The sequence below is a fragment of the Gossypium arboreum genome, chromosome 12 (assembly GCF_025698485.1).
Source record: "Gossypium arboreum isolate Shixiya-1 chromosome 12, ASM2569848v2, whole genome shotgun sequence".
Taxonomy (NCBI): domain Eukaryota; kingdom Viridiplantae; phylum Streptophyta; class Magnoliopsida; order Malvales; family Malvaceae; genus Gossypium; species Gossypium arboreum.
This window is the reverse complement of record NC_069081.1, coordinates 2,073,496-2,217,674: the sequence shown is the minus strand read 5'-3', so window position 1 is coordinate 2,217,674 and position 144,179 is coordinate 2,073,496. Positions and strand designations below refer to the sequence as shown.

At 33.1% G+C, this 144,179-nt stretch overlaps 14 protein-coding genes and 1 long non-coding RNA gene across 23 annotated transcripts; 5 read left to right on the top strand and 10 right to left on the bottom strand.

The window, feature by feature from the left end:
* Window positions 1-1,018: 1,018 nt before the first annotated feature.
* LOC108477215 (nicotinamidase 1-like) lies at window positions 1,019-2,864 on the top strand. Its single transcript, XM_017779694.2, has 5 exons — window positions 1,019-1,476; window positions 1,743-1,926; window positions 2,021-2,154; window positions 2,293-2,478; window positions 2,583-2,864. Exons 1-5 carry the CDS (start codon window positions 1,336-1,338, stop codon window positions 2,667-2,669), a joined length of 732 nt encoding a protein of 243 aa, XP_017635183.1. The 5' UTR covers window positions 1,019-1,335; the 3' UTR covers window positions 2,670-2,864.
* Window positions 2,865-30,773: 27,909 nt separating this feature from the next.
* On the top strand, window positions 30,774-31,721 carry LOC128285691 (uncharacterized). Its single transcript, XR_008276229.1, has 2 exons — window positions 30,774-30,933; window positions 31,287-31,721. It is a non-coding gene; the product is annotated as an uncharacterized LOC128285691 (long non-coding RNA).
* A 7,679-nt stretch (window positions 31,722-39,400) lies between these two features.
* LOC108479924 (beta-ureidopropionase) lies at window positions 39,401-42,346 on the bottom strand. Its single transcript, XM_017782778.2, has 6 exons — window positions 42,010-42,346; window positions 41,501-41,608; window positions 40,715-40,903; window positions 40,414-40,641; window positions 40,106-40,330; window positions 39,401-39,904 (listed from the first exon to the last, which is right to left on the bottom strand). The coding sequence occupies exons 1-6, from the start codon at window positions 42,142-42,144 to the stop codon at window positions 39,539-39,541; spliced, it is 1,251 nt and encodes a 416-aa protein (XP_017638267.1). The 5' UTR covers window positions 42,145-42,346; the 3' UTR covers window positions 39,401-39,538.
* A 2,047-nt stretch (window positions 42,347-44,393) lies between these two features.
* Window positions 44,394-46,215, bottom strand: LOC108478464 (uncharacterized). The gene is made up of 4 exons (XM_017780925.2): window positions 45,922-46,215; window positions 45,327-45,498; window positions 44,983-45,099; window positions 44,394-44,717 (listed from the first exon to the last, which is right to left on the bottom strand). Exons 1-4 carry the CDS (start codon window positions 46,029-46,031, stop codon window positions 44,595-44,597), a joined length of 522 nt encoding a protein of 173 aa, XP_017636414.1. The 5' UTR covers window positions 46,032-46,215; the 3' UTR covers window positions 44,394-44,594.
* Window positions 46,216-47,128: 913 nt separating this feature from the next.
* On the bottom strand, window positions 47,129-47,928 carry LOC108477656 (uncharacterized). Its single transcript, XM_017780173.1, has 3 exons — window positions 47,813-47,928; window positions 47,418-47,701; window positions 47,129-47,271 (listed from the first exon to the last, which is right to left on the bottom strand). The coding sequence occupies exons 1-3, from the start codon at window positions 47,926-47,928 to the stop codon at window positions 47,129-47,131; spliced, it is 543 nt and encodes a 180-aa protein (XP_017635662.1).
* A 1,238-nt stretch (window positions 47,929-49,166) lies between these two features.
* LOC108479113 (MADS-box protein SVP-like) lies at window positions 49,167-54,679 on the bottom strand. 6 transcript variants are annotated; one of them, XM_017781524.2, is made up of 9 exons: window positions 54,291-54,679; window positions 53,849-54,040; window positions 50,583-50,664; window positions 50,244-50,305; window positions 50,066-50,165; window positions 49,930-49,971; window positions 49,789-49,830; window positions 49,592-49,713; window positions 49,167-49,414 (listed from the first exon to the last, which is right to left on the bottom strand). In XM_017781524.2, the coding sequence occupies exons 2-9, from the start codon at window positions 54,028-54,030 to the stop codon at window positions 49,396-49,398; spliced, it is 651 nt and encodes a 216-aa protein (XP_017637013.1). In that variant the 5' UTR covers window positions 54,031-54,040; window positions 54,291-54,679; the 3' UTR covers window positions 49,167-49,395. The 6 variants fall into 6 exon arrangements, with proteins under 6 accessions (XP_017637013.1, XP_017637014.1, XP_017637015.1 ...); XM_017781525.2 differs by having other exon boundaries at window positions 54,248-54,644; XM_017781526.2 differs by having other exon boundaries at window positions 53,849-54,033; window positions 54,248-54,644.
* A 3,890-nt stretch (window positions 54,680-58,569) lies between these two features.
* Window positions 58,570-60,284, top strand: LOC108477657 (uncharacterized). Its single transcript, XM_053022681.1, has 2 exons — window positions 58,570-59,506; window positions 59,639-60,284. Exons 1-2 carry the CDS (start codon window positions 59,041-59,043, stop codon window positions 59,692-59,694), a joined length of 522 nt encoding a protein of 173 aa, XP_052878641.1. The 5' UTR covers window positions 58,570-59,040; the 3' UTR covers window positions 59,695-60,284.
* A 3,914-nt stretch (window positions 60,285-64,198) lies between these two features.
* LOC108477658 (protein PELPK1-like) lies at window positions 64,199-64,540 on the top strand. Its single transcript, XM_017780175.2, has one exon. The coding sequence runs from the start codon at window positions 64,199-64,201 to the stop codon at window positions 64,538-64,540; it is 342 nt and encodes a 113-aa protein (XP_017635664.2).
* A 2,563-nt stretch (window positions 64,541-67,103) lies between these two features.
* On the top strand, window positions 67,104-67,406 carry LOC128285219 (protein PELPK1-like). Its single transcript, XM_053022621.1, has one exon. The coding sequence runs from the start codon at window positions 67,104-67,106 to the stop codon at window positions 67,404-67,406; it is 303 nt and encodes a 100-aa protein (XP_052878581.1).
* A 667-nt stretch (window positions 67,407-68,073) lies between these two features.
* LOC108477659 (U1 small nuclear ribonucleoprotein C-like) lies at window positions 68,074-68,424 on the bottom strand. The gene has a single exon (XM_017780176.1). The coding sequence runs from the start codon at window positions 68,422-68,424 to the stop codon at window positions 68,074-68,076; it is 351 nt and encodes a 116-aa protein (XP_017635665.1).
* A 15,435-nt stretch (window positions 68,425-83,859) lies between these two features.
* LOC108479776 (serine/threonine-protein kinase PEPKR2-like) lies at window positions 83,860-87,808 on the bottom strand. 3 transcript variants are annotated; one of them, XM_017782557.2, is made up of 4 exons: window positions 87,665-87,808; window positions 85,813-86,962; window positions 84,964-85,260; window positions 83,860-84,505 (listed from the first exon to the last, which is right to left on the bottom strand). In XM_017782557.2, the coding sequence occupies exons 2-4, from the start codon at window positions 86,555-86,557 to the stop codon at window positions 84,129-84,131; spliced, it is 1,419 nt and encodes a 472-aa protein (XP_017638046.1). In that variant the 5' UTR covers window positions 86,558-86,962; window positions 87,665-87,808; the 3' UTR covers window positions 83,860-84,128. The 3 variants fall into 3 exon arrangements, with proteins under 3 accessions (XP_017638046.1, XP_017638045.1, XP_017638044.1); XM_017782556.2 differs by having other exon boundaries at window positions 85,813-86,949; window positions 87,473-87,803; XM_017782555.2 differs by having other exon boundaries at window positions 87,473-87,798.
* A 2,525-nt stretch (window positions 87,809-90,333) lies between these two features.
* On the bottom strand, window positions 90,334-92,357 carry LOC108477426 (RING-H2 finger protein ATL54-like). The gene has a single exon (XM_017779965.2). It carries the CDS (start codon window positions 92,096-92,098, stop codon window positions 90,926-90,928), a length of 1,173 nt encoding a protein of 390 aa, XP_017635454.1. The 5' UTR covers window positions 92,099-92,357; the 3' UTR covers window positions 90,334-90,925.
* Window positions 92,358-100,827: 8,470 nt separating this feature from the next.
* LOC108479842 (probable DNA helicase MCM9) lies at window positions 100,828-116,023 on the bottom strand. The gene is made up of 20 exons (XM_017782659.2): window positions 115,733-116,023; window positions 115,521-115,623; window positions 115,098-115,197; window positions 114,870-115,008; window positions 114,607-114,673; window positions 114,269-114,443; window positions 113,489-113,588; window positions 112,966-113,063; window positions 112,678-112,743; window positions 112,457-112,549; window positions 112,031-112,147; window positions 111,179-111,251; window positions 103,930-103,996; window positions 102,963-103,044; window positions 102,559-102,680; window positions 102,380-102,447; window positions 102,110-102,219; window positions 101,977-102,024; window positions 101,697-101,849; window positions 100,828-101,440 (listed from the first exon to the last, which is right to left on the bottom strand). Exons 1-20 carry the CDS (start codon window positions 115,867-115,869, stop codon window positions 101,355-101,357), a joined length of 2,004 nt encoding a protein of 667 aa, XP_017638148.1. The 5' UTR covers window positions 115,870-116,023; the 3' UTR covers window positions 100,828-101,354.
* Window positions 116,024-124,232: 8,209 nt separating this feature from the next.
* Window positions 124,233-132,243, bottom strand: LOC108478377 (uncharacterized). Its single transcript, XM_053022450.1, has 14 exons — window positions 131,433-132,243; window positions 130,914-130,990; window positions 130,493-130,651; window positions 129,837-130,050; window positions 129,247-129,333; window positions 129,025-129,164; window positions 128,440-128,520; window positions 127,389-127,453; window positions 126,804-126,979; window positions 126,283-126,413; window positions 126,103-126,190; window positions 125,375-125,588; window positions 125,170-125,276; window positions 124,233-125,047 (listed from the first exon to the last, which is right to left on the bottom strand). Exons 1-14 carry the CDS (start codon window positions 131,601-131,603, stop codon window positions 124,583-124,585), a joined length of 2,175 nt encoding a protein of 724 aa, XP_052878410.1. The 5' UTR covers window positions 131,604-132,243; the 3' UTR covers window positions 124,233-124,582.
* Window positions 132,244-132,649: 406 nt separating this feature from the next.
* Window positions 132,650-136,944, bottom strand: LOC108479188 (uncharacterized). Of its 2 annotated transcripts, none has more exons than XM_017781639.2 (2): window positions 136,810-136,944; window positions 132,650-136,708 (listed from the first exon to the last, which is right to left on the bottom strand). In XM_017781639.2, the coding sequence occupies exon 2, from the start codon at window positions 136,654-136,656 to the stop codon at window positions 132,847-132,849; it is 3,810 nt and encodes a 1,269-aa protein (XP_017637128.1). In that variant the 5' UTR covers window positions 136,657-136,708; window positions 136,810-136,944; the 3' UTR covers window positions 132,650-132,846. The 2 variants fall into 2 exon arrangements, with proteins under 2 accessions (XP_017637128.1, XP_017637129.1); XM_017781640.2 differs by having other exon boundaries at window positions 132,650-136,702.
* Between the last annotated feature and the right edge of the window lie 7,235 nt (window positions 136,945-144,179).

The following is a 144,179-nucleotide window of genomic DNA, read 5'->3' as shown; positions in this document are numbered from 1 at the left end:
ATTCACGCGAACCAAATATGGTGTCAATGTCTTACATTCATCTTATATAATAATCATATTTTATTTTTATATAAATTTAAATACAGTAACAATTTCATTATATAATTTTAACATTTTTATGAAGAGCAAACTATCTCAATAATCACAATGTTTTAATTTTGGTCAAAGCTCAAGACTCACCGATATAAGTACTCGGTTAACCCATGATACTAATTTAGTCGGGGTTTTATAAATATTATAAATACGTAAATTTGATAAGAGAAAACATTTTATGTTAAAAGTTATCTTTTAAAAATTTAATCATGAATTATTATTATTGTAGTAGTAGTAAAATATTTGTTTATAAATTCATTAAACATGTGTTCAATTCTTAAGTATCTTAGTTTTAGTTCTTTTATTTAAAAATATGTAGAAGTATGAAAAAAAAAAATAAAAAAAATCATCAAAATAATAATAGTAACCCTTTAATAAAAGGGTATATTAATCTTTTCCTACTGCAGGTACATATGAAGAAATGATCAAAAGGGCTGTGTCTGTCAGAAAATTGGGAGTTTTTTTCATAATGCATGACTAATTAGTAGGTGGGTTCACTGCAAATATTAACTTGGCTCATTATTGCCAAGATAATGATTTACTTCTTCACATCCATTACGCAATAACTAAGTTGGTACTCGGTTATTTCGTAACACCGATTTAATTATAAATTTTATTAATTGTATAAGTAATATATTAACTTTAATTAATATATGAATTTTATATGCAAAAGACATTAAATTCAAGTTGAAGCTTAAACTTGAATATATATATATATATATATAAAAATTGATGAATAAATTTAAACAAACTCGAGTTTAAACTTGAATGTAAGAATGTAAAAATAATTTTTTTTATCAAAATGGAAAGAATCAATTATATTGGAGCTGAGCTTAAAAAATATCTTAATTTAAAATTGTGCCCTAATAGATATTTTTCTGTTGAAATAAGACTTTTCATCCAAAGCAGCACAAAAAGTTGAAGCTATTCCGACAATATTAATTTATTTATGCCGTATGTATCCTTCTAATAATCAAATGTAGCCAAGCATGGCGGCTGAAACTAGTATAATCGATAAAAGTTGAAACTGAAGCTCGAAAATTATTCTGGATAGATCCCCAAGTCTTATCCTTTGATACAACCTCTTTTGAAATACAGCAATAATTGAGATATTTTTCAAGCTCTTTTTGGAGTCTAGCATGGCTACCGTTTTCAAAATTCAATATAACTGAAGTTGCTCTACTGAAACTCCTTCACTTTGGTTTTGTAATTTCGAGGTCCCCTGTTACTAAATTTCAAAAAATGGTGTCCCAAACCATTGATGTGTTGAAGAACGAGCTGCCTCTTGAGCAGGAGCTTGTTGTTTTGCCTGAAGATGTTGTCACTGGCCTTGTTCTTGTCGATATCATCAATGGCTTCTGCACTGTCGGTGCTGGAAACCTGGTAAAGTGCCTGACCCTTGAACTATTGATATATATTTTGTTACAAGTAATCGATCCCATATTCTGGGATTCGATTTCACATATGTTAGATGCTAACTTTAAAAAAACAATAGTTGAATCAATTCGATTAAGTTGTGATGTAATAAACGATTCCCTTAAACTACACACGCATGTATATGTATATGTCGAAGAGGATATATGCAGGATTTGCTTTGTGCATTGTGCATTGAATCAGGAAGTTTATAGCACTAATATTATGGGTTTTAGGCCCCAAGAGAACCCAACAGACAAATATCAAGAACGATCAGCGAATCAGTGAGGCTGGCAAGACTTTTCTGCGACAAGAAATTGCCTGTTATGGCGTTTCTTGATTCTCATCATCCTGACAAGCCCGAGGATCCTTATCCTCCTCACTGCATTCAAGGCACCGATGAATCTAATTTGGTTCCAGGTGCCTACATATATATATTTTTACTTCTCCCTTTTTAGCTTTATATAACGAATTTCTAAATCAAGATTCTGCAAAACAAATAAATAAAATGCAGCTTTGCAATGGATACAAAACGAAACAAACGTGACAATCAGGCGGAAAGATTGCTATGATGGGTATCTGGGTTCCATGGAAGCTGATGGTTCAAATGTTTTTGCGGATTGGGTGAAGAACAATCACATTGAAGCTGTAAGAACTTGTTAGAAGATTTTTAGTAGAATATACTAGTGTCAAGAATGGTTTTACATTGCAACCCTACTGTGGAGCTTGTTTAATCAATTGTTGGATATGATGAATTTATATAAACCATGATTATGATGGTTGCAGATATTGGTAGTAGGGGTGTGCACAGATATATGTGTGCTGGATTTCGTGTGTTCGACATTATCAGTGAGGAATCGAGGATTTCTGGCTCCGCTCAAGGATGTTATCGTGTATTCGCGTGCCTGCGCAACCTTTGACGTTCCTCTTCACATCGCCACAAACACTAAAGGAGCTCTGCCTCACCCTCAGGTATTTCGTTTCGTAAAATGTCCCATATTGTTACATGGAAACAAGAGATCCCCACACCATATGCATCAAGAATAACTTGAATGCTGCTGCTTTTAATGTTGCAGGAATTGATGCACCATATAGGGCTTTACATGGCAAAAGAAAGGGGAGCCAAGATTGCAAATGAAGTCTTATTTGGTGCTTTAAAATAAGTTCATAAGCTAGTAGGAGGCCTGAAATAGGGTATCTTGAATTTAGAAGCTCGAGTTTCTTTTGGATAGAGATCAAGTATGTATGAACTGTTAAGTTGAACATATTTTTTTTTTTGAGCCTTGTTAAGTTGAACATTTACTCTTACATGGTGGGCCTTAAAAATTATAATGCCGTGTATTTGTTAATAAGCACAATTATCTCTCTTTCTGACTTTATCTCTCTGTTTCTAAAAATCTCTCCAACTCTCTTAGTCTGAGCTTATCCACAATTAAAATAATAATAATATATGTAAACTAGTTTTCTTTTCCCTTACGGTGTATGGATTAATATTGTGTATAAAATTAATTTAAAAATAAATTAAAAATATTTAATTAATTTTTTTAAAAGATGAATGTTTACTATATAAATAAGGGAATTCAATAAGGAATTAGTGAATGGTTGAATTCAAATGTATTTATTTCAAATAAAAGTAATAAAGATTTAAAATATTGTGTTAATTTGATTCATATCTATTCAATTTTAATTTGAAAAAAAATGTGTTTATATCGAAATTGAAATTTTAAATTAAGTTATGTTATTAAAAATGGAAATAAGAAATAGATTTCTTTTGGTACTTTTTATTTCTGCTTTATGGTTCATGTTTGGGGTTTGTGGCTATTTCTCTCAACAATGTTGTCTCCAAGATTCGAAAAATGGCTCGAGTAATTTTAAACAAAAAGGGAATAGCTTATAGGTTTTGGGCTAAAACAGTTCACATTATTGTTTATGTCATCAACAAGGTTCACATAAAGCTAAAGACTTGCATAGCTCCATACATGAAATATGGCATGGTAAGAAACCTAATATGAAATATTTTCATATTTTTGGCAATTTATGCTATATTCTCAGGGACAGGGAATATTAAGGTAAATTTGATGTAAAGAATGATTAATGAATCTTCCTTGGGTACTCAGATAGAAGCAAGACCTATAGGGTCTACAATAAGCATTTCAAGAAGATCATGGAATCAATTAACATTGTGGTACAAGATGAAACAACTCAAAAGTTTGCTGATGATGAAGAGGAACGTGGGGCACAAACAATGCCTAAAATTATACCCATTGTTTTTTACACGAAAAAGGTGATTGAGTAACCTGACTTAGAAATCCATGAAGTCATAAATGTTGATGATATTAAGGATTCTGTTAATGTCAGTGAAGTTGTAGCAAGAATAAAAAAGAAGTGTCGTAACCATTTTTCACTTCGATTTTTGGAAAATGGGAATCGATTTTAAAAACCGAAAACGGGAGTCGCCACCAATCTTTTTAGGTGTGATTGGATCACCTTGTAAAAGTGGATGTTTTTAATAAATGGTTTGATTTATTTAAACAACGATTTTGGTCTACGCAAATCAGGAAAATAGGTTCGGGAGTCGGTTACGCACGAAGAAGGATTAGCACCCTCGTAACGCCCAAAAAATTGGTACCTAGTTGATTAATTAGTGTCTTAGTGTCGAAAATTGAAAGCTTGAAAGACTTTGAAATATGATCCCTCTTTAAAAATGCTCAGATGTTAAAGACCTTCTCGTCTCGAAATATAAAATGTCACATCCAGTAAGTTAGGACACGACATCTTGAACTCCCGAGCGCAAGTGTATCTTAAATTTTAATTAGAATTTCCGTGTATTTTAAAAATCAAAAGGATATTTTGCTATTTAGAACCAATGATAAAATCGAAACCCCGTAAGTTAGGGTACAATTTCTCGATGTTCTAAAACGCTAAACATTGCCTTGTTTTGAAATTTAGAAAACATGAATGAAATTTTAAAAGAATATCTGACTAATTTGGGCAAGCAGAAAATCGAAGCCCAACACGTTAGGGCACGATTTTCCAAATTTCCAAATGCCAAACATTGCTTTGGTTTTATAAAGTCGGCTCAAAACGCATCAATTTGATTTGAAAATAAATTGGAAGTTTTTGATTGATAAATTGAAAATTTCAGTTGCAGTGCGATACTCACAAAAATTTCAATTATACAAATGAGTGACAATATATGAAAATAAATAAACCTAAAAAATAAAACATACACAACAGTAATAAACCCATGTCATACATTATGCAAATGTTTACATTGACATTCAAAAATCTACGTACCGAAGAAACGATTTTCCAAGAAATATAGAACCAATTAACACCAACAAAATGCAACAAATTTTAAGACGATGATAAACATGCTCGAAATCAATGATGCTAAATCAAATAAGAAATTTGAAACCATGATACATGCAACAAATTAAAATTAATTTAGAAAAGATTTTATGATAGGTAGCCAATGTAACAGTTTGAAATATGGAAAAAGGAAATAATATATAAAAAATAACATACAAACAAAACTTATAATATGTACTATATGAAAGGAAATTTATATTTAGTAATATACAACACAATTTAAATGGCGTACACTAATCCAATAGAAATTATACTCATGGAATAAAATCAAACCAAAAAGAATTATGCATACATGTACATAAAATAACATAAAAAAGGTATTTATACTAGCTATCAGAATAAACTAAACAATACAAAAATATACAACCATTAATTCTAATGTGATGCATTACATAAATATGCAATATAAAAGCATATATGAATGAATATATATATACAACAACTGATGGAATCAAGAAAGAAAAATAATTCCAAAGGACATTTATTAAACAAATTTTCCAAAGGAAACTACGAATATTTGCAACAATTTAAAATGGAATAAAAAAATAAAAATAATGAAATGATTCAATTGAAGTAAAAATGAAACCAAGGGGATAATTTACAAGCAAATAAAATCTATCAAACCACAAGGAGGATTAAAATGCCATGCGCGAAAACCAACAGGGATTAAAAAACAAATATACCAAACCCCCAAAACGGAACATTTCAACCTAGACTGAAGTGAACAGATGCGCCAATTTTAGGGGAAAAAAATAAAAAATAAAAAATAAAGAACATAGGGAAAGATCAAATTGAATGCAAGAGCGAAGGAGAGGGACTGATTGCGCCAATTCCCCATTTTAAGCCAAAAGGCATGGGTCCAGCGCCAAATGGTGCTGTTTTATTCTGCTATTAAAATCACTTTTTGTTTTAAACACCATTTTCACATCTGCATCTTTTAAAAAAACTTAAAAAAAAACTTTCAAAGGCTCTCTCATCTCTCCTCCCATTTCTATGAGCTCCGGTGAGAATTTCAAGCCACCTAGAGCCAAATCCGCCAGTACAAATCTCCCCTTTTCCTCGGCGATCTCAAGAAGGGTAAGCCCTCTTCTCCTTTCTTATTTTTATTACGTTTATTTAAAATAGATTTGAAAAAAAATAAAAAGAGATCGGAAAGAAAAAGATAAGAAGAACACAAAACAAAATCAAACCTTTTCTTTTTTGTTTTTGATTTCTAAAAAAAAAATCGTGTAATACAATTTTTGTATTAAAAAAAAACCCCTCTGAAATATCAAAAATCCCCCTCTATTTACAATCGGTTCCCCCCTACAAATGAGAAGGTTCTCCCTTTTAAAGCCAAGTTACAAGACTTTTATTTCTATGTTTTTTGTCATTTTCTTGTTGTTTGCTTCTTTGTTGTTTGCTACTTGCGTGCGAATCTTTCTTTGCAGGTGATGTCAGACGCGTGGAGGAGCCATGGTGGTGTGCGGTGCACATGGGAGAAGCGGCGGCTGGAGAGGAGGCTAGGTTTTTTGTGTCTGCTGAAATATTTTTTTTTTAAGGTAGCGGGCTTGGGCTGTTAGGGTCTGTAAATTGGGTCATTTGGTTTTGGGTTTGGGTCATTCAATTGGGCCCGGGCAGATTTGGGTCCCTACAGCTGCCCCTCTTTGCTCATTGTCGTGTAACGAGAATGGAGCAAAGACTATAAAAAGGACCTATTTTGCCCGGGCTTGAGTTCTTGATCCTTGATCTTCTTTAAATGGCCTCTTGATGGCTTCAATCTGCTTCACTGCAACTTAGAAAGGCGATATTTGCTATCTTTGATCTGCTCCCCGTCTAATACAGAGACGCCAAATCTGTCATCTTTGATCTGCTCTCTGTCAACACAGAGACGCCAAATCTGTTTTGATCTACTCTACTGCAACTTCAGAGAGATAAGATCCGTAATTTAGCTTTAATCCATTCCACTGCAACTTTAGGGATATAAGATTTGCTATCTTCAGTCTGCTCCTCTGCTCTACTGCAACTTCAGAGAGATAAGATCTGTTTTGATCTTCTTCCGTTGAAACTTCAAGGAAATCTGCTGTGGCTTTTAGCCGCTCCAACGCCATTTTAGGGAAAAGAGATTTGATTTCTAGCCTGTTACCCTACTACTTAGGGGGTTAAGGCCCATCGTATTCAATCTGCTTCCCTACTACTTAGGGTGATAAGATATGTGAATTTAACCTGTTACCCTACTGCTTAGGGGTTTAAGGTTCTTCGTCTTCAATTATCTCCACTGATGCTTAGGGAGACAAGATCTGTAAATTCAACCTGTTACCCTACTGGTTAGGGGGTTAAGATTTGTAAATCTTCAGCCTGTTACCCTACTGCTTAGGGGGTTAAGGATTGTAAATTTGGCTTGTTACCCTACTGCTTAGGGGGTTAAAGCCCATCATCTTCAATCTGTTTCCCTACTGCTTAGGGGGTTAAGATCTTCATCTTCGATCTCTTTCCCTACTGCTTAGGGAGATAAGATCTGCAATTCGGTCTGTTACCCTACCGATTAGGGGTTTAAGACCCTTCGTCTTCGATCTGTTTCCCTACTGCTTAGGGGGTTAAGATCTGTAAATCTTCAGCCTGTTACCCTACTGCTTGGGGGGTTAAGGCTTGTAAATTTGGCTTGTTACCCTACTGCTTAGGGGAAGCCCATCATCTTCGATCTGTTTCCCTACTGCTTAGGGGGTTAAGATCTTCATCTTCGATCTCTTTCCCTACTGCTTAGGGAGATAAGATCTGTAATTCAGTCTGTTACCCTACCGATTAGGGGTTTAAGACCCTTCGTCTTCGATCTGTTTCCCTACCGCTAGGGGTTAAGATCAGTAAATCTTCACTGTTACCCTACCGCTTAGGGGGTTAAGGCTTGTAAATTTGGCTTGTTACCCTACTGCTTAGGGGAAGCCCATCATCTTCGATCTGTTTCCCTACTGCTTAGGGGGTTAAGATCTTCATCTTCGATCTCTTTCCCTCTCGCTAGGGAGATAAGATCTGCAATTCGATCTGTTACCCTATCGATTAGGGTTTAAGACCCTTCGTCTTCGATCTGCTTCCCTCTCGCTTAGGGGTTAAGATCAGTAAATCTTCACTGTTACCCTCTTGCTTGGGGGTTAAGGCTTGTAAATTTGGCTTGTTACCCTATCGCTAGGGAAGCCCATCATCTTCGATCTGTTTCCCTACTGCTTAGGGGGTTAAGATCTTCATCTTCGATCTCTTTCCCTACTGCTTAGGGAGATAAGATCTGCAATTCAGTCTGTTACCCTACCGATTAGGGGTTTAAGACCCTTCGTCTTCGATCTATTTCCCTACTGCTTAGGGGGTTAAGATCTGTAAATCTTCACTGTTACCCTACTTGCTTGGGGGGTTAAGGCTTGTAAATTTGGCTTGTTACCCCTCGCTAGGGAAGCCCATCATCTTCGATCTGTTTCCCTCCGCTTAGGGGTTAAGATCTTCACGATCTCTTTCCCTACTGCTTAGGGAGATAAGATCTGCAATTCAGTCTGTTACCCTACCGATTAGGGGTTTAAGACCCTTCGTCTTCGATCTGTTTCCCTACTGTTTAGGGGGTTAAGATCTGTAAATCTTCAGCCTGTTACCCTACTGCTTGGGGGGTTAAGGCTTGTAAATTTGGCTTGTTACCCTACTGCTTAGGGGGTTAAAGCCCATCATCTTTGATCTGTTTCCCTACTGCTTAGGGGGTTAAGATCTTCATCTTCGATCTCTTTCCCTATTGCTTAGGGAGATAAGATCTGCAATTCAGTTTGTTACCCTACCGATTAGGGGTTTAAGACCCTTCGTCTTTGATCTGTTTCCCTACTGCTTAGGGGGTTAAGATCTGTAAATCTTCAGCCTGTTACCCTACTGCTTAGGGGTTTAAGGCTTGTGAATTCACTGATTCTAGGGACATCACCTGTAGAATCAGTTCCATGTATCTATGCTTATGTCAAATGATTAGGATGCTATGATCGAAATTAATCAAATGCTCCTAACTAAATGTGATGCTTTATGTCAACTAATTAGGATGTTATGAAATCAATCAAATGCTCCTAACTAGATGTGTTACTGTATAAATGTCATGAGCCCTTTTTTTTTTAAAAAAGGCTTAAGGTATCATCGTTCGTTGTTCATTAGGACATTATCGCTGATGTATTACGCTGGCATCTTGTTCGGCTGGTATTCTTGACAGAAAAGTCAAAGAAACAATCACATTTTGCTCAGCAAGCTTGCCCCGCTGTAATTTCAGAGTCCCTTTCACTGTACCTTTTGGGACATAAAGTTTGTGCCTCCTACTGCAATTTCAGAGGAATAACATTTGGTTTCTTCCATACATTCCACTGCAACTCAAAGGCATAGGATTTGTATCATCTTCAATCAGTTTTATCTGTTACACTATTCCCTGGGTGTAATGACCAGATGTATATGAATGCAAAGTATCATTTCTTTTCTCGAGAATGACCCTCTTTTACACTTAGGTTGACATTACTCGTCATTTGTCGAGGTTATATCACTGACGAAATGTCTTGTCTTTTGGTTCAACCAATAAAGAGTCCAAAGAGATAATATTTCCAACCCTTAGGCTTGGTGAGTTCTAAACCATAGTCCTGTTTCAGGTTCTTGTATTATTTAGTAACTTCCAGAGTAATATGCAAAACTTCTTTTGTGGAAGTGTTATTAGTCCATTAATCATTATTTCAATGCAAAATGCTTGAAAAAGATCAAAATATGACAAGAAAGAAATTGGGAAATTGATTAGGAGCATAGCTCGAAATGAATAAATTAATCAAAGATTGCAAATGCCATAAGAAGGAAATTAACTCAATAAGTTAATCAAAGATAGCAATGCAATGAGAACAAAATTTATTCGGACATATCTTGAAAAGAATCAAAGATAACAAATTCAAGATGGGCAAAATGGAAGCTAGATGCCCCAGATATCGCAGCTTGAGCTTCTCTGTACCAACTTCTTGAGGACCTTTCTGACCTCAATATGTGCTTAGGGGATCCGGAGTACTTTGTCGATGCCCCAAGATGTAGCATACTTCTTCATTGTTAATTCAGGCATGGCAAGACTGCCCCACTTTGATCCAAATTTGAGCCGCCCTTTTCGGGTTTTCAACTCAAATCCCCTTTGGTCTCAAGGTGCCCTTTGCGGATTTTCGCCTTGACCTCTCATTTTTCTTCTTCTTCTCTTTTTTTTGGGGGGGAAAATTTTTTTGACTGAACTTGAATTCATGAGATTAGGCAGGTTCTTGTTATCCATCTCAGTTAGAATTAACGCTTCTCGAGAAAAGGCCTTCTCAGCCACATAAGGTCCCTCCCAATTCGGTATCCATTTTCCTCTGAAATCCTAGGATCTTTTTTTAACACTAGGTCTCCCTCGTGCAATTTTCTGGTATCATTCATTTTTGGTACATTAGACCACAAAAGATAGTTTCAACCTCTTCAAATTCAACTGATCCTATCGGAATTGGATCCATTCTGCCTTATCCAACTTCAGTTCTAATAAGACTTAAAGAAAAGAAATATTGTCTTCAAAACTGTTTTATCCCATAGACTAATGAAATATGTTGCCCTGACAAAGGTCTTGGCCAACGTTCGATGAGCATAGAGGGTAAATGATGACTTCTTACGCTAATCTTTACAAGTCTCAGTTATCTTTCCATGATCCCCCCTTTTTTCCTTTTTTCTTTTTTTTTTCTTTTTTCTTTTCTCTTTTTATTGGGGATTGAATGATTGGCATATGAAGCGACTCTCACCCTCTTGGCAAAGTAATTGATGCCTGCTCGAAGCTTTCGACTAGATTAGCCCAATAACCTCCATGCCCCACATAGAGCAAATTGAAAAAATGAAGGGACACATGAATTTTCTCTCCATACATTTGGCATTTACGGCATACTGATGCAACCTCTTTCTATGGTGGACCAGCAGAACCCAAATCTCGTGATTAGCCTGGCCATCGTAAAACCATTAGCATATGTCATTCAAAACCCTACAACATCCTCGTGTCTTAGTAGCCAGGCGTATCTTGATAAGATCGTGCAAAAAATCTTTAAATTCTTGGAAGTGACTCAATGACGTCTCGCTTTGCCTTTGTGGTGATGCAGACTCCGACGTTTTGCCTCTTTCTCTTGTCTTAGGCTTACTGTCCACTGACTTTTTGTAAGAGAAGATCTGTTTTCATCTTACTCTACCATCCTTAACAAATCAGGGAGTAGTCTACATCTCTGTCATCTTCAAAGTGCTAAGATCCCTTTGGGCCCATATTTCGCTCCAAAGAAGACTCGGAGTCAGTGACAGAGTTACTCACATCATTGATATCTGGGGACCCGCTGAAGGCAGGTTCCAAAGAATAAATGATTCTAAGGATGATTATTTGTATGCTATGATCATGAATGAAGTATACATGAATATTTGAAAGAAAGTCTAAAGAACAAATGAATCTAAGAACGATTATTTGTACAGTATGAAATGAAATCAAAGAATATTTGCTCAAAAAGATGCATTTTATTGAAATACAGACTTAGGACACAAGCCTATTTCACAAAAGGAGTTTAATTGCTTCTAGGCTTAAAGCAACAAGCGTGTTCTGAATATTACTCTAGATTAGCTCTAAAAATAAAGGAATCTCTTCCACAGTCCCATTGTTCAAAACACTTCCAGGTAATGCAAGGGTTTGGAAACTTTCATTCCCTGATTTCTTCTTCGGATAAGTCATTCAGATTCCCCAATATTCTTTCTAAGCTCTGTTTAAGGCATTGCAACTCTCTTGCCCCCACTTTCAAATCGTATTTACTGCATTGTCAGAGTGATTTGGTTCTGAGGAATCGTCAAACTTTACAACTCCCATTTCAATGAACCTTTCGACCAACTTTTTAAATGTAGTGCAGTTTTCGATTGAGTGTCCTGCTATGCCCACATGGTACTCGCATTGAGCATTCTCATTATACCATTTTGGGAACGGAGGTTGCACAGGTTCTGAGTAGACCGGAGACACCACATGTACATCAAAGAGATTCTGATACAACTCCTTATATGACATCGAGATGGGTGTAAACTGGAGCCTTTCTGTATTTGGCCTCGAGTTGGATTCTTGCCTCGGCTGGCCTATGTTGACCAATTTGGGGTACCCTTTGCTCATATTATTCACTTCATTTTTGTTTCTATTTGGGGTTGACCTTTTGGCGCTTTCTCTTGCATCTATCTTCCCGCTTCTGATTGCGTTTTCGATCATCTCGCCGGACATTACTATATCTGAGAAGCTCATGGTAGCGCTTCCCAACATATGGGTAATGAATGGGGCTTTCAGGGTGTTGACGAAAAGCATCGTAGTTTCTTTCTCTAGAAGAGGTGGTTGGACTTGAGTCGCTACCTCTCTCCATCTTTGGGCATATTGCCTGAAGTTCTCACCTTGCTTCTTTTCCATATTCTGTAATGTAATTCTGTCGGGTGTCATGTCTTTCACGTGGCCATATTATTTCATGAAAGCCTGTGCCAAGTCCCTCTATGAATGAATTTTGGCACGGCTTAATTGGTTGTACCATTTGGCAGCTGTCCCAATCAGACTATCTTGAAAGCAATGAACTAACAGTTGATTGTTATCAACGTAACCTGTCATTTTTCGGCAGAACATCGTGATGTGAGCTTCAGGACAACTAGTCCCATTATATTTTTCAAATTCTAGAGTCTTGAATTTCGGCGGGAGTACTAAATCTGGGACTAAGCTGAGATCTTTGGCGTCAACCCCGCGATGGTAATCAGCATTCTCCATCACTCTAAGTTTTTCTTCCAACCACTTGTATCAAACTTCGAGTTGTCTTGCCAGTTCAACCTTTACTTTTTCTATTCCTGCCATTTCGTTTAGATCAGGAACTTCATGATTGGTTGGACTGTTCCTTGGATTGGAACCCGAGCCGTCGGGTAGTTCATGGGTGCCGAGATACCCACTGGTGTTGTTGTGATCGATAGCAATAGGTACATCTTGCGGACATGTTTGATCGTCTATCGGGTGAAACCCGGAGGTACTGAGGCTCCTCATTGTTCTCCCGAGATTGAGCATGGGGCTTTTTCCTTTCCTAGCCCCTTAATCAAGAATTGGAATAATCGATTCATCATGTCCCTTTGGGACTCTAACATTTGGTCCCTCATGTCTTCATTGGATCTTCGCTAGTTGCTCTTGCATTTGCGGTTATGCGGTCTTGCATCTCTTTTGAAGTTGTTCCATCTTTCCAATCTTTGATCCATATCTTTTATCCTTTTCCGTGTAATTGTAAAGATGCCTAGTCGTTTGGCTTTTGTCGGTTCCCAGGTTAACTGAAATAATTGTACCTAATTAGGTTTTTTTAGGGAAAGTCTAATGCAAATGATGCAATGCAATACAAATGCAAATGCATGGAATGAATGCAAAAGAAAGGAATGCGTTGATTCTGAATTCAATTTCATTAGAATAACTTTTCTACAAAACATATTTCTTTACATGAAAATAGATTACATATGCGGTATTGCCCTTCATAGTCCAAGTAAACGCTGATATTTTCTTCATGGCCGAATCTTATAAATTCTCCAAGAGATGCCTTTACTAGTTTCTTGCTGCTTAATCTGAGCCTCGATCTCTTGCTCGCTTATCTCCATGATACTCATCAAAAAGTGTCGGCTCTTGGATAATCTTCGTCGACAATTAAATCAAGTCATGTATTCCTTCGTAGACTTCTGGCTTTCTCTCGTCATGCTCTTGGATAACTTTTGTTGGCTTGAATCTCCGGTAATTACATCATGCATTCCTCCTTGGACATCAACTTTCTCTCGTTGTGTTTATTTGGACTATATTCAGGTGATCGCACTATAATCTACTTTATCAAGAAATTCATTTCCTTATGACAAACTATTCTATTTAGGAATTGAATTTCGGATCAACACATTCTTTTCTTTGATGTAATGTAATGCAAATGCATGAACGCAAAAAAAAAGGGAAGGCATTGATTCTAAATTTAATTTCATTAGAACAACTTTTCTAGAAAGCAAATTCTTTTACATAAAACGGACTACATATACGGCTTTTCTCTCGTATTCCAATTGAAGACACCTATCTTCCTCTTCATATCCGGATCTTGTGGTCGAGTCTGACGAATTCTCTAAGAGATGTCTATATTAACTCCTTTTTGCTCGATCCAGGCTGCGACTCGTTGCTCACTTATTACTGTGATATTTGTCAGCTCCTTTAAGAAGGTCAAGATGTGACAGCTCTCGAATAATCTTTGTCAGTTTCTGTCTTCAGGCAATGAAGCGAAGTCTTGTATTTCTTCGCGGGCTATCAGTCTTCTTTCATGTGTTCACTTGGATCATATTTAGACAACCGTATTATAATCCACTTTATCAAAAAATTCGTTTTCTTATGACAAACTGTTCTATTTAGCAATCAAATATGAATCAACACCTCCTTCCTAGGATGACGTAATGTAATGCAATTATAAGCAAAACAAAAATAAAACACCTTAGTGCAGGATAAATAAATAACAAATAAAGCAATTCGGGTGACCACTAGGGATTCGGAGTGGCTCTACCTAGTGTGGGCTCCTAGGTCTCTTTATATGTGGTTTGGTTCTAGAGTAAGGGTACCTGAACCAGCAGATTCCTCGATCTTCACCCATTATAGGCTCATTTGAATCGAGTTCAATTCAGGGGAATACATTTCCTTATGCCCATGCGGAGGTGACAACCTCACGAAGACATAAGTACAGATGTATTCCGGAAGCGATCCCCTAGCCCATGCGGAGGTGAAAACCTCACGAAAGCATAGTTTCTCACTCCCACTTAAAAGGTGTGACCACAACGGTCATGCAATGCAATGCAAAAGTATTCTATAGGACTTGAACCAAAACAAATGAAGTAAAAGGATCATCTGTTAAAAACCAAATTTTAAATTTTCGACAAAAGGACAGAAAATAATCAATTTTACGGCTTGACTCTCTTATTGTCCCCAGCGGCGTCGCCAAGCTGTCGTAACCATTTTTCACTTCGATTTTTGGAAAATGGGAATCGATTTTAAAAACCGAAAACGGGAGTCGCCACCAATCTTTTTAGGTGTGATTGGATCACCTTGTAAAAGTGGATGTTTTTAATAAATGGTTTGATTTATTTAAACAACGATTTTGGTCTACATAAATCGGGAAAATAGGTTCGAATGCTGCTAGTTTTAAATTTTTTAGTGCTTTAGGCAATATTGTTTGTTCATACGTTTGTCTTAGTCTATTGTACATTATAGTATGCTTTGTCTGTCTTTATGGAAGTATTTCTTGAAGATTTTGCTCCATAGAAATTTTTTACTCTCAGGGTAAACTTATTTCCTTGGTAAGATTATTATTTTCCCTTGGGTAAGTTCATTCATCCGTTTGGATTCATTCCTTTGTGGGTTAATGAAATCTGCTTACCCCTGGTAGGTAATGTTTTACCTAGGTAACCTAGTAATCCTCTTTGTAGATATGATTCTTCCTACGTGTTAGTCCTCATTTCACTGGTAGATCTTACTCTCTGGGGTTAGTTAATATCTTTCGTAGGTATTATTGCTTCCCTGGGTTACTCATCTTACTCTTCCTGGTACTTATTATCGATGGGTAGACTCTTCGTCCTTGGGTAATGTACTGTACTCTGTAGTATCTCCCTGGGTAAGCTATTTGTTTCCCCCTGGGATTCATCTTCCTCTAGGTAAGATCTCATCTCCTGTGGGTTAACCTCTTTGTTTCCTTGGGTACTAATGTCTCGGTGCTAATACTTCCCTGGGTAAGCTATTTTTTCCTCTGGACTGATCTCTCCTGGGGTAAGATTATCTTCCTCTGATAGTACCCCGTGGTACTCTGGTTCACTTGTACTCTTGTACTATGGGGTTACTTATGCTCCTCTTCCCTTGTGTCCCCGTGGGTACTTATCTCAGTGTACATAGTACCTCTGGTTTACTTTGTTATGAACTGTTATTCTGCTAGTGTAATGTCTATGTACCCTATTCTCTCTGGTATTCCTCTAGTATTTTCCGTGGTAGACCTTTCTCTCTTGGGTACTATATCCTTTGTTACTTGTATCTTGGTATGTATTCTTTCATGTATTTTATCTTACAGTATAATTTTATATCATACTATTTTAGTTTTTTAAAATTATCGTATGCTGTAGATATTTCTTAGTTTTTGACAAAAAATTAAGCTTGTATATCTTCTTTAATAATTTATTTTAATGTTTCATATCATTCAACAAGTGATACACTTTTAATTAGTATGTATAGATAAATTCAATGCTATTAATAGAAATTTCGATTCTTTTACATAGCAATAATTACTTGATCAATATTTTTCTATATACTCAAGATAGATTCTTGAGTTATTCTACTTCATGATGTGAACATGAAAATTCTTGTGACTTAAGTATTATCATTGAATCAAAATTTTTTTGGACATGATAAAATATTGCATCTTGTAATAACATTCGTGTTGATATATCAATTGACTTTTATTGCTTCATATCTGATCGAATATAGAATATATGCTGCAAAAATATAAATGCACTAAATCATAGTAAAGCATTTACATTTCTTTATTTGAAAATTTGATGATATGCTGTACTGAATACTCCTAAAGCTGAATCCCATATCTCGATATCTTTTTACTGGCAGCATTTATATTTTGTTTACAAATTTACCATAATAGATTCATCATTCTTCTTTAATTAGAATATTAAGTTTATCGAATATTCAAAGCTCAATAGTCAATCTTTCTAATCTAGTCTTTTTTACTTCTTTTTTTTCTTTTATGACAAGAATTCATCAATTGATATGATCATTACATTACAACTCAAAAATTAAATGACAATAATTGTCAATTACACTAGTGAGACAATGTACGATTAAACTGTATATCAAATAATTTTGTTAATAAATTATTTAAGAATTCTTTAAAAAATAAAACACATTGTTCATAATACATGTTAAAAAAATGATAAAAACTAATTTAAAAACATAGAATTCAATTAATATGTTTTAAGAACAATATTAAATATAATGTATAAAAATATAACAAAAAATAATATGAATAACAAAAAAATAAAAAAAATACTAAATTTAATAAACTCAAAAGATAATTACATAACAAAAACATAAATAGATAATATAAAAAATAAATAATGAAAATAAATAAAAATTATAGTCATTAGAAAGAAAAAATATAAAAATAAAACAAATAACAATAAATTTAATAAAATTAAGTCATACATAATTGATAACAAAAATTCATGAAAACAAAATATAAAAAAAAAAAAAAATAAAAAATAAACAATAAATTAATATTAAAAAAAAATAAAATTAAAATTAAAATACATAAATTTAATTAAAAATAAAAAATATATATGAATAATGTAAAAATATAACAGAGAATGAAAGGAAAAAAAAACTACAATATAGCATTAGAAAAAAAAAATAAAAAATTAGCAGGTCATCATAGAGGCATAAATTTATTATAAACTTTCTTCATGACTAAAAAAAAATTAGCATTCCTTCAGAAATGCATAATCTTTCACATAATCTTTTTCTATAATTAATATAAAAAAATAATATCACAACTTTTTATTAAACATAATTAAACAAAACTTAGTCCTCATATTTTTAAAGAAATTACTATTGTTAGTTTTTTTGTCGACATTTTTTTAGAGATGTCGAGTGTGTGTTGAAAATTTTTTTAGGTATCTATTCTTTAGTAATTTCATTCCTTCTTGTCTGATTGCATTCTTCGTTGCTGAGTTCCTTTTGCTTTGTCTTTGAGTTTCTATAATATAAGACAATGTAATGCATTTTTTGTAATTGATTGACTTGTGTTTTAACTATGAAAACTTCTTCTCTAGGAGATTTACCATGTTAATTTTTCTTCTTATGTATTTTAGTACTTTGAGGGATTTTTCCGCTGGAAGACTTCTGTGTGTATATCTAGTGTATTTATTACTCTGTCTTGTGTTTGTCTTGCTCTCTGACTTTCTCTGTAGTATATCTTCTGTCAGTATATTTTCTTGTAGCTGTAGTTTTGTACTACTCTTTGGGTCTACTGTCCTTTGGAAATATTTTCCCTTGGGTATCTTCTTGTAGATCTTCTTTTGTTGTAATAGTACCTCTTAGTTATGTTCGTGGTACTTTTTCCTGATTTTTGTCCTTCCTAGGTTATTCCCTATATCCCTTATTATGTATACTCTAGGTATTCTGTAGTTCTTCTGGGAATTCTTCGTGTATTATGTCTTGGTATGATTCTGCAGGTACTTACTTCTGTATATTACTGTGTTGTTGTAACTCTTTCTGTAGTATCTCTTCTGTTGGTACTTTTCCTGGACATTTCCTGTAGTCTTCCTGTTATACTGTATATTCGTTGCATATCTAGTTTATCCTAAGCTTCTTGTTTTCTATTTTATATTAGTTACTTTGTCTATTCTTGATATATTTCATGTATTTTCCTGGAATTATCATGTCCTTCTTTTGTTATTTTCCGTAATTCTTTTGTATTTTACTTGATTTTTAGTATTTTTTTCACATAGATACTTGCTTTTCGTATGGCTATTGTATAACTTAGCTTCATTAATAAGCTTTGATATGATCTTAAATGCCAATGTTACTTCTGAAATATAAATTAATCAAATTAACATCTTAACTCGCAATGTTCTTAAATTTAATTAAATTCTTATTTTAATCAAAGGTATTTTGTATTTAGAACCATTAATAAACGAGGTCATTTGTTTCAGTAAAATCCTTGTTTAAATTTAAACTGATGATTTTAAGAATATGACTATTTGGCGAACAACACTTGACACATTTTCATTTCCAATCCAATTCTTTGTTTAAAAGTGGCTCAAAACTCAATTGATTTAAAATAATTATTTATGTAATTAAAATTTAGTTGATATCAAATTTAATTATACAAATGATGACAAATTAAAATATAACTAAATACACCTATAACATTAACTTATGATGTTTACATTACTTCAAATCTCGTCAGGATTTCCAAGAAATTGACCAATTAACCAACAATGAACAAATTTTAAGCTTACTGTAATCAATTCTAAATAAATAAGAATTTGAAACATTTGCAAAAATTAAATATAAAAATTTTATGAGTGCCAATAATAAATATGAAAAAAATATAAAAAAATATCAACATATAATATGATAATAAAAAATTTAATTGAATAACAACAAATTTAATGCAACAATCAATAGAAATTAACTATGGAAAAAATAACAAAATTATCAACATACATAAAATACATAAAAGTTCTAGATCGAAAAACTAACATACAATTACAACTTAATTTAGGATGCATTCTAATATGAATAAAAATTATGAATATTATATAACAATTGGATAAAAGAAAATATCAAAGGATTTTAACAAATTTTCAAGAAACTCGATTTTGCAAATTTAAATTGGAAAAATAAAATATAATGATTCATTGAAGTAAAATAAACAGGGAATTTAAAAAAAATCTTCAAACCATAGGGATAAATCATTTGAAACAGTTAAAACTACAAACCCCAAGACATTTCACCTAATGTGACATCCAATTTGGAAAAATAAAAAAAAGACTAGTCAATTGAATCAAGAGAAGCATAGAATCCTTTAACAAAAGCATGGGTCCAACAAATGTGTTTTATCTTTAAAACACTTTTGTTTTAAAACATTTTAATCGATCTTTTAAAACTTAAAAAACTTTCAAAGGTCTTTCCTCCCATTTCTTACGTAATTTCTCAGTGATCTACGCTACAATCTCCCCTTTTCTGCGATTCAAGAGTAACCTTTTCCTTTCTATTTTTATTAGTTATTAAAATAGATTTGAAAAAAATAAAAGCGAAGAAAATAGAGAAAAAAAAATCAAACTTTTGTTTTGATTTCAAAAAAATAACAATTTTTTAAAAACCGAAAACAAAACCCTCATTTACAATGGTCCCAAAATAGAAGTCTCCTTTTAAAGCCAATTAAACTTTTTTTCATGTTTTTGTCATTTTCTGTTGTTTGCTCTTTGTTGTTTACTTGCAATCTTCTTTGCTGTCGGCGTGGAGCTGTGTGTGTGCTGGGAAGGGAGGCTGTTTTGTTTGAAATATTTTTTTAAGTCGGCTTGGTTTAGGGTCTAATTGGGCATTTGTTTTGGGTTTGGGTTCAATTGGCGCATGGTCCTATCCCTTCTATAGTTAGAAATGAGCAAGATATAAGACCTATTTTCCGGGTTGAGTTCTTGACTTGACTTCTTAAATGCTCTTGATGTTCAATGCTCTTGCAACTTAAGGGATATTTACTTTGATTTCCCTATAGCAAGTATATTTATCTTTCAACAAAGCAAACTTTGATTCTCATCAATTGAGATAAGCCGATTTAGCTTTAATCCATTCCTGCAACTTAGGGATATAAGATTTCATCTTATCGCTCCTCTTTCAATGGAGTAGATTTGATCTTCTCCGTTAAACTTCAAGAAATCTTGTGCTTTTACGTAACGCCATTTGAAAGGATTTGTTTCAGCTACCCAACTTGGGTTAAGCCCATTTCAATTCACTACTTAGGTGATAAGATATGTGAATTTAACTTACCCTCTTGGGTTTAAGGTTCTTCGCTCAATTATCTCCGATGCTTGAGACAAGATCTAATTCAACTTACCTTGTGGGTTAAGATTTGTAAATCTTACTGTACCCTCTTGGGGTTAAGGATTGAATTGGCTTGTTACCCCTTGGGTTAAAGCCCATCATCTTCATCTTCCCTGGGGTTAAGATCTTCATCTTGATCTCTCCTCTGGGATAAGATGCAATTGTCTACCCTACGATTGGTTTAAGCTCGTCTGATCTGTCCCTCTGGGGTTAAGATAATCTTACTGTACCCTCTGGGGGGTTAAGCTTGAATGCTTGCCCCTGGAAGCCCATCATCTTCGATCTTCCTCTTGGGTTAAGATCTTCATCTTGATCTCTTCTCTGTGAGATAAGATCGTAATTAGTTACCCCCGATTGGTTTAAGACCCTCGTCTTCGATCTGTTCCCCTCTGGGGTTAAGAGTCTGTCACACGCACGGAAGGATTAGCACCCTTGAACGCCCATCATCTTCGATCTGTTCTCCTGGGTTAAGATCTTCATTGATCTCTTCCCTCTGGAGATAAGATCGCATTCGTCGTTACCCTATTGGTTTAAGACCTTCGCTTCGATCGTTCCTCGCTGGGTTAGTAAATCTTATACCTCTGCTGGGGTTAAGGCTTTAAATTTGGCTTTCCCTTGAGGAAGCCCATCATCTTCGATCTTTCCCTGCTAGGGGTTAAGATCTTCATCTTGATCTCTTCCCGCTAGGAGATAAGATCGCAATTATCGTTACCCTACCGATTGGTTTAAGACCCTCTTCGATCTATTCCCCTTGGGTTAAGATCGAAATCTTACTGTACCCTTTGCTTGGGGTTAGGCTTAATTGTTGTTACCCTCTTGAAGCCTCATCTTCGATCTGTTCCCTTGGGGTTAAGATCTTACTGATCTCTTTCCTCGCTGAGATAAGATGCATTATGTACCACCGATTAGGGTTTAAGACTCTCTTCGATCTTTCCTCTTGGGTTAAGATCGAATCTAGTACCCCTGGGTTAGGCTTGTAAATGTTGTTACCCTCGCTTGGGTTAAAGCCCATCATCTTTGATCTTTCCTCTGCTGGGTTAAGATCTTCATCTTGATCTCTTTCCATTGCTAGAGATAAGATGCATAGTGTTACCCTACCGATTAGGTTTAAGACCTCGCTTTGATTTTCCTCTGGGGTTAAGATCGAATCTTACTACCCTCCTGGGTTTAGGCTAATTCGATTCTAGGACATCACCAGAATGTCATGTATCTATGCTTATGTCAAATGATTAGATGCTATGATCGAAATTAATCAAATGCTCTAACTAAATGTGATGCTTTATGTCAACTAATTAGGATGTTATGAAATCAATCAAATGCTCCTAACTAGATGTTTTATAAATGTCATGAGCCCTTTTTTTTAAAAGGCTTAAGTATCATCGTTCGTTGTTCATTAGGACATTATCGTATGTATGCATCTTGTTCTGGTATTCTTGAGAAAGTCAAAAAACAATCACATTTGCTAAAGCTTGCCCTAATTTGAGTCCTTCTCTTTTGGGACATAAAGTTTGTGCCTCTCGCAATTTGAGGAATAACATTTGGTTTCTTCCATACATTCCCGCAACTCAAAGGCATAGGATTTGTATCATCTTCAGTTTATCTAATATTCCGTGTAATGACGATGTATGAATGCAAATATCATTTTTTCTCGAGAATGACTCTTTTACTTAGGTTGACATTACTCGTCATTTGTCGAGTTATATCACGAAATGTCTTGTCTTTGGTTCAACCAATAAAGTCCAAGATATATTTCCAACCCTTAGGCTTGGTTTCTAACAACTTTGTTTGTATTTTTAGTAACTTGGTAATATGCAAAACTTCTTTGTGGAAGTGTTATTAGTCCATTAATCATTATTATCAAATGCTAAAAAGATCAAAATATGACAAGAAAGAAATTGGGAAATTGATTAGAGCATAGCTAATGAATAAATTAATCAAAGATTGCAAATGCCATAAGAAGGAAATTAACTCAATAAGTTAATCAAAGATAGCAATAATGAGAACAAATTATTCGGACATATCTTGAAAAGAATCAAAGATAACAAATTCAAGATGGGCAAAATGGAAGCTAGATGCCGATATCGCTGAGCTTCTCTCCAACTTCTGAGGACCTTCCTCAATGCTAGGGATCCGGTACTGTCGATGCCCCAAGATGTACTGTTAATTGCATGAAGCACTTTGATCCAAATTTGAGCCTTTGTTTTCAACTCAAACCTTTGGTCTCAAGGTGCCCTTGATTTTCCTGACCTCTCATTTTCTTCTTCTCTTTTTGGAAAATTTTGTGAACTTGAATTCATGAGATTAGGTTCTTGTTATCCATCTCGTTAGAATGCTTCTAGAAAAGCCTTCCACCCATAAGGTCCCTCCCAATTCGTATCCATTTCTCAAATCTAGGATCTTTTTTAACACTAGGTCTCTCGCAATTTTCGGTATCATTCATTTGTACATTAGACAAAATAGTTTCAACCTCTTCAAATTCAAATCCTATCGAATTGGATCCATGCTTCAATCGTTAATAAGACTTAAAGAAAATATTGTCTTCATTTATCCCATAGACTAATGAAATATGTTGCCGACAAAGTTGGCGTTGATAATAGGTAATAGTTAATTAAAGCTGATACTTTCATGATCCTTTTCTTTTCTTTTTTTCTTTTCTTTCTCTTTATGGGATAAGATGTGCGACTCTACCTCTGGCAAGTATTACTGATTTGTATACCATAACCATCCATAGACAATAAAATGAAGGACGAATTTTAAATTTGATTTCTACACCTTTTAGTGACAGAACCAAATTATAGCCATAAACATAGCAATGCTCAAACTACACATCTCTTCTATGCGATCTTGTATGTGCAAAACTTAATTTGATGAAATTCGTTGCTTGTATGATATTGCTTTCTCTTTTGCTTCAGATTTTGAAAAGATCTTTCATTACTTACATCTAAAAATCGAGATCATCATTCAAGTAAGACCTTGGCCCAATTCCAAAATGCGATGTATCTCAATCATGATCTGGACAGGGTAAATAAATGATCAGAATTATTTAGAGATTATGAAGTACATGAAATTTGAAATTAAAAAATAATTAAAATATTATACAAAATAAATAAGATATTGAAAGAATTTTATTGAAATACACTTAGGCACACTATTCCAAAGATTATCTCTGGTAAAACAACTGAATTATCTAATTACTAAAAAAGAATTTCATCTGTTCAAAAACTCGGAATCAAGGTTGAAACTTATTCATTTCTTGATAATATGATCCAAATCTTTAAGTTTTAAGCATCAACTTGCCCCATTAAATATTTGCATTTAATTGTTGAACAAATTTCAACATTAAACTGACAATTTTAAATATGTTTATTGAGTTGACCAAGTATCGCATAATCTATAACCATTGGGAGTGCATACGATAACGAAACCAACCAAAGAATCAACAATCTAATGACCATGGGATGACTATATTGCTAGTGGATTGCTCGTGCATGTGACAATTGGGGACCTTGCCATATTCCTCATTTTTTCATTGGGTTACCTTTGGGCTTTCTGCATTATCTGTTTCATCATCTAGAATTAAATAGCTCTGCCTCCCACATTGGTATGATGGGTTTCGGGTGCGACATCTTCTTTTCTGAGAGTGTGATGGTGCCCTCTCTCCTTTGGATTATTACTGCTTTCAATAGTGATACGTGAGTTGGCCAATATTATAACTTCATCTTTATGATTTGATGTTACATTTGATCCCATCGATATCTAAACATACAACGTTTTACAAGAATTTCTTTTAAATCGATTATGATGTCCTTTTTTCAATTCTGGTTTGATTTGGATCTAATGGACAGTGAGACTTTGGCGCACCACCTAACGCCCAACTAGTTTTCCAACATTTAATAGTGTTTGCTTACTTTATTCATCCATTTGTTTGTGATCAATTGGTGGTCTGATTGGACACGTCGGTGTCATGTCGAACAGTGGTGTGCATAAAGGACATTGCGGCTGTTTGATCTTATCGTAAACGTAGGCTCTCATGTTCCCATTAGAGGCTTTTCCTTTTCGCCTAATGAATGAACATTATCTTCTGGCTCTAACATTGGCCCATGCTTTGATCTTCGCATTCTGATTGCGTTACTTCATTCTTTGAATTTCGATTCAATTTGCTATCTTTACTTCGCTGAAAGAGCTAGTCGTTTGCTTTTGGTTCGTTAAAATATGCATGTTTTAGAAGCAAGCAATAGAGAATAATCAAGCTGATATCAAAAGCTGATTATCATTTCTATACTTTTAAAAATTTTTTACTGAAATAGTTATTGTTGCCTCATATCCATACGATTTCTTAGATCTAAATTCAAGTCCTTACTGTTTTTTTATCACCTACTCTTGGTTATTCATGTCTCAAAGTTGGTTGAAACTATACATTAATCAATCTGTTTCCTGCTGTTTCTCTCTCATCTCTTGTACTTTGTGGTATCTCGAATCATCTGTTCCTCCTTGGTACTTTCTCGTTGTTTTTGGTAATGTACTTACTACTTTAAGAATATTTCTTTACAACTATCTATTGAATAATTTGATCACTTCTTTCTTAGTAAGATCAATCTGACTAAAAAAGAGGATGATTAAATTTAATTCTACACTTTCTAACAATTTTTAAAACGCTCATCGTTTCCTGTTCATTAAGACCATCTTCCTCTCTACCGCTGGGTAGCGATTCTTAAGCTTATAACCCTTTCTCGATCGTCCTGTTGTTATCTTGATTTTTCTCCTTAGAGTAAGATGAGTCTGATAATCTTGTTCTTGCATACGACTGTTTCTGGATCGTTTCTGTTCACTTGGTATTGAAAGTTTACACTTAAAAATCTTTCTTGAACTTCTTAGATAATTATCACCTCTCTAGGGAGTAAGATGCAATTATACAAACAAATAAACACTTAGGTAAAATACAATAACATGGTACCCTAGGTTGTGTCTCCTGTTGGCTCTAGGCTTTAATTGGTTGTTCTAGTAGGCACGATCTCGATCTTCCTTAGGTTAAGATCATTAGATCTTCTTTCCATGCGAGGGAAACTCGACATATACAGATGTAGACTCCCCGCCCATGCGGAAACTAACAGTTCCCTCCCTTAAAGGGTCAGGCTGATATGAAATATCTTAGGTTACCAAACAATGAGTAAAGTAGTTAAACAATTTAATTTTCCAAAGAGAAATAATTCGCTTATTTATTCCCGTAGCATGTCTTTTCCTGTTTTGAAATGGAATCTTTAAACAGATCCATTTAGTGTGATTGATCACTTTAAGGGATTTAAAATGTTGATTATTTAACAAGATTTGGTCTAACGGAAATAGTCAGTCCAAAAGGATACTAGCAAAAATTGGACTGTTGATAATATGTCTTAGTGTAAATAAAGCTGAAGCTTTAATTACCTTAAAATGCTCGTGTTAAGACTTCGCGAATTAAATGCCATCAAGTTGGCTGATCTTGATCGCAAGACTAATTTTATAGAATTTCCGTATTTAAAATCAAGTTTTGCATTTGACATAAAATGAACCGAATAGGGAATTTCGTTTAACAACATTCCTTTTGAATTAAAACATGATGAATTTAAGATATCGTAATTTGGATGACCAAATAGAGATTTTCAATTCCAAATGCAACTCTTTGTTTAAGTGCAACTCATTTGTTGAAATAAATGAATTTGTTTAATTAAATTCATTGTCAAAAAATTTCAATTACAATGGTGATTTAAAATAATAACAAAATAAACTCAATAATAAACCTTCTTTTGAATGTTATTGCATTAAACTATAAGAAATTTCAAAAATAACAATTACACAAAAAATGAAAATTTTAAGCATGATAAAATAATCAAGATGCAAATCAATAAGAAATTAACCAATAATAACAAATAAATAATTAGAAAAATTTATTGGACAATTAAAGTTAAAATGAAAATAAATAAAAAAAACTAAACAAATATATAGTCTTTGAAGAATTTTAGATTCACCAATTAATGGCTAATCCAGTCGATTACGCATCGAAGAAGGATTAGCACCCTCGTAACGCCCAGATTAGCTACATCCTACAAATTCCCTTTCGGACCAGAAGTACCCTCTTTCTTTCTATTTATACTTTTTAAATGATTGAAAAAAATAAAGAGTCGAAAAAATAAAGACAACAAAACAAACTTTCTTTTGTTTATTTAAAAAAGTATCATTTTGATAAAAAACTAAATTAAATCCTCATTACATCGTTCCCCTAATGAGAGTCTCTTTAGCCATACTTTTTTTCTTGTTTTGTCATTTCTTTTGTTGTCTTGTTTTTCTACTCTCATCTTCTTCGTCGGGTGAGACCTGTGTTCGGTGCTGGGAACTGAAGAGCTGGTTTTGGTTCTAATATTTTTTTTAGACGGCTGGTAGTAAATGGTCTTGGTTTGGTTTGGTATCATGGCGCGATTGGTCTCTTTGATGGTAAAGACAAAGATTAGACATTTGCGGTGATCTGATCTATTTCTTAAAGCCTTAGGTAATCTTGCAACTAGAAGCGATATTGCTATTTGATCTCTCCGTCATTACATCAATTTGACTCTTCACGAGCATCTTTGATCATCCAACTAGGTAAGATCGAATTACTTTATCATTCCATATTTGGTTAGATTGCACTTCTCCTCTCTCGCAACTGAAGTAGTCTTTGATTCTTCCTGAACTCAAGAATCTTGCTTTTGCAGCATTAGGAAAAGATTGATTCTCCTATACTGGGTTAAGCCACTTCAATTTCCTCATGGGATAGTGGATTACTTTCCCTGGGTTAGTTCTATCCTGAAATATCTGTGGGTATTAATTCCCTGGTAGTAATTGTTCCTGGGTAACCTATTCCTTGGTATTTTCCTGAATGTCCTGGGTTACTTTTCCCGGGGTAAATTTCCTGGGGTAGTATTTTCCTGACCTTTCTGGGTATTTCCTGGAATTCCCTGGTTACCTTTTCTTGGGTAAATCTCTTGGGTAGTAATGTTCCTGAGCCTTTCCCTGGGTATTTTCCTGAATGCTCCTGGTTACTTTTCCTGGGTAAATTCCCTGGTGTAATGTTCCTGGACCTTTCCCGGGTATTTCCTGACATTCCTGGTTACCTTTTCCCTGGGGTAAATCTTCTTGGGGTAGTAATGTTCCTTGACCTTCCTCTGGGGTATTTCCTGAATGTCCCTGGTTACCCTTTCCTTTGGGTAATTCCTTGGGGTAGAATTTTCCCTGGGAACCTTTTCTGGGTATTTTCTTGAATGTTCCCTGGGTTACTTTTCCTTGGGTAAATATTCCCTGGGTTAGATTGGCAGTCTAATGAATAAACAAATTAATGTAAAAACATTTAACCTTTTTAAAGTAGCGTTTGTGTTGTTTGTTGAAAAAAAATTTAATCTATTCTTCTTTGGAATTCCATTGGAATTGTTTCTCAAAGGTTTATTTTTCGACGAAATTTTCACCTTTAGTTTTGTCAATTTTGTACAAACAAATTCACCTGTGTAACCTTGTTTTTATCGACTTTTGATTCTATTTAAAATAAAAAAAAAAAATGGATTGGAAAAATAAATAACAAATAAATAAAAAAAAATTTGTAAAAAAAAATAGGAAAGACATCATGCTTCATGGCGTTCCAATTTTAGGACCTTCAATCCCTTTGTTAAACCTTGAGCTGTTTCTCTTTTTTTTTTTGGGAAATTTGATATTAGGTTTCGTATTACTCAGCCCATGCTTTCAACGTTTTTAGCCATTTGTTTTGTCAATTACTAATACATGCTCTCACGTAATAAAAAAAAATTAATTTATAATGCTAATTCTATGATACTCTATATCTTTTTTCTTTTTAGATTAAATTATTCAGTAATCTAATAACTGATTAAATATATGAACAAATACATTTTAAGCAATTGTTAATAATATATATATAATAAATGAAATAGTAACAAAATAAAATATGATAATACTATAAAATAAAATAACATACATATAAACAACTAAATAACATAACAAAAATAAATTAGGACAAATATGAAAAAAATAAAAAATAATTAATTAATATAATAAGAATAAAATATAAATAATAAAAAATAATAAAAATTAAAAAAATAATAAACATAATTATAATAACAAAATATATATAAAAAAAAATAATTCAAAAAAAAAAAAAATAGATAAAAAAAAAGAATAAATAAAAATATAAGAAATAAACAATTCAAAAAAAAAGAAAATTAAACAGATAAAATAAGATAATATACAAATAAGGACGTAAATCAACACTCGATAAATATACTATAAAAGTCGATCTTCGCACAACTTTCTAACTTTTAATTAAATAAATAAAAAACAACTTTTATTAATGTAACTATACCATCCTTGCAATATTTTTATTTTTTTTTATTGTGGCGGGGACATATCTGTTTGATTTTATGTTTGTATATTGACCTCTTGCTACAGCTAGCTTGTTCTTTCTTTTTTCGTTTTTCGCTTTTACTGACGGCTAGACGACGTTTTATATTTAGTAGTGAATGTCTTTGTGATATGTTTCTCTATTTCTCAGCAAAATTGGTACCTAGTTGATTAATTAGTGTCTTAGTGTCAAAAATTGAAAGCTTGAAAGACTTTGAAATATGATCCCTCTTTAAAAATGCTCAGATGTTAAAGACCTTCTCGTCTCGAAATATAAAATGTCACATCCAGTAAGTTAGGACATGACATCTTGAACTCCCGAGCGCAAGTGTATCTTAAATTTTAATTAGAATTTCCGTGTATTTTAAAAATCAAAAGGATATTTTGCTATTTAGAACCAATGATAAAATCGAAACCCCGTAAGTTAGGGCACAATTTCTCGATGTTCTAAAACGCTAAACATTGCCTTGTTTTGAAATTTAGAAAACATGAATGAAATTTTAAAGGAATATCTGACTAATTTGGGCAAGCAGAAAATCGAAGCCCAACACATTAGGGCACGATTTTCCAAATTTCCAAATGCCAAACATTGCTTTGGTTTTATAAAGTCGGCTCAAAACGCATCAATTTGATTTGAAAATAAATTGGAAGTTTTTGATTGATAAATTGAAAATTTCGATTAAAGGCGATACTCACAAAAATTTCAATTATACAAATGAGTGACAATATATGAAAATAAATAAACCTAAAAATAAAACATACACAACAGTAATAAACCCATGTCATACATTATGCAAATGTTTACATTGACATTCAAAACCTACGCATCAAGAAACGATTTTCCAAGAAATATAGAACCAATTAACACCAACAAAATGCAACAAATTTTAAGACGATGATAAACATGCTCGAAATCAATGATGCTAAATCAAATAAGAAATTTGAAACCATGATACATGCAACAAATTAAAATTAATTTAGAAAAGATTTTATGATAGGTAGCCAATGTAACAGTTTGAAATATGGAAAAGGAAATAATATATAAAAAATAACATACAAACAAAACTTATAATATGTACTATATGAAAGGAAATTTATATTTAGTAATATACAACACAATTTAAATGGCGTACACTAATCCAATAGAAATTATACTCATGGAATAAAATCAAACCAAAAGAATTATGCATACATGTACATAAAATAACATAAAAAGGTATTTACACTAGCTATCAGAATAAACTAAACAATACAAAAATATACAACCATTAATTCTAATGTGATGCATTACATAAATATGCAATATAAAAGCATATACGAATGAATATATATATACAACAACTGATGGAATCAAGAAAGAAAAATAATTCCAAAGGACATTTATTAAACAAATTTTCCAAAGGAAACTACGAATATTTGCAACAATTTAAAATGGAATAAAAAAATAAAAATAATGAAATGATTCAATTGAAGTAAAAATGAAACCAAGGGGATAATTTACAAGCAAATAAAATCTATCAAACCACAAGGAGGATTAAAACGCCATGCGCGAAAACCAACAGGGATTAAAAAACAAATATACCAAACCCCCAAAACGGAACATTTCAACCTAGACTGAAGTGAACAGATGCGCCAATTTTAGGGGAAAAAAATAAAAAATAAAAAATAAAGAACATAGGGAAAGATCAAATTGAATGCAAGAGCGAAGGAGAGGGACTGATTGCGCCAATTCCCCATTTTAAGCCAAAAGGCATGGGTCCAGCGCCAAATGGTGCTGTTTTATTCTGCTATTAAAATCACTTTTTGTTTTAAACACCATTTTCACATCTGCATCTTTTAAAAAAACTTAAAAAAAAACTTTCAAAGGCTCTCTCATCTCTCCTCCCATTTCTATGAGCTCCGGTGAGAATTTCGGCACCGGTAGCCACCGTCCGCCGCCGTACAAATCTCCCCCTTTTTCCTCGGTGATCTCAAGAAGGGTAAGCCCTCTTCTCCTTTCTTATTTTTATTACGTTTATTTAAAATAGATTTGAAAAAAAATAAAAAGAGATCGGAAAGAAAAAGATAAGAAGAACACAAAACAAAATCAAACCTTTTCTTTTTTGTTTTTGATTTCTAAAAAAAAAACCGTGTAATACAATTTTTGTATTAAAAAAAAACCCCTCTGAAATATCAAAAATCCCCCTCTATTTACAATCGGTTCCCCCCTACAAATGAGAAGGTTCTCCCTTTTAAAGCCAAGTTACAAGACTTTTATTTCTATGTTTTTTGTCATTTTCTTGTTGTTTGCTTCTTTGTTGTTTGCTACTTGCGTGCGAATCTTTCTTTGCAGGTGATGTCAGACGCGTGGAGGAGCCATGGTGGTGTGCGGTGCACATGGGAGAAGCGGCGGCTGGAGAGGAGGCTAGGTTTTTTGTGTCTGCTGAAATTTTTTTTTTTAAGGTAGCGGGCTTGGGCTGTTAGGGTCTGTAAATTGGGTCATTTGGTTTTGGGTTTGGGTCATTCAATTGGGCCCGGGCAGATTTGGGTCCCTACAAGAAGCATTTCGTGGAAGATGTTATAGGTGACCTTGAAGTAATAATCCGTATCTATTAATGCAAGTCATGTGCTATGGGAATTATCTATAGGTTTTCTTTCATAAGTTTGTAAGTAATAATCCGCGAAGATTATCTCTCAAGGAAGTAATTGCATGGGAGTCAGAAAGACAATCATTCAAGGAAGAATCCGCGAGTATAATCCACAAAAATGTTAAACTTCTATAATTCAATATCTCTGACTATACATAAATGAAATCTCATAAGTGAAAGTTTTATATGTGCAAGATCGTGCATAAACCGATTATGAAACTCCTAATTTCAAGTCACCGGTGATAGATCCAATGCAGTTGAGCAAGCTAAATTGTTATCCAAAATGCGCAAGTAAATAAGTGATGAGGTCATTAATGATAATGTGCCAAGTACAAGTTGAGCCAATTTGTGCAATATTAAGACTACGCCAATGAGATTGGTGAATTGTTCTAGTACAGACAAGTCAAATATGAATTCAAAACCATGAAGTACAAGCATACTGATGTTGTGCTAATACAAGATGGACAACTCACTAGATTCATTCGAACTTACCTATGTTATTATGAATTGCAAATATAGTGGACAATTCAAGGATTCGAGGAAGGACCATGCCAGAATTTACCGAACTCAAGCAGTCATACTTCTTAGTTGTAATATGCATACAATGGAACGACCTATAAAGCCTTAGGGTCAGAGTTGATTGTAATTAAGTTTGGTCATAGAACATTATTTCCAAGTCTAAGTAAATATTTCAAAATCGTTAAGCTAAGATTGTAAAAATATTATATTAAGGGGATATAGTTGTATTAAATTCATTTGGAAAAGTCAATTAGTTATCTGTGCTATAAATGTTTTTATTATTAAGTTATTTTGACATTTGGAATGTGTTTACGAATGTGTTAGTTAAATTCAGTCATAAGCGTAGCACCCTATAGTCCAGATCTGGCAATCAGATTGGGCATGAGGTGTTATAGGGGAGTAATGTGGTAAAATGATGGTGTTATGATGGGTATGAGGTTTTTTTTTTGTGCAACAATAATCAAAAACTTAGAGTTCTAATTCTCGATAATTTGGTATGATGATTCTTTTACTTTACTCACTCAGTCTAGTAATCTTGTACACTTGCTCTTACATGTTTTGGAACTCGTTAACAAGCTTGTACTTAATGATTACCTTAATGAAGAGTGTTTGATTAAGAGGGAGTTACTTAGGAGGGGATTATGTAACTGTGATAATTTTTTCCCTGTATGTGTTTTGTTCATAAATTGCCAAAGGGAAAGATTGTTGACACATTTGAAAGTAACGTTAATTTTGTGGCTATTTCTTTGGTTGAAATAGTGACCACAACTATAAACAATGTTTTATTATCTTACTTGTCTATTTTAAAGAGTTGGCAAATTTTAGAACAAAAGTATTGTGTTAACTATAATGGAATAATTTGGACAAATTAGAGCTTAAAACATAAAGACCAATTGAATTGAAATTGAATACTTAAAAATTGGTTTCTTATAGATTAAGTAACGTTACTTGCAGATCAACTAAAGGCATTTCTATAGTTAAAGACTTTGGATTACATCAAGACTCTTATGGAAATATTATCTTATGCTGATTTTTAGTCTTACTTTATAAAAAAGTTATTAGATTATCTATTATGTAAACAAACCTTAAGTTTTGTCTAGGTTAAAGAGTAACTGAGAGATTAAGAGCTTGATAGAGCACAACTTTGTTCAAGTTAGGAATGTGCATGTGTGCATTATTATTGTAAGCAATAAGGGTCCCTTAAGTTGCAGAGCTAAGCTTTCAAGGGGGAAGCTTAGTGGGAGATTCATCTAGTCTTTGTGCAATAGTAAGGTCACTAAATTGGTAAGCGTTAGACCATTGTTAAGACTTAAATAATTGGTTGTATTATGAGAAAGACAGTGGATCATTGCTTTGGGCAAGGCCCCGTAGACGTAGACTAAAGTTGAACAAGGTAAACAATCTCAATGTTCTTTTTTATTTTCTATGCACTTTTAATTTCATGGTTGAAACTGTGGCCATAGTTCTAAGCACCGTTTTAGCCATAGCTTCTATTTGCAAAGCGAATAACCCCTCGTTTTATAATGTATTCGTCCTCTATAGTAACAATTAGACTAAATATCGCCTTTGCAACCTCAACTTGTCACTTTCCTATGCCTTTAGCTTCAATTGGTGGTTCAACCTCATTTCCACTTGTTAAAAAATAAAACGTCGATAATAACAATGTATCGCAAAGAAAAAAAAAGAAAGAAAAATAAAGAACACACAAATTTTTAAGTGGAAACCCTTTCAGGAAAAACCACAAGCAAAGGAGAAGATAATTCACTATGTCGAATTTGAATAAATACAAGAGGAGTAAACTATGTCTATTTATAGGCTTGTAAAACCATATTCTAATAGAAAGAGTGTAGTAAGGTTGAAACACCTTATTCTAATAAATATCAAATAGATGAAGTGTAATAAGGTTGAAAAACCTTATTCTAAAATAAAATAAAAGAAGTGTAGTTCTATATGGATCTTACTTTTATTTTATTTTACCATTGTATTTTATTTTAATAAGGATTCGGGTCACTCAATTCTAACAATCTCTATCTTGACACGAATTCTAAATGAACAAGTTCTTTATCGCGAACTCTCAACGAACAAGTTCTTCACCTCTTCTATAAAACCCCTTAAGGTTTAACTTCAACAATGAACACTAACCAAGTCTAAGCAATGCTCAAACCTAGTTATGGGAAGTGACTTAGTCATCATATCTGCAAGATTTTCATGAGTACTAATTTTTCTCACAACAATATCACCACAAGCAATAATATCACAAACAAAATGATATCGAACATCAATGTGTTTTGTTCTCCCATGAAACATTTGATCCTTTGTAAGGAAGATAACACTTTGACTGTTACAAAATACTGTACTGATTTGAAAGTCTTCATTGAGTTCACTAAAGATCCTTTCAACCAAATGGCTTCTTTACAAACCTCAGTAATCTCCATGTACTTAGCTTTAATGGTAGACAAAGTGACTGTAGTTTGCAAAGTAGCTTTCCAACTGATTGTACAACCTCCGATTGTAAAGATATAACTTGTGAGAGATCTTTTTCTATCAATTTCTCCAGCAAAATCAGTATCAACATACCCAATGAATTCATCTCTAGTTCTTCCAAATTGTAAGCAAACATCAGTAGTACCTCGTAAGTATCTTAAAATCCATTGAACTACTTTTCAGGTTCTTTACCAAGATTCACCATGTATCTGCTAACTGCACTAACTGCATATGATAAATCTGGACGTGAACAAACCATAGCATACATAAGATATCCCATTGCACTAGAATATGGAACATGTAACATGTACTCAATCTCATCATCTGATTGTGGAGACAAAGCCGATAAAGTCTGAAATGGGTTGGTAAAGGAGTACTAACAGGTTTAGCACCTGCATATTGAACCTGCAAAGAACTTTCTCAATGTACCCCTTCTAACTTAGGTACAATTTACTTACTTTTCTATCTCTGAGAATCTCCATACCAAGTTTCTTCCTTATTGGTCTCAAATCTTTCATCTCAAATTCTTCACTTAGTTGGGCTTTGATCTTTCTTATCTCTATTTTATCTTTCGGTGCTATCAACATGTCATCAACATAAAGGAGTAGATAAACAAAAGAACCATCACTGTTTTTCTTAAAGTAAACACAACTGTAAAAGCTACTTCTTTTGAAATCATGAGAAGTCATAAAGGAATCAAACCTCTTGTACCACTATCTTGGTGACTGTTGCAAACCGTAAAGGGACCTTTTCAGCAAGTAAACATAGTCCTATTTTCTGAGACTGTAAAGTCTTCTGGTTGTTGTATGTAAATATCTTTCTCAAGTTCTCCATGCCAAAATACAATTTTTACATCTAACTGCTCAAGCTCCAAATCATGCATGGCCACAACACCGAGTAAAGCTTGAATCGAACTATGCTTCTCAACTGGAGAGAACACATCTGTGAAGTCTACACCTAAAATTTGACTGTAACCCTTTGTAACAAGCCTTGCTTTATAATTGGGTTCTTCAACTCCTAGAGTCACTTCTTTCTTTTTAAACACCTATTTACAACAAGCAACCTTTTTGCCTTTAGGAAGCTTCACAAGATCCCATGTTCTGTTTTTGTAGAGTGATTCTATCTCCTCTTGCATAGCAAACATCTATTTTTCTGAGTCTTTACAGTTAACCGTCTTAGAATAATTAGATGGCTCTTGGTTTGCGTCTATATCTTCAACCAAATTTAAAGCATAAGTAACTAGATCAGCCTTGGCATACTTGTTTGGAGGTTTAATCTCTCTTTTAATTCTGTTTTTGGTGATAGAGTATTGTGGTAAAGAAGCAACTTTATTCTGAATTTATGTACTGGCTTAAGGATTCGACTCTGTTGTAGATTCTGGATTAATCTGATACTCCACCTACTTTTGTTGTTCTTTATTGGAAGAGTCTTTAAGAGATAAGCTAGGTAGCATAATAGTTTCATCAAAAATATCTCTGCTAATCATAACTTTTTTATTTTCAGAACACCATAACTTATTCCCTTTTACACCAGCTTTATAGCTAAGAAAAACATATTTGATGGATCTCGGTTCCAGTTTTCCATTATTAACATGAGCATTCGCAGGACACCCAAAGATCTTTAAATTAGAATTATCAGCAGGATTACCAAACCATACCTCTTGTAGAGTCTTTTTCTCAATGGAAATAGATAGAGATTGGTTGATCAAAAAACATGCAGTAGAGGCTACTTTGGCCCAAAACGACTTTAGTAAGTTAACATTCGGCAACATACATCGAACCTTCTCCAAGATCATTCTATTCATTTGTTCTGCAACGCCGTTTTGCTATGAAGTATGACGAACTGTCAAGTGTCTCACGATCTCTTCTAACTTGCATAGTTCATTAAACTCATCAGAACAGAGCTCTAAGCCATTGTCTATGCGAATGTGTTTTATTTGGTTTCCCGTTTGTTTTTCAATCATAGTTTTCCAAGAATTATATGTAGAAAACACGTCACTTTTCTGCTTCAGGAAAAACATCCAAACTTTCTGAAAAAATAATCAATAAATGTTAGCATATAATTAGTTCCACCTTTCGAAGGCACTTTAGATGGCCCCTACATATCAGAATGAATATATTCCAACATTCTTTTCGTGTTATGGATTCCTCTTGAGAATCAAACTCTTTTTTACTTCCAAAAAAACACAGTGCTCACAGAACTTTAGTTTGCAAATTCCTTGCCTATCAAGAAGTCTTTTTTTTGCTCAATTCTACCATGACATTCTCACTCATATACCTTAGGCACATATGCCAAAGTCTAGTAATATCATCATCTAGCAAGGAAAAGGAAGTGACAGCTGCATCACCAGTAACAGTAGAACCTTGCAAAACATATAACTTTGCAATCTTTCTCTGCCCTTTATCACAACGGGGGAACCTCTGAAAATCTTCAAAACTCCACTTTTAGTTCTATATTTGTACCTTTTTGAATCAAGAGTACTCAATGAAATCAAATTTCTCTTCAATTCTGGAATATGTCGCATGTCATTAAGTGTTCTGACAACTCCATCAAATATCTTAACTTTAGTTGTTCCAACACCTGCGATTTTACACGAAGCATTATTTCTCATCAAAACAACACCTTCGGACACTGTTTTGTAAGTTATAAACCAATCCCGATTGGGACTCATATGGAAAGTGCAGCCCGAATCGAGGATCTACTCCTCGTTCACTTTAGAATTATTGACAGAAGTAACTAAAAGTTTACTGTCACTATAGTCTTCTACAACATCAGGTTTACCGAATTTTTCTGATTGTTTTCTCTTTTGATTCACAACCTCCCTTTTGATCTTGTTCTGTAGCTTAAAACACTCAGATCTAATATGCCTTTTCTTCTTACAGAAGTTACAAGTTTTACCTCTATTTGAAGACTTCAATCTTCCCTTAAATTTACCATGAGGATTTCGTTCCTGTATCTTTCTACAATCATCATCAACATTTCGATTTTGTCTCTCACAAACAATGAGACTCTTTCTCTGAGAGCCAGGTTTAACCACAAGATACTTCATCTCATCAACTATGAGAGATTCGCGACTACACAAAATTGTCTCTAAAGGTTAATAAGACAGGGGTAACAAATAAAGTAGAATCAACCTTAGATCTTCCTTATCAGACTGAACCTTTATGGCCTCCAAGTTTGAGAGAATTTCTTTAAACATTGTTAAGTGTTCGTGCATAGACGCACCTTCCTCCAAACGATGAGCATAAAGACGATGCTTCATATGCAGCATGCTGGTTAGAGTTTTCAACATACATATTTGTTCCACCCTCTTCCATAATGCAGCAATAGTCTTCTCCTTCATCACATCTTGTAAAATTTGTTAGACAAATGCAAATGTAACTGTGTTAACGCCTTTCGATCTTTACGTCTCTTCTCTTCCTCCGTTATTGTCGAAGGTATTTTATCTATCCATAGTAGGGCATCCTCTAAGTCTGTTTGCGCAATAACTATCTACATCTTTATCTGCCACAACGAGAATCTGGTGTTGTGATCCAACAGTAAAATTTCATATTTTAAAGATGCCATTACCGTGATTGAGATGAACAACCCGAAAGTTTTGATACCAAATTGTTAAAAAATAGAACATCGATAATGACAATAAAAAACAAAAAGAACACACAGATTTTTACATAGAAACTCTTTTGGAAAAAAAATCACGAGCAGAGGAGAAGATAATTCACTATGTTGAATTAAAATTAATACAAGAGAAGTAGACTATGTCTATTTATAGGCTTGCAAAACCATATATTTAAAGTTGAAACACATTATTCTAATTAATATCAAATAGATGAAGTGTATTAAGGTTGAAAAACATTATTTTAAAATAAAACAAAAGAAATGTAGTTCTATATGGATTTTACTTTTATTTTATTTTACTACTATATTTTATTTTAATAAGAATTGGTCACACAATTCTAACACCACTAACTACACTCCACCACTCTTCTTTTCAGATAAAACTTATTTAAAGACTCCATGTGTTGTAATTGCTCCTACTCTTTTCTTTTCAGATAAAACTTATTTAAAGACTCCATGTGTAGTAATTGCTCCTACTAAGCTTTTGAATTGCATTAGCTTGTATACCAAATTCTGTCATTGTGAACTTATTACTTTGTTGTGCTACCTTAGTTATGTTTGGTCCGAGTTCAAAAAGTTATTGTAACCCCAAACTGCAAAATCAACACCACCTTCCTTTAGAAGTGATCTTGGATCACAAATTTGAATTTCTCCCTATAATTAAGCTAGTTGACATCCGTAATAGTCTTGTGCTGCTAATTAACCAGCTTTGATACTTCTTAACAAAGCAATCGAAGAAGCGAATATATAATAGCTTGAACAATTAAAAGGGGGAACTAAATTGAAAAGAAAAAAAAAATTACTTGGATGCCAAGGGATCAATATTACCAAAACTTTAAGAAAGCATATACTTGTTTATTGCTTCCACGCACCCCACTTGCTTAACACTTCAAATGCATAATGAGACATTCACAGCCTATTCATAGGCTTTGAAAAGTCTGTTTAAGTAGTAGATATATATATGTATGTATATATTTTTTAATTGTGGATAAGCTTAGATGATGAGACTTGAAAATTTTTATAGAAACAGACAGAAAAAAGAGGGAAAACGAGAGTCGGTGAGCTTGTCAACATTCATTCCACTTCATTTTATATTTTTTCACCAAATGCAGACACCAAGATTCCTTTTTCTTCATCTTAATAAAAATGGAAGCTGGTGGAGTGATCAGAAATTGCTAACAGAAAAGGGCACAAATACTTGCAAACACAAACACAACGAACTTGTTCTTGTGGATGATTCAATATGATAAATCAATACAGTTTCTATTTTCATCTCCATTTATTAGCTTCATACATTGAGCTGCAATTAGTACCTGGAACTTAAGAAGACAGGTACTTAAGAAGACTTCTTATGTAACAAGGGATCAGAGATGACTTGGGGTTCAAAGTCTGGTTTCAGATAACTGGCAAGCGTATCTGCATATAACTCATATCTTGCAGTCATTCGGAGCCCCCATTTGTCTTTCAGTTGCCTACAGAGGTTAAGATCCATATCTGAGATCATCAGTCCATCCTTATAACGGGAGAGTGATGGTGTGCAGGAAGCATCAGGTGCCGAAAAATGACTAGATCCATAGAAATGGCCAAAATCTGGATGTTGTGGCTTTCCATCCCCTGAGGTGAATGGGTTGGGGAAAATCTCAGTCCCTACACGATTGATTGACCCAACAAAATAACTGTTTGCTATTGCAGCGTTACGTGCCTGTAATATAAAGGAATAATATGTCAAACGACTTGTAGAAGACAGTTCAGTGGTAGGCAGGCATTAACTGATATAATGCTAACATCTGTATCAAAATGTCATTTGCACTTGTAATATTAGATAAATGACTCTCTACTAAATCAGTATCACATCCAATCTTTAGATAGTTAAGTATTATATGAAATGGGGGTAAAGAATAACCTCAATGGGCCACATCGGTTCACTAAGTTCGCCGACCGTGGCTGATGGGTTGAAAACGATCTCAGCACCATTCAAACCAAAAGCTAGCCAATTCAAAGGATGGTGCCTTCCATAACATATATTAACAGCAATCTTCCCATAAGCAGTCTCAAATACAGGATGCCCAGTATTTCCTTCCATATAATACGTGCTCTCATTGAAGTCCCCAACTCTAGGAATATGGTTCTGCCAGAAGCCAGTCATTTAAGCAAAATCAATAAAAATTCCAAGGAACATAAACCCAAACCCAGATAAACTACTGCATTTACCTTACGGTGCTTGCCTATTATGTTGCCATGATTTCCAATTATAACAGCAGTATTCCAGAGAGTCTCTCCATGATTTATATCCCTCTCAAGAATTGAGCTTAGAATGACCATGTTATACTTGCGTGCAAATTCCTGAAGAAACTGTGTAGATTCCCCATTAACAGGTTCTGCAAATTCACACCACCTCTTTTCTCGTGTACAGAAGGCAAATGGCATCATCCATGCTTCCTGAACTTGCATCATAGATTCATTAATTTGCATTTTCAGAATATTATGCATCGATCAATAAAATTGACCATACCTGCAAGCATAGTATGTTGACTCCTGAAGCACCAGCAGCATCAATTATTGGTCCCAATTTCTCAAAGATAGCATTTTTCTGGTCTGAAAAGGGAGCAGTGGTTGGGAGAGCAATGGAGTTCTGAATAAGACCGACCCTTACTACCCGGGGTTCTCTTAACAACTCTTGGTCAGCAGAAAATTTGAAAGCCTGGAACGATTTGAAATGAAAAAGCACATATAACTGCCTTCTACAATATACTTGTATTGAAATGACAAAAATCTACGGAGATAATAGCTACAAGTATGCTCAGGTCCGGTCGGTGAGAGAATAATTTTGTAATGAGATAATTTTGTAATGAGAAAAGGGATGTTTTTCAACCACTTAGATAAGAGCGGATTGAATGAAAATCAACATATTTCAAGGAGATTCTGGTAGTACTAAAATTTTACATTAGAACTATTATAACCAAATGTTCAAATGTATGAACTAGAAACTGGAAAAGGGGGAAAATGGAGGAAGAAAAATATTCCATACAAATATCAGAACATATGACATAGATTAACTAACCCTGCCTAAAGATTAACATAATCTTCAATTGCAGTCAAAATGCATGGTAGTGCCTTGTATATCTAACGTGTCCAAAACATATATTGTTCCTTCACTTTGATTGTTTTATAAGAGTATTATGATTTCAGCCAGGCCAACCTTGTGGTTATTGTTTTCCAATATTGATGAGCTAAGATGATGGATCTCTATATCAACGAATCGTTATAATGCAGTAATGTTGGATAAATAAATAGGCACCTGAAGATCAAAATCATGTTTTGAAGAGAGGGCTTTAGCTGATTCAGGTAGAACAATAGTTTCAAGTGTTTTCCCGCAATTCAGCCCCAGAAGCAACCGGCTGACTTCCTGTTAATAAACCATAACAAAATTCCAAAAGATTGTTACATTCATCAGCAATAAAATCAGTAGATTTTGACTTTTAATAGGCAAAACATGTTACTTGTTAATGAGATAAACTGTTTACAAATTCTAGGATCGACTGCAATGATCATTTCAGTGGCAAAAACTGACCAAAATGACAATAACCAATCGATTCATAGTAGACAATTTGAACTGGGGTTTCCTTTTTCATGATCAAATTTGCTTTTACAATATATATATATATATAAGAAAAATAACAGGAAAGATTGGATTTTTTTGCCCAGTGCATGGCCAGATTAAGAAAAACAAAAATACCCAATTAAATCAACAAAGTGAAGACAGATAAATTACAACCTGGAAAGCGGGAAAAAAGAAAAAGAAAAGACCTGGTAGATTTGAGGCTTAAGATTTGCGCTCAAGAGGTGGTGAAGCGACTTATACCCACAAATTGATCCATCTTTGAAACTTTGCTTTTCTTCTGTGCTTCCATTTTCTTTCCCAATTCCATCAGTTTTCTCCATTTTCGGATTCCCTCAATTATTGCTCCGAAATCAAAACATTGAAAAATGGTTGAACCTTCTTTTCTTTAAATGATATTAGCTAACGTATCACTCTGACTCACTCACTGATAATCTTTTTAATTAAATATGAATAGTCAATTACTGATCGTTCGATAATATGAAATCTAACGGTCAGAGCTGTTTTTAGTCTGCGGACCGCAACTCGATGAAATAAAAAATGGATACACAGCTATCAGAAAACAAGATGGATACACAAGCATAACCGTCACGTGTCTGTAGTTCCATTCGACAACCGACAAGTGCCAGTGAAAGTTAACCGCCGGCCCAAAAGGTGAATTTATCCCGCCCTCGCCAACCAACCGCTAAAATCCGCAACCGGAGCTATAATATAAATCGGGTAACCTAGACTGCCATTAATTCATTAGTAAATTTATATTTTGATTATTTAATTCTAAAATGTTATAAAATTATTAGATTATTCGAAAATTTTTATTCAAGTAATTAAAGTATTTGAAAGTTTTTATTTAAGTCGTTTAGCTATCAATTTTTTTTAAGTCCGACTAGCGAACTCCAAGTACGATTTTACAATCGGCATGGTAAATCAATACACATCAACTAGTAAAAGAACATACCGTATATTCAAGTTGATTTGTTAACTAGTATCAGAGGTCAAAGAAGAAAGTTGTTTATATTTTGGTTCACGGATTTGTGACATTCAAAGTTATTTAATGAAAATTACTGAACTATAGAAGAGAAGGAGAAATAGAACTTTTGATTAGTGTAAGTGGTGTGAAAAAAGGACATACATCAATAATTAACAGCTTAATAACTTAAATGAAAACTTTTGAATAGTTCAATGACGAAAACATAAATTTATTAACAGTTTAGTGACTTTAAGTATAGTTTACCCTATAATATTTTGGCTTGGGCTTTGCACTTATGACCAAAACATAAACCCCATGTCTCGAGACCTCAAAACATCGAAACTAAATTAAAAATATTCTATCTCAGGTATTGAGAACTGAGACTAAAGTATCGAGACATGAAAACATCAAAACTAAGGTTCTAAAAAAAAAAAAAAAAGGCAAGTATTGAGACCTATCCTTAAGGTATTGAGACAAAGCCTTCCATTTTGACACTTTGAGTTAAGACTTGTATCTTGACTCTGTAATTGACCACATATGTCTCCAAGTCATTACTTGTGGGCCCATTTGACCTCGTTCACATGTATTTCACTTGGACAATATGGATAATTATGATTTTTTCCACACTTGTTTGTTTAGCTTCAATGAAGCAAGTGAGGATAGTCTGAGTTGTTCCAGCAACACAGTGTGACATCTTGCTTTTAGACTCATAGTCCAAGTAAAGTGTGGGGTGCCATAGTAATAATAATTTCCAAAGTTTTGATTTGGCTAAGTTTGATTAGTATTTTGGATTAGACTTGAGTTTGACCGGTAGAAATGTTGGTTTCTAAGTTTGCCATCAAGAAAATATTGCAATGACAGTAGCTCACGCTCACTGCACTAATTGTTGATACAAAAATCAAGTAAAGTGGATATGGTATTGGTCTTGTCTTGAGTTTTACCACTAAGGATATTGCTTAAAATGCACTAATTGTTGATACAAAAATCAAGTAAAGTGGATATGGTATTGGTCTTGTCTTGAGTTTTACCACTAAGGATATTGCTTAAAATAAGGTGGAGAGCTGTTGTGTACAGTAGCCTAATTATGGTAGTGATAGAGTCGAGAGGAAGGAGGGAGAAAGGAAGAAAAGAGAGAAGAGAGGAAAATGGATCCTTTTCTAGGTCCGAACTAAGGGTTTATATACCCTTCTCTATGATCTTAAAGTGCCATGTGTCATCTTCCCTTAGGTGGGCCAAAGACAGGTTGATTAATTAATTAGCCATCATAGTTCTAGGTAAAGCAATGATTGAACACACTATTAATCACTTTAGATAGGACATAATAGTTGGCATTAGAAGTGATGGTTATTGAACGAGACCCACATATAGGATACTTTTAATTTTTATTTTATATAAAATATATAAATTTTTTAATTTTTTATGAAATAAAATGGAACATTTTATAATAAATTAATGAAAATAACGAGTATAAAAATTTATTTTAATGCAAAATTTAAAAATCGATTAACTACAACGATTTTATTTTTATTTTTTTGAGCAATAAAATTCGATTCAATTATTTTTACCATATGATTTTTTAAACTAAAATAATAAATGGTAATGCAATTTTGCTCCAAAATCATTTCGACCGGAACGATTATCAACGCTAACACAAGTGCTCAAGTAATTTATATGCAGCAAATAAGAACATCTTTCTAAGTATAAATGACTGGTTTCAAATAATCTTGAATTTTTAAACCAACCAACACCCAGATTTGGTTGGTTCTTTCTCACGTATGAATTTGGTTTTTGGAGTACATTATGATCCTATTTCCGCTGGTTCTTGTCTGATGCATTTTGGTTTTCAGTGAATTGAGTTAGCCCTCGTCTCAACTCTCTCAGATTAACCCCATTATCAACATATATGCTCGTCACTCCCATCTTGGAAGCCTGCCATTATCATTACAGATTCTAGTAAATGATATAAAGAATATAATTCAAACCTCATTTCCCCAATAGTCATATCTATGTTACTCATACTCATTTGAATATGTAGTGTTTCAGAGAGAGAAAAAAGAAGAAGAGTTCAAGCGAAATAGACCATGACAAAGAAAGGGTAGAGAAGGTCCAAATACCCAATACCATAGAATACCAGCAAATGACCAAATAGAAAAAAGAAGAGGCAAGCAGAGAATATAGGAGAAACCATTCTTACAGCTTCTATGTTCCAATCCTCATCATCAAAAAAGAGCATTGAGTTGAAGGGAATCCCAGTCCTTGACTGAATTCTCCTGAAATGATCTGTCTTGTTCTTGCAGCTGAAAAAAATTTCCTGAATGATCCAAACCAGAATAATTGAAATGTGAAACAAACAGTTATCAATAAGCAGCAAAAGAGCAACTTTGCATATGGGTCAGCTTGTTATAAATAAGGTAACCCATGAATGATTTGACAAGGATAATCTTTTAGCTACATCATTCTACATTAGCCTGTAAACACTGCAGCTCAAAACACAACCTTGCTAATAAACAAGTAGAAGGGGAGTTCTAACAGTCTCACCTTTGTAACAAACATAGATTTGATGCTCAATTTGTCAAGAAACGTGTTTGCTGTATCTGCAGTCGGAGATCTTGAAGCAATAGCTAAATTAATCCTCTTGTCCTTGAGTGCATATAATATGCCTTTAGCATGAGGGTACAAAGATGGCGTTTCACGTTTGGAGCGGCGCTGACTGAAAATTTTAACCATCAGCAGGAAAACATGCCAATCCAAACATCCACAACAACAAAAACAACATAAAATGTCATTTCTTTTCATGCCTTGTCTGGGTTGGGAAATAAAGAGCAAGGCACATAAACTAAGGACACTTGCAATAGGCAGTCATATTGTTTCTACAACTAACATGAAAACCCAAGTATTTTGGTTGGTTTTAAGTATTAGTAAATGGTGATAAAAAAAGAAGAAGAAGCAGAATTTTGAAAATTGATTCTGTCCCATTAAAAAATAGATAAACAGTAACCTCTGATTAAAGGGTTGCTATAATATATACTAAAACTAAGATCAAAGCACTAAAATGAATAGAATTAAGACAAAAATTTGTGGGTATTCTCATTTGAAAACAGAAATTATATAGAAGAGGAAGAAAGAAAGAAACCAGTAGAAAGGCCAGAGGGTGTAATCAAGATCGAAAACCACCCAACGAGGAAGAAGTTGGAACATCCCAATAAGCTGCAAGGCCTCTTCTTTCACCCTCTCTTCTCCCATCCTTGGAGGAGGAGTCGCCTTTGGATTTGGAGAGTCGAGAGGCGGTCGATTCAATATGGACCAATCTTTCTTGTACTTGTATTTTATCTTATTACCGATTCGCTAACGATAGGGTCTTTTTATTTGACCTTTTCGGCCATGGGTAAAATGCTGAAGTCAAAACAATGATATTTCGAAATTCACAAATTCCAACTTTCATTCCGATTTCCAGCTCTCTTAGAATTATTTGATTGCAGTGTTAAGAATACCCAAAATGTTTTAAAATTTGAATGGGATTATCAATTAGTTGATAAGAGATTTTACCTTGTACAATTATAAATACTGCACTTTGTAAGTTCACTAAGCAACACATTATCTTCTTTGACTTTGATTATTTACATGTAGAATAAAATTCATTATCTGTTTCAACCTATGTGCAGACATTATCACAGTTTAACTTTGTAATTTTAAAGAAAAGATTTTCTTGGGGTTAGTATTTGATACTCTAGTATATTTTTTTAAAATTTATTTTTATCTCTATTCGATATTTGTCAATTCACTAATGATATCACCAAAATGTACTCCTAAGAAAATAATATAGATTTAAACTTTTAAGACAACATTGTTAAAAGGGATAGTTACGAACATTAAATACTGACTATAAATTAGACATGATACTAAAAAAAAATCACATTCGGTTCTAGAAGAACTAGGGATGTAGCCTTGGCCCCTTGCTAAATGAGAAAATTACTTCATAGTCTCTTCCTAAAATTACTTAAGATCAGCAGGTGGTGCATGGAAGATAACAAGGTCCATAATTAGTAACTTTCCCAAATTAGCCAACTTGTCCGCACAAAGTATTTGCCTCTCGTTCGACGTGCCGAAAACTTAACTGCCAATCCCAGTCACAAGCTTTCTATATCTGTCTTAGCTTTGTAAAATCATTATTACTTGTCACACCACTACAATTGTCTCAATAAGGCATTGTCATTCTCAACAACAATTTTCCTGTACCCCTGGTTCCATGCTAGCTGTAAGAATTCCTCTAGCCTCTGCCTGAAAGACTGATACATCCCCCAAGTGTCGAGCATATCCCAACGCCCATTCTCCTCTTGCGTTTAGAATAAACCAGCAATACCTGCATTCCATTTACTTCTGTCTACAGCAACATGAGTATTGAGTTTCATCCAACCCTCCTCAGGTGCTTCCCAATTTGCATTAGCCGACATCCCCATATGAATTGCACCCTCCGCCCCCTTACCTGAGCATTATATAGATTTCTCACCCATAAGAGATTGGTACGAATCAGCTCCTCTGTGCTACTATGAGAGCCTTGTAAATTAAAATTATTTTCTTGTTTCCATGGTAGTTAAATAATGATCGAATAGTACATATTCCACTTTATACCAACAAAACTGAGATGGAAGGCTTCTTGAATATTCTTGACAATCCACTCATCTAATGGTAGTTGAAAAAACCAGCATCGAACATTACTCGTTAGCAACGAATTCCACACATTTTTAGTGTAGACACAATCATGGAGAACATGAAGGATTGCCTCCAGCAACTCTCCACAACAATTGCAACATGCATCGTCCGTGATCCCTCGTCCAGTACGTTCACCATTTGTCAAAAGGCAATCTCGATAAGCCAGCCATAAGAAACTATGAACACGTTGAGGTGTTTGGCATCTCCAAATGAGTTGCCAAACTAGGTTAGAATATCCCCAGTTTGTGCCAACGATCCCCTCATACGTTCGAGCCACTGAGAATCCACCAGCATCGCTCTAATTCCATGCCAACCTGTCAATAGTTGTACCGTCCAAGGGCGACATTATACCTGCAATTTTATTCAGCAAGAACTGTGGTATTAAACCGAAGAGCTTCTCCCAGTCCCACTCACCTGATCTTGTAGCCATGCCTCTAACAACCGCAATGTCCTCCAAAGGCCTTGCTCCAATATACTAGTGTTTAAGTGACCCAAAACCAACCATCCATGTATCCAACCAAAAACTAGTCAACCTTCATCCCCAAGTGACCAATGTACCCCTTGTAACACTTTCGGCCAAATAAGTGCAAGTGTCACGGGCCATGGATCAAAATCCATTACCATTGCACACAGAATACCCTATAGAGGCCGACTTATTAAATGAAACTCATTTGACCCGCTTAAACTGACTTGATTCGTGAAATCCATTAAGAAGCCCATATAATTAAAATAATTATTTTTACTAAAAAACTAATAATTTATTAAAATTATATTTATACAAAGGCAGATTTTTAATGGTTCACGGGTTTAGTTGTATGTATCAATTAAATTTTATAGCATTTCAACAATACTAATATTTAGAATGTAATAAGTAAAACTAATATAAATATTTAACTTTTAAGAGTATGGTTTTGTATTATGATAAATATATAAATTAAAAATCATTATTTAAAATAAAGATGAATTAATATAAACCTATATCAATCAGTTTAATTCAATGACATTAATCGTGTGAATATTTAATATTTAACTTTATATTCACTGTAGTATTTTTAATTTAATATATCAAATAACAACACTGGTTGATTGGCACAAGTTTAGTATTAATATTACACTATTAGCATTAATGGTAATTTGTATTTTTTTAAAAATGGCGATCAAACAGGAAAGTTTATAGCACAATTTCTCGAGATATAGCACGAGATATGTATTAATATTATCATTTAGAATAATTAAGTTTAATTATAATATTGGGTTTTAGGATTTAGGCACGAGATGTCTTCACTCATGCTCAACTCATGCTCATTATAGCCTCAAACCAAGAGTTACCCCAATACTGATAAAACTCTGAAATTCCTAACACCAATTGAAATGTGCTCTCTTAATTTATCTATTACTATTGTAGTATTCACTACGTTGTATTTGAACAAGTGTGATGGAAATAAATCTCTGAAATCTCTCCACTTAAGGAGATGTTTATCTCATCACATGTTTTTATAAATAAAGAATTTTAAGATATGTGATAATTGTATCGAGCTTCTGCAATGCTGGAGTTAGCCTCCACAGCTCTTTCCAACTCGTCGATCCCTACTTTGATCATACACTTAGCATCTATTTATACACTTTCTCTACTTGCAGGGATGGCAGTGGATAGTATCAGATAGCCGATTTTTTCTTGCATGCAAAAGTCAGTTTTATTGCAATACCTTTTTCTTTTCTTTTCGTAAACATCAATGAACTTTGATAATTAAATGGTTATGTTCAGCCTATAGATATATAGATACATTTAACATAGAGGAGCCAGGTTGTATATTTACTCATATAGATGAGCTTTAAAGATGCGATATTAAGCAAAGATGAGGAGCATTTCTTCACAACATCCCCTCTAACCTTTCTATCAATTAGGGAAAGGTAACCTGCAAAATGGCATTGGTTGATGCATTCAGGCCGGGCTATAGCAGATATTAGCAATATACCACACGTACTTGCATTTTTTTTTTCTTAAAAGTTGTTATCGAAAATCATATTTTATATCCATGTTTTAATGTGTAGGAAAAGATAAAAGAGTTTACAAAGTATATATGAGAGCTTACCCCAAGGTGAGTGAAATATCAGAGGTGTTATACCCTTGAGGAGGAGGGGGGCCTCCAGATTTGTGAAGATGGGGAAATGGCTCTGATGGTTGGCCTCTGACCACAAGAGGTAAATTCTCCATCTACCCAAAATTAACTTGGCTGTCAAATGAAAATATATTGAAACCAAGAAACAAGATACGGTGTAACACACTCACTTGCTGTTTCAATATCAGGTTTTCTTCCTTCAGTTCTTCTCCCTTCAAGGTATAAACAAACAGTTAAGTAAAAAAGGATGTTTTTGCCATTAAAATCTTTGAATGCATGCATGGATTTTGACCATTTCATATATCAATCACCTTCTTCTCCAGGGTGCTTATCTCTTTCAAAAATCGCTCATCCTGAAACATATATGAAAGCTTTTCCACTGACTCAACTAAGGAAAATAATAAAACTTGAAAAAGCAAAGATGAGTATGGGGCTTGAAGAAAACACCTTTGTTTCTGTAACTTGGCTCAAGCCACCTTGGACTAATTTCTCTAGTTGTTTCAGCTGGTCTAGGTTTAGTCCTTGGAGGTCTTCTCCCCTTAGCTGTCTATCAATGAAACCATGCCAAAATATCATTATGGCATTGACAACCTCATATATCACAGTAATAAATACTCGGATTTACCTCAGTTCTTGGGTCTTTTCTGCAATTTCCTTGCTCAACACGGAATGAGTAGCACTCTCCAGCTAAAACAAACCAGTCCACAACTTCATTAAAATGGGGTTCGGTTTCCAGGCAGATAGGATAAAAAAATGTGGCCTTTTCAAGGATCTAATGTTTCATACAGGCAGCACTATTTACACAAGAAGTTCAAGATCTTAAAAGGGGTTCTTAGTTGTGCTTAATCCATCTCATGATCATCGGAATGCATTTAACTTGTAATTATTATAAATAAAAATAGATAATTTCCCATAAATCTGTATGTGCAATACAAACAATAAGAGAAAAAACAGAAGTTGTAACCTGCAGCTCAACAGATGGAGCGTCCTCCAATCCATCAATCCTTTCTGACTGCAAACGGCGCCTTTCAATCACCTGCCTCATACTAGGCCATAATGGAAATTGTAATTCAATAATTAGGTTTTATCAAAGTTCAATCAAGGTAATGTATTAAACCTAAAAAAAATATATAGAATCAAATTAATAAGAAAATGACCTTAAACACAAGTTAAGAAAATCCTATATAATATAATCCAATTTATACACCACTATCAGACTTGGATGATCACCCTTAACACTCCTGTTCCCTCAAATCGGTCCAAGAGGTTTTTTTTTTTTTTTTCCCATTTTTGAATGCATATTTTTAAAGATGAAGAATAGATTTAGTTAAAACTATGGAATTCATGCTTATTTTGATTTTGAGTTCTAAGCTATTAACTTGGATTTTTCATATAGAAACTACCATAAAGTATTCAACCATTAATATTTGTAATCTTCACATGGGAGCTATCATTTTTTCAATGGCAACTAAATTTATAGTCTGTGTAAACTAATGAAAATATCACAAGCAATGGGAAACTACCAACATCAACCCCAGCATTAAACTGAATTCAAACAAATAAAAGTAAAATTCATAAATAAATAAATAAAAAGAGAGAGAGAAATATCAAATCTTGAACCTAGGAAGAGGGTGACTTTTTTATCTCAACAAAAGAGATAATACATTAATTAAACTTTTGGTTAAAATAAGGTTTGCTTTATTTGTGTATATGGATATTAGTTAAGGATTATTTCTTACTAATTTAGAAAGGTTATATGCATTGAATGCATTATTTTCATAACACAAAAAAAAAAATATTCATTGATTGCACATTTTCTTCCTTTGAATTTAGTAAAAATTTGCATTAAATGTAAAAATATTTTTTTCAAATCCTTTAATTACTATATAAATATAAGTTAACTGGTGTTGAAAAATTGAGATATTTCCAAAGAATCAATCTCACATTTCTAAAAAAAAAAAAATTTGAGACCATTGTTTATAAGTCATTATGCTTCATTGGGCTAATAATAACCAAATTAACAAGGTGAACTCGCGCATTAGGCCCCAAAAGTTAGTGTAATGTATATTTGAGTCATTTTATTTTTGTATTTCTTTTTTAATGAATTTTTGAGAGACAATTAAACTTCTTAACTAGTAGCATCTATATTTAGTCAAGTCTAAATTCATTGAACCATTTTCAAGTTATTTTTATTTTCAAGCTATTTTTAACTAATTCAATCCACTTACCTTTGTTATTTTTAGCCAATACAACTTTTATACATACTATAGTTCATTTTCACTCTCAACCCACTTCAAAAAAAATCTATCATTCTCCTTTTGCTCATTCTCTCCTTTTGAGTTTGTTAGATTATTGTTTCCATTTTATAATGTAAAAGCCTATAGATTTTAGGGATATCAATAAAGATGTTGGATTATATATATTTACATTTAAGATTGAGGGTTTGTGTAGAATTGATTTTGTCTATAAAAATTTCGTTTATCTGTAAAGATTTTTACTATTATAACAAGGTAGTTATTATACACCCAAAATCATATATGAGATTTAAATCATATTTGACTTTTTAAATTTTGAGTAAAAATACAATATATGTTAATAATATTAATTAGGAGATTTAAATCATATCTTTAATAAAATTTATCATTTTATTCCACTTAGGATTAAAATTAATTCTGGGAGAAGAGACTCTTACAAAGAACTAGTTTAGTAATGGGTATACTTCATAATTTATGCATGTTGCTCTTACAGGTTGAAATGTGTTATAAAGGGTAAAAAAATTTAAATCTACAACAAACTAAAGAAATGAATTTATAAAGGATGGAATGAAATGGGGTTCACTTACAACGATGTAAAACTAACATGATTTTACATTCTTTTAACCCACCACTTTCCGTTATGTAGAAATGAATGTGCTTTTTGCTTGACATCCTTTGTTATATTATCATTCGTATTTTTGTTGAGCTGTAATGTAAATAGTACAGGATGGAGCTAGAAGAGAAACATCCATTTTTCAGGGGCAAGGATCTAGAGTTAGTTAATGAAAATCAATAAGTTTGAACAATTTCATAACTTTTTTTTACTCTTGATATTTTAACCATCCAATCAATGGATTTATCAATATAATTGTACATGCATGTAAAATTTTGAATCGATCCAATATATCTATCATATCGATAAAAATATTGTTTATATATTAATAAATAGTTAACGATTGAATTGTTTTAAAACAGAACAAATAGTTAAAACAATTTTATTTACTACAAACTTGACATGCATGAAATATGGTAGTCGGATTGTTAAAATATCAACAATAAAAGAAGTTATGACAGAGTGTAAAACTAGTTTTACATCATTACAAGCGGATCATTTCCTAAAAAAAAAAAAAATTGTTATAGAAAGATTTGATTGTATCATATCTGTTGTCACATTTTCTTAGTATATGTTTGCCTTTAAACTTAATTATGTATTTTAGGATTCATAAATTGATATTATATTAATGGATGAATTCTTGTTTTTTTTGGCACAATGATGAATTGAACCATGTTATTCCTAGGAAAGGTGAACTCTATATCAATAGGTCAGAGCTTGAAGTTCAACAAATTCTTATAGTTAAATAAACATAAAATTTATGTATATATATGGATAATTTGCTTAATCAAAATAAAATTTTATTAAAAAAGAGATAATAAGCCAAGAAGTAAACATTAATTCATAGATAAGCCAACAAACCAAAACAAGACAGGATTCATGTCGATTTACTTAAAATAGTATAAATGCATACGCTTATTACAACATATGGAACATAAATCACTGTAATATTGTTGTAGATATTCATGTATAGGATAGGTGATTAGGAGCCCTAATATTTTATGAAAACCTAAGGCTTCGTTCATGGAAAGCATCAGTCAAGTACCAACTAGAAATTTACAAAGATTGATTAGACAAAGACTTTGATGAAACTATCACCCAACCCTAAGTCCCCCACCCAGCTTCTGACATGGATTATTAAAAGAAGTTTTTTTTTTTTCCTCTTTTTTTAACTTTTGAATAGAAAAATATGAGATTCAAGTACATTGGTCATTATGAATTTAGATTCTTGTACAGTTCTCTTGATTTGGCAGATCTTGTTTCAAATCAAATTTATCTCACAGTTACCAAACAACCAAATGGAGAAGCAGCAGATATAAGGTATGTATGGGAGATGAAAGGGAAGAGCTACCGATAAGTAACCTGGTGCTGGAATATTTGAAGAGCTTGCCGGTGGCTGAGAAGACTATAAGAGCTATCTCGGCATCGCAAAGAGTGGAAAGCTCGTGAGCTTTCTTGAAAAGTCCTCTTCTCCTCTTTGAGAATGTCACCTGTCGTGCCGCTGTGTTGGCGATCTTCTTGATCTCTATCCTTTGTCTCGTCATTCTCTTTCCACTCCACAAAAAACAAACAAACAACAGCAATCAGTTTGTTAAAGAAACACTTGTGTTCAAAGGAATCACAATTTGAGAAATCAATTGTTCTTAATATGAACCCTATGCTAATTGCTAAAAACAAGCACATGAACAAAATGGGGTTTAGTCACAAGAAATCAAACCCAATATAGATATGTATGTAAATTGATAGATCTCAGTTTCTCACCTTAAATCAAGCAAAATACAGTAGAAAAGAAAGTTTGAAGTACCAAGAAAATTGTGTAGAAGAGAATCTCTGATATGAAGCAGCAAACAGATAAGAAACAGTAGTAGGATCAAGAGATTAGCTGTGCAACTGTCTGTCTTTTTTTTTTTTTTTCTTCTTTTGTTTTTTGGCTTTCCAAAGTAAGCCAGTAGAATCAAATACTCTATCTAAAAAAACCGATACTAAAGAAAATAAGATGACATCAGGAAGAAAACATTGAAGCAAACCCTAGTTGCAAAAGAGAAAAAAAGCCTCCCAACCCAACCCAACCCAACCTAACCCTCATTGTAGGATGAAAAATGGAAGAAGGTGGGGGATTTTGATTGGTCATAATTTATCGGTTTTTTCTCATATTAATTTGCTTTTTTTTTGGGGGGGGGGGGTGGGGGTTGAGTGATGAGAATGGTGGGGGTGACACTTGACAGAAAAGAGATAAAAATAAAAAGCTACTAAATTATTGAAAGAAATGGAAGAAGGAAAATATAGAAAGATTCCTTTTATGTCCAAACAAGGACTGGCTTTGCAAATATTTTGTCATATTGGTCTCTATTTGATGATTAAAGAATAATGGAAATGGATAAATTGTAAATATCAAGTGGTATTAGACTTTTACTGTTTGTTTTTTTCAACTGGGTTAGATTTTTTTTATCCCAAAAAGAGAACTGGGGTTAGATTTTTATTCTTTATATATATAAAATATGTGTGTGTGGTAGAGTTTTGGTTTTCGTACAGATTGATTGACGATCCTGGAGAGAGATGGAACATGTCAGTTGTACCCTCGTACTGAGTCTTGTCTCCAACTCCCTCATCTTGCATTTACTTTATTGTAATGGGATGATAAAAGCTGTAAAATAACCAGTCAAATTGATAATAACAAAGTTCAATTTTATTACAAAAATATATGAGATGGAAATTATTTTTACTTCAAAGAAACAACGGTCGTACTTGTATTATTATTATTATTATTATTATTATTATTATTATTATTATTATTAGTATTTGAGGAATGCTTCCACTACATTGCGGGATAAATTTTATAATTTTATTTTATATATTGTATAATGTGTATAATTTTATATATTTTACATGAATTAAATAATTATATTTCATTCAATGTAAGATTTATTTTATTGTAATTTTAGAAAAATTTTAATGAGATAATATGTAACACTTCAAATCCGATCTAAGCGTTATGGTTGAATCTTGAAAATTACATTAATAAATCAATACTTTAATCATTTTCTTTCAAATCGTAACTTATTCGAAATCGAAATTTGTGAATTTTATTAATACTTGCTTTAATCCTTCGATAAGAGAATTTGTCAATAAAAAAGCATGTGTGGGGATTTTGAAATGTTATCTTATAAAAGTCAATTTATTAAAAATGTCTTGCTATAAAGTTTATTTACTTGTTTTTGTAAAAATGCATATTCTCGATTAAAATTTTACAGTGGAAAGTTTCTTAGACTTGTTTAGACATGAAAATCGAATGCTAAATTTTAGTTTTAAAAAAATTTGCCAAATCTTAATATAGCTAATTAAAATATTTAACAATCCTCAAAACGATAATTAAAATCCGCAAACAGTCCAATGGTAAAAAATTCAATGAATTTTAAAATAAGAATTACTAAATAAGTTTTATACGGAATAACCGAACCGAACTCTCGAGCGCCACTAAATCCTAAATCTAGGTGTTACCTTAAAAGATTAAGCAAACGAGGTGAGTTATAAGGCTCAATGTATGTCTTTGCCCACAAGCAAATAGCAGAACAAACAAATCATAAATTATAACATGCTACAAAAATTCTTACCCTCGTCCACTACACACCAACTCCGTCCAACCAATCACTCCAAATAAGGCTGCAAGAACTCATCCATCTATCACACCATAATGTGGTCGTAAGCCACTTAGATAATATGCAGTAATGCTGCCAGAAGCATATTGCAGAAATTCCGCCAGATTCATAAAGCGCAGATAAATTGCAAGAACAGACTTTCTCCATCACATAATCATATCCCACCCCAATGCACATGCAAAAACATACTAAGTGCCACTGGTCTATTAGGGTGATATGGTCATGACGAGTCAGGTGTTAATAATTTTAAAAAAAAATGATGTCAAAAAAAAAGTTGAGACTGACAATTTTTTTTAAATGGGTGTCGTCGATGAGTCAGGCAACACTACTAATAATTTTTTTTTTTAAAAATTAATAGGTGTCATCGATGTGTCAGGCGACATTGATACATTTTTTTATAAATGTTGTCAGGAAAAAAAGGGGAAACTGAAAAAACTAATTTATTAGTGGTGCCACAAACATGTCAAGAGACACTGGTGGTCCTACGATGTTGTTAGGAGGCACCACCTAGTATATATACCCAACCCCTAGCCAAAAATCTGTTTTTGTTGAAGTTTTGGGTTTTTGTTGAATTTTTTGGTTTCTATTGAATGGAAGAAAAAAACGAAAGATTTGTGTTCAATAGAAGAGGAGAAAATAGAAAAGAAAAGAATATTTGTGTTTTAAACTTCAAAAATCAAGTTCGAGTTTATAAGGTTAGTTTATAATTATTTATATGTAATTATATCTTTTCAAGAGGATCTAATATTTTTAAATAAAAACTATTTTTTATTTTTAATTTATTTTATAAATTTAGTATCGAAGATGAATAACTAATTTTCCATATCGTTTATTTCGAAGGGGTAATTTTACAAACAATTGTTGGTTATACATTTGAATCTTACTAGAAAATAATAATGATGCTTAATAAGAATGTAAAATTTGAATATATGAAAGAAAAGATTATTGCAAAAATTACTCAACGTTGTGGGAGGTGGATGTTAAGACTATTTTACAAATTTCCAAATTTATTAAATCTATGCAAATATACTGAGATGGAACTTGTAGATGATGAAGACATGGAGACAATGATCTCACTTTATTGCTCAACTGGGAACGTGAAGGTTGAGTTAGTTGAGTTGTTGGCTAAGTTGGCAGATGCAGAGCTTGGTCAAAATGTCACTCTACTAAGTCAACAATATGGAGTTCAAGACTCGTGTACGGAGCCGCCGAGAGCGTCTGTCGATAGGCGACCGTCTGTACATGGGTTTGACCTTCAATTTGAATGTTGGATGGGTAGAACAGTGCAGTTATAAAACGACAACGACATTAGTTGAAAATCCACACCATGCTCCGACTACGTATAACAACCCTAATTCGGGATCCCATTTACAAATACATTCGGTGGCAATTGAGATTGATGCAAATGATAAAGGACGACTTGATAATGATGGTCGTTTTGATAATGAAGGTGAAGATTTTGGTGACCCTGATTTGGATAAGGTCTTGGATGATATCAACAACAAAGTCGCGGATAATGATGAAAATGTATACGCCCCTTCGGTTAAAAACCCGACCTGTGGCATTGTAATATGCAATGACCTTGGGGCCCACATGTTGAACGTAGATCTCGATGTGGCACATGCATCCGAGTTCCTTGAGTACCCAGATATAATATCTTTTCACTGGTTGCTACTTAGAAGAGTTGTTTGTAGGCCAATAATTCACAACCAATGAGGATTGCATATTTGCCATCAAACGATATAGAATGAAGGTGTCAGTAGGCAGAAAATTATTGTATCTAAATTGACATTATATGTTAGGGAGTGTTAGAGGTCGACAGAAGGGTGCAACTGGAGGTTACAAGATGCATTTATCCAGAGGTCGCAACTGTGGGAGATCCGGAAATTTGTTGGGTGTCATACTTGCACTTTTGCACGTATGACACAAGGCTTTTGCAAACTCGATATAAAAACTATTTGTAACTGCATCATGACATTGGTGAACGACATGCCCGCAATTCTTGTATCGGTCTTGATTGTCGACATGCAATCACGATTCCAATATTGAATATTATATCGGAAAGCATGGTAGACTACGAAGATGACCAAGGAACAGTTGTATAGAGATTGAGATGCATTGTACAACAAACTTTAGGGATGGTTAGCCGTGACCGCATCACCTTAACAGTGTAACGACACCATTAAAAAAATATTTTTTTCCATTGTATATACCCATATTTTCATGGATATCTTTAAATATATATATAGGTGTCGCATGACATAGCGGCGATACAAAAAAAATCAATTATTTTAAACGGTGATGATTAATTAATGATTCGCTGAAAAAGGGAAGTGATGTTGCCGTCGTAAATATTTTTCATAATTAATTAATTTTATTATTATTTATATAAAAAAAGCCACGTTTCTTTCCTTTCTAGTTGGTTGGTTCGGTTCGTTAACTCAATCCATGGAAGTCGTAACGACTCAGTACAGGAAACTCGCCCCTCTTTTGAATCCTGCGACTCTCTTTCCTTTCCGAAGCTTGGAATGTGTTGTCTCCTTCTAAGAAGAAGATGAGATTCTTTCAGTTTGGACACCTGAGTCAACTCAATCAACAACAACAACCCCAGTTTAAGCAACTGCAAACGCAGATGCTGCCACCTCTGCCCAAATGAACTCAACCGCAAGTTGCGCAACCACTATCCGTGGTAAGAAGCAATAGCGGAGATGGAAATGCCACATTACAAGGAGGGCAATTCAGTTTAAATACCAAATCAGCCCGAGTCAACTCGCCCCACCCTCGGTGTCGCCTTGGTGGAGGGACATTTAATCAAATCGGTTTCGCTGGGACAGACAGGATCAATTAGATTCAACCACACTGATCCTCCCATGGATTAATCGTCTTGGGCCTATTCCGATGAGCCAAATGGATCAGTCAGGAAACGCTACCTCCAGGCAGTTTGATCCGACCGAGTCGACTCGGATGGGTCAAATTAATCAGGCAGCAACTCCTCCTTCTACGGAGCATAGTGAGACAGACACAACCGATGTGACCTGGAAGACCGATTCGACTCGGCCCAGTAAACCCCCTGACTCAGAGTCATCGACTTTCTGGACTGCTTGTCCGTACTGTTACGTTCTCTACGAGTATCCAAAGGTTTACGAGGATTGCACACTGAGGTGTCAGGCTGAGAACTGCAGGAGAGCCTTCCATGCGGTTGTGATTCCGTCGCCGCCGCCTGTGGACGGAAAGGAAACGTATTTGTGTACTATGGGGTTTTTCCCATTAGGATTTTCGGGGAATGGTGAGAACATGGGCGGTAATTTCCTCTGTTGGTCACCTGTTTCAACCATGTTTGCTTGCCCTAACAACAAGAATGCAGGTAAACAAACTAGTGCCCAGAAATCTGCCCCAAGAGTGTTTTACGATGAAGATGATGTATATATATATATAAATTTCTTCTGCTGAGGATACTAATAATGATGATGATGATGATGATGATGATGAGTGGCAGAAGGAGAGGAGGAAGAAGAAAGCCAAAGGGGAAGGATCTGTGGTGAGAAACGCTAAGACGCAAAGGAGTGAGAGAGTGAACGGCAATGGCAGAGGTGTATCAATGGTGCCGGAAGCCGAGCCGAGCGAAAGAAGGGTGGCAAATAGTGGATATGTTGAGGGTCTTGAAGAATTTTCGAGTAGCTTGCATATGCTCGCGGTTGGTGGGGGACGATAAAATCAGGGCTGCATAGTGAAGTAAGATCCTTGTTTTATGTTGTCTCTTTTCTGCGACTATTGTAGTTAATGTAATTGTATGCTTGTGGAGCTGCTTGGGATCTCGTTTCACAGTTGTTTCCAAGTTGAATTCAACAGTGTAGATCGTAGCATCATGTTTTGTCATTGTTTTGAACGGGCTGTTTGAGAGGATAGGGTAGAAAGTTGAATACATAAAACCATAAGGCATTTTTGGTTTGAAGATTGCCTCCATCTTCATACTTGGCAATCAAAAGAAATATAGGTGATAAGCTTTCTCATTGATTCTCTTTCTCTTTCGAGTCAGAATAATCGTTAACTGTGATAATAATGTATTGCTTCTCCTCTTCCCTTTCTGCCTCTTTATTGCTGCTTTGATGTTGAATATAGTATGTTCAATTATTTTTCTAAAACTTCCATATAGTTCCATATCTATGCCTGAATATGTGTGGGATACATATGTTAAAGATGCCAGTTTACGTCTGTAATTCATGGATCCAGAACAATTCTTGATTACATCTTTCACCAGCTTGAAATCTCTTTCTGACTGTCAATTATGGTAATATGAAGCCTTCTTCATTCTGGGCTGACTCAACACCGACCGTCACTCGAAGATTTGACTATTGTATTAAGTGGCGTAGGGATTTCAGTCTGAAAGAGTTTGTATTACTGTTACTAGTTTTGTTTATGTAGTTGTTCCATAAATAAGACCTAATTGGCTCAACTGAATTTCTCTTTGGCTTTAAGTATGCACAACATGACTACTTGCAAAAAAATCCAAAAATTAAATTTATATTTGAAAGATTACATTCATATCGGGATTCTTATAAAATAATCTGGGTTTAATCATCAAACTATCTAGCGAAACAAATCAAGAATCAAAGCATATAAAGACGAGGCAAAAGAAGGAACGAGCAAAGCCGTGAAAGAGGGGCAGAAGCGGCTGGAAGAAGAACATTAGTTCCTCAGCAACGATGTCCAAAGCCTGGAAAAGGTACCAACAGAAACCTGCAACTAAGTAGTCCAAATAAAAGTACTCCAAATCAGCTATCACCTCCCTCATGCCTGTTCATGGCAACAACACAATCAACCCAACGTAATAAAACCATATAAATATTTAAGGAAAAACACTGAATTCATTTTCATCCACACATCCAATTTAAATTACAACAAACGAATTAATACTTATAAAAATCAAGTAAATCCAAGAAAACATTAAGCTAAAATTTCTTTTATCGATAATAAGGGATATTATTATTTATTATTAACTGTAATTATAATCATAAATTATTACCTATCAAAAGCTCTCTCAAAAAAGTTCGTGTATCCATAAATTTCAAACTTGAAAATAAGACCTGAAAAATTTGAGAAAAACACTTTACAATAGTTCAGAGAGTTGATTGCTTGAAAATTGATCCAAAGGCCGCTTCAAGAGTTGCTGAAAGTTAAATTTTATCTTCTTTACGTTTCCTTTGTGTTGATGCAACCAGATTAGAACAAATTAAAACTCTTCAAATTTCTAATCTTCAAAATCTTCTGTTAGAGCTCTTGATTTTTGAATTTATATTTTCTTAGCCAAATAGTATAGAGGTGTCGATATGACAAATTAAAAAGAGATGTAATAGAACAAAACTTCTTTATTTAAGTAAATTAAAAGCATTAAAATTTTTTCTTTATTATTATTTTATTTTAATTTTAAACTGCTTATAAATAAAAATAGAAAACAAGTAATATCTTTTATAAATTTAAAAGGATTTAAATACTTTACTTGTGAGAGTGTGCACAAAATATTAAACCCAAAAATTTAGAGTTGGGCAAAAAATTAATTTTATTTAAAATATGGGTCTAACTCGAGCCCGACCAAGCTGGACCTTTTTCTAAAAAGAATTTATAATATTTTTTATTATATTATTTTTATATATCATGTAATTTATAACACATTAAAATTAGATGTATAATATTATTATAATATAAATACTAAAAATGTTAAGATGAGTATATCTAAAATTTTAATAAATAAAAATATTTAAAATTATTAAATATTAAATTAAGAATAATATAAATATATATTTTAATTCTTTTTAAAAAAAATAATATGAGCAGACATAAAATTAATTTGAATTAACTATTTACAAGCATAGACAGGCTGGGGAAGAAGTTTAGGCCCGTATTTCGAGTTAAGTTAAGTTTAAGTAAATATAAAATGTATTAATATCATATCCAAATTCGACTCAAACTTGACCTAGCCCGATCTATAAAACCTCTATCCACCATTCGATAATGTACATACATGCATCAAATAAGATGGCCTCTTGATATTCTCAAGATGTCGACCATTGTCTTTAAATATAATTATTGAAAAATAAAATAAAATAATTAATAATGTATTTATTTTAATTTTTTTAGTAAAGGCATTAAAAATTGTCTCACAGTGATGTGTAAATCAATCTTTAATATATTTTAAAATAAAATAATTTTATTTTAAGTCAATTTCAAAATAAAACATAATCATTACATAAGCATGAATTAAGAAACCTAATTTTGACCTCGAAAATTTTTAAAATATAAACTAATAATAAAATATTCATAACACTCCCTTTTGGGTGTCCTTTGGTGGATTATGTGTTCGGTTAAAACCATACTAAGATAAAAACTCTATATGAAAAAATTTCTAACGAAGGAAAAAAAAAGTACAGATATTTTGATATCTTTAGGAGTTCCAATAATAATCAACAAACTTTGATCATTGTCCTTTTATAAAAATACATACGTGTATTTTGGATCATTTTATAATCTTCCTTCAACTGTTATTCACCGAGTTGAATTTACCACATATGTTCAAATCATTTCAATTTATATAAATATTTATGCAAACATATTGAACAATTTCTCACGAAAAAGATAAAGAGAACGAAAACTTTTGATTGGTGCAGGTAGTACAAATAGAGAAGGCCATATAACAGCAATTTTAATAACCAAATGACTTATATGAAAACTTTCGAATAGTTCAATGACCATTTTTGTAACTTTTTGAAGTTGAGTAACCAAAATATAAACTTACTAGTATTTTAGTAGCATTGGGTGTAATTTACCAAAAATAAAAATATCCTCATAATAATACAACTTATTTTGCACATATAAAAATATTTTAATTCTTTTCTAACTGAATTCGTACCTAATTAACTCGTGGCACCAATTTAATCAAGGATTTAAACTTTAAAATTAGTAATTAAAAATTTTAATTATTTATATATTTTAAAAAGTTTTAACTAGGTATAATGTTTTGCTTACTATCATTATATAAGTTTATTCACAACATTAGATACAAACAATTATTTATCGATAAATAGTTCAAGAAGTGGCAGTGATATTTTTCCTAAACATTTGGATTCAGTTCGAATTTTGGACTCATCATTTTTGGGAGGATTTTACATAAATACCACCTACCCTAAACAAGATCAAATTCAAAACTTAAAATAGATTAGGATAGTTATGGATATACCAAAATGAAAATAGTTATTTAAAATAAAATGCAATAATATTTGGTAAAAGTATAATGGAGGCCCTTACATTAAGAGTTGGATTACAAAAAAATGAGTAAATTAATCCATATATATTAGATTAAAAAGCAAAATGGTTCTTCTATTAAAAACTTCATTCATTTTTACTGTTAATAACTAGTTCTTGTACGTCGACATGAGGTACATGTGGCAAGCCAAGTATAACTATCTGATTATTCTGTCAATCACGTTAGTTTTTAATAGTATAAATAGTCGAGAGAACTAGTTTACTCTTTAATTTAGCGCATAAGGACTAATTTGCTCATTTTTTTACTAAATGGGATAAAATGCAATCGAACTTCTAATACAAAGGCTTCTATAGTACTTTTATCAATAATATTTTTTTATAAAAATTGATCCTAAAAATCAAGGTCGAACATAGTCTACGAGGCAAACAATATGAGAAATTAGCATATTAATTAAGCCTTTGTTTAAACCCAGAAGAGATCCAAAACTAGTTTCTTATTAAACAAATCAAAGAACAATTTGACTCCGTCCATAATTGATACTTTGGTGACTCATTGCAACTAAATTTGACAATTCTCAGACGAAGATGGATTTGGAGTTAATCTAACAAAGACATGCAAAATCATTAAGTTTTCCACATTTTCCCAACCATAAATCACAACCTGAACCAAATCTTACCAACCAGACAGCCCAACCCTCCTGCATTAAACTTATATAATCCCCCCCACCACGCCTTCTTTTCTTCACTCCAACCATCACAAGTCTCTTCAGTGAATCCTCTCACACACACACAAAAAAAAATGGCTTCTTTCAATTACATGTTCTTGAGCTTTGTCCTGGCTCTGTCATTTGCAAGCTTTGATGTTGGGTTTGGAGCCCGTCATCTTCTGCAACTGCCTCAGTTACCTCCAATGCCAATGATCCCAACTCTGCCAATGCCAACGATACCAACATTGCCAACGACTCAACCGTCTTTGCCGAGGCCAGGCGCGATGCCTCCACTCCCTGCCATGCCTAACATGCCCACTTTGCCGAATGTACCAAGGGCCACTTTGCCACCATTACCAAGCTTTCCCTCAATCCCAACTACGATCCCTTCCATCCCATTCCTCTCCCCGCCACCTGCACCGTCTACTCCATGAATCTTCTGCCTTAATTCTGGATGCCTATGGATTGGATTTTATGTTTTATGGTCCTATCATTTATACCCACTTATTAGCTGTTTGTGTTTGATGTTTTAGATTAAGTCTGCTTTTTCTTTTTCTTTTTTTTACTCTTCACTACCATTATATGTTTGTCTGTAAAATTGGGAGTTTTCCCATTATTTGATGTACTTTTATTTATTCATTGTTATTGCTTATTATGGGATTATTTATTTATGTTTTATTCCACTAACTTTTTTTTTTCTTTTATTGGTACTTCTGTTAATCCCTTTTGATATTCATTCTTCTCACTACCTTTTTCTAAAAATGAGAAATTAGTAACTGTGATTAACCATTATTAAAAGCAGTGACAAACAAGTTTAGCTGCTGAGAGAAAAAGAAAAAGAAAAAAAAAACTAAATATAGACAAGATAATGGAGAGAAATGAGTAGCTATATCTTCATCCAAAGCTCAACCAGATCTCAAAACAGGATTAAAGGGGGATTTGAAAAGCCAATGAAATAATAATAATAATTTAAAATCTATGTATATTATATCTAATTTAGAAAGATAACAATTAAATTTATTCATAAATCAAATTAAATTGAGTTCGAATCTAAAATTTTGTTAAATACTTTGTTCCAAAAATAGTAATGGCAACTTTATTATAAATACTAACTGACTACTGAGTGTGTTTTCACCAACGGTGGATGGTGGATGAGGCCTTACCCTTAAGACATGGTGCTAACCTTGTTTAAAATATGTTTGTTCAACAAAAATTTAAAAATATGTTTCAAGTTCTCTTACTTTTCGTATATTTAAAATTAAATTTTTAATTTTATTTTAGGAATTTAGTTTTTCTATTTCTTATATTTCAAAATTTAAATTCAACTGTTGTTGAGACCGTTAAAATTCTCTTGTTAAATTTATTAGTGTGACATTTTAAATGAAAGAAATATTTCATAATCATATAATAAAAAAAACGTTGTGATGAACCTAAATTTAATAGAAGAATTTTAATTACATCAACAATTAGACTTCTATTTTTAAATATAAAATATAGAGAAACTAATTTCCTAGGGGCTAAATTTCAAATGTGTAAAAATAAATTAATATTTAGTTGACTTTTTTTCATTATGATAATTACGCTTTACCACTAAATTTTTCATTCAATTTTATTTTTGAAAATTTTGAAGATAATAATTAATAAAAAAACTTAATATAACATTTAGTATCTGAATATAGTTTCTTTTTTTTAATTTGGTACCTAAATCTTTTTTCCAATTTGATACTTGAACCTAACACTTTTTCTTAATTTGGTACCTAAATTTTTTTGGGTCCAAATTGATACTTGAACTTGAATTTTTTCCCTAATTTGGTACCTAAGCTTGTTTTTAGGTTTAATTTGGTACCTATATTTATTAAATATTTTACAAATTAAGCAAAACACTAATGGTGTTTTTTGTTATGCTACAAAAATATTGTCAGTATTAGAGGAAATTCATGTTAAAAAATAGGTATTGAGCTATGCTTAATGAATTAATATTAAATAAAAAAAGAGTTTTAAAACTCAAATTAGAAGAAATTCATTGTTTTCAATTAATAAAATAATTAAATAAATAAATAAAACTAAAAGAAATTGAATATATATAAAAATTATTATATCATTTGTCACATATCGGTTATCGTTGATTATTTTGCTACCTCATAAAAAATATCATTGTTAGCATATTGGAGTAATTTGTAAAATATTTGACAAGTTCAAGTACCAAATCGAACAAAAAAAATTGGGTACCAAATTAAAAAAGAGTCAAGTTTAGGTACCAAATTGAACCCAAAAAAGATCAAGTACCAAATTAAGAAAAAATGTCAAGTTTAAGTATCAAATTAAAAAAAAGTCAAGTTCAGGTACCAAATATTATATTAAGTGTTAATAAAAATAATATAATTTGTTATTTTACTGTAGTAGTTAACAATAATAAATTAATTAGAATAATATTGAAAATTAATAAAATGTTTTTTCCCTATTTTCAAGTTTTTCGTTCATTAAAATATTGCTTGTTCGATTTTATTTTATTTTTCTTGACAGGAAGAACCCAATGTTTTTTGATACACTTTAGGATATTCAGGTGAAAAGCTGTTTAATCATTCGATGATACGTAGAAACTTCAATAGTATGTATATTATAATTAAATGATTCTCTACGGTACCAATCATCTTAAACATTTAGACATAAACATTAGTTAGAAGAACCAATGAGCTGAGCTGATGTTAGATAACCCAACTTTATTGGTAACTTCCATGGTTTGGTCAAGTGGATGACTTCAGTGCTTCATTCAGGTAGCTTCTGTGCCAACCACATGCACCAGTAGTTCACCAATTTTCAGTCCAATGCCGATGAGAAGATGAGCTAACCTCTCTTTTTCCTATCTCCAACCAGAGTGCTCAATTCCCAGTGTTCCAAGGCCTATTTAAGCCTTTTCCTCTCCGTCACCTTCCTCACTCACTTAAATTATATATATTATCAAGACGACAACTTTTTTCAGTTTCAAACCTCTTGAATATGGCCTCTTTCAATTGCTTTGTTTTAGCACTGTTCATGGCTTTATCGTTTTCAAGCGTCAACGTTGGCCTAGCTGCGCGTCATCTTCTTCAGCTGCCAACATTGCCACCGTTGCCATCGATTCCAAATCTCCCACAGCCAACGATGCCCACCCTGCCGCAACCATCTCTACCCAACCCCGTCGCTCTTCCACCACTGCCTACCATTCCCACCCTACCACCCTTGCCCAGCTTGCCTTCAATCCCCACTTTGCCAACTACCATTCCGTCCTTCTCCCCACCACCTGCTAGAACTACCCCTTGAATTTTTCCACTTCCACCATAGTGTTTGGACTGTGCACCTTTGCTCTACCGTGCCTCTTCGCTTTTTGCATATTGGGCATATATTGTGCTCCTCTTTTCTTTTCTTTTTTTCATTTTTTCCACCACACTTGTTTGCTGCATTTTCCTTTTTTTATAGAGTTTCCTATATTGGGTTTATTGTACGACCAGCAATCAGTTTATGTTAATGTATTAAATATAATTCGTTTTATAAATATGATTAGAATTTATCCATAAAATGCAATCCGTTGATAACAATATCATAATTAATTGCTTCATCCTACTATCCAATTAAATTAATAGAAACAAAATATGCAAATAGTAAACATAAAACGGTACTATAATAAGATTAAACATAATAGGATAGATATAGATTCTCATTCCCTTATATGAACACAGAACTACAATGCAAGAGAGAGAGATTACAAGCAAGCCCACATTTAATGCATCCAACAACAACATTAATCAATACTACAATCTATGCTCTGATTATTTGATCCAAAAGCAAACTAAGTGTGTAAGCCAAAGTTTCCACCCCCCCAAAAAAAAGAAAAAGATTTAAATCCTACAAACATTAACCTTTATTTAGCACTAATTATTTAGAAAATGAACGCGTAATCGTTCATGGTGATAGTTTTAATTCAGTGGATTCAAGGGGTAGTGTTGGGCAATGTTGGTGGAGCAGGGAACGAAGGGAAACCAGGAAAGCCAGATGCTGAAGAGCCAGGAAAGCCAGGTGCTGAAGAGCCAGGAAAGCCAGGTGCTGAAGGAGGGACGTTCGAAATACCTGGAAATGGCGGCAACCTATATTCCGGGTAAGGTCCGCTGTAAGGAGGAAACTGGAAGCCACGAAAGGGAGGCAAATTTGGAAATATTGGTGGGGTCGTCGTCGTTTCCTGCAAGAGACGGCGAGCCGTCCCCGCCCCTTGAGCTACATTCATGCATGAAAGTGACAGTGCAATGAAGAGAGGTAAAACGAGAAGACGAGCAGAATTAGCCATCACTGGACCTCAAAAATTTATAAAAAACAAAGATTGAGTTTTGAATTGTGTTGATGAAGACCCGGACTGGGTTTCTGTTTTATAGTGTGGGAGAAAAATGTTTAAATGAAAGGAAGTTGGCCTCAGATTTTGGTGAGTTTGATTCCATTAATGGCCTGTAATTCTTCAACAAAAAGGGTTGGAATGAAGAAGGTGTAGTAGTACAGTTTTTTAATGGCTTGAAATATTGTTGTATTTACTGCTTGTCCCTTAGGTTAATCTAGCTAGTTGTTTAGATTCATCCATGTGTCACAATTGTTTTGAGTTATTCATTGTAGAGGGCAACTGTTACCTTTGCTTTTGCATTAATATGTTGCAAATTCTGGTTGTGTGTCTTGTCCAATTCTCCCCTCACTTTATGCTATTTTTCGGTAATTTATCAACTCACTCAAGCAAAAAGTAAATTATAATATAAATATAAATATAATATTCGCAATTACTTTAATTCATTTTCATTTGATAAATGTCATTTATTCATTAATTTTATTTATAGTAATTAGATGATACGGGTTTAAAGTTATTCTTATTTTTTTTATTTTAATATAGAGTTGTTGATTGAGACTTGAATAATTTTGTATGAGCAAGTTGTGCCTAGTGTCACGAGTCATGAATCAAAGCTCGTGACCATTACGCATGAAATGTCTCATATGGGTTAACTAATTACATGAACCTTGTTTAATTCACTTGAATTGGTCTGATTTGTGGAACATATAAATAAATCCATTTACTTGAAGCCTTGGTAGCCCAGTGAAACACTTCAATAAAATTAGATTTTACAAGGTAATTAATGTGAATCCTAAGAGATAAAGATGTATAAACTTTAAATCCTAAAACTTTCAATTGTAAATAGGCTTTTAACCTTGATCGTCGATGTAACTCAATCTAGATTTTCCCTTTTATTTGTAATCATCCCATTGTGCTTTATTGTTAAGTTAAAAAAATATATATTGAGTATTTATGTAAACACCTGATATACATTGTTTTTTTTTTATGTATTTTTTGTTAATTCAAGTTGCTTTCACTTTATTTTTATTGTTTTAGAGAAAATTTTAAAAATTTTTACTTTATGAGAATAAAATTGACTTAGACAGATTTAAATGAAAAAAATCATAAGGTGCCGTAACACTAGCATAAACTTTTTTGATGCGTACTCCAACAAGACGTATGCTATGATTAGCACTCTCAAGCTAACTAGAGACCTTTGGTTACTAGATTAAAGGGTTGAGTTCTTCACCTTTCTTTGTATGGAGGAATCCATGTTCATTCATCCTATATTTTGCATGATAATTACATTTCAAATCTAAATTTATTTACTTGAGATATTTAAATACTTTTAAAACATTTAAATTTAGATTTTATAATTAAATAAATAAATTAGTAGGAGAAAAGCTAGAAGACCCGAGCGGGGGTATTAATGGTAGTTGTCAGTAATAATAAAATAGATGATGATCTGTATGAACGGTGGTTTACGTGGGCTCAACACATTAATATACAGTCGGTCAAGATTGGTTCTAACCACTCTTTTAACTTTCTGGTTTTTATTTTTCCTTTTTCATTTGGGGCATTTTGCCATTTTTGACATCTTTATTACGATTCTATGAATTGAAACACTAAAATAATGTGAAATTAGCTGATATATCATATTTGTCATCATCTCATCACTCCCAATCTATAACTATCTATAACAAGTAGTTAGTATGTTGTACCGGTAGATGTATTGATTTTTATTGAAATTGGTACCACGTATTAATATTGATTTATTTTGATATGTTATTTTAAATTCATTGATATTATAAAAAAGTATTCAATTTATGTATATAAATATTTATAAATATAAAATTATTAATATTAAATAAAATTTTAATACAAAATATTCATGTATTGACCAATGAACAATGTTTTAATGTATTGATAGGACGTAGATTTTTGTGGGCTAATATTTATTTCATGTATTTTTAGACATTTTCCTATCTCATTCATTCTATTTTTATATTGTATTTTATTTGGTTTTTCTAAGTCAGCACATCTGTCATGTTTATTATAAATTAATAAATTTAAAAAAGTGAGTTTATTGGTTATTTTATTTTTAAGTTTAAATGATAATTAAAAAAATCATTCACACATTTATTTGCATTTCAATTTACTGCCCCAACTGATTTATTAAGAGAAAAATAATTATTAGCTTATTTTTTTAACCAATGCTTTTAAGGGGTATTTGATTCACTAGATATAACATTACGGCTCATAACCGTCGTGTAAGCTCACATTATAGAATAAGATCAAGATGTCGTAATATAAGGTGTAATGACTTTAAGGGGGAATTTGATTCACTGAATGTAACATTACAACCCTCAATGTTACATTCTGAAATGAGAATGGTGTTTGGATTGTCAACATTCTTATAACACTCTGGATTTTGGGGTTAGAAGTTTTAAGTTTTGTGGTTAAGGGTAGTGAGTAGGCTGATATATTGTGTTTATCTTCGTATTCTAGTGTTAGAATAAGCTTGTTGATTCGATGGTTGGATATGTGTTTATTTGCCTCTTGGTTTTGGGTTTAAATCTTCGTGTGTGTTTAAAGGAGTAATTTTATTTTAGATTTGTTTCTTTTAGTTGCTAAACTCTTTTCCATTTTGTTCTTTGTGACTTTTCAATTTTTCTTTCTTCCTTAAAAGAAAATATTCTGTTTCTTTTGATTCTTTGCTTCATCCATTTTATCGGTGTTGTCGGTTGTCAAGGGAGTTTTGTTCTCGAGTGTTTGGTAAATCAGAAGAAAAGAATGTAGGTTTTGCTTTTGAGGGTTTTGATAATGTCTCTTTCATTTTCTATTTTGTTATTGAATTGAAGTTTTCATTAATTTGTATGTTAATTGAGGTTTTTGAATCGGTTTAGAGGAGCGAATCAAACGATTCTGGTGTTTACTATCGCGTCTAAGGTGTGTGTTCGGAAACTCCCCTATTTCGTTATCGAATTTTTGATTTGTTACCGTGAAATTAGACATATTTCGTGTTTTTTTGAAATTGACCAATCGAAGTATTGATTGTTGTGGAATTGCTTGAAATTCTGAGTGTTTTTGGTGTATTTCTGAGTTATTGAGGGTTGGGGATCGTTTCGACATCAAAGGTACGTTTTGCAGCCTGTTTCAGTGTAGTTTCATGACCACACGGGAGGCCACACAGGCATGTGTTGCACATAGGCATGTGTCGCACACAGGCGGCTCACACAACCGTGTGAAATTGGGAATTACGATTTTTGGGCAATTTTTGGTGCCACACGGCCTTGTAGCTATGATTTGGCGATTCTCGATTTTCACATGGGCGTGTGCCTTGGCCACACAGTCATGTCCCCTAGCCACACGAGCGTGTGAGATTTTTACACGGTCGTTTCTACTCTGCACTTAATTTTAGCACATTTGGACAGTGAGTTACACATGCGTGTGTCCCCTCCACATGGGCGTGTGTAGCCTTCACATGGGCGTGTAGACTCCACATGGCCTAAGCACTTCTACACGGTCGGGGCACATGGTCGTGTGGCCCTATTAAGCAAAACTTCGTTCTGTGTCGGATTTTGTCTTGTTTATGTTCCTGTGTGTTTCGACCCTTGGCTAGGCTTTAGTAAAGGGGTTGAGACTCTGTTTTGGCTTGGACTTATAAGTTATTTGTAATTATTGCACTAATTTAATGACTTGTTTAAGTGTTAAGTGATGTTACCTAGTAATTAAGTATCGTTATAACTGATTTTGAATCTATTAATTGAATATGAATATATGTACATTATTTCTGTAAGTCTGTTATTGATCTGTTTGCATACATACATTTGTATAAAATTTTGCGTTTGGTTGCGAAAAGAAGGAAGTTTGATTTGATTTGGCAGTTTTAACTGCAACATATTTGTACAGCGGTTTGTCGTAATGTATTGTACATATGCTAGCTTGGTTGCATATGGTTACTTCAGTGGCTTAGTTCCACATATGTGGTGTGTGGGGTTGGATGGGTCTTTCGAGGTCCTATGTGGTGTGCATGGTTGGTTGAGCTTCCTATAGCTCATTCGTGGTGTGTACGGGGATCGAAGTGGTGTTCGGTTGGTGGGGTGGGTTTGTTTTTAATCCGTTTTGCATTATACATACATCTGGCTGTGCGAACATCTATTTGTTGAAAGACATGGTTGGGACATTGGTTCCGTGTTTACATTCTGGTTTTACAATAGCTTTGTAAGTACGTTTTGTTATTGAACTGCTATCTGAAATTTTGTTTTGTAACTTTTTCATTGGTTATGTTTCAAACTCACATTGAGCTCGGTTAGCTCACCCCTTAGTTTTCTCCCTTTCAGGTAGTCTCGTAATTTGAAGTTGGACTTGACATACCAGAGGTCTTGGAGTGATATGTTTTTAAACATGCTTATAAAGTATTTCTTTAATTCTGAGTTTAAATAAATGGTTTTGGACTACAAGTACTGTTTTGAAAACTTTGGTACAAATTTTGTGTCATATACATGTAAGTGTTATTTGTATCAGTTAGTTGGAAATTGGGGATTTTATTTTCGAACATGTTCTTCGTATCTTGATATCGTTTTGATTTCGGCATATTTTGTTAAATGATTGAGCTCGATTAAAGCGATGATTTTTCGATGAAGCCTAAAACAATTCATTTTGGAAAAACTTTCTACGATCACTTCGGTGATCAATGTAACCTCCGACATTCGGTCTAAACTTCTAGGCCGGGTTTTGGGGTGTTACAATTCCAGTCTTCATGTAATCTCACATTATAAAATAGGGTTAAGACATCATAATATATGGTGTAATCTTATCACGATCAATTCCTTACAATATTAAATTTTGGACCAAATTGCCCTTTGTTTTTTGTTAGTTTTATTAATTTAAGGTTTTTTTAAAATAAAGTTTAAAACTAATTAAAAAAAATCTTAATAGTGAACCAGTATATGTCATACAATACAATACAATTATAATTATTTTATTTTGTTTATATACTAATTATAGTTAGTGTTGCAATCACTTTTCATGAATTACTATAATTATGATTTATAAATTTACTTCAACATCATTTATTTACTTATTAATATATAAATTATAATAAAAATATTTTGTAATAATTTTTCATAATTTTATAGAAATTGAGACTAAAAATATTAAAGGAACTAAACTTATTTTTAAAAAAACAAATTCTATAACAAGAACAATTGGTTGACGGAATGTAAGACTACCCAAAAGCACTTTTTACTCAATTGTCCTTGTGTTTATTTAACATTTATCAAAGGGTGTCGGTCACTCAAGTTTTAAGGTGTTTTAATTGTGGTTACTCAAAATGAAATCATTGCAATTTCGTTACCCAATTTTTAGGTCGCTTTCATTTTATTCACCTAGGCATTAAATCTCTAATGGTGGTTGATTGTACACACCACACCACACCACATCATACTTTTATTTTTATTTTTATTTTGGTCAGTTGACTTCTTGGTAGCTTTCATTTTGGTCACTCATAAAGCAATTTTTTAAAATATTGATTGAGGTAAAATATATATATATATATATACATATAGATTAAAGTGAAAAAGTGGTAGAAACTAAAATAATCGATTAAAACAATAGTTAAATTGTACTTGTTTCTCTTTGCGAAAGTTCTAAAATCTTTTTTTCAATATTAAAATTTTAAATTTTAAAACATTAAAATTAATTAAATAAATTACTGAAAATTGTTATCCTTTTATAGTGTCAACTAATTTGTTGCTATAATATAATAGTATTAAAATTATTTAATTTAATCTCCTAAAATTTAAAATTTATTTTACGTATTCAAATTAGAATCAGCTCAAATGTCTCATATTTAATAATTCTTTATGAAATTCAAATTTCTTTTAATTGTATGATCTTAAATCTTTTATACTAAGCCAAAAGGCAAAGAAAAATCTTTACAAATAATTAAATCAATTAATTTTATATTTCATACCAAACAAAATCCCAAAATTTTTATTAGTTCTTTATCCAAACAAAGAACAAGCAATTAATTTACTTAGCTGTAAGGATTTTTTCTTTGCTTTTAATTAGCATGCAATATTAAATATCATATTTAATAATTGTCTCTGAAACTTGAGTTGATTTTGTTAAGAATAATCTAGAAATATAAAATAAAATTTTAAAATTTAAAAGAGATTAATTAATTAATTATTTTTTTCCTTAGCTGTGGAACTAAATTAAATTTCTTTGAATTTTTGAATTAATTACAAATTAAAAATTTGTATATATATTTTACTATTTCAATCATAATATTTTTGGAAGGTTACACAATTTGCAATAATTTTTAATAAATAAATGTAATACATTTTAATTGATATATGCAATTAAATTTATGCATTGCACGGGATAAAAAATTAATATATATTAGATACTATAAGGTCTTAGGCTCCCAGTGACATGACCAACCTAAATTTTGTTCACGTATCATATCTATCCTGTTGACATGTACCAACAAAATCCTTTTATATATAATATCTATTGTTTTGTTTTTAAATTTTTACAAAATAATAATTTAAAATTATAATATTTTTAAATTAATAATAAAATCTAAAAAAACTTTAAACGTTTTATTCTAAAATAAAAATCTAAATGTTTTTGTTTTAAATTTGTTTTAATATATTATAATTTAAGATTTTAAATTTAATTTAAGTGATATATACAATTCTTAAAAATAAATAAAAAACAGAGAAGAATTTTAAAATATAATATAATTCTATTAAATTTAAATAATGGTATATTAATTAAAATATATACCAAATAAATATTGATTTAATTTTGAATTTTGAATTTAAATAATATTATAAAATTATCACAACAAAATATATTTTAAATTCAAAATTCAAAAATAAACATGATATAATATTTATCATAAAGTTTAAAGATAAATAATATTTATCTTAATATTATCATAAAATAAATAAATAATATTTAATAATCATAAAGATAAATATTATTTATATAATTTCTATTTTGGTCACTCACGTTTTAGATCGTTTCTATTTTGGTTACTCTCTGTTAAATGGTTAACAAAAGTGATGATGTGGCCTTTTTCTAGCCATTGTGATAACATACTTAGTCCTCAATACTTACATATTTTATCAATTTGATCTTAATTCTAAATAATTTAATAAATTTAACCGTCCACATTTACAAATTCTATTAATTTTATCCTCAAACACATATAATTAAATATAAATATAAATATATTTAAACACATATAATTAAATCTTGATAAACTTATATGTAAATTTGTGATTTTATAAATTTCATTCATGATCGTGCAAATAGAATTCTCAACAAAGAAACCCAATTTTCCTTATGAAACCTAATAAATAATTAACAAATAGAATGAAAAAGAAAAACCTTCCTATAAGTCTTTTATAAATCATCATCTTTTGCATTCTTGTCAACTTGAAGAATAGTGCAATAAGTTGCACCCATCACTAAACATAAAATTTATTGTAAAATTTACCTTCATCTAACTTATTTGTAATTTATTTAGAAAAGATAATTTCATAAGTTTTAAAATTTTCTAACTTGAATTTTAGGGTTTTATTTTAAATTTTTAGATACATATATTTTATAATTTATAATTTTCATTATATTTAAAAAAATTAACTTTTTCAAAAAATTTATAAAAGTTTCATAATTGAGTCACTAAATCTATAGTTTCTCTTAAAAGTATTCGGGACTGGCACGTGTATGATATTTCAGATTTTATGGTTTTTGTTTACTTTATGTTAGGAGGGTTGAAGGACTGACATCTTTGTATTATATTTTGTTTAAATGGGTTAAGTGAGCTATCTAGTATATTTTAAATTTTATTCAAACTTTTATGATTATGCCAAGTTGTTTTATCCAACGCATATGTTGGATTGATCTCTTAAAATCCCTGAACCCTTTAGAGATATATAAGATATAGGTTTTGGTGGAGTCTTATGTATTTTGGTCAAATTATCTTTTAAAACCTCCAAATTTCAAATTTCAAATTTTATAAAAATATTCTTAAAATTTTGTAAATTTTACGATTTAATCCTAAACTCTCTCCCCATTAAACTAACTTTAACAAAAGTCTAATAATCACATTAATTAACTACCAATTAATAACCCACTACTTATTCTGAAGCTAATTCCCAAAAGTCATTCAATTTAGCTTTTTGAAATAGCTTGGTTTCATAAATCTGATCAAAATTGAATTTTTGAAAACCAGGGAATTACAAGATCTTATGTGTAAGAACTTATATTCGGCATAGAAGTCCTGCTGGATCCAAAGCATTACTTTCATTGCCGGAGTGATCCGCTCATTTTATCATTCATTTAATACACATTAAAACATAAAATATTAAGCACGCAAACCATATTTAAGACATTCATTAGTCATTTCAAACATATATTGATTCAAACGGGCTTTAAATTATCATTCAAGGCCAAATTAGGAAAACTGCAACCGATACTTTGAATGAATTTTTGAAACAATAAGCTCTAATGTTTTGGAGTACCAATACTCCAAGGGCTTGTACTGATACTTGAACATGAGAACAGATAACCAGGGTCAAATATAGATACTTGCCTCCCTTATTTCAAAATTTTGGCTATTGTTTGCACAAATATCGATACTAGAGTTTTGAGTGCTGATACTCGAGCCAAGAGGTAGTAATACTTGAGCGAGAAATATCAACACCCAAACCAAGAAATGCCTAAGCCAATTCAAAGCAACCAAACATTAAGCAATATATGCCTAAACATACAAAACATTCAACCAAAACCATTCCATCACATTTGACATATAAAAATAAGTTCAAAACATGCTAATTAAACAATACAAATCAACAAATTCACAATTTGGTATCATAAATAAAATTTCTAGCTCGTAACATATTAAAACAATTCAAAATTCTTAATAAAAAATTCAAAGAAATATTATACCAACAAACTAAAGTATCCAAGATAATGTGTACCATTAAGCCCAATAGGCAAGATCAATATAAACAAAATCAAACGACTCAAAATATCGAATGTCCTAAGTAAGAACATGCCTTAACTAAGCTAAGTTAAGAAAGTGTTTACGAAAATGTAGCGCGAAGACTTTGAGGGGATGATGCATGATTATGAACCTCTTGTGTTATCTAAACCTGCACATAAAACAATCTGATACGTTGAGCAAAATGCTCAAGAGTATTCATCCAAAATTTAAGATGTCATATAGAAAGGTTAACATGCAAGTGTCATGGGACTAGAACTTTAGTCTAAAAAAATGTGTGGCCTTAGGTGAGAACTTAACTTCAAATTCGCTTAAGTTAGTCTTAATCTAAAAAAGTGAAAATACACAAAGGAAATTCTTTGAGGCACCAAAACTCAGCGAAAGCTAATTCAAATGGAAAAAAGTAATGAATGAACAAAAAAGCTACAAAAAAGAAAAAAACAAGTAAATGTTCTCAAAGTATTTTATTACTTTGAAGAAATACAACTAAATGTAAAATGGGATGATTACAAATTAGGGGGAAGTCCTCTATTTATAGTTAAACTCCCACAGATCCAACGGTATAGTTTAAATTATATTGACAAATGAGATTGAAACTTATATGAGATTCCTAAAAGATTTAAACTTTATACAATCTTATTAGGATTACAAACATTCACTATAATAACTCTAGTTTTACTAGAGTATTTCACTGAGCTATTAAGGCTTCTCCATATGTTCTACAAATTGGGCCAATTCATATATGCTAAGTGAGCCCATTTGATCAATCGACCTCCATTGGTAATTTTGTGCGCAATGGTCATGGAATTTGATCTATGGTCTGTGACACAAGCACATTGTAATTGCTCTATAAATTAGACATTCATGCATAAGCGATAAGTCAAACTAAAATCGTATCATGCTTTTCATTATTCAATAATGTTGTATTCATTTAGTGCATGTGAACATATACTAAAATCACATTGGATACACAAGTATCCAGCCAAATCTTGTGAATTCACAAAGTACAACAATATGATAAAACATTTACATTATTCTAATGTGTGCAAAGTACTCTTAGCTAACCTATCTCTATGAGTTCTCAAAGTACAAAATACAATACTCCTATATGCATAACCACCTTGTATAAACACATATGTAAAGGGCAATATATAATCTATGGCATACCAACTATACTTGATAAGCTTTCCTTTATCATTACAAGGGTTGTCAATAGACAAATTATACTTGGTTCACATCTATAGATAGGGGTGTAAAAATTTCGGGTAAAATCAAATTAATTGGATTAACCGACCGAATTTGTTTAATCGGCTGAGGGTCGGTTAATAATTTTTTGAAAGTTTGGTTAACAGTTAATTCAGTTCGAAATCGATCAGTTAACCGAATTAATCGAACTTAATAAATAATATTATAATATATAAGTATTGGTGTTAATACGGTTAATTTTTTTATATGTTTTATACTTGTTTTAACCAAAAATAAAAAACATATAAATCTTTAAAGAACCTTAACAAGTGAAATTCTTTTGTTCCTTAGCTCTTTGTTTTCTTGAGCTAAAATCTTAACAGGTTCCTCTTTATAAGTCAAATATGGTTGCATTTCTATCGTCTCAATAAAGATAACATGCACAAGGTTGATTCTATATATTTGAAGCATCGATCCATGAAAAACATTATAAATATTGCGCTCTAATTCAGGTAGCAATTGTTGGGAAATGTCTCCATGTTGTAGGAAATGTGTAATTGTTTTCTATGTATTTGAACGATGAATAAATAAATTTCACATTTCACTGTTATGTCTTTTGAATTTCTGTCTTTCATATTTTGCATGCATCGCGAAATTGTGACAAGCAAATATTAGCTCATTGTTTTCCTAAGCTCAAACTGATGATAAGTGGTATTGTAAGAATGTTTCATTGTAAGACAGACAACTTACTTCAGTGGATAATCTAAACGAGTCTGTCATTCCCTAAAAGAATCAAAGTGAGCATTTGATTCAAATACTAAGAATGATTATTACGTCATCTACAATTCCAATTGTAGAGATGGCCAGTCTTGGCTATCAGAGCAATTGAATCCACGAGTAGAAACAAAGATATATTCATTAATAGAATGATATATTGGGCTGGACCCAAGATAAATTAATTTTAAATCCATTTGTAAATTAATTCACTTGTGACATTCATTGTGTGATTTACCTAGATCATGAGCTAGTCACTAACCATGCGTATGAAACTCATATGCTTTGATATAAATGGAGGCTTATGCTCTAAAGATGATTTAGTCGATAGCCAGTATGTTGGGTACATGACTTGTGTATGACATAACTTTACTAGCAACGGTGGAATTCATAGCTCAATTAAAGAGTTAACGATATCCTCTCATTGACAGTGACCATATTAATCATTAAAAAGACACAATGGTGACAATGAGATAAAATAAGATTGTATTGAGTGAACAAATTTAACTAAAAGGAATCAAGGATATCATACGAGGGTAACACACACATGACAAGGTCATTGGATAAAGTAGTTGGATGAATTGCTTTCATAAAGAGTATACAATAAGGAGTTTTCAATCATGGTACTTCTTATGGACTAACTCCATAATTAAGTAATTGCGAATTATCGGAGCGATGCTTCTGCACATAATTGTAATTACTAGAGTCTAATTGTATATGTCTGATTGGTCCCACCACTAATTCAATAAAAGCTCGATCAGACTGTATTTGAATTAGAAAGAAATTTTACGACTTTGGAAATAATTTAATTGAGTTGATTTATTCGATGTGGAATTAAATTGGGCAGTCGTAAGAATTGTTTAACTAGAGAATTTGATTAAAAAAATTTCTTGAAAATTTAATTTGGAAAATATAAGTGATTTTTGAGAAAATTAATTTTGGTCAAGTAAAATTAAATTAATCAAATTAATTAAAATTAATATGATATTTTTAGAAATTAATTTTCAAGTCGAATTAATTTTCAAGTCGAAAAATTGACCCAATGGTAATTGAACTTGAAAATTAGACTTGAAATCATAAATTGGGCTCGGAAGCCCAAAATCAAGACCAAGACCCAAAAACTGGTCTAACAAGGTTTGGTATGTGAAACCGAGCTGATGGTCCAACCAATGGCTAGACCGGATCAGTCAGGCCGTTACTAGCTAGTCTTTAGAGCATAAGCCTCCACTTATATCAAAGCACATAAGTTATATACGCATGGTCAGTGACTAATTAAGAATTTAGGTAAATCAAACAACGAACGTCACAAGTGAATTAATTTACAAACGAATTTAAAATTAATTTATCGTTGGTCCAGTCCAATGTATCATTCTTTCAATGAATACATCTATGTCTCAACCCGTGGAGTAAACCGCTTCGATAGCTAAGACTAGTCATCTCTTCAATTGGAATTGTAGACGACATAATAATCCTTCTCAATATTTGAATCAAATGCTTACTTTGACTCTTTTACGAGATTGTGGACTTATTTAGATTATTTACTGGAGTAAATTGTCTTTCTCACAATGTAAGTGTTCTTATAGTGCCGCTTATTATCAGTTTGAACTTAGATAATCAATGAATTAATATTTGCCTTTACAATATCACTATTTATGCAAAATATGAAAAACAAAAATATAAAAGACATAATAGTGAAATGTGAAATTAAATTTATTTATTTATTCATCGTTCAAATAAATAGAAAATAGTTATATATTTACTACAATAGTGGCACATTTCCTAATAACCAAACCAAAAACCCATCCCCTATATATACTTAAAACCGTGGGAGGCCGGACGCAATCTCCAAAAATTAAATTTCTTTTTTCTAATGTTAATTGAGTAAAAAAAAGTTGGACTTATCATGTTGCTGACACGATTGAAGTGATGTGACCAGTCAACCATGATTTTCTCTATTTTTTTTTTGTCCTCCCTTTTTTATTTTTAAAAAATGACTCAATATTTTTTACTTTATGCTTAAATACCCCCTTTTTTTTTTGTTTTTTCCACCCCACTCCCTCTCCCACTTTTTTTCTTTCTCATTCCTCGGTTTTTCTCCACATTTTTTTCTTTCTTATTCATTTTTTTCCCACACTTTCTTTTTTCCTCATCCTTCCTTTTTTCTTCTATTTAAAATTCTCCCCAATCTTTATTTTTTTCACCATTTCACCCCTTATATTTATGTTTTTTTTAATTATGCCCCTTATCAGACGATTAATTCACATTGCGGAAATAATTTAAATAGAAATTATTTTAGTCGACAACATTTCAGATAACTATTAATTTACATAATTCAGAAATTATATTTTACAAAATATAATTTTACATTGGCAATATTACAAAATAATTTCAAATAACTTACTTTAGTACATGATTTACATTTTCCTACATTTTAAAAAAATGTTGAAAGTTGAAACATAAAAATTACAACAGAACATAAACAACCATTTTTAGCGACAACACTAGCAAATTTCTCAATACTAATAAAACATAATTAAACGGTGATTTCGATTTTGTTCAAGACTAACATCATTGTGTCTTACTAATTGGAAAATACCATGTTTAACTGCAACATGAGCAAGTCCACTGAGCAAGTTTCTTGGTACTAATATTTTGCAGCTCGGACGCTGTTGATATTGATAATATCACCCACGCTATTCAACTGAGATTCCAATCTTCAAACATTCAGTTGGCCTAGAGAATACCAAAAAATCCATACGTTGGTTGCATAACCAATTTGAAACCGTTATTGTTCTACCATAGCCAATGAAAAGACTTACATAACCAATTTGAACCCGTTACCGCATAAATCACTAGCAACCGAGACCCTTATTTTTACTTGAAATCATCACCACATATGAGATTAAGGAATCAAATCTACACTCCTGAAAAGGACCCGAAAAGGACCACTAAATTTTTCGGTGTCGGAGCACCACCGCATCATTGTTAAATAAAACATACCTTCAAATTATAAAATTATCTAAACAAATAGAAACACAATAAAATAAAATAAAAAATCAGTCCTGATCTCCCTCCCCTTCGTCCTTTAACATAATAAACTTCTAAAAAAAAAACTCTTCACCTTACATTGATCTTTCATTTGGTTATAGTATATATATAGCCATTTGGTAACACCAGTGATATTGGCACCACAAAAAAATAGCAGAAAAAAAACACATGGTGACGCCAATGTTAGTGGCACCACCAAAAAATTTACAACACCAAATAAAAAATCATTTAAAAAACATAAAGAACACTTTAAAAAAAAGGGATTGAGGATTGGTGATGTCAATCTATTTGGCACCACCAAAATTCTGATATTGGTGACGCCAAATAGATTGACATCACCTTAAACAAAATTTTCACTCCCACGAAATACAAGTAATTAAGGTATTGGAGGGAGTATTTATACTAGTAATATAAAATACATTGGCACCACCAAAAGAATATTTTTTTAAGCAATCAAGTCAATCATTGTCTAACGTGGCAGGGTGGTGACACCAATGAAATTGATACTGCCCATGTTTACTATTCATTTCAGATCATTTATTTATTTAATTAAAAAAGTGAATCATTTTTATAAATAATAAAAAAATAGTCTCACTTAAACATACATATATTTATTCGTATTGAGATTCTTTTTAAAATATTCATATTTGATATTTATTTTTTAACATATAATCCAACACTTATCTTTCTAATATATCTATAATTATATGTATGAAAGATGATTCCGGATTCATTAACTTTCAAATCAAGGTAACATAAAGTGGGAGTTGCATGTAGCATGCAATGCTTAGAGTGATCGCGAAATGGAAAATTACTCGCTTTGAGCTCGATGTGACTTTGCAACTAACATTGGCACCCCTTTTTTTCTCTATATATTAGACTTTGAGCGATTTGATTTGATTCGAGCTTAGCTTTAATTAATGCCTACATTGTGGGTTTAGATAGTTTTTGTCTCCCACCTCTTTACAAACTTCAAAATATATTGACCCAGAATGATGCCAAAATCTGAATCTTGAAATATTCCCTGTTTTCTTTCCAGTTATAATCATTGGATCTTATATGTATTTGATACTATGTATTTAGTCAGATCCTAAAATAAAATCATGTGATCTGCTTTTAAAGTGATAAAAATATTAAAATACACATCTGTAGACAATCCCTTCCCTAACTCAATTTAACTTTAATTAAATTATTTAAAAACTTAATTAAGTTGCAAGAGGAAATGAATCATCTCTGCTAATTTTGACTGTTTATCTTTTAAATAATTTAAAAAAGCAAAATGAGTTAGGGAAGAGATTATCTATAGATGTATATTAAGTATTCTTGAAGGATGGCATCCATGTTTATCAACTAACCTGCATGCCCAAAACAAAGTGATGTCCATAAAATGCAGTTTCTATTTACATATCAAATCTGCAGATCCAACACTTCCCAGTAAGTTAAGTAATACATACAACCCAGATTACATACAAGTCAATCGCATAAAGTCTCAAAACAAATACGCTTCTCTTAAAAAACAGTAGCAGGAACTCGGGTCATGGATCATAACAATTAGAAGAGTCAGCTTATTTATAACTATCATATAGTATTTGCCATCCAGTTGAAAGCTTCAGTCTCCATGGTTATAACCACTTTTAATGCAGTGGACTCAAAATGCTGTACAGAGGTGGTGGTTGTTGTTGTTAACCTTAATGTTAGAAGAACACTCTTGTTGAATAGGACCAGTAGGGCCGCATAGCCTGGTTCTTTTTGGTTCAGATATCGCCACGCGAGAAATCGCAACAGTTAGAGCATCAACCAATGCGCTGTCTTGCACTTCTGACCTTGTATATGAACTATTAGATGATAAAAACAGGAAAGAATCATCATTGAGAAAGCCATTGGGTATCATCTTGCTTCTCTCTGACACAACCCCAGGTGAGATGGTCAGTTGTGGGGAAGCCGGTTTTTCATGGTTTCCCATTTTTGTCTCAAAAGCAGCCATTCCCAATGTTGCTTCAGTATGGAACAATATCCATGGATGCCCTGGAACATTTTAGTCATAAATGCATCAAGAGGCACAATCAAGAACTTGGGTACTCCGGCATTTAATACTCTTCATAAAACTACAAATGAACCATATAAGTATATGAACTCTACTCGATTTCCCATAAGGATATATGCACAAACTACAGTCGTATCTAGTGCCGGAACTAAAACTACTTGGCCCATAAGAGGTCAAGAAACTGACTTAAGATTGCAATAACCCGTGGATGCTTCAGTAGCATTCACCATTCATGGAATCAGGATTCATGAGTGTAAAACATGAAAATGGCATGCTACTAGTTTCCCAGAAAAAAGCCACCGATGAAATATTTATTGAATAATTTACAATGTTTGGCAGATTAATGAAACCGTTCTTTACAGGTGTTACCTTAACTAGATATCTTATACTGTGATATGCAGCCTTATATAATCTAGGGGGGAGAGCACGGTATGCTTACCTAATACTTCATCAGCAGTTAACCTCACTGAAACATCTCTTGCCAGCATACGTGCAACCAGATCTCGTGCAGGTTGAGATATGGACCTCCATGCACCATTCTCAAAATCAAGGTCAGCATTCTTAATAGCCTCAAATACTGAATCCAAAGTGTCACCATGGAATGGAAGCACACTAACCAAGAGGGCATGAAGGAGGACACCGGCACTCCAGATGTCAACTTTTTCCGAATAATGGCCTGTTAGAACTTCTGGGGCAACATAAGCAGGACTGCCTACCACACCTGTCAAGCTCTGACCTAGAAGAATGAAAGCAAATTGTTCATTTTGACTAAACTTCCCATAAGTGAATGATGTAAAAGAAACGGTATAAAACTAAAAATGGAAAGGCAACATCGAGCAAAACACAAAAATAATGAACCATTATAGACATAGATGGAACAACGCATTTTATTTCAAAAAAATTCCATTACATGTCATTTCACTAAAAAGAGGGTCATGCTACACAGCTAACAGGATCAACTTATTTACTTCATTTCCAAAAGATAACTTTGGACATCTTGCTTGTCAACATACCCTCACGGCCCTATAAGAATCAATGTAGAAACAATGCAGTTAATACATGAGTTTATCCAAAAAAAAAATTCTGCGCCAGTCATGGTTTAACACACTAATCTACTGATGAACTCGAAGCAGTTCAACCAAAGGAGAAGATGTTAGCAGATGCTGTAACAGTGGGAAAATAAATATCAAGAATCCACTACAAATTTACAAGCTTAAATGATAAAGACTTCAGAACATATCCATGAATATTGTAAGACCAAAATAAATTTGGTAAAGAAAAAAATTACCATTTGACATCCTCACAGCTAATCCAAAATCTGCGAGCTTCATCTGTCCAGTAGCTGTGAGAAGGATATTCTCAGGCTTTATATCCCGATGAACAACACCCATATCATGGCAATATTTGATGACTAGAACCAGTTCCTTGAGTATATAAGCGGCATGGTACTCTGAATAACGCCTCTCTTTAGCCATCTGATCGAGCAGCCGTCCCCCAGGGCAAAGCTCCATCACAAGAAAGAAAGATTTCAGATCCTCATACACTGCCTTCAATGTCACAATACCAGGATGACCAGAGAGGTGTTGCATTATCTCCACTTCCTGATGCACAAGATCTTCACCTTTGCGTAACATTTTGCATGCAAACTCTTCGCCATTCACCTTACTTCGACACAATACAACCGATCCAAATTTTCCACTCCCAATTGTTGCACCCAAATCAAAATCTTGCTCAATCTTCTTTTTCCGACCAAATTGAGTTGCTGCCTCAATACACCCAATTTTCCTCTTAAGGCCCCTATTGGGTGGTTCCAAAGATGCACTCCCACAAGGTGGGGCAGTGGCAATCCCTTTGACTACTCTCGTAACAGAGGCAACAGCTACTTTAAGCACTTCATCTTCCTTACGCTTCCTTTTCTGCCTCGAGTAATCTTCCAGTGACAAGTGAGGCCAAACAACCGCTATAGGAGAAAAGGACCTACGACATGATGGCAACATTTCCGAGCCCTTCCTCTTATTCCCAAGGGTTTCCATTGAACATTTCAAGGAAGACTACTTGCCAACATTTCTAAAGGTTAACTACTAGGCACTAGCAACCCAGCAAGGTAATGGATTCACTGAGTTAATAACATAACTCCAAAATTTCTCAAACATAAACTCAACAACTAAGTTCCTTAAAAGCAAAAATTATGTATAAACTACACTACCATAAAGTTAAATATTTGAGCACTTCCTGCATTTCCGGAAAAAGGTATTCAGATGACACCATTATTCTATTCATTTATTTATCAATTAAACTTTAAACACAAAGGTGAAGAAGCCATTCAGAGAAGGTTAAAACTTAGACACTGGAAGCCGCTTGTTCTTCTTCTTTCGAGCCATATCAACAGACATATAAAACATTCTCAGTATCGATCTTCTTTGTTCTGCAAATACAACCTGATAAGATAAGAAATCAAAGAACTAATGAACCCCAAAATGAGTAAAGGAAAAGCAAAGGTACGCAACTATCAAAAGATAGAGAGGACAAAATCAACAAGCTTCGTCATCTTTTTCTTTTTTCTTTTTTGGTTCTGAATAATAATCAGAGGAACAAGAACCAGTAGTTTTTCTTTTTGGACTAGTTAAGAAGTAATAAGAACATATCCCTGAATTCGTTTTAAAAATATTATTTTAAAAAATAAACCCAGAATCTGTAGAAAGTTTCTTCCCATTTGCTTAGTCATAAACCAGAGATCAGAGAGAATCAAAACAAGAACAAAATAATAATAAAAAAGTTTAAGTGATAAAATCAGATCAATCACAAGGGTTTTAGTTAGAAGAACATTAAACCCCATTACTCACCGAAGAGGGAAAGAGGGTTTTCTGAGGAATAAAAACAGATTTCTATGAAAACCAAGTGCTTGTTCTAAGATAATTATATACAACCAAAAAAGAAAAGAAGGTTACCTTGATGGAGAGGGAAAACAGATGAAAGGGAATATGGGGATCATGAAGTATTAAAAGAAGATGGGTTTGATGGAAAGGGAAAGTTTCTTCATGCTTTGATTGAAAACTAATATATTATACTAAATTATTTTCTTTCCTTCTTAGTGTCAGAGAAAAGAAAAGAAAAGAAAAGAAGATGAAAAGAAGCGTGACCGAGAGAGAGAGTGCGTTGCTTCCACGGTGTCTGCCGCTCTTTTGTCCTTCCCCCTTTTTATTAACTGCCAATCCAACTCGCTTCTCCCTATTTACGTACCATTTGTTTTTTTCCTAATACCCTTATGTTACCTAAATGCTCAACTTGGTCATTAATTTTTTCCCAATTTTAATATTTATTTTAACACTTACATTAAATACCATTACATGGCCTAATAAATATTTGATATATGTGTTAGGTACTTAATTGAAACAAAAAAAAAGTTAAAATATCAAATTGAACATTAAAAATAAAATTAAATATTTCACTAGAATAAAAGAAAACTCAAATAACAATTTAAAAAAAATTCAAGTACCAAAATGAGCATTAAAGGCAAACTCAAGTGCCAAATTGCATGACTATTCATATGATAAAGTATTGAGAGTGGTTAAATAAGATGAAGGATACATAGGGTAGAATTTGAAAAAAAAAAAAAGAAAAAGAGAAGAAGAACCCTCCTATTGCTATGGACATGTATCTATAGGCGAGGATAGCCTTCTATTCACCTTAGTTCTTGACATCTTACTCAATCACCAATCAAGACTTCTTTAGTAGATAAAATCTCGCCAACTATGAACTACATAGGCAAGTATACACATAACACATGTAATTCTTTTAATTTGTCACCAATGACAAGTGTTAGATTATTTTTTACATAAATTACACATAGATCTCTGCTAAATCCATGTCAATCATATTGATAAGTTCACCCTCCCCTATAAATATCCATCCTTAACATTAAGTGGGAATTTTTTTCTGTCTCTTGAGCTCTCCCCTTTATATCTTTTGCATCCTTTCTTTTCTTAGTCTGGACACTTTTTTATTGCGTAGAGTGTTATTCTTTGTGTCTTCCCTTCTTTGACCTCAATATATAATCTTGCTATTAATGTGGTTTATGTGGAAAGATGAAAAATTATATAAAATATTATTTTCACTTCATTCATTAATTGGTAAAATTGAAAACGAGATAAAAGAAATGAAAATATTAAAATGCATACTTTTGAATAATTAGCTTACATCTCTTTTATTTCTCTCTTATTATTATTTCAATTTTAAATTATTTATTTTATGATTTGGGATGAAAATGAACAATTTGTCTATTTGTTTTCTCTCAATTTTCTTTCTTATTTTCTGCCCTTCTTTTCTATCTTTTTCACTCGATCAAGCACACTTTAAAGTTTAGGATTATTTATTTTTATTTATGATACATTTGATTGGAGTATTCTTTTTACATGTTTTAGCACTTGAGTTAACAATTTACTAATTTCAATTGATAATTTTTTACATGATTTGTTTGTGGTAAAGAAAATGATTTTTTTTTTGTTTACTTTTTTTTCAAGAGTCTTACTCGCCTTTCGAATAACAAGTTTAAATTTGTAATAATTATTCTCTATTTTATGTCTAACTATTTTTAGCACATATGTATTAAATGAGTTTTCTCTTCATGGTATTACACTTGTTATTAGTGTTTAACCTTAGAGGTGTTTATGCCCGGCCTTGACTTGATCTAACCTATTTTACTGTTAAAAATATAAAAAAAAATTATTTTTCTTTAAATAGTGTGAATCAAACCATTAAGATTGACCTAGGCAAGTTGAAGTGAAGTAGGGCCTGGAAATTATTTTAAAATTTAGAATGAAGCCTAAGGTTTATTTTGGATGGGCGGTGTGTTTACCTTCGGTGAGATTAAAAACAGTGATGGTGGTGAAATTAGTTAATGTAGTGGTGAGATTAAAAACAATAGTGGGGAATGTATTTAAATTTAAACCCAACTGTAGCGGTAAGGTGATAATAGAAAATAACTATTAAGGACATTAGATTAGAAATAATATATAATAGAAGTTTTTAAATTATTTAACTTTTAAGAAATTATCAAAATATGTGAATTTATAAATTCATTTAATAAAATATTAAAATGTATCTTCCGATATTTTATTATATAAAATAGAAATTTTAAATTTTAAATCAAAATAATTAAAATTTCAAAATTAAAATAAATAATCTAAAAGTAGTTAATCCAAGGAATGGTAAATTAAAATTTCTTTTGATAATAACTATATTAGTTTGATATAAAATAATGGGAAAATGTTTATTATTTTAAATTAATAAAATTATCTTAAAATTGAAAATACAAATTTATTGAAGTAGAAGGTAAATAAAGAAAGAGACAAAAAAAAAGTAAAATTGGAGAAAAAATAAGAATAAGGGTGTAAAAGGAAAAATGACTACCAATGGGATGTTGGAACATTTGACTAGAGCATAAAGCTCTAGTCGAGAAATCGGTGTCTAGTGTGTTGAGTGATGCTCCAACCATTCTGCTCTTTCCAATCCAAACGGATTGGTACTGTGCGATTTAGCTAAAAAATACTCCAAACAGACTGAAATGAGATCAAACGGGCTTTTAAAAGAAGCTTTACTCAACTTACCTGGTTAAATTTTCCCTTTGCGGTTAATTTAGAGTGGTGAGATAAATCAATAGTATAATTAGTAGAAGCTGTGCAATTAAGCAAGGGTATGTAGAGCCCCAACTTCAGATCTCACTCCTACAGATATCAACGTATTTCCTGTATCTTTTTCTATTGATTCATGTGGATTGGTTGAGTAAACAATATTCAACTTCAGGGATGACTTTACAAAACAAAGATTTCCCCTTACATCAATTGGATAAGAATGAGAAATTGTATACAACATCGACATATTTGCCTGCTGCATTCTCTAGCCATACAAACCCTTTCTTAGTGGGTAAACATATTCTAGAATCCAACAAATTTCCACAATATCCCTCAAGACCAGAGACTGTTATCCATTCACAATCTTTAACTAAAATCAAAGCTGCAGGGCAGGCATGCATGTCAAAGCCCCCTTTTGCATGGAGACTGATAAGATGGATGCTTAAAGTTGAGATATTTGCTGTTGTACAACCACAAGAAGTTCGCCGCTTTGCATGTAAAAGGGGGCAGCAATCATCATACAACAAGAATCATTTTGTCTCAAAACCTCTACTTACAACTGCAATGTTTTTTTTCTATATAAAACTGATGATTCAACATGGATCCTGTTTTCATGAGCCTCGTTTCTGTGTATTATTTAGACAAGTTTCGCATCATCTATTTGTCAAAGTTTCTTCATATTACAGCAAATATTAATAATAATAAAAACCCACAGCTTATCGGGGTTCCCAAGTCTGACCTGAAAGTAGATTACAAAAAAGAAGTGAAGGATCAAAAGCTCCTCAATGGAGGATTTGTATTGTGGATCTTGTTGTTGATTATAGGCAACGAGAATTTCCCACTGTAAGAAAATGATCTTCTCATGAAACCTGGCTTATTTTGCAAGGATCTACCTATGGAAGATTGACACATAAATCTGAGCAAATTTTGATTCCCTGCAACTCTCCTTGGAACAATCCTGACGCTCGGTTCTTTCCCTTTTCCGCTTTCATTATCTGAATTGCCATTAGACGACCCCTCTGGATTACTACCATTTATAAGATCCTCGCTGATCTGAGAAGCTGCCATGGAATTCAATGAAACTGATCTTCTCATAGCTTGAATCCCATCCTCTGTTCCCGAACTATCACCGTTGTTTCTCTCACTTTCAACTGCCAATTCATCTCTCTCTTCCTCCTCCCTTATTTCACTTGTTCCACCATCATCAGGTCCTTCATTATTATCATCTTCCACAATCACAACTTGGGTTTCTTCAGTTCTTCCCGGATCTTCATTATTTACCCCGGACGACGACGGTCCTCTATTACCGGGGTTGGAAACAATAGGTGCTCGGCACATAGGACAAGTGGTGTGCGATCTAAGCCAAGTGTCAATACAAGGAACGTGAAAAGCATGGTTGCATTTGGGCAACAGCCTGAGACTCTCGTCTTCTTCGAACTCGGTCAAGCAAACAGCGCAGTCGGTTCCTTCCACAAGACCCTCGCCTCTCTTATACTTACAAACCGCGATTGAACGGATGATGGACGGTTGCAAGCCAACGGTGTTGATATACCAGATGGGATGGTCAACGATAGGACCATGATTTTCATCTAGGAATTCATCTCGGGTTTCATCCGTTTCGACCTCCGATGACCTGCTCCGACCATTAGACCGTCGTCTATAACACCAGACATAGTAAGCAAAACAACAGAGAACCAGAAAAGCGGCGGCGAGGATAGTTGAAGTTATGATCAAAAACTTGTTGGGTTTATTTGAATGAGAACCGGAATCCGAAAAAGGGCTCGGAGGAGGGTATATATCAACATAAGGAGGTACATAAGGGGGACAAAGAGCAGGACATATTTCAAAACATGATGTAACACAGAACTGGTAACAAACGGAACAATCATTTGTTGAGGTTTCATTTATAGAATCAGCCATCAACTTTCTATGTTGGAAACCCATTTTACAGGGACCAACAATCAAACATCAAAACAAAAAGATTTCAGCAAACAAGAAGAAAGAAATCAAAAGATGGAAGAAGCAGAAGTAGGAGAAAACTAGGGGAGGGGTTGGTGGGTTCAAACAACTACCGTATTTTATCATCAAAAGAAAAAGAAAAAGGAGGAAAAGACACAAGAACGAAATATGAATTTTTTTTATTTGTTTGATGTTTTCTCTCTCTGTGTGTTTCTGACTTTTTTGTGGTTGGGTTGTTAATGTTATGGCAGTTGAATTTGGACCATATGCGCCATGATTCAGCTTAGTACATACTGAGTCCAGTTACAACCCACATTAGGAAGATCTTATACTTTTGGAAAACAAAATATTTCGGTATGAATGATTCATAGTTATTTATGTCCAATTTTAAAATTATTCATATTTATAATTTTAACCTTATTAGCATAATATTTTATGTATTTTTGGTAACTTTGAATAAAAATAATTGTAAGTAAGGGTGTATTTGACAAAATTTAAAATAAAAGTTTTGAATAAGATAAATAAGTAATTATTTATTACTTAATATTAGAAAATATTAAGTTATTTTTATTTAAAAATTACATTAAAATTATGATATTTCACTTTTATTTAGAATTATCCAAATGAGAAAATTTATACTGAATAGTTAAATTTCAATTATGACTTTTATTTTATTTAAATTATATAAAATGGTATAATTTCAATTTTAATCTTCATATTATACTCAAATTTAAGATTTAGTCTTTATACTTTATTTTTTTACTTAATTCAGTATTTCAATGTTTATAATTTCATTTATTATTTATATAAAAAAAGTCTTAAACAATCTTGTCAGCACATGTGTCTTCTTTTTTTTTTATGTTTTGTTCTATAAGGTGGCAGTAAAATTTTAGTATTGATTAAAGTTTAGGATTTAATTTATATTTTAATTTGACATAATTTTGTCATCTACTTTATCAATGGCATAAGTTGGTCTAAATATTTAACATCCTTAATTATTCTAGTTAAAATATTGTCATGATTTTTTCTTAAAAGCACATTTCTAACATATACAAAAAAAAAATCTATTTCGGTATAATAAGTACACCTTTCTAACACTTTGGTATAATAAGTCTGGAATGAGTATTTCTCGGAAAAACTCCGGCCTCAACATTTTAATCGAAAAAATCAATAATTTGAGCTAACTAAAAGTAGAAAAACCAAATTGTGTCAAATTAAATTATAAATATTAAATCTTAAATTCATACATAATAAACAGACCATAATCATATTTTGACCTAAGACAATTTAATAAAAAATTTAATTAAAATAAAGATAATTACAATCATAATTATTTTATATATTAAACTTTTAACAAACATTTAATATATATAAATAATTAAAAATTGAAGTCTAACGAAAGCGGGCAAAACATTCTAGTATTATATTAATAATAGTTAATTATTTGGTTGAAGTTTTAATTCTACAAGCGAATTTGAGATTATGGCATATACAACTTATGAAATTTTTTATACTTTACAAGCGGGCTAAAAGTGTGACAAGTGTCTTAAAAGATATAATAAAAAAGTTAAATATATAAATAAAGAGGACACTTGTCATATTTTCAACCATATTTGTGATACCCACTAATTAAATTTAATTACCAAAACATGTCACAATTGTATAATTACGAACAATTACACCCAAATTCAATTACTAAAATAATTTTTAAACATTTTATTTAAATTTTCCAGCTCATCTAAATTAAAATAGTATTCAACATAAAATTGATTTTACATATCCCTTATAAAACTGATTTTACATTTTAATTTCTTAGCACAATTTATTTAGATACAATTAACTGTGAATGATTTATTTGTGAATTATTATTTTATGGTTTTTATATTAAAAGGTAAAATTAAGGGTCGATGGAATTTTAATTGGTTGATATTGTTGTTATTATAAATTATGGGAGCGTCAATTTGAACATAGTTAAGTACATGATCTCTTTTGATTTAAGTATTTAGAGGTTTAAGGTAGTAATAAGGATTATATAAAAAAATTTAAGGAGTTTTTAAAATTATTTTAACTTAAAACTCCACAAAAATATGATTTTTATTTGACATATGTTCTCTAGTAAAAAAATAGAAAATAAAGAAACTACTGAAGGGTCTAAAATTTTGAAATAGAGAGAGAACGAATACTTAAAAACATATTTTAACCTTTACTTTTAACGCTTAATACATGATTTGATACACGAGTTTGACATTTTTTCTAATATAATATTTGTGTTATTTTTTGGTTCAATCCGTACTTATAGTTGAGAAAAGTTATACATTTAGTACTTGAAGGTAATATTTAACCCTTAATGGTTATCAAATCAACCTTAAAACTCGAATTAAATCACATACATCATATTGTATTTGACAAATTAAATAAATTCACAGTTAATAGTAAATTTATTCTATTAACAAAATCAAGAAAAATTCAAACATAATAATATTAAAAATTAATTCTCACTAAATTAATCTTAAAATTTGAATTAAACACTAAATATATATAACTTTATCAAATACAAGTAGGAAATTAAATCAACAAATAATAAAAATATTATATTAAAAAATATTAAACTCAAACAGTAAATGTTTTATTAAAAATAAAAAAAGACAACTTATTTTATGCCGGCATTAGCGTGACGCTGCTATGAAATTTCTTTTCTTTCTTCACATAAATATAATCAACAACTCTGATTATTAAAACTAAAGGCTTATGTAACACTGCATAAGACAGGAACAAATTTGGTCGACAAAACAGTTGAACCACAATCTTATGCCATCGATGTTACAAAAATAATAAAAACTCCAGATTTGTTAATAAATATTTTTAGGCAGAGAAAAAGGATTCTTCTTTATATAATCAAGGTATCCTCTTTGCTTGCCCATCGCATATTTTAAACACTTTGAAACAATATGAAAAACATTTAACATACGATCAAGTATTTTAAAGCTTTGAAAATATTTAACGATATTTTTGATAATATTTTCACAAAATAACTTAGAAATATCTCAAATTATATTTTAGTCACTTATGTTTAAAATGTTATGTTTTAGTCACTTATATTATCGTTTTGTTACGAAGTGGTCGCTCTACCGTTAAACTCCATTACCTCCTTAATGTTAGTCCTACATGGCAGTCCAAATGGGTTTTAAATGCCAACTTCTATATCTATTTGCTGGGATGAAAATAAGTTTTTAATTAAATAAATTTAATTTGGACTATCATGTAGGACATCCAAGTTGGCATTAAAAATTCATTTGGACTACCATGTAGGACCGCTGTTAGGGAGGTAACAAAGCTTAACGGTAGAGTGACCTCTTTGTAACAAAATAATCTGAAGTAACATTTCAAACATAAGTGACTAAAATGTAAATTGAAGTAAACAAAAGTGACTATTTTTATAATTTACCAGAAATGTTATTATATTAAATGTTTTAATTTTAAATTTATCTAGTGATTTTGTGTCTTATCTTGATGTGTTCATGAAGTTTTGAGGTAGATTTGAATAAGTTAATAATCTTACAATCAGTCACCCAATTAGATAGTAGTCAATGTTCCTTGTTATAACTTAGATTCTAGCAATATTGCAACAAAATTTTACCCCCATCGTTGGATGACAATAGATGTGGCAAGCTTCGAGAATGAATCAACGTTCATGTTGCCTACTTGAGAAATGCTTTATTTCTTGAAAACTTAAAAGCAGTTGTTGGATTGTATTTACCCTCATGTCTAGGACAAATAAATTAATTATTATTTCTTAATAATTATTTTTTTTCATAAAGAAAGTTTTAATGGTTATTATTAGATAAAATAGGGTCATATTGAGTAATACATATATGATAAAATTATTGGACAGGTACTTGATAAGTTGCTTTCATTGGACAAGGTTTTGTGTACCGCCATCCACCCTAGTTTGTTCTAGGTATGAAACTATTGAGACATTTAATCGAGTATGCAGTTGAACTTTGGGAGCCGATTATGCTGTCTCGCAGAGGTCTAGGCGTGTCTTACTTTTTTTCGCATACGACTTAGTCTTATTTTGCAGAGCGAATGACGCTGGGGCTAGTTGCCTCATAAAAATACTTGATACTTTCTGCCATTTCTCTAGTCATTGAGTTAATGAGCAGAAGACTCAAGGGTTTTTCCCGAACAATGTGGCTGAGTAAGATCAGATAAGAATTGGTGCTACGCTTGGGTTTACTAGAGTTAATGATTTGGGTAGATATTTAGGGATGCCTTTTTTCCATGGTAGGGTTGGAGTTAGTACTTTTCAGTTCATCCTTGATAAAGTTCAGAGTCGACTGAACGGTTGGGAAGTTCGAAAACTTTCCCTAGCTGGAAGACTCACTCTGGAATAAATATAGTATTTTTAGATTGATACCAGAGAATATTAAACATACAAACTGCTCCTATGGAGATCCTTAATTGGCATTTGGGTAGAGGTGAAGAACGGCCTTATATGGATTGCCCGTGATGGTGCTTGGTTAACTTCTGGAATGATGAATACGGCCTTATATTGGCCATGGAATTTTAGACGAGACAATCCGGATCTGTGATGTTGTTACGTGAGATGGTTCATGGAATGTGCAATGGTTATTTTTCGTTCTTCCTCATTATGTGGTGAAGCAAATTTTAGCGTGTAAGGCACCTGAAAGGGATTCGGGGACTGATCATATTAATTGGCGTTGGATGTTAGCAGGAAGGTTTTCGTTAGCAGGAAGGTTCTCGTTAGCATAATCATACAAACATTTGTTTTCTGCCAGTGTACAAAGACAAAACATGGATTTCACATTAATCTGGGAGGTGAGAACACCACAAAGAGTTCGTGTTTTCTTATGGTTAATTTTTCAGGATAAGTTGCTAACAAAATGAGGAGCACACTCGACTTGGTATGTCTTAGGTTCCGTTTTGTGAGCAATGTGGTGATCTGGTCGAATCATCAATTCACGCTATTAGAGATTGTGGTTTTGCAAAAGCAGTGTGGAAATTAGTTGTTCCACGTTGGTGTTGGGGCCATTTCTTTTACTTGCCGAGAGACAAATGGGTTATGTGAAACATCAAGAATGAAGGTGGGATAATGGTTCCTAAGAGTGAGTGGGCTACTTTTTTCTCAATTATATGTTGGTTTATTTAGAAGCATAGGAATGCTTTTATCTTTAGTGGTGCTAGTGGGAGCAATTCAGAACTTATTAGTTCAGCTTTGGCGTGGACTAAGTCCTTGGGGGTTAAAAGGGTTGTTAATCAACGGGCATGTACGACAATGACATTTGGAAGATGGCAACCCCCGGTGGCTAATTGGGTTAAAGTTAACGTTGATGGTTTAATGTCAAGAAATAACCCAAAAGCATTTGTAGGAGGGATAGTGAGAGGACCTAATGGAGGATGGTTGGTAGGATTCAAGATGGTATTAGTAATGAATGGTATATTCAGATTGAAGCTAAAGCGATTCTTGAAGGATTGAAATTGGCTTGGGCTAAAGAATTCAAGTGTGTTGAAATGGAAAGTGACAACGCAATGTTGATTGAAATTATTCGTAACGGGTTGGCTACAGTAAGTAGTGTTGCTGAAGTCAGACAGATTCACGATTAGTGTTCCAAAAATTGGGAAGTCAAATTTCGACATATTCAATGGAATTCCAATAAAGTTGCTAATTGCAAAGCTAAGGCAGATGGAGGTGTAATTGAGCAGCTGATTATCTTGGGCGATCCTCCATAATATGTGAGACGCTGGCTTAAAGAAGATATTAGATAGTCACTAGTGACTGATTATAATTTTCATTAGGATTGATGTTCGCTTAATATTCTAAGCTTATGTTGAACCAAAAAAAAAAATTAAGACTCTTGTGATTTTCTCTAAAATAGGACTATGAGTTAAGTCACAAGTCTCATATTCATCCTACCATAGTTTCTTATCTTACAAGTTTAATCATTTCATGGCATTTTTACAAGCTTTAACCTTTAGTAACCTTAGTAAAATAGGATTTGGATTCTTGGGAATTCCATCCAAACACAACAGAGTGTCAATCGCACAATGAGTGCATTCCAACCAAACACAACCAAGAAACTTTGTAAGAGGGTTCTCGATGGCCTGCACAAGAGTTCCAAATCATGGGATAATGTATCATATCTTTGTCCCCAGTACAAGCCTGTACTCAATCACGTAACTTATCGGCATATCATTCATATCTTAACCCTTCCACCAAGTTTACAATGCCATATTATGCTCATTAATAGTTCGTATCGTGTTATGAACATATGGTAAATTGCATATTCTCTCATATATTCAACTTTTTATATTCCATCTCAAAGAGATAATATAGTTTTATATAATCAAAATCTCTTATTCATATGTACATACATAAGCAAATTCCGTGACCAATTTTCATATTTTCTCAATATGAATTATATCATAACATATTTGAATTCTACCATCAAGCCTTTACATACATACATACATACAGCCAACTTACTAAATTCATTAAAATAATTCATATTTCATAGTTCTCATGTACCATAGTCATAATTAATAATTAGATACAACAACCAACCACTTGGCAAGCTAAGGTAAATTCCAAGAAAACTTACCCTCAAAAGCAACCAAAATAGAAGAAATCTCCTCGTTTCTTTTTTATTCCACAATTTTCTCCTTGCCTTTGCTAGGAGCTCCTTTCTCAACCTCTTTGTCTTAATCACACAATAAATACATAATAAATACACAAAAATATCTCAACATAAATGGTCCTATTAATAACTCAACTACCAAATGAAGATAAAAGTGTAAAATAAAAATTTATGAGATGATGGATACAGGATTTCTTTACCTTTCGTGACTCCTATCTCTAAAATGAATTTCTCTTACTAATCAACAAGATCATAGGTTATGGGTGATGAAGATGATGAGTGGAATAAGCTTACATGAGGGTTCTTTACTGTGGGTTCCAAGAAAATTAAAGAAAGGTGACTAAAATTGAGTGAAATGGAATGATATGGCAAAATAATGAAAAATAGAGTTATTTGTCTTGCTAACGTGGTGGCTGACCATACGAGGAAGAAATATAAAGTTATAAATTAATTTATGTCTTAACGTAAAGTTTAATGGTTCAAAGTTTATCTCATCACCACACATACTTATAAATTATAATATTCTAACATATGCATAGATAAAATATCTAAAATACCTTTTATAAGATAAAATTACTATTTTTCCTTTACCTCAAAACCTCATTCAAATAAGTCTAAAATCTTTTAAAGAGTATTATTATACTAACTTATACTCCATCAATGTGCCAATACTTTTAATTCTTATGCTATGGTATTTACAAAATCTCAAGAATAGTACCATATAGCAAATAGAAAAATTTTGGGATGCTATAGTAGCTATTGTTGTATTTTAATTTTGATGATTGATAATATCTTTCATAAAACGAGACATATTTATCTACACATAGTATCAATCGTTGATACATGAAGAAAGGTTGAAGGTATTAACAATTCACATAAAAATATTGTGACAAGAGCTAAGAAGAAGAGTATGCATTTTCCTTAATAGATGGGAACATGCATCCATACATACATATGTTCTCAGGTGTCCATTCATCAAGTCAATCTAAGTGATGTAAGTGTTCTTATACTCAATTTTTAAGCCACATGTCACTTTTTAAAATAGTCTTACTCAGCATGATATTTATTCGGCATGCTTTACTAGTGACAAACAATATATACTTGTCTTTAATGGAACCGTTGTTGCCGATAATGTGGATATATGGTGTGATTGTAATGGGATTGTGGGGGAATGCCAATATTAATTATTAAAGCAATGTGTACAACTTCTTTTCAGGGTTCAATAGATGTAAAATTAATTGCAGAGATAATAATTTACATTACTACATAATAGCCTAAGCATGAGTTTAAAGAAATTTTGAAGTAATTAATATATATTTTTTGTTTATTATATTACTGAATTTTCATTTTATTTTTATAAGATTTATCACAATTATAAAAATAATAATTGTACTAAAATATTTTGCTAAAAAATTTACTTGATAAGAAATATTCATCATAATTATAAATAAGGATTTTATTCTATCAAATGCTTCTAATAAATGAATTTATATAATAATAAATAAAAATTAAATTTTATATTGAATTATTTTATATTTAAATTGTTATGTTTTCATTAACCAGAACAAGTAAAAAGGAAAAGAAATATTAATTAATTTTAAATGGCAAATTTTAATTATTTATATAACTAACTATATATTTCATATATATAATTTATAAATTATATAATATATTTTTATAATATCTATGAAGTATTACAATCAATTTATTAACTTTTAAAAAAGAAAAAAATAGAAATTGAATAGTGAATAGTGAATCGTTTAATTTACAATATATTAATTTTATAAGAATTTTTTATTAGCACTATATTTTTAATTATTAAAATAATTGTTATATGTTATTTATATTTATTAATTATTGTTTTGAGTAATGTTGCTTTGTTTAATTTCATGAAATAAAACAATATTGTACATTAAACAAATAAAAACATTTTAACTGTGATTTGAATTTTTTTATTATAGTAATATTTGAATTATTAAATAAGTTAAATATATTTTAATTATGCTCAACAACTCCAATAATGAATATTACTATACACTAATTATAATAATTAAAATATATTATTTAAAAATTATTAAAAATTAAACAAGTGAAATCATGTGCAAGGTACTCAGAAACTAGTAAAGGAAAAAAGCCCAAGTTAACCAGCAGAAAAAAAATATATAGGAAAAGAAGTCTAAAGGATGCCATAGGCCATAATCCTGTATTAAAATAAACAGTAAACAGAGTTTTTTAACCAATGGATGCATCACTTGGACCTTGTATACCATCATATCATCTGGTACTAGGGTTTTGAAAGAAGTCTTTGTCCAAGAGACGCCAGCAGTGTCCTATAAATACAAACAAAATTCTTCCACATTTACAGCCATATAATCCTTGTATACCATCATATCATCAACTGGAAGTAGGTTTTGAAAGAAGTCTTTGGTCCAAAAGTTCTGTCCCCAACTTTCATAGCATCTACTTCAGGCTAGCATTTCAATAACCTAGCAAAAAGCAAATTGGTAAATTTTCTAAAACGTTATGGTTGTCAACTGCAATCCCAAAAGCAACCAGGATGCTTCCATGTTCTTGCAAATTTTGCATCAGTTGAAACCTTCCAAGCCGTTTGATTCCGGGGACTCATCGATCAAACTTAACTTTTCAAGAATTAATTTTTCTTGCTTGGCATCTATGCATTGAAGTTAAGAATTCAAAAATACTCCCTACCAAATGAATGAAACATTGATCATTCATGCAGAAACATTGAAATAACAAAATGATGACTTTGGTTAGAATTCCAAATTGCCAAGTGCCAAGTAACACTTCAATTTTAGAGTATCGGAGATAAATGCATAGTTAAGTAGCTGAACTTTGGGCAATATGGATGCACGTCATATATTCATCATGAATGATTTAAAAGGTAAGCGTAGTGCCGGTAAGGATACATTCCTCATCTGGGTTCTCGGTGAAATTGGAGTGCAGGGCATTCCCTATGCTATCTATAATTGCGGAGATAGTCATGGATGATTCAATGCATAAAATGGCTGCAATGGCATCTAATCTAGTGACCTCATTTCTGAACATAAGCCTTGCGTGAGCTGCAACATTGAGAGCATCAAAACCATTATTGACGGTTAGATAGATCTGCAACATTGTGAACAATGAACTCCAATGAAGAGAGCATCGGCAGGTAAGGATGTTTAATCAACACATTCTCCAACATACCTTGAGCCAGGCGTATCAAGCTTTCAAGCATGCGCACCGTTGTTCTTGCTGCATTGCCCATTATGGTATGATGAAGGTGAATAGCATCAATGGCAATTTTGATCTAGTAGAAAGGATTTTTTAAAGGACGAACCTGCATTATGTGTGGCCGATCTCCTTTGGAGTTGATAATAGTTTGAGATAACCCTTTCAGCCTCTTTTGTAAGCACTGGTTTAAAGTGTTTTTTTACATAGCCAATATACCTGCAAGACATCTACATAAGCTACAAACTGAAATGATCCAAGGTGATACATAAGATTGTTGAGTACTTGGGGTCGAGCATAAGAGGGTTGCTAATAGAAGATGTTGCACATAAGTTCTACAGAGTGACCCAATAGTTCCATGTAACGAGGAAAGGTTTACCTCCGGAGGATAGAAAGTGACCAGATATTTGCTAGATCTTCATCCTGCTTGCCATTTCCATATTCTCCCTGAAATTAAAATAAAATAGGGACATCAGTATTTGAATCCCTAGTTATTTTTTACAATCAGAGATTTATTCAAATGCTCCTATAAGATTTACAACTTTAAGAAAAAATTACCTCACCCAGAATGTGTGATGATACAACTGCATCCCATTCAGGGTTCTTTGTATCCAAGAGCACAAGGACAATATCGAATCTACTTAGTAAGGGACCGGAGAGTGCCGTATTGACAGAGAGAGCTTGATTTGGTTAAGAACAATACAGGACAAACATAAATACTAGTAATATTCAGGGTAGATGGAGCAAAACCAAAGGAAAAGAGGCTTGGGACAAACAACTGTTGAGAAAGCAAAGTCAAAAACAGCAAGTGCAATTATATTCTGCATTTACCTACAATGCCACGGAAAGTAAGGTGGAAGACTACTTGTAATATTATATTTATTGGAAACAATAACTAGCACAATTAGGCAACTTAATTTTTAAAGTTCAATCCATAAAAGTTCCCTAAATTGAAAGGATACGTTGATCAGGATCATAGTGTCCTTTGGGATTTGTTGCACCGAAGACAATTGTCCTGGTACTAAGAGTAGTGACAAGGCCAGCCTGAAAAATAAGAAAGATGCCAAAACAAGTGTAATAGTCGTGCTTACACCAACAAGCAAGTGGAGCATCATATAAATAAATTAAAAATAAATAAAGAACTAAAGATGGATGCCAGACAACTATATTTAAACAATCATGGAAATCAACAACATATGGTAACATTAAGGAGGGAGTGATCTCCACCATAAACTTCACAAAATGCAACTCCCAACTTTCTCAAAGTACTCTAAATGAAACCCCAATAATGTGGGACACAAGATTTAGGCAAGGATGAATATTGCACAAGCTGAATGAACTTATTAATCTCTTCCGATAGCCTCCAAACTAAACTTGTTTTACATGGAATTATACAATATAATGCAACAAAATAGGCTATCCTAGATGTTGTGTAAGGGGTAAAAGAAAATAAAACATGCCAAGATTTGAGTGAATTTGCCGGGACAGAGTAGGCACGTCAAGCTGGATATCAACATAGTAACGTAGAGGGTAAGAATCTTCTCCAGCACTTTGTTTTAAAGTTTAAAATGAATATTAAAATTAATCTATGGTTGAAATTTGATGGCCTTAAATTTGTAAGAAGAAAAATTAAAATTAATTTAAACAGAAAATAATTTGGAAAAATGTTGACCACAGATTTATTTGGAAGTACATACATCATCCTAGGACAAAGTTATAAACATCTTCACTATTTTTTAAGTAGAAGAGAAGATCCTTCCCCATGGTAGAATATCCTTTAGCCTTTCCTACCTAAATTAAATAAGGAATTCAACAACTCTAGGATTGATTATTACAGAGAGTAAAGGTGTCTAGAAAAAACATGTTAATCAAAACAACGATTTGCATGGATTCAAGCAAAAGTTATAGTCATGTGGCAAGATACTCTACCTTTGCAACACTTATAGTCTGCTGCTCCATTGCTTCATGAATGGTTGCCCTGTCATGTTCTCTCATACTATATATCCCACAGCCCCACCCCCAAAACAGGAAGAAATACAATCAAACAAAAAATAAATAAAAACAAGAAGCTATACATATAGATCACTTGAAATTTTAGTTTGTTTCTATGGCAATAAAATGTTTATGTATCATAATCACTGAAAAAGGTTAATATGCATCATAGAAATGCTGTCAAAAGGTTCATATGCCTGTGTTTCTTCTGTGCTGCTTTTATACTTATGTTATCCTCTAGGACTTGAAAATCTAGGCATGTTGCTTAAGTTTGAATCTTTCTTTTGATCCTTGTTAAGTGGTGGCATCTCACATCCGTTAAGTAACTTCAAGTATTGTGTTTCCTGTGGTCTTATATTAAAGTAAGGCCCCTAAACTATTACCAGATAGTTTTAGGAAGGATGCTTAACATGATATCAGAGTTCAAGGTTTGTTATGTTGTTCTTCTAGCTCAACCTATGCGAGGTTGTCCATGTTTAGGCTCCGTGAGCTACACGTGAAGGCATTATCCCACATCTTTTTAAGTATTGGGTTTCATGTGGCTGTATTTTAAAGTTGAATCCCTCCACCTACTGCCAATTGGTTTTAGGTTGCATGATTAACAATCCTACTTGAGCCTTGGTTCCTTGTATATCTTAGTCTTCAACAATTATTAGGTTATAGTATTATCTTCTTTTAATATTAATTATTAAGCTATTTTGCCTCTAAAAGAAAATAGTTGCCTCCTCAAAGTGCAGGTTCTCGAAGCACAAAAGACTGAAACTTCAAAGGCAGCATCAGATCTTATAAATATTTGTTGCCACCATATGTCGATAATAATACAATTGTGATGGCTTGTGAAATGTACAAGATGAAAAAAAACTGTTTTGTGTCTATTATCGTGGTTATCGAAAATTGAGAAAAGAAAATATAAGAGAATAGAATGGAGAGAATTATTTTATCTTTTGAGTTAATGTGTTTATATACAAGTCTATACAGTCCAAATAAGAAAAGAACAATAAAAATAAATTAAAACCCTAAACTCAACCCTACGAATCTGTAACACTCCCCCTCAAGCTGGAGCATAGATATTGATCACGCCCAACTTGTTACATAGATAGTGAACTCGATTCCCATTAATGCCTTAGTGAATAGATTAGTAAGTTGTTTTCTTGTCTTCACATAATCCATGGAAATTGACTTATCCAAAATTTTCTCTCAAATAAATGAAAATCAACCTCAATGTGTTTGGTTCTTTCATGATAAACTGGATTTGGAGTGATATGAAGAGCTACTTGATTATCGTAGAAGAGCTTTGCTGGTGACAAATGCTCCAACCCAATTTTAGTTAATAGATGTTGTATCCACATGATTTCATACATGGGTTGTGTCATAGCTCTATATTCTAACTCTACACTAGATCGAGATACAACTTTCTAGTTCTTACTCCTCCATGATAGTAAGTTTTCACCAACAAAAAAACAGAACCCAATAGTAGATCTTTTATCTATCTTAGATTCAGCCCAGTCAACATCCACAAAACACTCAATACAAGTATGCTTATGATTATTTTATAGTATGCCACATCCAAGAACTCCTTTTAGTAACATAAGATTTGCTCTAACACTGTCCAATGTTTTGACTATGGGTGTAGACATAAACTGACTAACAATATTCATAGCGAACGCAATATCTAGACGAGTTATAATGAGGTAATATCATTTCCCAACTAACATCTTGTATCTCTCAGGATCATCAAAAGGATCATTGTAACAACCCGATTTTCAGTGGTATCGAAAAATACAATTTTGGGATCTCGTTTTCGTAAATCGAGTTCGTAAATTTACGGAGTTAATGTATAGATGAATTGAAATTTGAATAAATAATTTAGCCGAAATTATAATTAATTAAGGATAGGGACTAAATTGTAAAGTTCAATCGCCATAGATTTTTAATTAGGAAATGACTTTGGGACTTAAATTGCAATTATCCAAAGGATCAAAATGGTTAATAAATCATTATCAAACACATGTTGGTGGATGATATTGATTGTTAATTAACTTAAGAAATTAAAGGTTAATTAGATTAAAACATGATTAATTAAATAATAAACTAAGTATAAATAGTTTTTAGGTGAAAAGAAAGATAAAATTGTCATCTTCTCCACCCGTCCAAAAGAGAAAAAATAAAGAAACATCATTTTTAAAGCTTGAAGCATTTGGCCTGATTTCAAGTAAATCCCTAACCCTTTTTTTTTTTTATGAAAATTGAATTATGAGAGCTTGATTTAACTAGCACATGAACCAATTTGTGAAATTGTTAAAGTTTTAAAAAATTGTCATTGTTGAGAATTGAATGAAATTGATGTAGAATTGTTAGAAATTAAACTTAGTGTATGAAAAAGAATAAATTATAAAGCTTAATTGTTAATTTCGTACATTAGGGAGCAAATTGAATAAAACTTAAAATTGTTATAAAATGTTAGTAGGGATAGAAAATAGAATATCTCTAATGAGCCATGATGAAATCAAATTCTATTCCGAAGCCATAAATTGGAAGCTATGCTTATCTTGGTTTTAAAGACTAAATTAAATAAATTGCAAAATCTATGTAATTTGGTATTTGATTTTGAATTGGCTGGGAATTGATTGTATGATATATTTTGTGATTATTTGCGGCTAACGACAATAACAAACTATCGAGAGGGAAAAGAAAGGCGAAAGTCATCAACAAATGATGCATGAAATCTCGATTTGTACTTTTATAATTTGGATTGAAATATTTAATTGTATATGCATACTTATTGATTGATGAGTCATTGAGGTGAGTATTGTGATAATATGAAATGTTTCAATTGAATTTAATATGGAACATCGATATAGGGGCATTCAAACTCACCATTTTTGACTCAACAAAGTTTGTATGGTTCATTTTGTTTTGGTCTTGTGGCATGTACCTAAAGACACTTTGCTAAATGTTTCAAATAGTTAAATTGTAAATGTTATGATCTTATGCAAATGTTTAGAAATTGTGATTGAACATGTTCATATGGTTGATTTGGAGTCTTAAGGTTAATGGTTATGCATTTGTTAGAATTTTTGGTTGGTTTTTGGAGTATAAATGATTGAAGTTAGAATTAATAGTGAATGTTTTTGGAGACTACCATTTTGGTATATTTTGACTTGATATCATTTAGTAAGCTGATGTTTTGGTTGTATGGGAATAGGTACATGTGATTTAAGTTGTTTAAACTTGTAACAAGTTGATTTTGAAAGTTACAGATTGTTATGTCATGACGACAAACCCCCAACGTCGGGACGAGAAACAACTCAAGGTTCACATTACAGTTACGTCTCAAGGTTACGAGCCCTAGTCAGAGGGTCACATCACGGCGAGGGAATCCCCAAAATCACAATATCAACTCAAAATTTTGTAATCTTTACAATTTGATCCATATCAACCCCGAGTTAGCAGAAAAGCTTTCTTAAGCTCGTGCAAGACCCAAAAATAATTATTCATTGATTAATACGCATGATTTACTTACATTTAAATATATAATGACATTGGATTATATATTATTAATTGTAGTTGCTTCGACAACAAATGTGACACCCTGCAGCTCGAACCCGACGATCGAGTCGAATATCAGGGTGTTACAATCATTGTCTTCTTTTACAAGATGCACATTAGGAACCATTGGAGTAGTACAAGGTTTAGCTACCAATTTCCAATTTCTGCAAGTAGATCAAGAACATACTTTCTTTGAGACAGAAAATTTCTCTTTTTACTTGTTACTTCTACCCCAAAAAGTACTTCAATTGACTCAAGTCTTTTATATGAAATCTAGTATGCAAGAAAGACTTAAAGATAAGAAATACCTACATGATCATTTCCTATAATAACGATATCAGCAACGTATACTACGAGAAGAATAACACCAACCTCAAATCATTTGTAAAGCATCAAATGATTACAGCTATTTTTCTGTAGTTCAAATTGTTAAACCGTCTCACTAAACTTTCTGAACCAAGCATTAGGGCTTTGCTTCAATCCGTAAAAGGATTTCTTCAAATGATATACCTTTTAAGACTCCGCCTGAGCAACAAACCCTAATGGTTGCTCCATGCAGACTTCTTGCAAATTACCATGAAAAAAGGTGTTCTTAATATCTACTTGGTGTAAAGACCAATTATAAAATGCAACTAGCGAAATGAATAGACGAACAGAGATGAATTTGACCACGAGAGAAAGTTTCTGAATAATCCACCTCATAAGCCTGAGCATAGCCTTTTGCAACTAATCTCGCTTTAAGTTTAGCCACTAAACCATTTAGATTAACCTTGACGATGAACACCCATTTGCAACCAACAACCCTTTTTCCATCAAATAAATCCACTAAGTTCCAAGTACCATTCTCGTTTAATGCATGTATTTCCTTTAACATCGTATCATGCCAACCAGGATGACTTAAAGTTTCTTGAACTTAGGAATGAAAATGATATCTAGGGACGCAATGAAAGAACAAGAGGAAGGAGACAAATTGTTATATGAAACAAAATTAGAAATAAGATAAGTACAATGACATTTACTTTTACATAAAGCAATGGAAAGAACAAGGTTACTTGAATCAAAAGACGAAAAATTGATAAAAGGATTAGATCTAAAGACGAAGACACAAGTATAGAACATGTATCATGAGTCTCTTTATGTCTAGAATAAACTTGAGTAATTGGTGGCTCTGTTAGAGCAATTGTCAAAGAATCAGAATCCCTTGGTTGACTAATGACAATGCAAATTAACCAATCATCTTCCTCCCTTTATTTCGAAAGATTCGAAGGCATTTATTTTGAAAAGAATAGCACTTGTTCTAAGAATGCAACATCGATGGACACCAAATACCTGTTGAGATCTGGACTATAACAATTGTACCTTTTTTTAAAGGCATGAGTACCCCAAAAACACATTTTGAGGATTTTGGATCCAACTTAGTGACATAAGACTGAACATCTCAAAAAAAACAGGTAATCTCAAAAATTCTTGGTTCCACTAGAAATAATGGTTTAAATAAAAATAAAACATTGTATGGGTTATCACCATCAAGTACGGAAAAAGGCATGCAATTGATCAAAAAGTAAGCTGTCGAAACAACATCGACCCAAAATTCTTTAAGACCTTTCATTTAAAATAAAAGAGCTTTGACTGTCTCAAAGATGTATGTTCTTCCATTTAGCAACCCCATTCTAAGATGGCATGTCAACACAAAAGGATTGATGAAGAATCCCATTTTGGGTCATGAAACCCTCGCAAAAGTCGGAAAAATATTCTTTAGCATTATCATTGCACAGAATCTGAACAGGCACCCCAAACTAAGTTCTTATCTCGACACAAAAAGCATGAAAATGAAACAACACCTTTGACCGATTTTTCAAAAAATATATCCATGTCATTCGAGAATAATCATCCACAAACATAACAAAATATTGAAATTCAGGTTCGGATACTATCAAACTAGGTCCCCACACATCCAAGTGTACTAATTCAGAAGCGAAACTAACTCGATTGTTAGATCTCGATCTCAAAGGACTTTGTCAATGCTTCGCAAAGTGACATGTTTCACATTCCAACGAAGGTAGGTCTTGAAATTGTGGACATAACTTCTTCAACAAAGAAAGAGAAGAATGTCCTAACCGATAATGTGCTTCAATTGAAGAAAGAACAATAGGACAAGCCATGAATCGAGGAACCCATAAGTTGAAAATATAAAGACCATCAGATACATTATTTTACCAATAAGGCACTTCCTCACAAGATCCTATAAAAGACAATGATAGGGAAAAAACAAGATAGTGCAATTTAGGTCACGGATAAGTTTATTGACAGATATTAAATTAAAGGCGAAGCTAGATAAATTTAATATTGATGGTGAAGTGATAGATGAAATTAGGTTAATACTTCCAAAACCAACGTTATAGATGGATCCATCAACAATAGTAACAGGAGGTGAAGTTTGTGACGGAAAGATAGAAAAAAAGGATGGGATTAGCTTTCATATGATCTGTAACCCCTAAATTGATGACCCTTTTGGATAAAGAGAAAATAAAACATGCATTAAATTTACCTAAATCCGCTAATGAAGCAAAAAAGTTATAACAAAAGATGGTGAAACCCGCAAAAAGAAGATTACAAATAGCCCAAAAACAATACTTGTGAATATCACCCAAATAGTACCTATGAACAATACCCAAACAATGTACCCAAACAGTTTTGAAGAGTACCCTGTGAACAATACCAAAACAATGACAAGAAATCCAAAACACCCTCCAACCACCTCCGACCGATAACCTGACCACTGGGCTTTGGTCCGAACCCCGAGTTGACGTTGAAGTCAAAAGATGATGATCAAACACCACTGCACGTGCCCCCACACGTTGACGCGTGAAAGAAGAATCTTAACACTCTAGAGGCACGTGACGCTCACGTGCAACCTTGTTGGATGCCAAAAACTACAATTCGGCCATAGATCTAGTGGCATACCTCCCTATGCCAATGGTGTACCCGAACGAGTACTTTGAAAAACTCACCCAAAAAATACCCTAAGGGTTCGCATTCAAAAACAACAAACATGAACCCACTAAATCGAGCCAAGAGGCTCTAATGCCATGTTATCATGTTTATCGAAATCGGAAAAAGGAAAACATATGAGGATAGAATGGAGAGAAATTTCCTTGTTTTTCATCTCTTGAGTTAGTTTGTTTATATACAAGTCTATATAGTCTAAAGAAAGAAACAAAAATAAAAATAAATTAAAACCCTAAAATCAACCCTAAGAATCCATAATAATGTCCTAGTAAAGTTCTTAGGAACCCCACCCAAAGGATAACAGGAATGGGCCATCCATGATCCACCACGTGGACAAACATTTCAAGAAAGGAAAAAAAAACAAAACTTAATCTCTGGCCTGAAACCACTCACGCCAATGGTCCCTTGCATTTGTCTACTCACAAGGATCATGCTAGTTCTTACAACCATCTCAAATCTAAATTTCAAGCCTTCAAGCCTTTTTTTTTTAATCAAACACTACTTCATTTCAAAAGAAAGCTCTTAGGAACCCCAACTTTCTATGGACAAGTAGGGTTTCAAATAGTGATTAATTCTTGATCAAATTCCTAAGGAAAAAAAAGTCATGGTGATGTTTTAGAGGTAATACCTATCAAATTCATCAATGCAACAAAGGCCTCCATCAGCTAAAACAAGGGCCCCGGCTTCTAGCATCCACTCCCCTAATAATATATAGATATGATTAGCCCTCTAACTAGATGAAACTTCTATAAATTTTTCATAAGACAAGCAAAATCCATCAGTGTCAAGTCCTTGTCTTTCAACAAACAGAAAAAGACAATCCTGTGGCAATACCAGCTCTACCATGCAAAACTTTCAATCAAACGACCACCACAATTAGACAATTGCATAGAACCCTTTCAAAAGAACAAAGTGAGTTTGTGAATTCTAGAAATTGTTTCAGTTAGCTCAGGTGCAGCAATGTTTGCACTCTGTTCCATCTGCATTTCATGCCCATATCAACCTTAAGAATTAATTGAATTAACCCAAGAACGACCAAGAATCATCTAATCAAGTTGTGGAACTTTTCACACAACCTTTAGGTGATTTGTGGCAAGTTCATCACTCAAAATATCTAAACCATGTATTTACCTTAATTTTATTTTCTAAACCTTACGGTCAAAGTTGCTGTTTTCTACTTATGAAAATCTAAACCATGTATTTATCTTAATTTTATTCTCTTGAATTACTTGAACAATCAAAGGGAAAAGCACTGTATTCATGGCCGAACCTTTGCCAGTTTTCACGCTCTCTACTATAGAAATATCATCCTGAGCTAGTACACAATATACTTCAGCAGTTGTGGAATCCAATTCATTATTATTTTCTTCAATTTCACAAAATTAATTAAATGACAGAATCACATGGACTATATTATTTATTATATTAATGACTTTCTAAAAAGAAATCTAAAATTCCAATAAAGGTGAGATGAAATTACCACCATCCTTGACTGCAGTAACAGTCAGTCCAGCACTAGTGCTTCCCAGGCCAGTAGTGATGACAGATCGGTTGCTTAATTTAGCAGCAAATTTCAAGAACTGAGACTTTCCAGTACCTGTAAAAAATTTTCTTGTACTTTTCCCATGACATTGATTCTAGCATTCTAACAATTCATAGATTTCATGTACATTCCATATCTTTGTAAATCATAGAGAATTTGTGCACACTTACAGGCATGATTCAGTCCCTACATGCATTTTATAAGACATGATGTGGATGAACTATATTTTTCATACTCACAAGAAAAGACCTTGTTCAATTGCTTTCAAGGAATATGCTAAAAGAAAGAAGTTACAAATTCAAGCATAAAATTGTAGATCAATTAAAAGGTTTGAATATTCAAGAAAGAACCCTATAACTTTACCTGGGTCACCAACCAGAAGCAAGTGAGACTCTCCTCGAATCTTTGTCCCAGAAGCATCAACATGTTGAACACCTCCAATCAGTGTGAGAGCAACTGAGATCAAGTAAAACTTCAGTGTGTTATGGCCAAAAAAAAACTTAGTGTGTTTGTCACCAAAACTTCCATTTATGCCTACACTTGCATGAATCTGTTCCAAGAGAACATATGGGGTGACAGAATACCTGCAAGTTTCACAGTGAAGAGTCCAAAAACTTGTGGGCAAATTCCTCGTAGAATAGTATTTCTTCCTGGGTTGACATTAAGCTACTTTTAATTATGCAGCAAAAATTATAAAAATCCGTCATAAACAATGGGAGACAGTTCAAATAAATGTATAGTCATAGGAAAACATTGAAACATGCCCCATAAAGGGAAAAACAAAAAGGTAATGAACTGCTATATATTCACAAAGACAAATTTCATTACTACACATGAAATTTCTAGAGGATAAATGCATGACCAGCTATTACCTTTCAATGGGGTGTCTCTAAAGTCTAACCAGAATTGCTTGAATTTCATAGCAACATCATCCGGAATATCAATCTCTAATTTCATCTCATTAGTTTTCCTAAGATAAGAGAAATAATTTAAGAGCAAAACAAGCAAGTGCAGTTATTGTAATTTCCGCTAAAAGCAATTTAGAATAACTAATTGTATTCACTAGAATAAGAAATTAGTTCCCAGAGACATGGAAAAATTTTTGGGACAAATATCTGTTATTGAAGAGCTTATGAACCCAAATTAATGATGATTTACAAACAAATAAAATATGGTTGAAAAAGTCAGAAATATGTAACAGGTTAACATTTACCCTGATGTTATAAATACATTTCATTGTTTCATCTTTTATTTTACTCACAGATAATATAGGAAGGATTGAGACTTAGCGAACAATCAATTGACTTGCCTTTTTTAAGCCTTAAGAATTTTAGATCATCTTAACAATGAGCAGCATTAGAGAAAAGTGACAAAATCAAGGGTGATTCTTGTTACCTCACATGGTTGGCAATTAATATGGGATCAAGATCGCATCGTACATCTTTTAAATCAGGAGACCACTTAGCAGTCAAGATCCCTGTAATGATTACATCATCTGAAAAAGCAGGAGTATATAACTCTGAGAAATTAGATGGTTAAGTAAACCAAATGAAAGTGTAAAGTAAACTAAAGAAACAAGCAGCATGTATCTAAAAGACTAAAATAGATGCTCAGCGTTTATATCCAGATACTATCATGAAATGTAAGGCATATTCAAGATATAGGAGGTGCAAATATAAGATATAACATGATGGTTGTACCCTTGAAGGGGCAGGGACAAACAGCTGACAGACATCTCAAAAACTTTTTCATGAGTGATACCTAATTTCCCAGAATCCTATAGGGTAAGTTTGTAAGAGGGCAATCATAAGCCATTAGAGTCAGCATAGGTTAATGTCTAATTCATTTTTTATCACAGCAGGTAATCTACGAATTCAGTAACCTAAAGATATGAGCACTTGTGTCATTACAGATTTAAGAATTCTGAAACCATTTTTAGTTACATTTACATCTACAGATGATATAGTGGAAATAAGTTTTTTTCCTAGAAACAAAAATAAAAAGCACAAAGCAACTAAGTAGGTTGATTTAACTCGCAAACCTAATAATTAGTTTCTCTCCCAAAACGCATCTTGCAAAGTACAACAAGAAAGTTCCCAACGTGGACAAAATCAAACAAAGGTAATATTCAGAAAAATGTCTAGAAAAATGAAAACCCTGGTTTGCCTGTGGTACCTCCAGCTTTAACAATGTCAACAAGATCATCTTGAAGAATGACTAGAATTGAACGGGGGATTACACCAACACCCAAAACCTGTGTGCTTTCTTGAATTTTTATTTCCTGGTAATCATGACAGACTGTGGTATTTTCTATACAGAGGAACTTAGTGCCTTCGCAAGGATTGGACCTCTGTTATAAACAAGTAATCTGTTACCAAAATCTGAAGTACGATCACATCAACATATATAGAAGGCAAAATACTTTCAAAACTACATTTTAAGCTAAAAAAAGAACAAAAGGAATAAAACCCATGCAGCACAAGTTAAAGGAAGTTTAAGGCATAATAATAAACCTGAGAGGGGCAGATTGACGGAAGTGTTATTGAGTTTCTTGTTTCAAGTTCAGGATAAAGAGGAAACCTGCAAACATTTTCAACAGTCAGCTTATGCCTTGGAAAATCATTGGGCGGCCAATAGTATTTCTAATTATCATTCTATAACCTGCACCAGGCAATGTAGGCCACAAGGAAAGACAAGAGAGCCAAAATTTTCACATTACAAGTATACTCTAGAGTAAATAAATGTATATAGAGTATGAAGTAGAAACAACAATTACATGTGCTTGCATTTCTTGCACTGATATGTCCTCTGCCCCTCATACATCTTCACCGCTCCAGATCGAATTACAGTCCCTTTGAGAGTAAGAAGAATTCCCCGATGTTTCACCCTCACACGCCCAATAGTCGGAAAAGTCTCTGTTCCATTCCGTCAATGTGACCTTCATATTAATAAAACAAATATGTATATATGTGTATAGGAGCCGAGAACAGGAGTAGAAACCAACCAGGGAATTCAAGAGGAGAACCACAGACATTGAAACGAACATGAATGAATTTCTTTTCAACTCCCTTCTCATGCGATACCATGTCTTTCAGTACTCTTTTCTGCACATAATCACATCAAAGGCATCCATGGATTATAGCTGCACTACTGATGCGAATAAAAATCCAAAAAGATAGAATATTTGACCATAACAACATCAAAATCCTTATATCTAGATATTTTCCAGTTCATGGTCCAAAGACTACATAAGTTGATTCACATTTCATACCCACTTGAACTTAATGAATATAGGAAGGCTAAAATGGGCAATCATGTGAATTAACAAAAACCCATATCTATTTTCGTCCTTAATTCAGGAAAGCTATCAACTAAGGAGCATAAAAAGTAATACTTTGGGATATATGTTTGAGTTAGATGAGATTACATGAGCCAAAATGGCGGCTTGGTCAAAGAATCTCAAATAGTCAGTTGGGTTGGCGAAGACGAGGCGGGCTAGAGGAGGATCAGCATCCATCAGCTCGGCATAACTATACAGGAAAAAGCGAAACAAAGAGAGGATGAAAATGAGAAGAAAAAGAAAAGACACCTAAAAGCTTAGGGGGGAAAACGAGATAAACAAAGGGAGAGAGAAAGTACTCGACGAAAAGAGGATAGTGAAGTTTAGGGTCAGGGGAGAGAATGATAGAGCGGAGCTGATCGGAGTGGGAATGTAGCAGATATTCCACCGCCGAATGCAGTCGCATAGGCACCTCCTCTTCATTACAGGAATTCATGGCTCTCTCTCAATAATGACTGCGCAGACAGAAAAGGTAGAGGTTATGCGATGGCGGGAAAACGGCTATAAATACATTAGATGGAGAAGAAACGCCATGGGCTGGGCAGCTTTCTTTTGAGGTAGTAGAAGAAATACAAAACCCAGCATAACCAAAACCTGAGGCTATCATATAAAAAGTAGGCAGCATTAGAGGCGTGCATGTCAAGGGACGATTCGGGTTCGGCTCAACTAAAATTTTAAGCTCGTTTGTTCGATTTGGACTCGGTTCGAAAAATAGACTTAAAATTTTATCTAAGTCCGATTCGATAGGCCCATAGTAATTTTTACATTATTTTTTATATAATTTTAAAATATATACTACATTAAAAATACAAATACATTAAAATAAGTATTTCTCAATAAATTAAAAATAAATTTTAGAAAATATATATAGCTAAACAACACTAAGATAGATGCAAGCAAATGCCTCTAAAATAATAACAAAATTAACAATAAAATAAATTTTATACAATATCCAAATAATAACAATAAAATAATAGTAACATAATAGTAAAATGATAGCAAAATAAGGAGAAAATAATATTAAAAAAAGTATCCTTTAGTGAATTCGGGCCCGACCGGGCTCAGGCCAAAAATACCTTACTCGAGGCCTGACCCTTTTTTAAATAGGCCTTATTTTTTTGTCCAAACCCATTTTTTAAGACCTATATTTTTGCTCAAACCCTTTAACATTTCGAACAGACATTCGAGTTGAGCCGGGTTGAGTGACTCGACCTATAAACAGGTCTAAGCAGCATATATGAATCCTTTTAAGTTTTGGAATACTTATATAGGTTGAAATTCACTAATTCATTCAATTAATGAGATGATAAAATTTGAGTGTAACAAACATTTTTTCCATACTTTAATAAATATTTCAAAACTTGATTCAATGGTTGAATCTTCGATTGTGATGTAAGTTTTTCTTTTTAATTTATATTACTTCATTAATTCTACTATCTTTCTTTTGGATAAATTTCAAAAATAGTTACTTGTGTTTGTCTCAGATTATTTTGGTCACTTATGTTTGAAAAGTTACGTTTTCATCATTTACGTTATCGTTTTGTTACGTAGTGGTCACTCTACCGTTAAACTCTGTTATCTCTCTAACAATGGTTCTACGTAGTAGTCCAAATGAGTTTTAAATGCCAACTTGAATATCCTACGTGGCAGTCCAAATTAAATTTATTTAATTAAAAACTTATTTTCATCCTAACAACTGGATATTTAAGTTGGCATTTAAAACTTATTTAGACTATCACATAGGACTGCCGTTAGATAGGTAATGGAATTTAACGGTAGAGTGACCACTTCGTAACAAAACGATAACGTAAGTGACTAAAACGTAACGTTTCAAACATAAGTGACTAAAATATAATATGAGGTAAATAAAAATGACTATTTTTACAGTTTTACCCTATTTTTCAAATTTGATTTACAATCTTATCTATTTGATTTCAGTAATACTATTAAAGATAATTTGATAAGGAAAAAAGGGATGGGTGAAAATAGTACAAAATCTAAATTATAAAGCATGGTTGAGAAAATATTTGAAGTTTTTACAATAATGAATATCTTCATAGCTAATCATCAGTACAATAAAATATTTATTTTAATTTTTATTAAATTACGCAGTTTGCTAAGCATTATAAAAATAATTATCTTTTGTACTAAATTTAAGTAGTTTTCTAATCTAATTAAATTTTAAAAAATAATTTTAAATTTTTAGAATTAATATTTATTTCAACCTTCATTATAAAAAATTACAAAATGATAAATTTTAATTAATATACATAATTAACCTCTGCAACACGCATGAGATAAAAAAGCGGTGATTGCACTAGTATGGCCATTGGTTGCAACAGTTTTGATTAAATAAATCATTAAAAATTTATAAAAAAATTAAAAAATGGCTCAGTTGGTTTATACCAGTTCGTGGGTCAATCGGTCTAATGTCTCTCTTTGAACTGATACTTGGTCAGTTCTCGGTCTGGTCCAATTTAAACAACCATAACTCTATATATCTATACAATTCATACATTTGGAATGCAATCCTCTACTTTTAGTTTAAGAATCTATACAATTCTACTTTTTAATTTAAAATTTGCTTCCATATTATATATAACCATATAAAATTTTGATCGAAAAGTTAGCATATTAACTATTTGAACTAATTAATTATATTATAAAAATATAGAAACCAAATTATATTAGAAACTTATTATACGTCAATAACTTGAGACTCAAATCTTAGAAAAGATCCGAGCCTTCGACTCATGACCCAACCACGAAAGGACAACAAGGCAAACTAGATCACTAGGCAAGGCTACAAACCCAGCTCACAAGAACCTTGCGCAAGCTTATAGAGCAGGATCATAGGTATAGCTCACAGAACCAGCTCGTAAAATAAAATTACAAACCCAACTCGTAGGGACCTAGGGAAGGTTGTAGTCTCGCTTCGCATGTACCCAAAGAACTCGCAAGAAGTGTCATGTGCTCCACAAACCACCCAGAAACATGTCCACTAGGTATGGAGCTCGCCCAAAATGCAAGTCTCAGGGGCAGAAAGGACTGTGTGCTTCATAGACACATGCCTAGCAAACCTGGAGTTCGCAGTGAATGTCAATACTGGAGGCAACAGAGTCAAGATAAAATAGTGTGGTCCTATCATGTGTCATAATAGTCTCAGTAACATGTAAAAATACCTAGACATTCTTATCAATAAGCCACAAGCAAAATATTACTCAACAAAAATAAAATATTAATATTAAATTTAAATATAATAAAGAGATTAAAGCTTAAATTTAATTATTTATCTATAATAAAAAATAGCATGCTAACTGAATCTAACTTTCTTTTATATATAGCCAATTTTCAATAAAAAAATTGAACATTTATATATCATATACATATACAAAATACGGTTAGTCATTTCGTAACTAATAGCATGTCACTATAAAAATTCTAGTAAAATCAAATTTTTATATTTTATTTTAATCTTCTATAATAATTTTTATTTATAACAATAACAATCATATTTATGAAATATATTTTTAATTAAATTAGTTTTTTTATAATAACATATTGTCAAAAGAGAGAGAGAGGAAGTGCAAATGAAATGGCAAGAAGATATTGGAACATAAATTTGGAAGAGATGTTGGAAGCAGGAGTTCATTTTGGTCATGGTACTAGGAAATGGAATCCTAGAATGGCGCCATATATCTCTCGCAAAATGTAAGGGTATTCATATTACAAATCGACTAGAACCGCTCGTTTTTATCGAAGCTTGTGATTTAGTTTTGATGCAGCAAGTAAGGAAAACAATTCTTAATTGTTGGTACCAAAAATAAAGCCGCTGATTCGGTGGTGCGGGCTGCAATAAGGGCTCGGTGTCATTATGTTAATAAAAAATGGCTCGGTGGTATGTTAACAAATTGGCCCACTACAGAAACGAGGCTTCATAAGTTCAGGGACTTGAGAACAGAACAAAAGACAGGGAAAATGTACCATTAAAATGTACCATTAACGAATTTTCAGACGCGGATACATACGGATCCTTATCATACTGAAACAACTGCCGTTATTAGTATTAAACCAATATCGGTTCATACAAGCTAAATCTTCTAATCGATAATTGGGCCAAAGAAAGAACTTTAATTTAATTAGTTTCTTTTTATCACTATCAAGATGTTTGTTTTAGTCAAAACTTGACCACGCTTTTTTACATTATTTAAAAATACGCATTTCTATGCATACCATTTTTATCCCTGGAATTGAAAGAAATTCGAATTCGCAATTCTCGCCGGTGGTTAGGGGATAAAATATTTTCATGAAATTCTTGGATCTTGTTCGTGAAATTGATAAAAATCAATATTTTTTATGTATTTTTCTAATTTCTATGTGTATTAAATTACTATAGTCTGATATATTTCCTTCATTTTATTTGTTGAGCTACCAAGGACGTAATAACCCCTAAAGAAGCTAGAGCAAGGCCTAATTGAAAATGAATCGAATTATTGATTGTGTCATAAAGACCCTTATGCCCCGTCCCAATCGTCCTCCGGAGGAATATGTGCTTCTAAAAGATTTTTTTATCTGTGACCAATTCGAAGTTAGTTCTATACATGTGACCCGCTATTAGGAAAAGAATTGCAATAGCTAAATGATGGTGTGCAATATCACCAACCATAAACTTTGCGTTTGTGGATGGAATCCCGAGAAGGGTTAGAATGGCGTTCTCGATCCTTGGGATGTACCAAATAAATGACTACTTGAATCGGGTTTTGAGCATAAAGAATTGAAATAGAAATGAATGGAATAATTAGTTCTAGTTATTAAATATAAATAATTAGTTCTAGCTATTATACTATAAAAAAAATAATTAATTTCATTTTCATTTTTAATAATGAATAAATTCAATTTTCATTTTTATTTTTTAAGTTATTATGGTTATATAGGATAGTCTAATAAAAGGATAAGAATAAAAATGAAATTAAAGAAAAAACGATGCAACCCATAGAAATGAAATCCAGATCATAATGAGAGACTCATTTCTTTTGTTTTCATTCATAAAGACAGAAGCTAAGACGAAAAAAAGAATCAACCCTTCGAGTATTCCACCAAATTGCAAAATTGTGCTCAATTTCATATGTGGCAATTCCGCCAAGATCTCTTCGTTAGTTGGGGGAAGAATCCACACGAATCGGATTTTTTGAGGAACATATCGAGAGAGAATTGGATTTGGTTAGACAATGTATGGTTGGTAAACAGGGATCGATTTTTTAGCAATGTACGGAAAGTGGTGGGTTTTGACATCCACAGCTGATCATGTCCTTCAAGTCGCACGTTGCTTTCTACCACATCGTTTCAAACGAAGTTTTACCATAACATTCCTCTAGTTTGGAGCATTGATTCAATTATGGAATCATGAATAGTCATTGGTTCAGTCGATACATAGTAATCTATCTATACTTTCTATATGAAATCAATTTCCTTCTATATGCTATATGAAATAAATAAATAATTTAGGAAGAAAAAGCCTCAATAAGAATTCAAACTACCCCATATTGTATGATTGTCTGAATGCAATATTTTTTATTTTTAAACTTTTATTATACTTTTCTATTCTAATTAAACTTTTCGATTCTAATAAAAAAATAAAAATAAAGAATATCATTAATAATAATATTACGAAAATACTAATAATATCACGAATATTATAAATAACACAAATAAACTAATCTTTTTGAATCTACCGTACATCTTCAAATAACCCGATAGATCAAATAACTCGGTAAAATAGATCCAGCAATCTCACAGTTGTTCGAGTGCCAATCTTAAGAAATCATTAAAAATCAAAAGCAAAAATCACATTTTCTCCAATACTTGACTGTTAGAAAGAAGGTTATTAAAAACAAAAAAAGAACAATTTAGATTCGGATATGGTTATTCTGATATATAAATAGAGTATGCTCTCTATTTCGTCTATGTCGTAGGGTTAAAACCAAAAAATATTTGTTGCGTTCCCGATGTTTCCTTACGTTATCGATAAAACCTTCTCGTAAAAGTATTTTAACAATGTTTTCAGTGATGTTAGTAGATCCTATTTGAATCGTTCCTTTTCTATTCATATCAACATTTCGTATAGAGGTTATTATGTCGACAATAGTGTCCTTACCCATGGTAAACTAAAATTTTGTTGCTCCGAATTTTGATATAACCAACGTGGTCTTTTTTTTACTTAGTAAAGGTATATCGTGAGACACAATCTACTAATTAATCTATGCCATTTAAATACTCTAAATACTCTAACTATACTTGGGTCTCGTCTTATAATACCTCGGGAGCTAATGAAACTATTTTAGTGAAATTTAACTGTCTCAATTCGAGCGATCGCACCAAAAATTCGAGTTCCTTTTGGATTTCCTTCTTGATCAATGACAACGGCAGCATTGTCATCATATCGTATTATCATCCCGTTGTCGAGTTTGAGTTCTTTACGAGTACGTACAATTACAGCTCTGATCACTTCTGATCTTTCTAGAGGTGTATTTGGTACTGCTTCCTTGATCACAGCAACAATACAATAATAAAATAAACAAACCAAATCCTATTTATTATATTAATTCTATAATTTGAATTTTCAAAATAGGATTTTATAAATAGAGATAGGGATAGGATTCTTTTAGAAATATTAGAAATAAGGAATAAAGAAATCATGGATAAATCCAAGCGACTCTTTCTTAAATCCAAGCGATCTTTTCAGATGGCGTTTGCCCCGATCCAATCGGGGATCGAATTGATTATAGAAACATGAGTTTAATTAGTCGATTTATTAGTGAACAAGGAAAAATATTATCTAGGCGAGTAAATAGATTGACCTTAAAACAACAACGATTAATTACTATTGCTATAAAACAAGCTCGTATTTTATCTTCGTTACCCTTTCTTAATAATGAGAAACAGTTTGAAAGAAGTGAGTCGACCACTAGAACTATCGCTCTTAGAACCGAAATAAATAGGCTTACCCTTCAAAAGAATCGAATCCGGTTGGGGAAGAAAAAATCTTTTTTTATTGAGCGTCTTCGCTCATCTTGTTTTGATGACCTTATCGAATCGAATTTTTATCATATTAATTTCTACTCTACCTTCCCGAGTTCATTCTCGAGGAACCCCATTTCATTTAAAGCATTTCGTTGGATTCCTTCCGATCTCCTTATTTTCTAATCTCGTTGGAAATCATATAAAGACAATTCCTATTTGAGATAGCTATTTGTGCAAGTATTTTACGATTCGTAAGCAAGCTGTTTCTTTATGCAGTTGTGTATTAATCGACTATAACTATAGGATACCCCCACTCCACAATTTCTGCATTTATTCGAGTGATCCACAAGCACGAAAATCCCTTTTTTCCTATCTCTATCCCGATGAGCCGAAACCAAAGCTCTTATTCTTTGTTGAGTAATAGTTCGAGTAAGTCTTGAATGAGCCCCAAAGCTTGATGCAAATAAACTAATTTTTTATTTAAATGAAAATAATATTTAATGAGTGAAATTAAATATATTAGTTCAACAAACTATAAAGTTCCTTAATTAAATATTTTAGTATGAATTTGGAGCATCATAAATGTATAAAATAAAATATGCATAAAAATAAAATGCATGTTTAATTTTGTTGATTTGATTCCTATTTTCTTTATTTTTGAACATAATTCTCAATTTCTTTATTTTATTAAAATTCACGATATAAATATTATTGTAAGTTTATAACAATCATCTCTCCAAAACAACGTGATGTTATATGTGAATAATAACTACCTCTCTATAAGAAGTAAAATCTTGGTAGACAAATGAGGTTAAAATCTTGGTAGACAAATGAGGTTGCCATAGAAAAAATAATTGTCATAACAAAATTAAGATTATTATTTGATGTATTAACTATGTATTAATAATGGAGTTGTTGTTGTTTTTTATAAGAACAATGTCCTATTTATTTAATTTTTATTTTAAATATCAATTAAAGTTAAAATATTTATAAGATTAATTTTAAAAAACTCAATATTATCGGAAAAGTACTTGCATATTAATTTTAAAAAACTCAATATTATCGGAAAAGTACTTGCATTTTGTTAGTTTACCCAAAATATTAGTAAATCAATCTCTATATATGAAATGAAAGAGCAAACTGGTTATTTTGTTAAAAATTCCATCCATTTTATTTTGTTAAGTGATGATATGTTACTGTTTAGTTTAGTTGCTTAAATTAATCCTTCCACGTCAAAAATTCCATAAAGTTTACTGTCTACTAAAAATTCTATCAATTTCTTCTGTTAAAAATTTCACCTATTCTACTTGAATTAATCCCTCCACACCAGCATAATGTACATTTAGTACTGCTTGGTTGCTCCATCAACCACGTGGCATAAATAAATTTTTTAACAAAAGTACTACTCGTAAGTGGAGACAATACAATCTGAGGTCTCTATAATACCTTTTCCCAATATTACCCATTTAATTTGATGTTTTACTGATTGGATGTCGTTAAAGCACCAAACCAAATCGGTCTGATTTAATCCAAGCCAATGTTTTCAACGCTAGCAGAAGATGGCAAGTATCTTGTTTCCCCAAAACCAGAACAGTGAAGACAACTTCCAACCTCTATAAGCCAAAAACCACACCACAAAGACAGTTTCAAGAAGAGCTTTTGATTACAAAACTGGTGTGTTTGGGAATGCTTTTGCTGCCAATAAGCATTTCTAGCACCCAAACGCACCTTGAAATCTAAAAATATTCAAAAGAAACCTAGACTTGTTCAAACCCAATATTATAATGACAAAAAAAAAACATAATTAAAAAGAACAAAGAAAAGGCAGTTGCAAGGAAGCAAACATCCATAGTCGATGATTAACCTTATAATGCTAGGAATTACAAGTAAACAACATGCTGTGGCAGGCATATCCTGTGTTTCAGCTCTATGTTGTTTAGAAAGTCAATTGTAGCAAAATTGTGTACAATATTGAATGCTGCAAAATTAAGTCAAGATTCTCTTCCATTACACTCTGCATTCAGCTTGCCTCACAAACCAAACATCTTTCCGAGTTCGGTCTGAAATCAATTCTTTAGCTTCTACAATCTATCTACATGAATTGAACTTTTCGGAATTTTGTATCATGTTCAAAATTCATTGTCTTCATCATGATATTTAGGGTCCATGCTCGATCGTTTCAGTTTCTGGAAAATTTCATCCAGAGATTCAGACGAGGAAACATGGGAGGGCACTTTACTTTCTTGAGTCTGGCGTAGAGGGAGGAAGTTCTTAGCTTCTAGGTTCGTTTTGAAACTTAAAAGGCCGGACTTCATCGATTCCCATTTCGACGCTAATCCCCCAGACAGTGATGCCCTTGCACTTTCTGAGTGGCCATCATCAACTGCAATGGATGTGGATTCTTTCTCAGTTGAATTCGAGTTAGATTCTTGGTTCTTTGGCTGTTCTCTTACGCCTGAATATTTCTTGGTGAGGGCTTCTCTGCTTGTCTCTTGTTTAAACTCTTCTTTCAGAGGTTTATATTCACCCATCTTTTCAAGTTCAGCTGCACTGTTTGCTCTTGAAATTGAAGAACTCTTATCCTTGTTTACCATCTTCAAGCAGATAACCCCATAATTAAACGTTGAAAAGAAGAATAACTATGGAAGATATCCTAAAATGTAAACCAGCAAAATCATTGGCATGACAGCAAATTTAAATATAATATCATACATACTGTGTTATTGCTGCCAGGTTCGATGTCAATACTCGTGCTGCTGAAATTCCTTGCCAATGGAATGATATTTTCTCCGATTTTATACCCTTGCTCAAGCCAAGAACGCTCTGGAAAAGAAATGGAAACATATACAACATGTAGTCACAGAGGAAAAAGAAAGAAACTTGCCATTGTGCATGCTAATGAAAAATATTTTATTAGTTACCTTTCTGTAAGATAATTAGTCCTGACGTATCAAATCCATCTGTGCCATCAACTTCAATTTGTAATTTGAATAACTTCCAGTTCCCAAAATATTTGATGACACGATCAAAGAAGTTTGTCACGAGTAAGAGTATGTATACAACCATGATGAGGGGATAGATTTTATTGAATCCTTTACCAAAGAAAGGAACAGCATCATCTATGTTCCCCATTCTCTGCATATATGAAACATAATCAAATACCATAAAAGGAAAGAGTAACTCAAACCACATTTCTGCTTAGAAAAATTGGAATTTCAAGTCTCTGAGGCAAGGACTTGACAGTTTAAGGAACTAAATACTCCAGTACACAAACCAGCTATGTCACTCCGATTCTTCATTTTTCTTCAAGTACTTGTATCCAACATATATCTGGATATGTTTAATTGGATATGACCCTCCCAAGGATTCTCCAAATACATGGAAAAGCTTAGACAAGTTGAACACACCCTTTTTGGACATATCCCATGCCTGACACTCACACATGAGTCCAAGTAACATAGCATGCAATACTATCCTACTTTCATGCTTACTTTTTCATGCCTCTGCTAACGACATAAATCCCAGTTGCAGGATACAATATAAGAACCCTAAGTTATTTTGCAGAACTGGTGCATAGAATTGAAACATTACAATCATCATATGGCTGGCTGATTACAAGGAAAGTGAAATAAAGTAGAAAACTACTGACCTTCTCGAAGACTGTTTTTCCTTTACCAGGTAGATCAATAAGATTGAGAAAGTTGTATGAAATTGGTGGAGCATATCGTGCAACCATCCTGATAGACAATTAGGAATAAGCTCAATTACAAATTCTAGAAGAGAGAGGACAAACAAAAGCTGCAACGACAGAAGAAAAAGAAAGAATTACGAGCATATCATAAGCAAGCTGACTGAGCTTGTTTGTCCAGGTGTCAATGCATAGAACATCAGCATTCCAATTTTGAACAAGGAATAATAGGTGCAGACGCACATATACATCAGAGGGATGAAAGAAGTAATCTGCAAATCAACATGATCATTTGAAAACACCCAAATGTACCATTATTAACTTAAATAAAATGGGCTGATTGATTGGGCATCAAGAAGATATTTAAGGCAGATTTATCACTTGCTGCTGGTAAAAATAAGCAAATGAATAACTGATGTTATAAAGCACTAGTGTTTCCAGCTCTTAGTTTTGAATCAGAAGTTAAAAAGGCATAATAACTGTTTGCTGGTGGATTTATTCCTTGCAGAAAGGGAGAATGGGATTTAGGATAAAATGGTGCTATCAAATTGCAAACCTGATTTGTACAGTTCAATGGTTTTTTCTCATACAAGCTTGATGCTTGTGCTAAAAGCCATTTACCCATTTGAGCCTCTTTAGAGTTCAGTTTCTCAATATATTACCTGTCCAACCAGCTCCTGCCTTCCCACAGAATTTACGAGAATGGAGAAGAGAGATAAATCAACTCCACGGGGCAGTATGGTAGCCTCTGCTAAAAGTATTGCAGCTGACATGCAACCCAGAATTACAGCCAAGAGTTTTTGTAGTTGCTTTCTTAGAATACAACGCCAAACGAACTCTGTAAGGAATAACTCATCGGTTTGAATATTACCTGACTTGACAGTAAATTATAACATGCAACTTAACAAAGAACCATTACTGCAAGTTCGCAAAAGTATTCCATTTCATTACTCAGCAGTTTAAATGATTAAGCATCCCACTATGTACATGAATTGAGTTCTCAGTACTACCTCGTACATAAGGACATTTAGTCTTCGCATTCCAAACAGGAAAGGGAAAAATATAACCATCAAATATTAAAGAAGATTTATTTACTTGTTTTATTGATCTCCAGTCTGCTATAAGGAAATCATAGAAAAGCTGAAACAGAAAATTTTAAGCATCTAGGATAGGTTAAATTTAGCACCCAGAAATTCCCAGATCCTAATAAATAAATAAAAAGACAGCACCCAGAATAGGATAATCACCAGTCGTATCAAGATAAGGCCCTAGTTTTCCAGTTCGTACAGGCCTGAAGCTTGAAAGAAATTTCCTGCAACACTTAAAATTGAACTTTTGCAAACTTTTAAGAACACCATAGAAGACTTGAATAGAACATAAAAAACAGAAGAATGTACAGTAACTTCTAACTTATATATTAGATGATGATGACAAAAATAGCAACTAATAGGTTTCACCATAAATTCTTAAATGGATAATGTGAAGAATACTAGAACCTTCATTTAAATTTACTTAATTCTGACCAACATTGGCAGCTTTCAGTGGAAAATAAGATGCAACAACTCCCATTATCTGAACATTTTGAGCCTCATTAATACTCCATTGGATTCAAAGGGAACCATTTGTCGAATAAAATTTAATGAAAACTCGCTCCAACAAGTTCTTTCTTTGTAAATAAACTTGATTTTATTGTTTCATGTGGAATGTCTTTCCCTGACAAGCCTCACTGTCATATAAATCAGCTACGTGACAACCCCAATACAGATGATTGGTATCTAAAGCTGTTTCTCTACTCACTTACCAAAAATAAGCAATACCTGATCTTAACTACTCTCCCTAGCATTGAAGATTATATCCTCAAGGCTTAAAACATTGATAACGTCTTATTGAATGCCTCGGCTATTTCATGACCACTTAAATGCTTATGCATAATGGTAATAAACAAATCACAAAATGTTCAACGAACTTAAATATAATATCTATATATTCTACACTAGGAGATAGAGTATGACTTAGCAAAGCACAAAAGAAAGTTGTAAATGCACTCTCTCTGTGTAGGTAAAAGAGAGCAAATCCAAGGTAAGTTTACAGGAAATGAAGGCAGGGGAAAAAGGATTTTAACACAATTCACTTCACGCAGTTCAGCTCAGCCAAGGTATTGAACCCCGTAGCATAAGCACCTTAAGATATAACAAATGAACTCAGAATTTAAGTACAAAGTGATGCTTTACAGACCAAATCAGGGATAAAAAGGCATATAACATAATATGCATCGTTCTTTAAGTTTGAAGTACAAACCATCCAGTTGCATCACGGCGCTCATAGTTTTTGATGGTGTCTTCCAGCTCAAGAGCTTCCAAGACAAAGTTCATATATTCACTGCAGAAGTCTAAGAGTCAACTTTAATTACCACAGGAAAAGATTCAGTTAAAGCAGAGTACAGCAACAATATTCATATTTCTAAAGCTTAATGATACCAAAACCATGCTAGACAGGGAGAGTGATCTACCATCATTTGATCTCTTTCCTCAAAGCTTGGACAACTTAAAGAGTCAAAAGGGTAAAAATAGTGATAATTCTTCTAAAAGTGCAAGAATAGCAGAAATAGAGTTTGACACTGTTTTTCCTCGTGTGTAAATATTATATCAATATGCAAGTTCACATGAATTTGGACGTTTCTCCCAAGAAATGCACACATCTGGACTGTCAATTTCAAACACCACCACAAAATTTGTACAATATTGCATGAAAATTTAAACAAAGTGAGAACAATCAAAGAACAGTACTTCAATGATCAAAAAGAAAAAAAGAACAGTACTTCGTTGATCTTGACATATACTATACCACCAATAGAAAATTTTTTAACCACATTATGACATATACCTTCGATACCGACAGTATTGATCTCTAGCTATCCTAAGCCGGCGTCTGAGAGACGCCATTGATTTCTCGTCAGTATCGTAATCCATATCATTCTCCCCAAACCTTCCACCTTGGGGTTTGAAGGAAGAATCTTCCTTTAACTGCAAAACAGAAAATAAATTTGAGGATAGTACAAAAAGGGTCCATTTCGCGACTAAAGACACGTAGACAGCAATGGAGTACCATTTTCTCTAACATGCTATCAATAATATTCATATATGGTCTTAAAGGATCACGCTTTGTCATCTGACTTGATGTCGCCTGAGTAACCTAATTAAATGCACCTTCATTAGTTCTGATGGAAAAAAGAATAATAAATTGATGTTATCTATAGCAACCTGAATTTGAAAATATACCAATATCAAAGGATATGAAAATTATATCCCTAATCATAAATCCAAACAGGCAACTAGACTGCAATAACATCTTACCGTGTAAGAGTAGGGGAAAAAATTAGTCTAATCTAATGTACTACTAAATGGTGCAGGCCCAAAAAATAAGGGAATATTAAAATACTAATGGCTCCTATGGAGATGCTAACAGGAATATGACAGTAACTGAGCGTTACTAAATAAACAATATCCTTCCCTTTAGGCAATCATCAAATGTATGTGAATAGGAAAAACATTTTGATCCAACAAAGTTAAAAAAATAACTAAATAAAATAAACCACAAAAGATTTAAGAAACCCAAAGAGGAAAACAAGCTGAACATGGCCTCTATTATTTTTCCCTTGTTGCATTTACATATGGAGAAGTTATAGATGAACTTACTACAATAGCATTTGAAAATTCTTGATGAGCGCCATCAAGTTTAACAGCCATTTTAGCAACTTTGTGTGAGAGAACCTTTTGGCGGGTGCTCCAATCCGCATTCTTCCAAATGCCCTTTGGGATTTCACTAAGACCAAAGCCAAGAAGAAAGGCACCAGTAACAAGCCCAAAAGTATTGGAGCAAGCCATAGCAAAACCAAGCATGCCTCCACTCCTTCACCCCCAAAATTAAAAAAACAAATAACGGATCAATCAGTGCAAAAGATGCCATACTAGTCACCAGCCAAAACCGCAGAAGCAGGAATTTTAACAAATGCAGGAATATAAGACCAAGGTAGTAGTTAAGGACTAATAAACCCAAAAAGCAAAAGATAGCCCAGGCTCTGTGTTGGCAACTTCAGGTCTAAGGTTCAAGCCCCGGCAATGATATACCCTCCCCTAATTTGTAATGTACCAAAAAGAAAACGACGGGAATATCAAATCGCTAATCATTGTTACAACAGGCAATTGATTACCAAATAGCACTAACTTAGCACCTGAATGATGATGGTCACAACATCTACAGGAATAATTATATGCAGACAAACATGATGAGAAACAAGGATCAGTCTGAAACAAAGAAGACAGAGAATTAATTAATAGAAAAGAAAACGAACCAATTTCTGCGAAAAATAATGAATAAAATGACTCCGACAAGTCCAAGAGAACCAACGCAGAGGTAGAAGACTAAGTTTGCATGTACACTAGTCTTCAATCTTTCTGCCATGGTGAAATCTCCAGCATCTTCATAACCCTGAAGAGTAGGCACCACAACCCTGCTTAGAGAAATAATTTGATACAAATCTATGAGAATACATGCATCTTTTAACCATGAAGCTTCTAAAAATTTTATTGTAGATGGAAGCACGATAAATAACAAAAGATAACAGAAGTACAGCAATTAAAAGTAGAAGTATAAAAATATTTCCAAATACACAGAGAAGTAGCTGCAAGAACACTTGCAAAGAAGTAGGGCCGGCAAAGTAACATATAATTAGGGGGTAAAAACAGTTAGCAGATTCATTCTAGTTCACATACCATGTTAGCAGAAATGTACTCCAATAAGTCAAGCTCCAGAATAAAGATATTGCTTTGCTGGAATGACCCACCATTGTCTGCATGATGAAGAAAACAAAAGAAAATCAATCAATCAATCAATTCAAAACACATGCATAATTTGCAGGATAGAAATCAAATGCCTTGGAACTTCCTCAAATAAATTCAACCCGTACTTGGCATTTCCACGGAAGAAACCAAAATAAGCGCTTAGACTTCAAATACACTCAGGTAAAGAATGCAAAATTCCATTTCTTTTATCATCAATGTTCATTTCGTATTCAATTCCAAGCAACCAAAAGAATTACAAATTCAGCTTTAAATTTCAATTGACCAAGATCAGTAGTTTCAACAAATGAAATACACAATTTTAAATCCAATCAATAATTGAAAAGGGGAAAAGCATAACCCAAAAAACAACTCATTATAAAGAGAATACACACACACATATTTTATGTAACGGTAGATATGAATCATTTTTTAAAAAACTAAGGAAATCACCGTCCAAATATCAGCAGGAACGAGGATGATGATTGAGAAAGAACAGAACCAGGTATATCCAACGGTTAACAAGACGTAAATAGGAACAGCTGGACCCGCGAAATATCTCAGTGTGAGAATCACCATCCCCATTGTTAAAGGCAATGAGATCAAATAGAAAACCAACATCATTTTCTTTGATCCCTTCTTCCTCTCTATCTATACTTTACACTAAAGAATCTAAAATCTAATCAGATGAATAAAGAATGGGTAAATTTTCTTTTCTCATTTTCTCTTCTCCTCTTGGGGCCTCAGTGTTGTTTTTCCCGGAAACACTAGAAAAGAGAAAATAAAGGTCAATTGTGCAAAAAGCCATTTTTGTTCCCTTTTTTTGACCGTTTAATTTAATGAGAAACTAAATTAACGCAGCGATTAGCGAACAGCGGGTCAAGAGGCGCTTTTATACGATTTCTGGGGCGCTTTTTTTCCTTTTGTCCTTTTTTCTCCTTTGTATTGAATTTTTAACCAAATGCGCGCCAACTCGTTGGCTCAGCACAGCAACGAATTAACTCAGTGCTCAGTGTCTTTATACCTCTTACCTGCAAATTCAGTTGATGGAAAAGAGAGGACGTCAAGCCAACAGGTGCCTACACCAAGATTTTGATGTTAATGGACTGAAATTGATCTATTCATCTTCGTCTCAAATTTCACTAAATGCTATATACTTCTTATTGATCCCCACTTTTACATCATAACCAGTATTCAGTAGACGCTAGATCTTTTCATTGATATTGAAATATTTTGTTTCCCTTAACCAAATGTGAGTTGGAGGAGGACGATATCCACACTAATTTTTAAATTATATTAAAATGTTCTTTTTAATTAATAAACACGAGCTAAGTTGAATCATCAAATTAATCCCATCTTTTTCTTTATAATGGAAAATCCGTAATATTGATTGGATTTTGTCAGGAACTTGCTGGTACCACCACCGATAGCAGCAGAGGAGCTGCCCATATCCAAGACCCGCTCCTGGCCATTCTGGTGGAGGCTGGCTATCAGCAATGGGTACCAATGGTGGTTGAAACAGGTGCTTGTACCAAGGACACAGCCAGAGGAGTGAGCACCTGTCACTTGAACCACCTTGAAAATGCTATTATGTTCAAAATGCTTGCTGCCTGAAGAACTAGTAAATATAAACAACAAATTTATTGGAATGCATTGGTAACAACACAAAGTTTGCCATATTATCATTTCATTTCATAGCATGCAACTACATCACACAGTCCAAAATTAATACTAATAAACAATGTCACAATCCCATTATAGGCGTAAGAGTTCTAACTTTTTAACTACCTACGGCAGTAGTAAAGGAGAACATTCAAAGTCTAATAAAATCAGTCCAAAAGTGATATCTGCCTATCATAGCAGCAATTTATACGAACATCATTAACTCGGGCCTACTATATATGTTGTTCTGCTCGCTACTCTGCTCGTCCTCTAGAATAGGATACGCTGCAACTAGAGCATCTTGGGATCCAATATAAAGTGAATTATAAATCTTCCAATACACTTCCCTAACCTTACGAGCAGGATGGAAGAGTCCCTGGAGACAGTAGTTCAGCACAATTGCAGCACCTAAGGCTACCCTCATCCCTTCGATGGCTTCCATTACAGCATTGATTACGTGAGGTGAAGTCTCAAATATGTTGGGCCAGACATAGTTCATCAAGTGGACTAAAGCATCCTCACAACCTAACCCAGCAACACCCAAAGCCATGTGCTTGACAGCTGAAGCTGCAGTTTGCCTGTGAACCAAATCTCTATCCATAAGAGCATCCTCAAGTAATGGAGTCACAGCATAGATGTAATCCTTTCCCATTTCACCAATATACTCAAAAAGGAAGGAAAGAGACTTCAAGACACCATTCTGCACATTAAGTTCTGGCACGCGGTACTCATTCATCAATGCTGGCAAAACTGTAAAAGGTGAACATGTTTCAGCAACAATTGCAATAGCCACAGTTGTGCAAACACGGTTCTGGCGTTCCTGCACTTTGAGATTGTTCAATAGAGTTGCCAGGACATCTTGTGGGCCAATGGCTTTAGCAATATATCCAAAGGTATTGACAGTAGCTCTTCGAATACCCTTCTTGTGAGCTTTAAGCATCTCGAGAAGCTCAAAACAAATCCTCATCCACTCCCTAGCTGGTACAAACTCTGCACCTCGATCAGCGATACGGCCAACAAGATCAATACAGTTCTCCTGGACCTTCTCATGTCTATTTTTCAGAATCGGTGTCAACCTTGGAAGCAAATCCTTGATTGGAGGGGTCATTTTAGTCATACCAATGACATTGACAATTGCCTTGAGGGCACCTAAAATAGATCCCAATACTTCAGGGTACTCCTCACCCAGGTACTCATATAGAACAACCCCTAGATGGCCCATCAATTGTTCCTCTTGACACTGTTTCATAACCACTGCAATTCTTGAAATAAGATCAGCTGCTTGCTGCCTGACCTTGGCACTCTTGTTATTCAAGCGCCATTTTATTGTACCACAGATCTGGGGAAGATAAGGCTTCACTCTCTGCCCAAGTGAATTCACAACAGCACCAAAACCATTAAGCATTACATTAGCATCATCACTGGTCTGCTCTTGGAAAGCATAAAGAATACCATCAATCAAGAGTTCCTCCAACCTGGCATCAATGTCAGATGCACCCAAGTTTGCAACCACCTTCTCAATTGTTTCCATTACCATACGCCTGTAAGGTTCACTCTCATCCTTAAGATCCTCTACTATTCTCCCTACAATATCAGCAACACCTACTTTATTTGCCATCTCAACAGTTGTCTCGACAAGCTGCCTATAATTTCTCCTATCTAAAGCCATCCTTCTCACCCAGAAATTCCTAAAGAACTCAGGTAGGATATCATTCCTAATATACTCAGCTTCGACACCTTCTGTGCTAACACATTGCTTGACAACCTTTAGCACAATTTTCTTCATTTCTTCATCAGGAGACTGGAATTCTCGGATAAGTATAAACATAACTTCTTTCGTATAGTAACTAGCATAAATTGCATCCATCAAAGGAATGATAAAACCAATGGCCTTTAAAAAAGCAGCCAATACTTTACCCCGGTGAGACCTGATACCTTTCCACAAAGGTTTTAAAACTGAGTCAAAGCTCTCAATACCATAAGGGGCAGCAGCCTCAGCAAGAGCAGCCAAAGATAAAGCAGTGATTGTCCTCACCTTCTGATTCTCATCATTCAAACCATGTTCTATGATTTCTACTAGAGACTTCAAGTGAGGAAGAACAGCACAACCAATCAAAATAGCAATCTGCTGAACAATCTTGATCCCAGTATGCCTAGCTTGCCATGACTTCTTACTCTGACACACAGCTTTTAAAAATGGTAGAAGTGCAGGAATCCCAAGAGCAGAAGCAACAACACTAAATGCTCTAGCAGTAGTATTCCTAACATATTCATCAATGTTGTCAATATCAGGACGCATTGCAGCAATCATAGTAGCCAAACCAGCTGCCTTACTGAGATTAGAAATGATCTCTCTACCTTCCACACGAGCATAATAATCTTCATCAATCAACAAGGGTTCAATAACAACAAGAATCTTGTGCACATAAGGCCTAACCAACTCATCCAATTTATATAGAACCCTGTCAATAACCTTAACCAAGAGATGCCTCTCTTGATCTTCCAATGTAGGTTGCATAAGCAACGGAAGAATCCTGTTAAACAATGCATTAGCACCAAATTCCCTTGCCTTATCAGTGAGCTGCCTCAAAGCAGTTTTCCTTTGTGGCGGTGTTCCATTCTTTACCTTCAACAGAAGTTTCATAATCTTCCGTTCCTTCTGCTCTTCTGGTGTCAATTCCTCCTCATTTTCCTCATTCAACAATGACCCAAAATACTGATAATCCTCCGGCTTCATAAATGGCAATCCACCAGGTGCCTCCTTAGGCACATCAAACTGCTGCCCACGATTCTCCTCAGGAATAGCATAAAGTGGAGTTCCCATAGGAGTTGGAGTAGCAAGAAGCTTTCGAGCAGGTGTCCTAATAGGCACATAAGAAGCAGGCGGCTCCAAAATCTTATAACCTTCTTGTGGGAACATAGCATCAAGCTCCTCATCAGTCAATGGCCTATTCCTCTCCTCAATATCCTTCTCCCACCTCAACAAATTATACTGCTCAGGAGTCATAGGCCCACGAAGATTACTTGGGGTTGGTGTCTGCAAATCAGTACCACCAAAAGGAGTAACCCCAGGTGTAAGAGGAACCGCTGGTGTAGCCCCTGCCATCGGAGTCGCACTTCCCATGGTTGCAGGAGTCTCATCCCACCTAGATCTCTGCCGTTTCGGCGTGGGAGTAACCAATCCCTTTGGAGTAGCATCCCATGTAACCCCAGCTGGGGTGGCCCCTGGAGTAACTCCACCTGCTGGGGTTGCATCTGAATCAGCCAAACGCCCAGGTGTTGGTGTCTCATCCCATCTATTCCTCCTCCCAACTGATGGGGTGGCATCAGAAACTCTCCCTGGCGTAGGAGTAGCATCCCAACGCCCAATACCAGGAGTAGCATCAGGCAAATCCCAATCTGACGTCGTTTTAGCCTTCTTTGCTGCAGCACTACCGTCATCTTGAGACTGGTCCCATCTATTCCTCCTCTTAGGCACCGCAGCAGCTGCCCCACCGCTCTCTTTCTCTACCTTAGCAGCCTCCTCTTCCTCCTTCTTCTTCTTCGCTATAGCTCTCAAAGTCTCTTCCTTCTCCCTCGCCAGCGCCTGCTCTCTCATTACATCCGCGTAAGTCCTCACAGAGGGATCCGGGGTCTTCTCCCCGGCGGCAAACGCATCGTGTCTATCAGGAGAAATAACTTGGTTCAACCTCCTCCTCCTATACTCATCTTCACGGTCAATAATTTTCGCTGGCTTCCTAAACCCCAGCGCGTTATCCTCATCTTCACCGCGAGGCATCTCTTTGAGGAGTGATTTAGGAGCCGTGTAAGAAGCGAGCTTCCGAGCAACCTCGGAATCCATGGAATCAAGATTGGCATCGTCTTCATCGTTGACAGGGATAGAAGTAACGTAAGCATTCCTGTCTGTTCCGCCGTAAAGATCACGGTCGAAAGTGAGGGAGGTAAGCGAGGCGAGTTCCTCCTCCTTTCTTCTTCGCTCCTCTTGGGTTTTGGCGATCTCGTTATCAATATCCATAACTAGGGTTTTTTTTCCAAATTTTTTATCGAAAATTCAACAAAACCTAAAACTTAAAAGAAACAAAAAGAAAAGATCGATACGTAAAAGAAATGAAATGAAATACTTAAGATGGAAAATAAATATAAATAAATGAAAGAAAGACGGGCAGACCTGAAGCAGATTGTTAATATGGATATGGAGATCTGTGGCTGTGCTGCAGATATTTGAGTCGAGAGTGATTTCTAGGGATTATTTGTATAGCGTGACCCGTGATGGATATTAACCGACTTCAAAACAGGAAAATGAGTCCGTTTGGGCTTTGGGTCGGGTTAGATGTTTTATGGACCCTGGCCTCGTACTGCTCATAAAAAAATTAAAGGGTAAACTCCCAAGTTGGTCACTCAACTTTTAGTGTGTTTTCATTTTGGTCATCCAAAATGAAATCCTTGCAATTTTGTCACCCAATCTAGGATATTTCATTTTATTCACCCAAGCGTTAAATCTCTAACGGTGGTTGACTGTACATGCCATATCATGTTTACACTTCATTTTGGTCACCCAATTTCTAGGTCACTTTTTTTTTGTCACCCAAAAAAATATTTTTTAAGTATTGATATGAGTAAAAAAACATTAAGGATTATAACGAAAAAAGTGGTATAAGATAATATAATTCATTATAAATTTGTCAAATTATACTTGTTTATCCCATTGCAGGTGGAAATCAATGTAGATAATTGTAGATGTAAAAAAAGATCAATTTGTGAATTTTAAAAGTTTGAAGATTAAAATGTAAATTTGACCAAAAGATAAAATGTGAATTAATATTGATTATTTTCATTTTTGAACCAAATAGGGAAAGATTTGTATAATTTTCATTTTTATCGATGGAAGAATAAAAGTGTATTTTTAATCATCCAATGATCATAATTAAGGGTGTAAATTATGATATTTGTCTTTGGTAAGTACTTATTGTTATGAATAAATTATTTTAAGAGGCAAAATGAGACAAAATAGTAATATTACCATCTAAATACATTTTGATCATTTTTCAAGTATTTATTATTAGAAACACTATATTATCAGACAATAAATTTCGGGGACTAATTTTGAGCTATTGGGTTAGATTATAAAATGAATGTTAAATGTGGACCATGCATTAGTATGAAATTGACCAAATTTTAAATGATCGATACAATGAAAAGGGAAAGAACTTTTCTTTTCATCTCTTCTGCTCAAATTTGATAACAACTATTGTGTAGATTCTAAATGAAACCCTACACAAAAATTCAAGTTTTTTTCATTATTTCTTGATAGAAAACATCATTTTTTTCCCTTGTTTTCACCATCATCACCTCCATTCAAGACTTAGGATTTTCATGATTAGAGAGAATCTTGGGTTGTAATACCCCCTACCCGTATTCATTGCCAGAATAAGGTACGAGGTATTACCGGAGTTTACGATTTTTTTTTATATATTCAATATAGCCCCTTTATAAATATTTAACCTTGCCTGCAATATTAAATCGAGACCAAAAATAATCCACATCAACCAATCCAATTCAACATATTTTCAAGATAGGTTAATGCATATATATTCACGCATATTTATAAAATAACATCATCGCATACTAAAACCAAGATTTGTTAGCCATACCATTGGTTGACCTTACATTCATTTCACAGAATCATTTACTTTATTAGCTTATACATGCCATTGATTTCCAAAATAAAGTTTTTTATATATATCGAAATCCTGAGGTTGATAGTGTGATGTGTCTCTGACCAAATCCGACCTTCGAGCTCTTAACACTACAAAACAGGGGAAAAGGAAACAGGGTTAGCACTTTGTTCTTAGTAAGCTCATGTAACAAGAATTATACTTACCTAATATTTTCAATACAATACAATAAACATTCATATATCCATTCAATGCATTATTACCCGAACATGCACAAACTCAACATTCAAGTTAGTACAATAATTTTCATTTACCAATAATATATACTATGATTGATGAGCTCGTCAATACCATGATTTCCATTTCCTTGTTATTTTTACATATTTATCCCGTTAAATTTCTCGAAATTTCGATGGATTTTCCAAGGTACACTTTTAGTATACATTCCCAGGTCCGTCAATTCATATTCATGTGCGCACATTTCCATTTCAGAGAGCACACTCCCGCGAACCTCATCCTTACAGCGGGATTACCAGTCCAGGCTAAATCCCCTGCAACGACAATTACTCTAATGAGCTTGAATCTGAATTACCAGTCCAGGCTAAATTCAGACCCTAATTCGGATTACCCGTCCGGGCTAAATCCATTTTACACATGTTCTTCGAGAGGGCCATATCAGGATAGGATCACCCGTCCGGGCTAGATCCTTTTTACCGTCAATTCCTTTTCAGAGATCCATCGAGTTTTCCTTTCATTCAACCTGGATTTCTTCCCATTTTATCAAATATATCAATGTTTCATTAATTTTCATACAATGAACTTTCAAATGATATTCAAATCAATAACATACATTTCAAGCATTTAAGAATATAATTCAAGTTACACGAACTTACCTTGATACTTGTTCGTGTACAAAAATCTACTAATCCTGAACTTTTTCCTTTCCTCGATCTAGCTTCGTATTTGAATCTTCTGGATCTAAATAAATAAATTTAATTATCAATTTAATACATTTCATGTTCATATGCAACAATTTCTATAATTTCATTATTATTATTTATAGTTTATTCAAAGTTGTTTATTTGAGTCATAGTCACTGAATTATTTATAACCTGAGCTACGTAACTCCAAATTAAGATCCATTAATTTTCCCTAAAACTAAACTCGTATATCTTCTTACAATAAAATTTTCAGAATTTTTGGTGTAGCCAATAAGTACAGTTTATTCTTTAAAGTCACCCCTGTTCTGTTGTCTGATAGTTCTGACCCTTCGTCACTAAAAATTAATTATCTCTTAATACAGAATTCGGATGATGTTACCATTTATTTATCTTGAAAATAGACTCATTACGAATTCTAGGCATATAAATTTAAGCCCATAATTATTTTTATTCATTTTTTTATGATTTTTCAAAGTCAGAACAGGGGAACTCGAATTCATTCTGACCTTGTCTCACAAAATTCATTATATCTCATGATTTACAGATTCATTGCTTACACTGTTTCTTCTATAAGAAACTAGACTCAATAAGCTTTAATTTCATATTTTTTTCATCTTCTAATTTGATTTCTCCAATTTATGGTGATTTTTCAAAGTTAGTCTACTGCTGCTGTCCAATATTGTTTTAGTGCAAGCTGTTTATTACCATTTTTCCCTTAAGCTTTTAATAAATAACAATTTCATCCCTACTCAATTAGCCTCTCAATTGAGCTGATTTTTCTCAATTAATACTTTATTCTATCACCTTAAACTAGTTTAAAACCTTTAAGAATAAAAAATTCAGCAATAGACTTTAATTCTAAACATTTTCACAATTAGGTCCTAAAAATCAATTTCTATTGAACTTACCTAATAAAATCATCTCATAAACAAATTTAAGCTTTAATTTAATTCCATTTCATCATAAACTTACAGCACTCAACCATGGTGACTTTCAATTTCATCCATGAAATCAAAAACTAATGAATTTAATAGTAGGACCTAGTTGTAAAAGTCTTAGAAACACAAAAATTACAAGAAAAAGGTAAGGATTAACTCACTTGGTGCAAAAATTATGGAATACCAGCTTAGATAACCCTCCTATGGCATTTTTAACTGCTGGAATTGAAGAGAAATGAAGAGAAATCTAGATATTCCCTATTTAGTCCTAGTTTTATGTAGTTAATTTTGCAATATTCCAATGTCCAGCCCAAATAAATTTTGGGTCTAATTCCTTTTAAATCCTCTCTCATTAGACACTTAAGCTATTTAACCATCCCATCCACTTTTACACCTTTTACAATTTAGTCATTTTCATTTAATTAACTATCCAAACATTAAAATTTCCTAACGAAATTTTAATACCACATTGCTAACATTTCATAAATATTTATAAAATTATTTTCGACTCGATTTTACGAGATATAGGTCGCGATACCTTATTTTACCTAATTTCTTCAATAATTTCTTTTTCTAACTAACCACTAAATCGGTAAAATTTTTCTATCAATATTTTCATACGATTTTCCTATCATATCAATTTTCATGCAAAAATATTGAAATAAATTTCTCTTTAAATCGGATTTGTGGTTACGAAACCACTGTTCCGATAACTTTGAATTTAGGCCATTACAACTCTCCCTCCCTTTTAGGATTTTCGTCCTCGAAAATCTTACCAGTAAAGAGGTTTGGATATTGTTTCCTCATTGCCTCCTCCGGTTCCCATGTCGCATCCTCAATCCCGTGCTTTTGCCACAATACTTTCACCAAATTTATCTTTTTATTTCTAAGCTCTTTTGTCTCCCGTGCCAATATCTTGACCGGTTCTTCACTGTAAGTCATATCCATTGAATCTCCATACATCGGAGAAATAACATGTGAAGGATTTGATCGATATCGTCGTAACATAGATACATGAAAAACATTATGGATTCTATCAAGTTCCGGTGGTAATGCCAATCGGTAGGCGACCGGTCCAATTCTTTCTATGATTTCATATGGCCCGATAAATCTTGGACTCAATTTACCCTTTCGATCAAATCGGAGGACTTTCTTCCAAGGAGACACTTTCAGGAATACCTTGTCACTGACTTGAAATTCAATCTCTTTTCGTTTAAGGTCGGCATATGATTTTTGACGATCGGAAGCTGCTTTTAGACTATCTCGAATAACATTTACTTTTTCTTCTGTTTCCCGGATCAAATCAACCTCATACATCTTCCTTTCACTGAGCTCTGTCCAATATAACGGCGTTCTACATTTTCTACCATACAAAGCTTCATACGAAGCCATTTTAATACTCGACTGATAACTATTGTTGTAACCAAATTCAATCAAAGGTAGATATCTCTCTCAATTACCTTCAAACTCTAGTATACAACATCGGAGCATATCTTCCAATACTTGAATTACATGCTTAGATTGACCATCTGTCTGAGGATGAAATGCAGTGCTGAAATACAACTAAGTACCCAAGGCTTCTTGCAATTTGTCCCAGAAACGAGACGTAAATTGGGGATCTCTATCTGATATAATGGAGACAGGCACTCCATGTAGCCTGACAATCTCAGATATGTACAGTTCAGCTAGTTTATCTAAAGAATAATCCATACGTACCGGAATAAAGTGAGCTGACTTTGTCAATCGGTCAACAATCACCCAAATAGAATTTTTTTTCCTCGGAGACAAAGGTAACCCCGATACAAAATCCATAGTGATTATTTCCCATTTCCATTCCGGTATAATAATTGGCTGAAGTAACCCCGAAGGTACCTGATGTTCAGCTTTAACTTGCTGACATATTAAACACCTTGATACAAACTCGGAGATATCACGTTTCATTCCGACCACCGGTACATCTTTTGAGATCATTATACATTTTATTATTCCCGGATGTACAGATATAATACATTGTGAGCCTCGCGTAGAATCTTCAGATGAGCTCAATTCGAGGTACACATACCCTACCTCGAATAATAAACAACCATCAGAACCAATCTGAAATTCAGAATCATTACCTGACTCACACTGTGCCCATTTAACTTGTAACTTATCATCATTCTTCTAAGCTTCACATATTTGCTGTAAAAATATCGGTTTAGCTCTTAATTCTGCTAGGATTGAACCATCATTAGTCAATGATAACCGGGTATTCATAGCTCATAAAGCAAACAGAGATTTCTGGCTCAAAGCATCAGCTACAACATTGGCTTTACCCGGATGGTAATCAATAATCAAATCATAGTCCTTTATCAGTTCAAGCCATCTGCGTTGTCTCAAATTCAAATCTTTCTGTGTCCTCAAATATTTCAAGCTTTTATGATCAGTATAAATATGACATTTCTCATCGTACAAGTAATGCAGCCATATCTTCAGTGCAAATACAATATCAGCTAATTCAAGATCATGTACTGGGTAATTTCTTTCATGTGGTTTAAGTTGTCTTGAAGCATAGGCTGTTACTTTACCTTCTTGCATCAAAACATAACCTAAACCATTTAATGAGGCATCTTTTTAAATAACAAATTCCTTACCCGGTTCAGGCTGCACTAATACAGGTGCTTTCGTTAATAGGTCTTTCAATCGGTTGAAACTTTGTTGACATTCATCAGTCTACTCGAACTTTACATCTTTCTGCAATAATCGAGTCATTGGAGAAGCTATCATAGAGAATCCCTGTACAAATCTCCGATAATAACCAGCTAAACCCAAGAAACTTCTAACTTCAGTTACATTCTTTGGTGGATTCCAATTAACAATAGCTGAGATTTTATTTGGATCTACCCTGATGCCTTCGGTAGATACAATATGTCATGGAAAACCCACTTCTCGAAGCCAAAATTCACATTTACTGAATTTAGCATATAACTGCTTCTCTCGCAGAATTTGCAACACAATTCTCAAATGTTCTGCATGTTCTTCTTCATCCCGAGAATAAACCAAAATATCATCAATGAATACTACCACAAATCTGTCTAAATACGGTCTGAATATCCGTTTCATTAAATCCATGAATACTGCAGGTACATTAGTTAGCCCAAACGGCATAACTAGAAACTCATAATGCCTGTACCTGGTTCTAAAGGTTGTTTTTGGGACATCTGACTCTTTTACCCGTAACTGATAATAACCTGATCGAAGATCAATCTTTGAAAACACAGTATCACCTTTCAGCTGATCAAATAAATCATCAATCCGGGGTAACGGGTACTTATTCTTTATGGTTACTTTATTAAGCTGCCGGTAGTCGATACATAATCTCAAGGACCCGTCTTTCTTTTTCACAAACAGAACCGGAGTACCCCAAGGTGAATGACTCAGTCGAATAAAACCCCTATCAACAAGCTCTTGCAACTGTGTCTTTAACTCTTTTAATTTCAGAGGAGCCATCCGATGCGGAGCTATGGAAATCGGAGTAGTTCCGGAATCAAATCTATAGAAAATTTCACTTCTCTTTCTGGTGGCAATCCTGGTAATTCCTCTGTAAACACATCGGAAAATTCACATACCACTGGAACTGCCTGTATTTTTGACTCAGATACTTTGGTGTCAAGTACATAAACCAAGTAAGCATCATACCCTTTTTGACATACCTCTGTCGACATTCTGAAATCATATCGAGATAACCTGGCATCGATCGATTTAACCGGATCAACTCACCATTCTGACATTTTAGCACAATATATTTTTGTATACAATTTACTACCGCATCATGCTGGGTTAACCAATCCATGCCCAATATCACGTCAAATTCATCAAATGGCAGTAACATCAAATTAGCCGGGAAACAATAACCTCTTACCATCAGTGGATAATTTTTACAAATTTTATCCACCAACACAGACTGGCCCAGGGGGTTCGAGACTTTAACCACAAATTCAGTAG

Bases quoted from the DNA above. Each gene is read 5' to 3' on its own strand.
- LOC108477215 (XM_017779694.2), top strand. From the start codon at position 1,336: ATGGTGTCCCAAACCATTGATGTGTTGAAGAACGAGCTGCCTCTTGAG. The intron at 2,155-2,292 runs GTAAGAACTTGT...TGATGGTTGCAG, and splicing joins AGAACAATCACATTGAAGCT to ATATTGGTAGTAGGGGTGTG. The intron at 2,479-2,582 runs GTATTTCGTTTC...TTAATGTTGCAG, and splicing joins GAGCTCTGCCTCACCCTCAG to GAATTGATGCACCATATAGG.
- LOC108479924 (XM_017782778.2), bottom strand. From the start codon at position 42,144: ATGGAGAAAACTGATGGAATTGGGAAAGAAAATGGAAGCACAGAAGAA. The intron at 40,642-40,714 runs GTATGGTCAATT...ATGCAAGTTCAG, and splicing joins TCAACATACTATGCTTGCAG to GAAGCATGGATGATGCCATT. The intron at 40,331-40,413 runs GTAAATGCAGTA...GGCTTCTGGCAG, and splicing joins TAATAGGCAAGCACCGTAAG to AACCATATTCCTAGAGTTGG.
- LOC108478464 (XM_017780925.2), bottom strand. From the start codon at position 46,031: ATGGGAGAAGAGAGGGTGAAAGAAGAGGCCTTGCAGCTTATTGGGATG. The intron at 45,499-45,921 runs GTTTCTTTCTTT...TAAAATTTTCAG, and splicing joins ACCCTCTGGCCTTTCTACTG to TCAGCGCCGCTCCAAACGTG. The intron at 44,718-44,982 runs GTAAGAATGGTT...TGATAATGGCAG, and splicing joins AGGATTGGAACATAGAAGCT to GCTTCCAAGATGGGAGTGAC.
- LOC108477656 (XM_017780173.1), bottom strand. From the start codon at position 47,928: ATGGCTACAAGATCAGGTGAGTGGGACTGGGAGAAGCTCTTCGGTTTA. The intron at 47,702-47,812 runs GTTGGCATGGAA...ACTCATTTGGAG, and splicing joins GACGGTACAACTATTGACAG to ATGCCAAACACCTCAACGTG. The intron at 47,272-47,417 runs GTATAAAGTGGA...TATAATGCTCAG, and splicing joins CTTCCATCTCAGTTTTGTTG to GTAAGGGGGCGGAGGGTGCA.
- LOC108479113 (XM_053022494.1), bottom strand. From the start codon at position 54,169: ATGTGCTTGTTTTTAGCAATTAGCATAGGGTTCATATTAAGAACAATT. The intron at 50,166-50,243 runs GTAAATCCGAGT...TTTCATTGATAG, and splicing joins GAAAAGACCCAAGAACTGAG to ACAGCTAAGGGGAGAAGACC. The intron at 49,972-50,065 runs GTGTTTTCTTCA...TATATGTTTCAG, and splicing joins GCCAAGTTACAGAAACAAAG to GATGAGCGATTTTTGAAAGA.
- LOC108477657 (XM_053022681.1), top strand. From the start codon at position 59,041: ATGAGCCAAATGGATCAGTCAGGAAACGCTACCTCCAGGCAGTTTGAT. The intron at 59,507-59,638 runs GTAAACAAACTA...GATGAGTGGCAG, and splicing joins CCCTAACAACAAGAATGCAG to AAGGAGAGGAGGAAGAAGAA.
- LOC108477658 (XM_017780175.2), top strand. From the start codon at position 64,199: ATGGCTTCTTTCAATTACATGTTCTTGAGCTTTGTCCTGGCTCTGTCA.
- LOC128285219 (XM_053022621.1), top strand. From the start codon at position 67,104: ATGGCCTCTTTCAATTGCTTTGTTTTAGCACTGTTCATGGCTTTATCG.
- LOC108477659 (XM_017780176.1), bottom strand. From the start codon at position 68,424: ATGGCTAATTCTGCTCGTCTTCTCGTTTTACCTCTCTTCATTGCACTG.
- LOC108479776 (XM_017782557.2), bottom strand. From the start codon at position 86,557: ATGGAAACCCTTGGGAATAAGAGGAAGGGCTCGGAAATGTTGCCATCA. The intron at 85,261-85,812 runs GTAATTTTTTTC...TCATTCTTCTAG, and splicing joins AGCTGTGAGGATGTCAAATG to GTCAGAGCTTGACAGGTGTG. The intron at 84,506-84,963 runs GTAAGCATACCG...AAAATGTTCCAG, and splicing joins AACTGCTGATGAAGTATTAG to GGCATCCATGGATATTGTTC.
- LOC108477426 (XM_017779965.2), bottom strand. From the start codon at position 92,098: ATGGGTTTCCAACATAGAAAGTTGATGGCTGATTCTATAAATGAAACC.
- LOC108479842 (XM_017782659.2), bottom strand. From the start codon at position 115,869: ATGAATTCCTGTAATGAAGAGGAGGTGCCTATGCGACTGCATTCGGCG. The intron at 115,009-115,097 runs GTTGGTTTCTAC...GGAATGGAACAG, and splicing joins TTCTCCTCTTGAATTCCCTG to AGACTTTTCCGACTATTGGG. The intron at 101,850-101,976 runs GTATGTTGGAGA...TCAATGTTGCAG, and splicing joins CTTGATACGCCTGGCTCAAG to CTCACGCAAGGCTTATGTTC.
- LOC108478377 (XM_053022450.1), bottom strand. From the start codon at position 131,603: ATGATGTTGGTTTTCTATTTGATCTCATTGCCTTTAACAATGGGGATG. The intron at 126,980-127,388 runs GTGATTATCCTA...TATTCCTTACAG, and splicing joins GCCTTATCTTGATACGACTG to AGTTCGTTTGGCGTTGTATT. The intron at 126,414-126,803 runs GTAATATATTGA...GTTGATTTGCAG, and splicing joins GGCAGGAGCTGGTTGGACAG to ATTACTTCTTTCATCCCTCT.
- LOC108479188 (XM_017781639.2), bottom strand. From the start codon at position 136,656: ATGGATATTGATAACGAGATCGCCAAAACCCAAGAGGAGCGAAGAAGA.